Raw genomic sequence first — 140,084 nt, 5'->3', positions numbered from 1 at the left:
CTCTTTTTATGCTTTTAGGGTTTATCTTTCTTGTTCCTTTCTTGTAAAATTGGGGCATTTTGTTTCGAGTATTGCGTATATATTTTTGGTGACGAAAACTTTGGCATTCTTATTTTGTTGAAATGAAAGTGATGAAAAGATTACAATTTGTTGTTGATAATTTGGGATTTCAATCAGCCCAAGGAATAAGACTTTTTATTCAATTTCATGCATTTTTTTTTCTTATGTGGGTGTTTCTTTTTATCTTTCCCAGCTGAGGTTTTGCTCCAATTTGTATGTCAGTTGTGTGTTCTATCAAAAAGATTGTTTTTGTGTTATATCTGTGGATGGGGAGTTGATGATTCATGGGTTTTTCGTAGCAGTCTTGTTTAGTCTAGCTTTTGCATCGGCGTTACTAAACTCAATTTCACATTTGGGTTTTGTGTATAAAGTATACATCATAATCTGTCGAGTGCAAGGTTTTATGTATACAAAGAGTATGTATGTTAAATGTGTGATCGGTTGCTAGTTTTTAAGGTGCAGCTCTCTGTTGTTCTTTTCGCTTATATAGTCTCCCAACATTACGTGTTGAGAGTCAAGTGTCATCTATGCCATGAGATTTGATGCAAACTTGTTCGTTAACCGTTGTAGTGGAACTCATTTTACTTAATTGAAGCTGTCTTGAGTTATCCCATTTGGATACTTTAAACTTATTATGCAATTTTAGATGGTGTATATGGGGTGTTAATTTTTGGAAAGGTGTATTATCTGATAAGAAGGAAAGGGGTGTTAATGTCTCGATGAGTGCTTCTGAAGGGTATAACAGCTTTCGGTAACAGGGCTCCCCTTCTATATAGTTATTTTTCGTGTTCCTTCAGTTCTTGCTGTGCTCCTTGAAACTTTAATATGTAGAATTGATACGCTATTAGGCTCTGATAGTTCTTTTTCTATTTGGTGCACTCTGCCTCATCACCTTTTTACATGTTTCTTTTTTCCTTTCCTGTTCTGTGCGATCGGTTTGTTTTCATTAGATACGTCCTAACATATCGTTTTATTTTGTTGGGAACTCCAGGAAGTTGGAAGAGCAGAAGCCGAAGGAGCATCGACCAAAGGCCAGTGAGAATAAGCCTGTTATGAATGAGTGACAACAGATTGACATATAAGCTATGAATTGGTTTAGGACCCTTGGTGTTGTTAACTAGATGAGTACTATGTGTTTAAGACAAGATTATTGCTACGTATTGGCTTTTCGGTAACTTCTTAAGCAACCATTTATGGTTATATGTACTTTTGACCGTTGGAATTATGATTTACACTCATTTGAGTTGCACACAGAGCAACCCAGAAAGCCAAATGACCAGAAAACTCAGTAAAACAAGCCAGGAATGGGATTCCTGGGCCACCCATCAAGAATAAGAAGCAAACAAGCCATTTGGGTATAGTGCAATGAATTCATGACACAATTTTTTTTAAGGGAGACTTTGGATGCGGTCTTTAGCTATGAATATTTTTTGACTGAAATCTTGTTGGTTTTTCAATTTTTGATCCAAGTTTTTGAAATTAATGTGATAATTTATTTCTATGTACGTTACTATATTTTTTAAATTAAAAATTGAAATTTATAGTTGTTTATATTAATGAGATTTTAAATAAAAAACCATAATTTGTGGGATTAAAAATATTAAAATATAAATATACTATTGTCTGTGTGTGTGTATATATATATATAAACATGGTACATTAATCAAAATTAAGCAAAACATCATTGAATCAAAACATGGGTACATTCTTCAAAATCACAAAAAGAAAAAAAAAGAAAAAAAAAAGATATTAGGCTTAATAAAATTAGTAAATTTCTTTGATTAAATTTAACGTGGATACATTTTCAAATCAAAGAAAAAAGAATGTACCCATATAAGATTAAAAATGGATTAGGAAAAAAATTGAATAATTTTATATAAAAAAAATGGTACATTTTACATATAACAAATTGGTATATTTAAGAATGAGTACATTTTAAGATTAAAAATTAAAAACAAAAGTACATGAATGGTACATATAATTAGCATGGGTACATTTAGCAAAATTAAAAATGGGTACATATAAATAAATAAAATGGGTACAAATACAAATAAAACTTTATAAAATATGGGCACAAAAAGAAATTAATATATGGGTACAAATTAAAACTAAAAAGAAAATTGGTACAAATTAAAAAAGGGTTGGAAATTAAAAATGGGTACAAACTAAAAATAAAAATATATGATAAAAAATTTAGCCATAAATATAAATATACTAATTGTAACATTTTAAATATTAAATGAATATGTTTAGAAATAAAAAATATTTTATTATTGAAATAATTAATGATGTTATTAATATCAAGGATCTTGATCAAAAATTGAAAAGTAATAAGGTTTTAATCAATGAAGTAGCAAAAGGAAGGATGAGAACTTAATTTCCATTTTTTTTTTAATTTTTGACACAAATCTTTGTGGGATTTACTTAGTAATGTATTTGGATCTTTTTGGGTTTTCCTCAAAGATCATGTCTACCCACAATAAGCCAAATCTAAAACTGTATAACCGGTAAATTAAGGGTTTGGGGTTTTTGTGTCGAATTGTATTCGTTTATTTTCTTTCCTACATATGCATGTTTTAATGGTTTTTTTTTTGTCTAATTTTTAGTAAGGATGAGGGAAGACTTAAAATATAGGCAATTCGAATTGAAATACATTATGGAGTGGGTCTCACAAAAACCTGTGTCAAAGTTGTGTAAAAAAATTATCGTGACGGTTCTGCCCCTGTATAATTTTCAAACCATTCAATTGCAAGCACCAATTCACACAATAAATAAGCAAAATACCTGAAATTTGCATCCCAAGGTCTTTCTCTGTCGTAATTGTTGGGATGCAAATTTCAGGTTTTTTGCTTATTTATTGTGTGAATTGGTGCTTGCAATTGAATGGTTTGAAAATTGAAATGTTGTGAAACTAAATAGGTCGGTTTCGAATTCAGCAAGAAGTAATGGATTGGAATTACAAAAGAGAGAGACCTTCTTGGGATGCAAATTTTAGGTTTTTTGCTTGTTTATTGTGTGAATTGGTGCTTGCAATTGAATGGTTTGAAAATTGAAATGTTGTTAAGCTAAATAGGTCGGTTTCGAATTCAGCAAGAAGTAATGGATTGGTTTCAAAATTTAGCAAGCAATGGATGGGTGGTAAAACGGGAAGTTTGGTCGCGGGAAAAACCCATTCTTTGAAAAAGCTCCAAAAGAATCCCCTTCTAAGCCGCCGGCCCTAGCCTTTGGTTTTTGGGTCAGTGGCAGTCCTCATTTCTCTCTTCCTTTATTCTGCTTTTCCTTCTTCTCTTCCTTTTCTTCTCTGTTTCCATGTTTTTTTATGAGCTTTGTCTCATCTATCTGAGCTCTTATCTCAGTTTTGTACCCGCTATTCAACCAACTGCTGCTCACCACCATCTATCTCCTCCCTCCCCATCACACCCTTTTCTCCTACCTCCCTCTTCCTGCCCTTCATCCTTTCCAACTCTTAACCAGGAATTAGATCTCAGAGTGTTGGGTTTTATCTTGACTCAAGGCCCAACCTTCATAACTTACTGTCAATCCAGCTTACCGGAAAAATTGGGAGAAGTGTGAAATGATTCAAGTCGGAACAAGGGTGTTTTACACACCCCCTTCGCCCTCCCCCTCCTCCTATTACTTTTGGTGACTTTTCTTGCAAGTGTGGCTATGGAGGCTTAAGCTCTTGGTGGATTGACTGTGCTTAATACTGTCAGATCTAGTTTTTGGTTAGGGTGCATTTTTTAGTTTGGTGTGATATCTTCCTTCGCGGAGGTAGTAGCGGTTGTGGCTGAGTTTTGGCGCTTGGAGATTAGGGTTTTATTGTTCACTGCTTCTTTTGTAGTCTACGGGCCTAAATTTGTGTGGGTCTCCCTTTGTGGCTGAGGTTGTAGCTCTTTTTTTTTTGGGCTTGGTTTCTTTTTTATGTTTGCTTTGTTGTGTAGGACTTTGTGTTTTGTTTAGGTTTAGGCCTTTCTTAATACAAATTGTATTTCTCTTTCATTAATGAAGCTTCATTCTTGTCCAAAAAAAAAAATAAATTGGGTGGGTGGTAATTGTTAGCTGAATTCGATCGAGAGATAGAGTGAGGAACTGAAGGCATAGTCCCAAACTGTACCGAAAAACTGAGTTCTTTCTTTGGAATTATTGAATTTTTCTATTTGGTTTTGGTTTTCGAAATCTCATCACGAAAGAGATCGGTTTGGGATTCCGTTTATGTTTTTAGGATTGGAAGTATATTCTTTATTTACAGCATCTCCAATCTATTTTTTGTTGTCCAAAAAGTAAATAAAAATGCAAATTTACATACTTTGGAGATCTTGCCAGTTAAAGAGAAAAATAAATGAAATCTTAAATTTGCATCTTTCTCATTAGAGTATAATTGAAATATACATCTTTCGAAAATATAAAGTGAGGTGTAAATGTTGCTTTTACCTCTCAAATTTAAGTGTTTTCACTGGAGATGCCCTTAATAACTTTGATTTCTCCCTCAATTGAATGAGTTGACATTGCTAGTTTACTTTCTTAGGCATAAACATTGGGCTTTGCCCTCCATGGCCATAAAAGTAGAAAATAAAACAAAATCTGTTAATTTATTTGACCACATAAATTCTTGATGATTAAAAATGACCAGGAAAATTTTGTTTGAACTCATATAACATTTTTCTACATCTAATTTAAACTCTAGATATGAAATGTCTTTATTACGCTATTGCAAAATCACCATTTAGTAGAAGACAAAATTAACAATAAAAATAAGATTTATCAATAAACCTACCCCAAATAATCAAACCCTAAAAAAAATGATAGCACCAGTACAAAATTACAAATCATCTTATTAAAAAATTGATGAGCAATATGGTTTTTATACTTATGTTTATGATTCTTTCTCTTACACCAAAAATAACAGCATCCATTACAAATGAACAATAAGTTTTCTCACCGCAGATCAAAGCTTCTTGTGTGTTATTCGGTGATTTCTACTCTTCCCTATTCACTTCTCGATTATTTTTATGTTGTGTAGTGTTCTTTCCTTCACTTCTATATGTTTATCATCTCCAGCTCTCCAGCTAACATCTGCATACTATTCGGCATCTGCTATGTGTTTCAATAGGTTTTTTAAATGGGACACTTTGGATGCGGTCCCTAACTATCAATATTCTTTGATTGAAACCTTGTTAGTTTTTAGTTTTTTGTTGAGATCCTTAACATTAATGTAATAATGTAAGTTACTATATTTTTAAATTAAAAATTAAAAATTGAAATTTGTAATTGTTTATATTAATGAGATTTTAAATAAAACCCATAATTTATGGGATTAAAAATAATAAAATATAAATTATACTCTCTATTATATTGTGTGTGTGTGTATATACATATATGTATGGGTACATTAACCAAAATTAACAAAAAAAGTTATTGTACCAAAACATGAATACATTCTCAAATTAACGAAAAAGAATGTACCCATATAAGTTTAAACATGGATTAAAAAATTTGAATGGATTTTATATTAAAAAATGGTACATTTTACATATAACAAATTGATATATTTGAGAATGGGTACATTTAAGATTAAAAAAATTGAAAATTTATATGAATGGGTACATTTAAGATTAAAAAATTGAGAATCTTTTTATATATAAAAAAACTAATAGGTACAAACTTAATTTAATTTAATTTTTTTTTATTTTGGAAATGTTTGAATTGAAAATTAATTAGAAGTTTAATAGAGGTGTGAGTATTAAACCCTAAATTAATTACTAATTTTTATATTAAAAATTATATAATAAACATTTAAATTCATTATCACATTAATGATAGGGACTTAAATCAAAATTTAAGAACTAATAAGGTCTTAGTCAATGAACAGTAAGAACTAGGGACATGATACTAATTTTTCCTTTTTAAATTAAGGATAATTAACAACTCATCACAATAATTAATCTGATTTACATATTTCTATGAGGCGATATGCAATCATATACATGATTACCTGCAACAAATATTATGCATTCCATTAATATGAAGTAGTATCATTAAGGGTAAATTACATAGAAGCCCCTTAGGTTTGAAGTTTATTACAACCCCATACAACATCTTTAAAACATTTCACTTTCATCCTCACGTACTATTTTATTTCAAAATAACACCTCCGTTACATTTTCCATCAATTGATTCGTTAAGCGTTGACGTGGCTGCCACATTTGTGCTACGTGGCAAAAAAAATAAATTTTAATTAAAAAAAAAACCTGAATCTTCTAAATAAATATATAAAAAAAAAACCAAAAACAAAAGCTGAAACACACCTCCCCACAACCCCCACTTCATCTTCCCTCCTCCCCTCCCCCACCCAACCTGCAACCCAGAAGAAGAAGAAAAAAAAAAAACCCATCTTCATCTTCCCCGACCCCCCTTCCTTGCAATCCACCCCTTTCTTCCCCCTCCCGTCTTCCCCAAACCCACCGCACCCATCCTCCACGTCCTCCTCCGCACCTACCCTTGCACCTACCCTCCGCACCCACCCATCTTCCCTTCTCTATACACCCCACTCCTTAAATCCACACCCATTGGGGAAGACGGGATCTGGGTTGTAGGGAAAGGGAGATGGTTTTTTTTTTTCTTTTCTAGGTTGCAGGTAGTGGGTGCGGAGGAGGAGGTGGAGGATGGGTGCATAGTGTGTTTGGGGAAGATGGGAGGGGGAAGAAAGGGGTGGGTTGCAGGGAAGGGGGGTCTGGGAAGATGAAGATGAGTTTTTTTTTTTTTTGGGTTGCAGGTTGGGCTCGGGTGGGTGGGGGGGGGGGGGGAGATGGGAAGATGGGTGAGCGGAGGAGGTGGAAGATGGGTGCGGAGGAGGATGGGTGGGAGTGGTTTTGGATTTGGGTTGTAGGGAGGGACGACCGATGGGGAAGATGATGAAATGGATGGGGTTTCGGCGGCCGGGGGTGGGGGCAGAAGTGGGGTGGGGTGATGGGATCTGGGTTTTCTAAGTTTTTTTGTTGAAGATTTAGGTTTTTTTTTTTAAATAAAAAAATAAAAAATTATTTTTTTGCCAATGTGGCAGCCACGTCATCACTTAATGGATCAATGGATGAAAAATGTAACGGATGTATTATTTTGAAATAAAATAGTACGTGAGGTATGAAAGTGAAATGTTTTAAAGATGTTGTATGATATTGTAATAGTCTAATAGATCTCAAACATGAGAGGCTACTATGTAATTTACCTTATCATTAATTACAAATAAAATGCTCTGTTTGGGTTTTTTATTTTAAATGGGTGTACAAATAAATTAACGTATTGAACAGGGTTTGTCAGGGTAGTTAAGATAGTAAATTTAAGTTTAAAGAGATATTAATAGTTTAATTAACAATAAATTGAGTGTAAAAGGTAAGTCAAGTATAGTCACGTTCAGTTACCTGCATCTGAAACTTCTTTCTGAATTCATGGGAATTGCTTTTCGTTTCTCTTTACAAAGCCAATAGCATATAGCATAAGTTCAAAACAGCCAAAGTTTCATGACTGAGGCATATAGCAAGTTGTTCAATTTTGGACACTGTTCTAAAAATCCCCGCTTGGTTCGGCCTAGACGCTAGACGGTTGGCCACCGCCCCGATTAATATCTTGGCGTTTGAAAATTAAGAAAATGACGCCTAGACCTGCTGAGACGCCCTCCTAGACCACCTAGGCACCCGCTCAGACCTGCTTAGGCATCCACCTAGGTTGCAACTCACTTAGATAGTAAATAGATAACTTTCATTTTGTATTTTATTTTTTTAATAAATTGTAAGAAACTTATTGAATACTTAAATGAATACACATTATATACTTGTTTCCCATGTTTTTCCTTATATTCCAATACTTCATAATATACATGTCATTCTATGTTGTAGTTTATAATGAAATTATATATATTTTAAGTATAAATAGACACTTATTTACACGAAATATAAAAGATCTACTTAAATCCTCCTAGTTCGCTTAGGAGCTAGGCCTCAATCCGCCGTCCGACTAATTCCTAGCGTCTTTTGGCAGACATCGTCTAAAAACACTGAAAAGTAAAAACCATGTCTAAGTTTCGGAGGCGTTTGTAATATCAACAACCTTAACCTTGCCCTCGGCAGACATATCCTCGGAAGCAGCTTTAGAGTTGACCGGAGAAATCGCTTTAGGTATTTCCTTAGAGTCGGCGCTTGATTCGGCTCCCTCAGACGCCTCAAGCACCGCGATTTCGTCTGATAAGCTATGAGGAATTGGAAAGTTGGCCTTTTTGATAATTTCATCACCCAATGGAGATTGAACTTTGGAATTACTAGCGGTTTGATTGCACTCTTCCTGAAGTTCGTGTACAGAAGCATTCAAACCTGGCATTTTTGCTTCCTTTTCTTCCAACTTCTTCTTTAAAGCTCCAATCTCATTTAGCTGTTCATTGATTTTTTAGAGAAGCTGCACTGTTCTTTGTCTGCAATGATAATAAATCAGCATTTAGTGCATTCACTTTCTTCTTGTCAAGCTCCTCTTGTCGTAGAATCTTTTTCATTTCATGGTTTAGCATTTTATTTGATTCCCTGAGTGCTACGCACTCTTTGTTGGAAGAGTCAAGTGCGTATGCCATCATCGTCTTGAAGGTTAGGTACCTTTTCTGATCAATGCTCCTAGCACTCTTGAACTCATTGAAAAGATCTACACTTAAAGTTCTATCCATGCCAACGATGTATCTCTGATGAATGGCATCGAGTTTGCTCATTTCCTCTTTGCACAGTTGATCGAACTGTGCTTGAGCTTCATTTATATTGATGCTTTCATGTTCTTCATCATTTTGCTTCCTTTTCTGTTTGTTCTTTTTCTTCTTCAAATTTTTATCAACCTCTGCCATCTCATCTTTGTTTGCTTCCTCTTTTTGGTGGGAATGATCATCCAATTTATCATCTTCAGGTTGAGCATAAGGAATGACATCACTTTGCTTTCTTTTCTTTGTTCTTGTTTTTTCTTGTTTTTTCTTCGAAGATTCTTCTTGTGGTTGAGCACAAGGAATGACACCATCAATCTGCACACAATCACATTATATACTTGTTAACTTACATAGTAATGTAATTATTTTTGGTTGATAAACAAAGTCAAAGATTGATAAACATAAACTACTTCTAGAACTGCAAATTGGAATTATTTACGAATTTGCAGTAAGACATTATTTCTGAAATTGTAAACCGTTATTATTTTGTTTAAGTGTTTACTGACAATATTTTGTTGTTAATTATGTTTCTAAATAAAGAGACCATTATTTTTATAGAATTGCAAATTGAAAACAGCTATAGAAATGCACTATTTCTAGAAGCGTAAACATGAAATATTTGTGAAATTGTAAACTGCAAATAGTCATTATTTACTGAAATGTAGAGTGAAATAACTTGATTATTGGTCATTTTGATTTGTTCAACTGGGACATCTTTGATTGCTTTGTGTATCATACTTGTATCCCATCTTGCAATTGCCGGAATCATGTTTTCTCGTCCTTTGACCGTCTTAACCACATTTGTATGAAGACATATCCAATACTGTACGAACCAGGAAACTGAAGTTAGTTTTGTGAAATTTATAAAAAAACAATTCATGCTCTTCGTACTATTATTCTTATTTCTTACCAAAACAAAGACGGTGCAGCCGCTAATTGTTGGTTCTTCTCCTCTATCTTTTTTCTTCTTCTGTGCTTTGTTTATCATCTTGAGGAGGTAATCTTTCACTCCTTTCGCCCAGTTATATTTACTGATCTCATCCAACTCCCCACATATCTTTAAGAAACTCCAGGTAATATACGTTCCAGAATTAGCAAAAAGAAGTGATTGGATGAGATGAGCACAGATTATGGAAGTAGTATCTTTTGCACCTTGAGGAGATTGGTCCAGGAGTGATTTTTCATAGGCTTCTATTAGTTGCTTCCTTTTGACAACGTTTGCATGCTTAAAATATTTGTCAACGAAGGGGTCCTCTTTTCCATGTTTCGTGGACTTGTCTGTGTTTGGAAGCTCCACTCCTCTGTTGTTCAGACCAAATATCTGAACAACATCATCGTTTGTTATTCCCTTTGCTTCATTATCTCCAAACTTGAATTTTTGCTCCTTTGAGTTGTAGCATTGCATGATCTTTATTAAGTCCATACCGGACTTCTTCTTTCTATCCGTGGCGATCAATATGTCATCCATGTACACTTTTAGTAGACTCCAAAACGGTGTCTTGGCTAACTCGTCGCAGATGTCTTGACGTTGTTGAATTGTAGGCTTGTACAATTGCATGGCATCTGCAAAGCCCATCATGTTGCATCTATATTGCAGATAATCCTTCTTCTTTTTTGTTGGGCTTTTCTTAGCAAAAGTCTTTATCCTCGGTTTCTTGGTTTCTTTCATCTGCAACAATGACAGTTTAAAATTTTGACACTATTTCTGGAACTACAGTAAAATAACTCACACTATTTTTGGAACTACAGTAAGATAACACACACTATTTCCGAAACTGAACCAAAATAACCCACACTATTTCTAGAATTATAGCAAAATAACACATATCACTCTACTTCTGGCAAGTGTCTTTTAACATGTAAATAAAACCTTCATATCAAATATTAACCAATTCTTACCCTCTCTGGCTGAATGACATCATTTGAAGGCATGCGGTTTGGATCTTGAGGAGAAATTTCTTTGTCCCAAAAACTGGGAAGTGGAACTAAAGCATTACTTTCCCCTGCAAGCACCAACCAGCAATTTGGTGAACAATATTCACCTAGACCAAATAATAAATACAGAAAGATAACCTATTGGAACAATTCTCAGTCACCAAAACTGATCAGGAAGCATTGACATGTGATCATATTACACAGGTCAAAACTCATAAGAATAAACACGCTAAACACAATCATCAGCAGAACAATATAGGCTATCAAACAAAATCACATTTCAGCTAATTCTTACCGGAGAACAGTCTCATGCGTTTGCGCTTTCTTAAGCTCACCATGGTTGATTTTATGTCATTGATCTCTTGGTGGCCGTTCTCATGTATCAAGCTACTTCTTCGATAAAGAAAAATCAAAGTGATGTAATGTACATTTGAATTTCAAGTGGAATTGATAAAGCAATTGAAACTACTATAACATGTTTTTGGATACTGATGTACTAAAGCCTGATATATATGTATGAACAAGGTACCCCACCAAAAGAGCAAAACATAATTCAAGTAACAAAAGAGAAGGAGCCTTGAAGGAACTGGCAACCAATAAATTCATTAGCAACAGTCTGACGGTTAAAGGCACGGCGGATGAAACCTAATATTTACAATGAGCAAGATGAAAGATCACCCAATAGTCGCATGATCAGAGAGTGAAACTCGATTTCAATTGGTAAAGCTGTATGTAACTGGTAAATGTTTTCGTCACACGGCTTCAAAAAGCATCTAAATTAAAAAAATTCATAATTTCTGAACCTGGAAAGTTAGAGCTGTTAGTAAAATACAAAAAGCAGCAAAACCCATAAGCCAAAATGTAAACTTGAACTCCAAAGACAAAGCCATAACATAAAAATAAAGAACAACCCACAAAGCCATCAAATAATTACTCTTTTTTACTTGAATCTCATCAATGCAAAATGCCCATGGCCAGAAACCCAGTACACAATCCAGGATTGAAAGACCCATCAAAGAAAAAGATGAAAAGAAAAAGCAAATGGAAAGAGAAAGTCAGTACCTTTGCAGCTCAAGAGGGCAGAGTGAGTTGGTGGAATTCCTGAAAAGCCATAACCCAGAAAGTCAAATGATCAGAAAACTCAGTAAACAAACCAGTAATGAGATTCTTGGACCACCCATTAAGAAAAAAAAAAAGGAAGAAACAAGCGATCGGGAAGAAAAAGTTAGTACCTTTTGCAGCTCAGGAGGTAGAGTGAGACTGTCAGAGCGAGTCGGAGGAATCCCTGAAAGCGGGAGGAGATGGGGATTTAAGGAAGGGGGAATGTGAGGAGAGGGTCTTGCTCGGGAAGACGGATGGTTATTCCTTCTGAGTTGATGCTCAGTAGTAGTCGAGAGGGTCTTCCTCGGGAAGACGAATGGATCCTTCTGCGTTAATGCTCTATATAAATCAGTAGGAACTATTTGGGTTCGAATCAATTTGTGAATATGATTAAAATCGTTTAGGAACTATTACGAATCTTTTTGTAAAATTCATCTCTGCAAAAAATATTAAAATTAAAGTTGTTTAGTTATTTTATTGTAGCAAGTACACGGTTTGTAATGCTTTTACCAATTTCGTTTATCTATTTTTATACAGTTCGATGACTAAACGGCCTTAATTTTAATTAATTTTTTGCAGAAGCAATCTTTATAAAGTTTATAACATGAACGGTTCTGATCATAAATACGAAGTCCTATGAATCGACAACGAACAATTTTGAATAGAAACTTCAATTCGTTTATCTATTTTTATACAGTTCGATGACTAAACGGCCTTAATTTTAATTAATTTTTTGCAGAAGCAATCTTTATAAAGTTTATAACATGAACGGTTCTGATCATAAATACGAAGTCCTATGAATTGACAACGAACAATTTTGAATAGAAACTCCTACTTATCATTTGAGTAGCCAAGTATTATTCCATGAAAAAATGCTCACTACAGACTACACCCAATATAAATAATGAAGTTTAATTTATTACAAATTTGGTCCGTGGATTTTAGTGGTGGTTTCACTTTGGCCCTCCAGCTATTTTTCGTCCTCAATTTGTTTATGAGTTTTTCAAAAGATAATGCTATTCACATACCTCTTTTTACCCTTGTTAATTTTTTTTCTATTGATTTTTTTCAATCCATTCAATTTGACAGCCAGAAATTGAGAACGATGCGTAAGAGGTAAAACTAGATGTGTAAATAGCACAACTCTTTTTGTGTTCAATGAGAAAAGAAAAGAAAAGATAATATTTTTCGAACACCATTTGTTGGTCTCACACATTCTTCTTTACTTTTAATCATTAGATTAAATAAATCAAATAACTAAAAACATACATGATTAAACAAAAACGTGTAAAAAAGAAAAAGTGTGTTCATCATTTCCTAATTCCTATCCCTTTTTAGTATATTGATATCTGTGCTTGCGTGCATGATCTAACTGATATGTAGTATTAATCTCATGTCATTTGCGTTTCAAAGGAGCAAGACTTTGAAAAAGAATTTAGTCCTAACTCTTTCCGTACTCTTCTGCCATTGGAGCTGCAGAATCCTCCACAACCGCACCACGAGCGGCCATGCTGAGATCCTCCGCAACTTCTCAACCTTCTGCAAAAGCTCCCTCAACTGCATTTGGTTAGGTTCACCATCAGCAAGTCTACTTCCCGCATGAGCTCTACCTTCTCCCACAGCTTCTCCTGTTTTAGCTTATCCATCGTGGCTTGCAAGCTGCCTATCTTGTTCTCAAGCTGAAAGGTGCAAGACTCTGGGAACTTTACTTGGCCCAGCGAGGAATTAACTTGGCTGCTTAGAGATACATCACCCCCCTGGGTCGTTTACTTGGTTCTCCGAGGATTTAACCTGGCTGCTTGGAGATACGTCAGCTTCAGGGTCTTTTACTTGGCTCTGCAAGGATTCATTTTGGCTGCTTAGAGATACGTCAGCTTCCGGGTATTTTACTAGGCTCTGCAAGGATTCAACTTGGCTGCTTAGAACTTTATCCCCTGGGTCTTTTACTTGGCTCTCCATGGATTTAACTTGGCTTAGAGATACATCAAACCCTGGACCATTTACTTGGTTCTCCAAGGAACTAACTTGGCTGCCTTGAGATCCGTCAGCCCAAAGAGAATCCCCATTTTTCTGAAAATGCAGCTTGTGTATACGAGAGTGTCCTGCCTCATTTCCCACAGTTACAAAAGCAGGCAAAGCCAGCACTGCATCAGTGAAACTCGTAGCCGAAGCCCCTATAGCAGTCTTATTCTGGTAGTATTACAGTTGGAACATACACACATCTTATTAGTTATTAGACATCAATTTAGAAATCAAGACATACTGATCAAGCATTGAATCTTATGTACTTGAGTTTTACGAGAAATTTATGCAACAGAATATAAATCGCATCAAAACTTTCCTAATAAATTGCATTGTATCTTAAACTGTTGTTAAACATGATAAAACCTTCAAAGAAAACAGTGTTACATCTGATGCAAGTGATATAATAATATGGACTGATTGGTAATCCATTCTTACCCCCTCTGGCCGCTTAATTACATTATTTGAACACGTAGGATGCGAACTTTTTGGTTTTTCGTGGTTGGGATATTGAGAAGCAGTTCTGATGTCAGAGAACTTAGGAAGTGGAGTTCTCCCTGCAAAAAGACCAACAATCTGTGTGGAAAAAAAATCCTTAAGAATAAACAAAAACCTAGTGGATCAGATTGTTTCTTCTCCAAAAGAACATCAAAACCAATTAGTCATAGACTCATATCTAGGATAATCACATTTCAACAAGTATTTACCAGCACATAGTCTATAGTGTGTGTGTCTTCTTAAGCTCACCATTGTTGATTCCCAACTCGATGCGAAGAGGTCACTTGCCGGCCTGCCCTTTCTGACGATGTATCCTTCCATAAAACAAGCAGACTAATTACCATGTAGCAGATAAATAGTGAGAATGACTTAACAATTAAACTGTCATAAATCACACACATCAAACCACTTAAACTGATTATGTTTAGCATTCACCAACTGAATTTACAAACAACATTCGAAGCTTAAATATCATTCGACTAAACTAATGTCTATAATGAACAAGAGAAACACCACCTACCAGTCAGATCATCAAACCTTGTATTTCGATTTCGATTGCTACCACGAAAAATAAAATTATTCTCTCAATTCGGGCTATTGGAATTAAACGGAAACAGCAGAAGCAAGCAACATCTTTTCTCTCGACTGGGTTTATTATCTTCGTTTATACAAAAAAGGGGATTTGAGTTTCAAAAGAAAAAACCCACCAACATACCCAGTAACCCAGCTAAAAAGCAAAACCCAATATCCAAAATATTAAATATACAAACCAGAACACCGATTGAAACCCAGCAACCCAACAACAAAGAAGAACCCTTGTGTCCCTTGAAGCTCACACATGCAAAATACCCATTACCAGAAACTCAGTAAGAAAGCCAGAAATAAAAAACCCAGTAAGAAAAAACAACGAAGAATCCATTGGGAATGGAAAGTCATTTCCTTCGTACCTGAGGAGGAGGCAGATAGTCAGATGACGTCGTTGAATCTCTGAAAAATGGAGAGCGAGCTGAATGAGACCGCTTGCTCAAAGTCTCTGCATCTACCGCGTTCTTTTCTTCTTTTCTTTCCCGTTTTCTTCGGGTTCGGACCGTGAGAGCCACGGCGTCGTCTTGAGGGATCCGTGAGAGTAAATCACGGTCGTCGAACACAGAATAGCTGAATGATCTTGATTGGTTTATGACACTTGAGCTCTGCTGCACTTGCCCACAGCGTAAAACTTTACTTTTGCACACACCCGGTTCCGGTCCTTATGTTATTATTTTGGGCTTGCGGGCCTTTCGGGCTTTTCCTTGGAAGTGAACCTATGACCCAAATAAATATCCTAACACTTTTGTTTTTTTGTTTTGTTTTTTTAGTATATCGATATTTTTACATTAAAGAGATGAGAAGTTCAACTAAACCACACAATAGACAGTTTAATTTATTATCGAATTCACCATCCACGATTTAATTGAAACTACTGAATTTGAGTAGCTTCAATTAAACCGTCTAAATACTAGTTAATAGAATTCAAACGATTGTAATAATTCTTTCTGTACAGTGGATTTAATTGTTAAATCATTCGATCGACTTAGTAATATAAATGCTAATTGATCTTTTGAATGATAATATATACTTAAGTTAGTTGTATATCAGTGCTGATCCCCACTAACTTTTTAATCACAGAAAGGAATATTCTAGGAGAGGCGTGGCCAACAAAAGAAAGTTTCAAAATACGTCTCTCTTTGGACACGGAAAATCATACATCCATGACCATGAGTAGATTTCGATAGTTTTATTTCAAAAACTCTACTCTTACCATATACTAGTTTTATCATTTGTATCATCTCTTTAATAAAAATATGACTCACATGTGTTAATGGACTCTACCTCTAATAGAGAGATGATATAAATAATAATATTAAATACCGATGTATCTCGTGCTCACATATATGGAAGCATTGAATGATTGGATTTTCATGGCCAAGTTTTGATAGTGTCATTTTAATTGTTTAAACACCGATATGTGTCATACACTCATACAATTTAGTGCATTGAACAATTAAATTTTAGTAATTTTTGTTTGAGTGGATATTTAACAATGGGCCCAATGCAATTGAAGGCCCAAGCATGTGAAAAACAGAAAGGGGTTGGGCTGGGAAATGTGGCAGCCCATGATGAATTTAAAAACCCTTTTCTGGCAATTAATAGGCAACAAACATATGTGAGAAGTGACAAGTGACAGAAGGCAACTCATCCTCAGCAAAAAGTATTTTTCCATAACATGGGTAGGTAATTACTAAAGTAGACGATGACTCACCGTGCTCTGGATGCCATCACCAAAAGGGAAGACTTAGACACTCGGGCTAAGAAGTCTATAAAAGCAGCAAAGGATACGAGCATAAGTCTTTCGCTCTACCAATCAAAAAAGCCATACTTAACTCTGTACTCAACAGCAAAAAGCTAGACAACCTTAGTTTGTTCACCCCTTTTTAGTTGCAGGTCCACCATATAAAGCTATATTTTGTAAGTTTTTTAGAAGCTCTGCTACCATCCTCTTTGTCGTAATATCAAATCCCTTTAAATATAAACATTGTTTGTATTTTCATTTTCCAAGACTTCAATCTCTGTAAAATACAAGGAGAAGTGTCTGCAAGAAAACAAACCTTGCCAACCAAGGTTGTAATCTTGCCCACATCTCCTTTATTTGTATTTACATAAAGTAGATCTGTTGTTTATTCATCTTTCATTAGATCCTATGCCATTTTTAACTACTTTTGCTATTAGTTTTATCTATGATTAACCCTGTTGACTAATAATTCTTGTTTTCTTGTTGTCGGCCTAAATTGATAACTAAGGAAATAACTTGAATGATCTTGATTCCCTTCATAAACGAACATATGGTATTATAAATAAAAATTCCTTGATCTAAAAGGCAAGAAAAGAACTTAATACAGACTTAACACATCTGTGAACAATCCTGATAAGTTAAAGAGTCAAAGTGACTTCTGGTGTAAGTAAACAGTAACCTAAACAACCAATAAAACAATCTGTTAAATAAAAAGAACAGTGGCACGCTCAGACTTATATTAACTTTGATTGTGAGCCTTAAGGCCTAACAAATGCCCCACAAAGGCACCATTCAAACTAATAACAAACTTAAATTGCAGAAAACCAAACAACAAACATTGCCCGACGTGCAAGACAAGAGGAGTTATGTAAGGAATAATTCTAGCCTGAACAATTTCAGTCTAACTATTTAAACATTAGTGTTTATTGTAGAGCCAAAAAATAATCAAGAGACGACACGTGGATTTTTGGGTTAAAAGGACAAAATTACCCTCGAGGCACACCGAGATTCCTACGTGCTAGCAGTGGACAATCATTGACACACCCCGACCCGGAATGTCCATAAGGACTCCTAATTGAGCTGTGCTGGCCGACACCTGGAAGGTGACGAAGCCATAAAGTGTGATGATGTGGAAAAATATGAATAAATTTGAACCTAAAAGTGCCTAAATACCAGAGTGCGCCGGTGAGAGGGAATGAACCCATTTCACACGTGATACAAAACATAAGTAGTACAGTGAGGTAAGATAATAATTATACTATCATAAGGAGCCACCTGAACTGGGAGTGCCACAAGTCCTCGTCGATACAAAACTTTGCTACTAGAACCTGGAGGGGTGCAAAATAGAAAGTGTGAGTGGGTAAACAAAGATTTTTCAAAATCATTTCAATTATTAAGGATAGTAACCCTTCGCCGTAAAACCTGTATAGTCTCCAGAAAATTATACTACGTAGACGTATGGAATCAAATGTATACTAACGGTAATTCCAGAAGTATACCACTACCCAGCATCCTATTAGCAATATAAATAATCATGTGCTTAATAACCCATACTAGCACACAAGTCGGAATCACCTATAGTGACCTGTACGACTGCACTCATATCTCATCAACCAATGCTAGCACATAAGTCGGAGTCACTTACAGTGACGTGTACGACTTATCTATATCTCATCAATCAATGCTAGCTCATAAGTCGGAGTCACCTATAGTGACCTATATGACTTATCCATATCTCATCAATCAATGCTAGCATATAAGTCGAAGTCATCTACAGTGACCTGTACGACTTATCTATATCTTATCAATCAATGCTAGCATATAAGTCGAAGTCATCCACAGTGACCTGTACGACTTATCTATATCTTATCAATCAATGCTAGCACATAAGTCGGAGTCACCTACAGTGACATGTACGACTTATCTATATCTTATCAATCAATGCTAGCACATAAGTCGAAATCACCTATAGTGACATGTACGACTTATCTATATCTCATCAATCAAGGTCACAACTTATCTATATCTCATCAATCAATGCTAGCACATAAGTCAGAGTCACTTATATAGCTCATCTACCAATTCATGCACACGAATCGGAACCACCTAAAGTGGTCTGTACGACAGGCTAGGTGTAAATAAATTTGCTCAAGCGCTACGATCACGTGAAGGTTGTACGAAGTATTGCAAGTCACCTGCGAGTCGGAACCACCTAAAGTGGTCTGTAAGACAAGCTGGCACCTACCTTGGATCCAAGGTGAGCGTGAGGTGCAGGAGGTGAACGATCACGTGAAAGCTAGGCTCTGGCCACGGGCGGAGCACTAACATTGGGGTGCAGGATAATGAGCTCTAACTGCATATATTGTAACATATACGACTAATGGGCAACCTGTACGACAGTGTCGGAGTTGCCTATCATTGCAACCTATATGACAAGGTCAGAGTTGCCTAAAACATACATGTAGTCATGCCATAGCTCCATCATTTCAACTAATACTATAACTCACCTGAACTTACCTGGGTATCCTGCGTTCACCTTTGCACTTCAAAGCGTTCACAATAATTATGTGCAGGTAATATACATAATTATTGTGAACGCTTTGAAGTGCAAAGGTGAACGCATGATACCCAGGTAAGTTCAGGTGAGTTATAGTATTAGTTGAAATGATGGAGTTATGATGCAATCTAATACTCAACCATGTTATAGCATTTTCAATTATATATATATATATATATATATATATATATATGTAATATGGCATAAAAATGCATAAGCTGTAACGCCCTACTCCCGAACTATTTATTTTCGGGAATAATTATCGGGGATAAGCCCAATTAGACACTAGTTTAATTAACTATCATTACTTACGTTTCCTTACTTCAAATTCTTGATTCTTCACACATTGATTTATGACCAACATTTAACCACCAAATCATAAGGTTAAATCTCACATTTCCCCCAATGTCCCTCACATTACTCAATTCCCTAAACAAGGCTATTGTCTCAATTATTTAGTCTTATTTATTGTATGGCTGCATCTAATGTCTCGTTAGACTGCCTACGTACCCTAAACATGGATCAAGCCATTCGTAGTTCACAATAATTACTTCAAAGCATTCACAGTAATCGTAAGCAATAATCAATTTATAAACGTTTGTGGAATTATCAATTATATATATATATACACGATAGAAAGGAAAAGACCCACTCACCTGAGGTCCGCGCTGCGACTCCCTAGCACACATATCGAGACATCACAAACCAATGTCGCCTGTGACCAAGGCCAATTTGACCTGGAAGAGTCCCAATTTTGCTAAAACCCGTTGGAAACCCTAGTTTTGGGTGCCCTCAATTCGGCTCCATAGCAACTTCGACGCCACCAAACTTGTTTAGGCTTTGTTCCTGAGCTTCAGAAGAGTATTTTGGTGATGGTAATTTTAGGGTTTTGTTTCAAAATTTGAGGGATGACCACCACGAACCCTTAGCCCCGCCGTCGGTCCTTTGATGAATTTACACCCAAATTCCTTCAACTTTTAGGTGGATATGGAATAGGAAAGACTAAGGAGTAGTTTCTAGTAGTGGTTTGCTTTAATTTTCCAAAAAATAACTGAATTTGGCCATGGTTCTCTTCAGGTTATGCGGGTTATGGGATGACCCATTTTCCACTTCCTTTTCTCTTTTCCTCCTTTCCCTCCTTTCTTCTCTTTCTGATTGGGCAGTTTCTTCCTCTCCCTTCTCCCAATTCGTCCATCTCCCTCATGTGCTTTCTTCCTCCCCTCTCCTTCGCTGCCATCAGGCAACATCCCATTTCTTCCTTTCTTTCTAAAAACCGATTCCTTCCTCTTCCCACAAGATAGGAGTTCAATTAAATTAACACTAGACTTAAAATAACTAATTTCAAATGTTCGTAACTATACCGATATAAACTGGACTCGTAAACGGCTTTCGCATATGTGTTCGTACCAACAAGTACTACTTAAATACGTTAAAAGTATAAGTCATACTTTTCTCTAATCGATGGTCAACGGAAGTCCGAATCCTTATCTCTAGGGCATTTTCGTCAATTCTCTTGATTAAAATAAATAAAAATAAGTTAGGGATGGGTTGTCACAATCATCCTCCAATCAAGTCAAAAGCATCCATATAAGTATTTATTTATAAGCTATTTCATCCATCCCTCATCATATCTTATCCACAAGGTAACCCCTAAATCATTACCTTTTTATTATATTAATTAGCTAAATTAATTGATTAATATTCAATTAATTAACCAATTAAACACAAATCATGACCACAAAACCATCCAAGTGGCCGGTCCATCTCTTCCCAAGGTGGTTGGCCACTCCCCTATATAAACCCCCTCATTCTCTCCAAAACTCAATTCCAATTCTCTTGCTAAATTCTCTAAATTCTCCAAACACTTTTCCCTCAAAATTCTAACTTTGGCATCAGAGGTTCTTCAGCCAAAGCCCCCACCCTCATTCATCGTGGGCACGTGAGGCTCTTGGCCTTGACCTAAGGTGTTATTTGTTTTGTAAGTGCAATTTTGTCCAAAATCAAGGAGGAAGAAATTTGCATCCACAAATTGGTGCTTTCATTGAAAGTTGAGTCTCATACTCGTAGAAGACTCTCGCATCCAAGGTTTTCTATTTTCTTGTCCATTTGTAGATTTTTCGTACGTTCTTATTTTTAGAATTTTTTATTTGAAAAAATTCTTTGGTAAAATGTAAAAGAAAAGTACAACAATGGCAAGAAATTTGGAAACTTCAACAAACGAAAATTCCAATGTTCAAGAGATGGGACCACGACGATCCATGAGGCTAAACGTGACAATAAGTGGAGAGGCACCACCACCACAAGGCTCCACCATGGCAACTACCGCGGTGGCCACCACGGTAGCCACCCACGACGAGGTCCATAGCGTCACCACCATGGCCCAAGTCGTGTCATCCAAGCTTGTCGTGCTATCCAAAGCTCACAGCCCAAGCCTTATCACTCCAAGCCTAAGGTAAACCGGCCCGTGCTGCCCAAATCCAACATGAGCTTAATGTGTTGCCAAGCCGAGCCCAAGCCTCACACTTGCATGCACCACACGTTGAGCAGCCCACTCTCATGGCCCAGCCTACTATCGTGACCCAACCTGCTTCCATGGTTTCCCAAGCAGCCCAAGTCGGCCCAAGATTATCTCAACTATTCAGACCTACCATCGAACTGGGGGTATTTTCACCACATTTCTCCATGAATTTGACATTTCCCAACTTAAAATCTCACCCCCGGAGTTTACCACCCTTCCACTGTTCAATGAGGCACATTTATTCCAAGCTCTTCCAATCTGAATGGCGAACAACACTTGTCCCGACAAGTCATAGAGTTGACGAATGCCCTTGCACAACAGACGACCTTGGTAAATCAGCTCTTGCAACGCATCGAGATCCAACGTGCCCCAGACGAGGTGCCCCGAAGTAGGACAATGGCAGATGAGAAACCTCTTCAATAGCGTTCTGGCAAACAACCAATAGACCAAACACGAATCGAGAGTTCGGGCAGCGTACATTCCTGATTGGGCCCCCGAGATAGCATATACTCCCGTTTAAGCGCATGGATGAGCGTGCACTTTCGACTAAGCCCACAAACGAGCATACATTTACAGTTGGAGCCACACTCTGATAATCAACATGGACAGCCTTCCAGGCAAAACATTCATTCACAGCTAGGCTCGCAAAGAGCATTATCCACATCATATCGAAGTAGGCAGCATGATGGACGGAGAGAAGTAAGTAGGGCTGGGTTCGGTTCTTATCGGTTCGGTTTTTTGCCAAAACCGAAACCAAACCGAAATTTCGGTTCGGTTCGGTTCGGCCCAAATTTTTTTCTGTTTTTTTCGGTTCGGTTTTTTTTTCGGTTCGGTTTTTTCGGTTCGGTTTCGGTTTTTTTTCGGTTTTTTTGTTTTCCTCCAAAAAATGCAAAACAAGCACAACATAATATAGGAATAGAAAATATGACATGTTTCCATCTCTACATATAAAGTCTCATAAAACTAAAAGTCTCATAAAACTTAAAGTCCAACTATAAATAGAATCAATCATCAATCAAGTTTAAGTCTTCAAAAAGTCCAAATTTAAACATCACACAAGTCAAATAAACCTTCAAGGTTTCATCACTTCATGTCTTGCACAAATAAAATCTTCCAAGTCTTCAAGCTCAAGCTCAACGCATAGGCGGCCTAGGAGGCAACATAGCACCTTTCTTTGAGCTTCCCCTTGCCATTTCTACATACAAATAAAAATAAAAATAAGAACATGACATAATTGGCACACATACTTGGCATAATTGAAATTTCAGATTATATTTTTGGCACACATACTTGGCATAATTGAAATTTCCAGCAACTATAGTACATAGTTACTAGCGAAGAAAACAATACCGATTGATGAAAATAACATCTTGGAAAATGCCTTCATCTCTCTTAGACCGATTCTCATAATTGCAGCCTGGTCATTCAAAATAAGCAGTCACAATGACATAGAAAAAGCAGATGAGATGTGGGTTCAACTTTTACCAAAATTTTTGAGCTTACCTTTGTGTTATTTCCCATCTCCAACCCATCCACAAAACCTGCTGCTATGGCCACAACATTTTTCAGGGTTCCACATAGTTCTACCCCTTCCACATCTTGGATCTATAAATTTCAAACACGGAAAGGTGTCAATGGAGCATTCCAATATAAATTTGATGTCAATCGCTAAATCAAATTATATGCTGGGATAAGCATTTAGCGTAGCTAACATACTACCAAATTTTTACTAAATGTGTGGGAAACTAAAGTAGTTCCCGTCCGTGCCAAACATTCATGATAGTAAAAGACTAAAAGTACACTATTATGACATTCATTGTAACAATGTATTCGATGTACTCACAGGTGTCATATATCCCATTCAGAGTGCAGTATGATATCCAAATCTAGGGAGACAAATTGGTGATCCATGGTGAAGGAAAAACATAAATGAACGCAAAGATTAACCACGGAAACAAGGGCCTAGCCATCAGTGCGTCTCCTACCGACAACCATATCGAACAATAGGCCCAAAAGTCAAAACCTTTTCGATTTTAAAGTATAATACTGATTCATGAAACTAAAACAGAGAATTGTAGCTAAGTGTGAGATAGGTAAACGCAAGATCTATAAGTTTAATCGACGAAAAACTCATTACAATTTTTGCAAATCCACAGTTTTTAAAGCAAATGAAAGATGATTTCTTCAAAATTCAGCTAAACAATCCCATTTATACAACCCACAGAATGCAAATCTCAAATCATAAGATCCAAATTCGCAATTAAAAACCGATTCCAATCAGATCTACAACAAGCAGTGAGAAACTACAAAGATCTACACATTCCAGCACACCCAAACAGCATCACAAGTAAATGAGCAACCTTTCTGAATCAAACACCGCAACACACAGAACCCAAATCGAATCATGCAAAAACAATATCGAAAAATATCCATAAACAAAAAAAATCGAAAACAACCCAATTGAGCAAAACCACGGAGCTCGACGAAATACCAAATGAGCAGAGCAGATGAATATTACCTCAGTCAATGTGAGGCGGGAGGTCGACGGCGGAGAGAGCGAGAGAGATCTTATGCGGAAGAAGAGCGAGAGAGAGAAGAGAGAGGATAGGGAGATCCTTCTCCTCCAGATCCGCCAATCGGCGGGCCTCGAACTTCCGCGTGGCAGCCTCCGCCAGCTTCTCGGCTTCTTCCTCGCGCTTCTTGGCCGCGGGGGATTTGCTGATGAAGCATTCTCGTTGCAGCCATCCCAGGGAGTCGGTGACCCCCAAATCCTTCCTCGCGCTTCTTGGCCACGGGGGATTTGCTGCCCTTCACCTCGCACCAGTACTACTCGTCCTTCTCGCGAGCCTCGCGTTCCTTGCGCTTGGCTTCGATGAAGCTCTTCACAGAGAGACAGAGAGAGTGAGAGAGATGAGGCTCGGCTGCGCGAGAAGGTTACTGGGCTAGGTTACACTGGACTGGAGGCAGGGAATGAGAGAGAGAAGAGAGGAATGAAAAAAATAAAAGGTGCGGCTAGGGTTAAAACTTAAAAGGTTTGTTGATTGCTCAAAAAAACTAAAAAACTTTTTTGAAACCCTGGAGGCATGAGGATTCGAACCCATGCGCAGGGACTTGAAGAGTTTCAAGCAAACCAACTTGGTACCTGGTTATGTCTTGTTATGATTGTATCACTAAATTATTTATAATATTGAAAAAAAAATTAAATATATATATCTATTAGGTTCGGTTCGGTTTGGTTCGGTTTCCGAACCTTAAAAACTGAAACCGAACCAGCCAGGTTCGGTTCGGTTTGGCAGTTTCGGTTCGGTTTTTTCGGCCTCGGTTTGGTTTGGTTTTCGGTTTTTTTCGGTTTTCGGTTATTTGAACCCACCCCTAGAAGTAAGTTCAACCAGCAGTTTGCGAAGAATTCCCTCGCCTGCTAGGAATGGACCACATGCACCGCCGCCGCGACATAGATGAGTTGATAACGTGGAAAAATAGCCTAGACCAGCATGTCAAGACTGGGGGCAGCTGAGAGCTCTGTTACCCCCAACAAAGGAAAATTCAGGAAGAGGTAGAGAGACTCATCAATGAACGATTGCGTAATTTCCAATGCAACGAAGGGGCCAATGAAGCATTACGATGGGATATGACCAACATTAGCAGGTCACCCTTCACGAACGAGATCGAGCAGACAGAGCTTCCACGCAAGTTTAGCATGCCACACTTCACATATTTTAAAAGAGATAGAGATCCAGAGAGACACTTGAAGCACTACCGAAGCATGATAGTCCTTTATTGGAGCAACGATGCCCTTATGTGAAATATCTTTGCCACCACTTTACAAGGTGAGACGCAAGATTGGTTTCACACCTTGCCACCATGATCCATCTGGAGTTTTAATGATCTTTCTTTGGTTTTCACCAAAGAATACTCATCTTACCGCTCGATCAAGAAAAAGTCCGACCACTTGTTTAACGTTAAGAAAAACCCAAAGGAGTCGCTCCGCGACTACGTGAAGAGGTTCAAAGCAGAGAATGTGAACATTGTCTGATGAGACGACTTGATAGCAAGCGCAACCTTCCAAAAATGACTCCCAGCAGACCACCTATTGTTCGAAGAAATGATCATGAAAGAAAATCTAACTCTAGTAAACTTTTTTTCTCTGGTAGAGAAGCATGGACTTTGGGATGAGGCTCGACAGGCAGACAAGGGGCCCGAGTAGCCTCGAAAAGAGTTGGCAGTGGTTTAAAAGAAGAAGGATGGGAAACAGTCCAGCAAAAGCAGGTAAGAGGCCAAACGTAGGGACCGACCCAAGACCAAAGAAGGCTTGACAACCAAGAACTACTCTAAGTTCTCAATTTCGATCCACCAAATCCTTCGTGACATCAAGAACGAGTTATGGTTCAAGCTGTCAAAACAATCAAATGGAGATACTTCCAAGTTGGATCATACCAAATACTGTGCATTCCACCGAGGTTCCGATCACACAACCGACGACTGTTACACTTGGAATAACTACCTAGAGAATCTCATGAAAGAAGACAAAGTCGACAGATACTTGGACAAGCCAGCTGCGCAGCCTAGAAGGAACGTAGATAATGACGAAGAGCCGCCAACCAAGACGATTTGAATCAATGACATATTCGCCGAATCTGAGCACTTGTGGGCCACCAACAACTCAAAAAAAGGAAGATCCAGCAAGCTTTACTAGTCTCACAAGTCCAAGCAGTCAACACCTAACTCGAATCCATTATTAGCTTTACCAAGCAGGATGCAAAAGGCGTCGATTTTCCACACGACGACGCACTAGTAGTATCTGTCTAACTAGCCCATGCTATAGTTGACAGAATTATGGTTGACAATGGAAGTGCAGTCAACCTACTTCAACTCTCAGTCATTTAGAAGATGGGCTTGGAAAGCATAATCATACGCCGAGCAAAGATACTTACTGGATTCAACGGGCACACCTCGACTGACATCAGCCACATCACACTTGACATGAAAACACTATTAGTTATCTCAAAGCAGATGTTCACGATCATAAGTGACCCATCTCCCTACAATGGGATTCTTGAGAGACCTTGGTTGATCAAGTCGGATGTCGTCACTTCCGTCCAGTATCAAAAGATCTGATTATGTATCCTGGGAAGATGAGTCAGAGAGATCAAATCTGACCAGGCCGCATCTCGACGATGCACAATGAAAGTTGTTTATACCATATTTAGGGCCTCGTATTTAGATCTCGTACAAATACTTGGGGGACTTAAATGTAATTATTAGATAGCATCAACTCTAGCCCATCATTCATGTATTGAGGAGCGATCCCTTATTCTATGAAAGGGACTCCCTCACCTTCAACGCCACAAACTGAGCCAACCAAGACAACATAAGCCATGAGCCTCGCAGCCTCGTAGCATGTGCTACTTCTAGTTGAGCATCATTTCAGATTAAGCACCGCCTCATATCGAACATCAATTAAGACAACATTTAGTTACTTCGGCCCACACATGGACTGAATTTCAAGTCTCCAGCCAAAAGATTCTCTTGACTGAAAACTTAGGGGACTACTGTTTATACCATATTTAGGGCCTCGTATTTAGATCTCGTGCAAATACTCGGGGGACTTAAATGTAATTATGTGATAAAGGAAGAGGCAAATATGTAATAAGTGAGGAGTCCTTATTCTATAAAAGTACCCATCACCCTCACAATTGGGAGAGGCCAATTTCTTAGGCCATGGAAGGGCTCTCTCACCCTCAGAAGCTCTTTCCATTTCTTTCCCTCACAAATACTCTCAGAGAAATACAATCAGTGTGGACGTAGCCCAAACCTTGGGGTGAACCATGATACATCTTATGTTATTTACATTACTTGCATATTCACGGTCGGATTTACGTTGTTCCAAGACTTCCGGTTTTGTACATAATCAGTGTGGACGTAGCCCAAACCTTGGGGTGAACCACGATACATCTTGTGTTATTTACATTTCTTGCAGATTCATGGTCGGATTTACGTTGTTCCAAGACCTCCGGTTTTGTGCATCAACAAAAGTATTAAAAGGAATCAAAGAAGAGAACCTTTACTTCCGTAAAGGTTACTAAGGTTCAAATGGATGAAGAAGCTACCAAATAGCAATTACAACAAGCAGATCAAGAAGATGGCGCCCAAACAAACCAAGAAGATGGCGCCCAAGTAGACGAATTAGGATGGAAACCCGAAGAGGATGCCGAAGACAACATTCTTGATCCCAGCAACCAGAAAAGACGACTAGAATCAGCTCACTTCTAAGCCTAACTGAGAAGGAAGAACTCACAGCTTTCTTTAGGGAAAATCAAGATGTCTTTGCATGGACACCTTCTGACATGCTCGACATCAATCCCGAGATAGCTTGCCACAAGCTGAATGTCGACCCCGCTGCCAAACCGATGATCCAAAAAAGAAGACACTTCACATCTAAGCGAGTAGAGATCATTGAGGTAGAAATTGACAAGCTACTGGAGGCCGGATTCATAGAAGAGGTAGCACACTTAGCATGACTTGCCAACTTCGTGATAGTCGTGAAGAAAGAGAATGGCAAATTGAGGGTTTGCGTAGACTACACCGAACTTAACAAAGCAAGCCCAAAAGATGCTTATTCGGTTCCTCGAATCGATCTGTTGGTAGATTCAACTTCCAGGAACTAGCTGCTCAGTTTCTTGGACGCATATTTCGGCTACAACCAAATAGCCATGCATGAGCTTGACAAGGAAAAAATCGCATTCGTAATCAAGCGAGGCACTTACTGCTACAAGGCCATGCCCTTTGGCCTTAAGAACGCGAGAGCCACTTACCAAAGGTTAGTAAATATGATGTTTAAAAAGTAAATTAGGGTAACCATGGAGGTCTATGTTGACGACATCATGGTAAAAGGCAAGTAGCGATCGGACCACATCTGCAACCTAGCAAAAACTTTCAACATCCTCAGAAAGTACAAGATGAAGCTTAACCCTACCAAATGCACATTCAGAGTATCTTCAGGCAAATTCTTAGGGTACCTAGTAATCCAATGAGGAATCGAAGCACATCCCAAGTAAATCCGAGCGATCCTACAGATGAAATCTGCCACTACCTTGAAGGAGATCCAAAGCTTGACTGAACGTGCAACTGCCCTTAGCTGCTTTCTTTCACGGTCCACCGATCGATGCAAGCTTTTTTTTTCAAGGCCATCAAGAGGACACACCAAGACAAATGGGATGAAGAGTGCGAAAGAGCTTTCCAAGACATGAAGAAGTATCTCACATCACATCCCTTACTATCTAAGCCGGAAGCAGCAGATGACTTATACATTTACTTGGCAATTCGTGGGCAAAGATTTGGCGAAATTCTTCCAAAAGTATAGCATCAAGCAGCATATGTTCACACCAAGATATCTTCAAGGCAATGGGCATGCTGAAGCATCCAACAAGACGATCTTCGACTGCCTTAAGGTATCCCTCACCGACAAGAAGGGAAAATGGCTAAATGAACTCCCCGGATGTCTATAGGTGTATCGCATCACCAAAATACGAGCAACTGGTGAGACTCCTTTCTCTTTCACGGCCCAACTGCTGGTATTCTACACTTCTAAAGCTCTTCTCGATGCGAAAACTAGATACTCGAAGATCAAAAAATTGATTTTGGCGTTAGTTGTTGCGATTTGGAAGCTTATACCATACTTTCAAGCACATACAGTCATTGTAATGACTCAATATCCTCTACGATCAATCCTACATGGTCCAGACGTTTCTCAACGAGTGATGAAGTGGGCGTTGGAACTTGGCCAATACAATTTAGTTTTCCGACCCCGCACGACGATAAAGGTTCAAGCCTTGGCAGACTTCATAACGGAGGTTACCCCTAGCCTAGGCGGTGCAACAGAGCGGCCCAAAGAAGCCCCAGAAGCAGTCAAGTACACCTTAGCCATGCCTGCTTCACCTGATGAAAATTGCTGACATTTGCATGTCGACGGCGTATCCAACTACAAAGGCTCAGGAGCAGGCATGGTCCTTGTCACTCTAGACTGTTTAATGCTCGAGCAAACGATCACTCTAGGCTTCAAAACATCCAACAATGAAGCAGAGTATGAGGCTCTACTAGCAGGCCTTCGAATGGCAAAAGATTGGCTTTGAAAAAGCTTGTAGTTCATTTCGATTCCTAGCTAATCACCAGCCAAACTATTGGGGAGTACATGGCAAAACATCCGAGGATGGAACAATACCTAGAAAAGGTAAACAAGCAGCTTAAGGCATTTCAAACTTACACTCTCACTCAAGTTCCGCGGGCAGACAACGCCCACGCGGATGCACTAGCCGGTTTAGGCTCCGCCCTAGACCAATAACTCAAACGCTCGATTCTGATGAAGTATTTAGACAAGCCAAGCATAGAGGCGGAGCCGGTAGCTGAAGTGTCACAGGTTAGTATAACTCCTAATTGGCAAAGTTCTATTATAGACTACCTGGTTAACGGCATACTCACAACGGAAAGGTTGGAATCTAGGAAGCTCCAAATAAAGGCAACATGCTACTACATATGGAATGGCATTCTCATCCGAAGATCCTACACCAGACCACATCTCCGTTGCTTAGCGCATCCCAATAAATTGAAGGTTCTAAGCTCAATCCATGAAGGCGTTTGTGGAAATCACTCTGGAGGCCGATCTTTAGCACATAAGGCTCTTAATTTAGACTACTACTAGCCTACCATGCACCAAGATGCTAAGGAGTTAGTACAAAAGTGTGACCGCATACAACGTTACAAGCCGATACCAGTGCTGCCTGCCGACGAACTACACCCCCAGACGAGTTCTTAGCCGTTTATGCAGTGGGCAATCAACCTAGTAGGGCCAATGCCGCCCGCTACTAGGGGCAGAGGCATAATGATGGTGGCAACCGATTACTTCACTAAATAGGTAGAAACAGAGCCCATGACGACCACGACTCAGATAAATATAGAACGCTTCATATGGAGGAACATCATTTGCCGATTTGGCATCCTTCAATCCATTTTCACAGACAACGGCCCGTAATTCGTAGGCAAAGAGTTGGCGAAGTTCTTCCAAAAGTATAGTAGTAAGCAGCACATGTTCATGCCGAGATATCCTCAAGGCAATGGGTATGCCGAAGCATCCAACAAGATGATCTTCAACTGCCTCAAGAAATCCCTAACCGACAAGAAGGGAGAATGGCTAGATCAACTCTCCGGATGTTTATAGGCGTATCGCATCATCAAAATACGAGCAACTGGTGAGACTCCTTTCTCTTTGGCATATGGTTCAAAAGCAATCATTCCTCCCAACATTATCGTGCCAAGCATCAACACTCTACTGCCAAACATTAAGCATAACAGTAAGAAGATAGCCACAAGTTTAGATCTAGCAAAGGAGAATCGCAAGCAGACCATTACCAGCATCGCAGCCTACCAGCAGCAGCTTCTTTCCAGTTACAATAAAAGGGCCAAGATCCGGCAGTTCTAACCCGAAGATCTAGTCCTAAGAAAAACCTTCATCACTACCCGCATAAAAGGCTCTAAAAAAATGGATCCCATATGGGAAGGTTTATATAAGATCAGTAGAGCATGCGGGTAATCACACTTTCATCACCATGAACGACAAAAAGATAGAAAAGCAATGGAATGCCTACAACCTGATGAAATAACATGTGTAACTTCCCACTATATCAAGACCTGAAGACTCAAGCAACTTAACGGGCATCACCTCGTAAACCGATAACTATCCAATTGTTATGGAGTCTTTTACAACTAAGTTATTCGTTTGTTTCACTTGTTTTTTAATTAGGAAAGTAATTTACAACTTGGCTTAACTACATGTTTACAACAACTTATCTCTCTTACACTTCAAAAGAAGATCACGCCCTTCCTAGGGACTCACCGCAGGAATTGCACCCCCTAATGGACTAACCATACTTTCCAGTGCGAAAGGGTAAACTAATTCCCTGACTCCCATATGGGTCTACTCTCCAAAACGGAAGGATAAACTCAACACTCTGAATATCCAGACGTGGATGAGCCGGGCTGCCTTAGTATAACTAAATGCATGATGGCTTGCGTTGGGATTCCTAGAAGTAGCCACAATGGTCTATTTGAAAGCTTAGCTAACTGAAGGATTTTAAGTCTCTTGGCCTAATTTGCGGGGAACCGGGCCTTAGAGACGGAGAGGGCACGTTACGCAGTACGCCCTATAGACGGCTGCCCTGGAAACCTAAAGCTGCTACCGAGTGCACTAAAGTAGCCTACAGTTTTCGGAAGATTGCCTACGGCTTGCCTTTCGAGCAGTAAAACCGCGGTAGACTTATGCAACTGCACATTCTTGTGAAAGGTTAAACAAGCTAGCGTGCATATACGAAGCCTTATCCACTACTGACATGCTACGTAGTCGATAAGCTTCACCACTGCCAAGCACGGAACAACCTACACCAAGTCCTAAAGTGTTGTGGTACTTGTTACGCAACCTACGAAATTAGAGAAAGCCAAGGTTAAAAACCTAGTGGTTATGCGGACTTGTCTGCTTCTGTAAGTAAAACATCTGGCTGCCAACCCTATGGCTAACAACATTGCAAAAGTTTTACACCAACACCTACGACTGTGTAGGCTACGCAGGCCTGTCTGCTTATAGAAAAGCAGCATGCCTGCTACTAGCATATAAAGTTTAAAGGTTAGGGCATGAACAAAAAAAGCGAAGATGGAGAAAAGTGAAGGAAACAAGTTTATTAAATTTTCTAGCAAAATTAATAAACAACTAGCAAAGACCGAAAGAGTTCAAGCAAAGCAAAAGCAACAAGGAAAAATAAAGAAAATCCTAAAGGCTACCTAGAAGACTACTCTTCAGTAGCTTGGACAACCCATGACTACTCGGTCGCTACACCTTTAGCAGCCGCGACGCCTTCAGCAATGGTACCATCTGACGCTTCATCCTCAGTTGCCCCAACCTGGGCACCAACCTCTCAGACTACTTCACCAATAGAAGACTCAAAAGTAAAGGCGAACATGTCTTCCGGAGACATAGAGAATGTCTCGAAGTCTATACCAAAAAACTCAAAGTCAGATGGTTGCCCAAAGAGATGATCTACATAACCTGGTTTGTAGAAGTCAGCTTGACTCTGAGTAAGCAAAGCTTCGAACCTAGCCTTCTCACCCTTCAATTGCTCATTCTCCTCGAGCAGACAAGCACGAACCCACTGCAGCTCATCCACTTCTTTCTTCAGATTATCATTGATCTTCAAAGCACCTTGGAGTTTCAACATTTAAGGCTCAAACCTATCAACAACCTTCTTGAAGTGGATCACTTGGTTATAAGTAGCGATCAGTTCTTCATCATTTGCATAAGCAGCGAAGCAGAATTCAGAGATGGCACGCTCAAGATCTTGAATCTGAGGTATATAACACTCGATTTTCTTCTCTACACTTTTATACTTCACTAGGATCGCGTCAAACCTAGTCTTCAAATCCACGATCTCTTGGCAAGTGGTCTTAAGTTGTAAAGAAGTGGTGGCAAAAATATTAGACCCTTTCAAAGTAACAAGCTCAGATTCCAACTTCTTGACTTTCTCAACTGTGGAGTAAGCTTCAGCTACCACAGTTCTTGCCATTTCCTTGGCAGCTTTGGTATCATCTTGATCAAGAAGCATATACTCGACTGCCAGAATCGTCGTTTCCTGCATCATGGCCAGTAGAGCAGTCCTCATATACTCGGTCATATGCTTTGTAAATGAACTTAGGCCAACAACTCATTTGACGCCATCAAAAAACTTGGCACATACATCCATGTCCTTGAGCATATCTGGTTTCAAAAGCACACAAATCTCAGCAGTTTCCCCAGAAACAAACTTGGTAGATTTCTCACGACTGCCTGCACGAGCAGTCTCATTTTTCTCAGCAGACGAGTTGGTCTCAGCAGCATAGGGAACATATTTTAGCACCACTTTAGCAGGCAGGGGCACCTTGTCACTTTTTATAGTAGCAAACCTCTCTAAAGGTGAACCAGACTTAACCCCCAGAATGACGTTTTGGCATAAACTTCGGCACCGGATGCACGGAGGAACTTTTATGCTAAGCAATCATGTCAGCAATTAAGCTAGTAGTATTCAGAACGACAGACGTCACCAGCACAGATTCATTAGTCTCATCTTTCATGCTTTTGGAGGAATTCAAGTCAATCACAAGCTTGGGAGCAACTGGTGAATCATCGCGAGCAGCAGAAGAAGTTTTTGGCTTCTTTTCAGCAGGCATTTCTTAAGCAGTCGGTGAACCCCCGCTAGCAGTGGAAGAAGTCTTAGGTTTCTTCTCAACATGTGTCTCTTGAGCAGGCGGAAAAGACCTCTTTTTCCCACATTCATTTATAGTAGACCTCACCACAGTGATAGGACGAGCCAACGCCTTAGCCTTGATTCATTTTATCTCATCTCTTGGGGGCAGCCTACCTTTTTCCCTGCTAAGAGGACTAAGCAGCTAAAGCCACTAACGGTACTCGGAGGGGATACCCTGAGCAACATGCATTTTCTTCATGTCCAGAGAAGTCTTAGAACAAATACAAAGCAACCAGGAAATTAAGCAGCCTACTTACCGGATATAAAAACCATTGGTACACTTAGCTTGGGGGAAGAATCAAACTCTCATTTTCCACTCATCTCCAAAGTCTCATTAGCTCAGTCATGATCTCCCTTGCTCAAGTTATCAAAAAGCTTATGACAGGATAGCAGCTACCCGACTCCCTCAATGTGACCTATATCAAAGAAATACCAAAATTCGTTGACGGTTAGACCTAAGTTAAAGAATTGGCTTAGATTGTGGAATCCCACCATCACACGGACCACATTCGGAGAACATTGGGCGGGGGCACATCTCATGGAGCAAAGCACTTTTTGGAAGAAACGCGGCATAGGAAAAGTAAACCCCAACACAAAATAGTAGGGATGGAACTTGATGGCTCTCCGAGCCCCATCATATGGCTCACGGCTGCTACCATCTTAACATGCTTCACAAGCACTCTTGACAGAATGACATGCCAATATGCCTCGAGGAAGTCTCTAAACAAGTCATCGGAACTAATCTTAAAGTGAGCAGCCTTGAAGTAACCAACATTGCTCAAAGACCCGCCTTGACGATACAAGGGCGGCACACCATTATCATTCTTGTGGCTCGAGGAAGACATGCTTGAATAAATTCTACAAAGATACAAGAGGGATTCATTAGAAGGTTGTTTAAAAAAAAAAAAGGCACGGCACAGCAGGCCTCTCGGCTCAAAAAGAAGTTCTCGACCTCTCTCTCTCCCCCTCTATTAAGTATGGGCTCGAGCCCAGCTAAAAAAAAAAAGAGGTAAATCAAGCTTCTCGGCCCGCAGGCCTCACAACCCAAACCGAAGGAATGGGGGCTGACGCCCCGTGCCCCCTCTATCCATTTCTTCCTTTCAGCCCAAAGGCCCTGCATCTCTTACCATCTTTCACCTGCAGGCCTCATTGCCCAAGCTAGCCCACGCCAGCCGCACTAACCCTCAGCCCAAGTCAAGCCGAGCCGCCTTTATGACTCACCACCCACAACAACAGTGCCGAGGCTTCCTCTTACTTATTTTTTTTCACATCCTTGACCCCCGTTAGGCCAAATTTCAAGTCCCCGAGGCTTCCCAAAAATTAGGAAGACAAGAAAATTAATTTTTTCTTACCTAGAAGCAGCGAGAAGATGAAGCAAGCAATGAAAGACGGTCCTTTGCACGGGCAAGATGTAGAAGACTGCTAGAGGAGGGGGAACAAATATCCTCTAAGCTCTTTCTCTCTCTCTCTCTCTCTTGTAGGGTAGAATAAATCACTCTCCAAAGTTGATTTAATAACCCACTTAAGGTGGACTTAAATAGAGTTTGAGAGAAATTTTTTTCCCCTTCTAAAATGATCTAATTTCCTATTAAAGAGGGAATCTATGTCAAGATAGGAAACTTAAGTTTCCTAAAGCAAGAAAATCTCTACACCTGTTGCCCTTTTTTGCGAGCAGCCTAACATGCATGGGGGCATTTGTGGAGCCAAAAATAATCAAGAGATGACACGTGAATTTTTGGGTAAAAAGGACAAAATTACCCTTGAGGCACACCAGGATTCCTACGCGCGAACATTGGACAATCATCCTCCAATCAAGTCAAAAGTGCCCAAATAGGTATTTATTTATAACTTATTCATCAATCCCTCATCATATCTTCTCCACAAGGTAACCCCTAAATCATTCATTTTTTATTATATTAATTAGCTAAATTAATTGATTAATTATTCAATTAATTAGCCAATTAAACACAAATCGTGAACCTGACCCACAAAACATCCAAGTGGCCGGTCCATCTCTTCCCAAGGTGGCCGGCCACTCCCTTATATAAACCCCCTCATTCTCCAAAACTCAATTATAATTTTCTTGCTAAATTCTCTAAATTCTTCAAACAATTTTCCCTCAAAATTCTAACTTTGGCATCGGAGGTTCTTCGGCCAAAGCCCCCTCCCCCAATTCATCGTGAGGGCGTGAGACTCTTGGCTTTGACCTAAGATGTTATTTGTTTGGGAAATTGTATTGGAACCCATTCAACCTCTTTCCACACCCAATACAAAAAATATTTTCTTAAAATTCCTAATTCACCCTTAAATTAAAACTGCAAAAACAAATAAACAAACTGAAATCTCTTTCCACACCTAGTGGTTCTCTTCCACCACAAACCCCACGGAAGATTCACTAGCAATTCTCCATGGCAACTTCATTTCAAATTCTTTTAGCATCACAATCGCCTTATATGGCACACCATTCAGTTTCCACAAGTTTTGACTTCGAACTGTCCATACAAGATAAATGATCCCTCTTCGGCTCAACGCCTTCCTCGTCAACGACTCCGCCATCCCTTCTCGGCCATAGACATTTGTGCTTCTCAGCATTGCCTACTCTGTACCACTCGGAAACTTGTAACTAGAGAGGAGGTTCTACACCTGGGTTTTCTCAATCTGCTTCTCCTCTGCATTATCAAGCACTGTGCTTGGGCTTTTTGCTCTTGATCTTCACGTCTCTGACTGTTTGAATGAGTTGTGGCAAACATAGCTTTAAGTAGTTGAACGGCAGCAGAAGCACTACCTTCGTCGACATACGGCTTTTGGTTTCCATTTGTACAGACTCGACGACGTATGCTAAACGCCCTAACATGGAAGTTGCAAGAATGAGCTCCTTCTCAGCTAAGGACTACCACGACACACCACCTGTGCAAGCTTCAATCAAAGCGATCCTAGGCATGTTTTCCGGTTAAGAGAGGGGCGGCCACCACTCCTTGCCCTCACGTAGCTTCGACTATGCTTGTAGGCCTCCGATGCCGGTGTTATGGTTGAAAAGCATGAGAAATAGAGGAGGGAGAAGGACAAATGAGGAGGGAGATAATACGAAAGAGGAGGTGGTTAAGAGACGCTGACGTCAGTGAAGAAGACATTGAAAAGTGGTGGGCAGATATGTGGGTTCATGTTCTTTTAATTTATTTTTACTTTCTAAATAACGCCGGGGCAAAATGGAGAATTTAATGGCAAAAATATTTAAGTTGAGTTTGAAGATAAGATAGTTAGGTTTAAATAAAATTTCTCTATTTATTTTGTAAATGCAATTTTATCCAAGATCAAGAAGAAATAAATTTGCATCCACACTTCTCATACACTACCTGTAGAAAACCCTACAAGTGAATTCTTGATTCAGTAGTCAAACATACGAAAGAATAAATCTGCCAAATGACTGTCGGTGCCCTTTGATTCATGCTTTAGCTAGGAGAGTGACGAGAGACAATTAGATGGGTCCTATATAGGTGTGAAAAAGCCAGGGACCAAGGATGCAATTGCATGGCGGGTACTCGAGTGACAATGAGTACACTTCCCATGTGCACCTAATTAACCTCAATCCACACCTTATGTTTCTTCTTCTTCTTCTTAGCCTTTTAAGAAGAAAAACATATATGTTATGGATACACTGTTACAGTGACGTTTTATATTCATGATACATAAATATATATAATGTTTATTCACACAACATTGTACTTTTGACATAGAACGCCACAACAACATGATTTACTCGTGCCTTACATATTTGATTTTAGTTCTTCTTCTTGCTTTTTAAAAAGAAAAACTTACATAATATGGTTACACTGATACAATGACATTTTATGTCAATAATACAAATGTATAATTTTTATTACGCAACATCGTATTATTAACATAAATACCACAACAACACGATCTACTTGTGCCTTATAGGTTTGCTTTCATTTTTTGGATGTTAATTGTTGCTCCCACACATTTGTTTCATCATCTTTTATTTACATCGTGTCCCATGTCTCCCATTCGATTATTGACTTCTTCAGTAACTTGGTTTCAAAGAAAAAGAAAAAAGCTGGCGATGATAGGTGCAACTTGTGGAGAAGTAGGAAGTCGTACATAGTGCATAGGATGCTAATTATGCTGTAGTAATAATGATTAAATAGCCTTAATGAGTTCTTATACTCGACCATTCCATAACTAACCGATATTCCCCCGATGTTATCGGGAAATTTTTTAGTGTATTCGGAACACAAGGTGATATACCATATGTCATTTTATAATTAGAGGGAAGTTTTTTTATTTTTTATTTTATATTTTTAAGTGTCCACTAATTGTATAATAACATGTGACGTATCGTCCTATATTCCGAACACACTAAAAAATATCTTGGAATTATCAGGGCAAAGTTGCTAATAAAGCTTCGTTTTTATTTATTTTGTATCCGAAGGTGCAAGCAAAGGTGGAGTTCAGAATGGTTAGTACGAAAATTTAGGTTCCATTGAAGTTTAGCTTCTCTCATAGAAGTTGCTGTAAATAACATTTATATATGATGCCTGGACCATATGATCTGTTACAGTTGAATATAAGTCTCACATCTGAAAATTGAGAAAAATAAAATGCAATGTATGATCTGTTATTAAAAGTCTTTTGTGATAAAATTCAACACTTAGCCCTAAGTGGTTAATGGTTTGTAAACTGTATTATATAATTAAACCGACAGAATTCGAATCAGTGACTAAATATATGGTAAGTTACATTCGAAAATCAATAAAAATTAGTAAAATTTTATTTTCTATCGAAGGTTACCTGGGCTGTAATGTGGCTCCGCGGGTGGCAGTTACATCCATTCATGATCTGAATTACTGCTCATATTTAAGATGATATCCACTGGGTTTTCATTGCCAAAATTATTATTGGGCCGTCGTGAGTTAAAGGAGTAGTTATTGTAGCTATGTAATTTTGTACAAAATTCAAATACTCCATCCTACATTCCGGACGATACTTGCCTCCACCCTTTGAATTGATGCATTTTCTTGTTCACTCAGTTATGATTAATTTGTTTTCACCATACAAATGTCGCAAGCATATTTGTTTATTTTCTTAATCATTATTTAAGGACCATATTTGCAATAAAAAAAATTCAATCTAGTTGGAGATTTTTAAGTCGTCCATGTGCATCAATTAACTGAACAATTCATCCTAAAAGTGTTACTAGTCACCAAAACTATTAGTTCACTCGATAAATTTAAATAACTAAACAATCTTTAATAAAAAAAATGCATTAATCACAACCAAACAATGAGGTGAATATAACCCTGGAGTAAACACAAGTGTAGGGCTCATTTGGATGTGCTTTTAAAATGATTGAAAACGCTTTTAGATAAAATGTTTTTTGGTTCCAAAAGCACTTAAAGTGCCTTTATGAAAGAAGCACATAACTGGTGTTTCTTGCAGAAATCACTTTAAGTGATTTTCTAAAATTTACTTGCATTTTTATTAAGGATTGGTTTCAAAAACATTTTCACCAAAAATGCAATTAGTCATTTTAAAAGCACATCTGAACGAGTTCGTAATCCATGCCAATATAACTACTTTTGTATGTGAATAATTAGTAATTACATTTCATTGATGGGATTCCACTAATGTAATTCAGAAGGGAGAGTGAGTTAGGGAGTTAGGTAAATCCAAATTAGAAAGAATAATGTTAGTAAAATCAAATTTTATAAGTTATACGATGTGGTATCAATAAAAAATAAGCACGCTAATTAATATTTAAATAATAATTTAATCATTAATAACCACGTTATAGGATTTACAAAATTTAATCTCATACATCCAAACGGCACACATAATTGGGTGGTTGTTGATGGGAAAGAAAAGCAAAAGAAAGTTTCCAGACATGTTCTTTTTTCTTTACTTCTTTTGATTAATCTAAAGTTACTTTTTAATTGGTTAATCTATCACTCTCACTTTCGTAATCTTCATATATTAATTCCCAGTCTATTTCCTTTACTCACGCCGCTCTCACTTCCAATCTCACTCACTCTATCTCTCTCTCTCGCTCTCTCTCTATCCCCAACAAACCACACAAAACCTTTCCCTTCTTGTTCACCATATCACTATCCATCCATCCATCCTTCTCAAATTTTCTTTCATCTCTTAAGAAAATGTCAGAATTTTCTTTCCAACCAAACACGTCCAAGAAAATCAAAATCTCTAGTCTTCTTCTCGCTGACTTGTTCAATCTTTGTTTCTGCATTTTGTCGCACCCTCTTTACTTCTCCTACTTCATATTTTTCTCACCCTACCTCCTCAAGCTCCTTTCTTTTCTGTCTCCTCTTTTCATCACCACAGCTCTTCTTGTGGTTGCTTATCTAACGGTCCAACACGACGTTGCTGATTCCAAATCGTCGAAAGTCAAATTGGGTTGTCTTGTCACTGCGTACCAAACTGTTTTGGAAGGTTTGCACAAGTTTAGAGTTGATGATAGTGATGGCGGTGATCGTGATCATGATCATGAAGAATTCCGGTCTTCCGTGGAGCTCGAAGCGTATAGAATTGTGTTTGACACGTCCACGTTCGAAATCAACGAGACCCCAGCTGAGAAAAATTGCTCACAACTCTTTGAAGCACAAGTTGAAGATGTGTCTAGTCATGAAGCTAATTGTGCTTCTGATGTTTCTGATGCTGCAAGTGATGTTTTCGACGACAAGTTCGAAATCCCAGCTGAGGCATTCGTAGAAGAAGAAGAAGAGAATTGGCCAGAAAACTTGTGCAAAAAGGAAGAGGAAGAAGTGATCAAGCCACCACCAAGCACAGAGTCCAAGAAAGTTGAAGAACAAGAAGGAAAAGAAAAAAGGTTTATGAGAAGAGGAGAATCCAAGGATTATTTGGGTGATGGAGGTGAGTTAAATTCCAAATTATCCAGGGTAAATTCCCAAACCCTTGGAGCAAATCTTTGGGAATCCAGGTTAAATCCCCAAAACCTTGGAGCAAATGTTGGAGAATGTTACTACAACATGAGTCCAAATCTTGGAAGTTTTGGATCAATGAGGAAAGAGAAAGAGTGGAGAAGGACACTGGCATGCAAGCTTTTTGAGGAGAGGCATCAAAATGTGGATGGAGGAGGAGGAGGAGGAGGAGAAGGGATGGACATGCTTTGGGAGACATATGATGAGACAGAATCATTAAAAGTGGTGAAAGGTAAAAAAAGCAAGTCAAAGAAGGGGAAAGATGGGAAAGCTGAAAGCAACGAGGGTGAAGAGGAAGAGTTTGATGGGCAATTGTGTTGCTTGCAGGCATTGAAATTCTCAGCTGGGAAGATGAATTTGGGGATGGGAAGGCCTAATCTTGTCAAGTTTTCCAAGGCACTAAAAGGGTTTGGATGGTTACACCATGTCACCAAGCATGGCAAGAAGGGGCACCATTGATACCAGTAGGTCAGGGCAGTGAATCGGCCTCTCGTCTCTAAGTTCAAATCTTCTTTCTGCTAAATTAGAGAGCAGTTTAGAATATATTTCGTTTTGTCAAAAAAAAAAAAAAAAGATTTCTAAATTTACTTTGGTTAATGTTAAATTAAGTGGTAATTTTTGTGTGTACTTGAGTAAGAGTATCACGAGTAAATATGTTTTGTGTTTCATGATCTAGTGCTTAAATTAACTATAAAATCAGATTGTTCCTCTATTTCCATCTATCTCTTTCTTATCTCATCCTTTTTAATCAAGTTTTCTAGTTACCAATTTATTTGCTATATAAAGTTACATAAGAAGTCAACTCATCGTGTACAATTTAGGGTTGGTGTATGCCCGACTTTAAAAAAAGCAACCCCAAGCCAACAAAGATTCCTGCTTTGTGAGGGTGGGGGGGGGGGGTGACGTCTATCGTACACAGTCTTACTCTCTTACTTAATAAGAGCATCCCCAATGGGGGCTTTATCCTCTATGAGGCTACCACATTTCTAGCCTTAACGAGAAATTTCATCCCTAATGAGCCGGAAATAGGGTTAGATCCACTACTGGGGCTAGCAACTTCCTTTCTTAGGTAACATAAAATCGGGCTACATCTAGCCCAAAAAAAACGGTGGGTCCCACAAAAAAAGTAGCAACCAATGTAAGCAAAATTCTATCACTCTTCATCCACTTGTGAATCTCCTTTTATTATTATTTTTTAATTCTTTTTCTTACTTATTTTTCTTGTAATTTCACTAATTAATGATTGTTTTAAATTCCATAAGAATGAAAATTTCAAATTGATTTAACGTTCATAGGCATTGATGGGTGAAATTTTCAAATACTTTTTTTTCTTCAAAATTGTATGATACTAATTTACCAATTGGTGCTAGGTAAATTGTTGTATTATATGTGAAAATCAAATAATTTTAAAGGGCAAAGTGGAAGTTTGTTTCTTTCAACGGATGAGATTGAGATAAGAGAATCTAATTTAACGAACGATTCATAAGTGATGAAATCTAACTTTATCACAATTTGAACTTTTTAGGTTGAAGGGCTCATATAAAAATATAAGACAGCACATCCAAAAATCAACCTAAGAAAAACTAACACACAAAAAAAAATCATCGCTTAATCAAATTACTACATAAATAAATATATATAGCCCCATATAGAGCCTGAAAAATATAACCCCCCATTGGGAGAGATTCTTTAATAAAACCCCAAAGATTATTCGGAGCTCTAAAATGGGCTATATCCACCACTTTTTTCAGCCCCATATAGAGCCCTTCACTGGGGATGCTCTAAAAAGGATGTTTTCATAACTTGAATTTGTGACATTTCCATCACAAAAGAGCAACCTTTCTACCCGCACAACTTTAGCTAGTGGTTTTATTTCAATGACTTTGGGTCATTCATTATTTACGTACCATCTAGCACATATAGTGAGAGCATAGAGGTTCTTTGATATTTCTCTGGCCTTGGTTTTCAAAATAATGGAGTTAGGAGGATGATCTTTTAATGATGAGTCCCCTTGGGTTATAAAAAGTCACATGCTATGCTTTAATTGTTTGCAATATAACAAGGTAGGGTTTTGTGCCCCCAACTGCAATGGCATGCAAAATTGCTTTGATTCAATACAGAAATTTTGCCCGATATTCAAACAGATATTTCACATGTCACAAAATAAGTGAAGGAATTTTCTTGACTTGTATTATAATAGGTGGACTACCGCTTGAATACCTAGTACTAGAAAAAATCTCTCGATTCGATGGGTCACGTCAGTTATCCAAACACACATATAAAGAAGGAATTTTTGTATTGGGAGTTGAACTAACAAGCGAATGTCTAAGACAATACACGAGGTCCCATTTTTATGTGTGTCCTATGAGTGACGTGATCCACCTATCAGATCCAAAAAAAAAATAAAAAATCATAATGGTATGAATGTCACAATGTATATGATACCCTTCAAGATTGCAACTTTTATAATAGCTTATACCTTGACGTTGTTGTGATTGAGAGTCCCATTAAGACTAAGACAAGAACCAATCTACCACTTTGAGTTCTGAATGGCCAAACATGAATGGAATTAGTAATATTATTAATTCACGTCAAAATAATTAACGAAAATAAATTAATAATACTACACGATGGTCACGCTTGAAGACTTTTATACAACATAGCAATTCATGTGGAGTGAACAATGAATGTTAAGAGCATCTCTAAAAGAGATGCCAAATTCAAAACATCAAATTTCAGTTTGATGGTTGACTTGGCAATTTGACATATTGCCAATATTTTCCTTCCACCCGATGTGCCAAAATTTATTGCTTCATTTCTTTTTTTTTTTCAAACAAAAATAATAAAAGTTGGACTGTTGATAGTTAAAAATATAAAAAAATAAAAAACACTTAAATATGATAGGCATTTAAGGTGAAGTAAGTTGAATGCCTTTGGAGATAACAAAAAACTTATTTGACGCCATTGCTTCATGGCATCAATTTTGATGCTTGAAGTTCAGCCTTCTTCTCTATGTCAATTTTAACATCTCAATTGGAGTAGATTGTAAATCATTTATTATTGTTATAAGTCTATCTTATTTTTTTTAAATTTTCTTTGGAGATGGTCTATGTTTTGTTTTGTTTTTTTTTTTTTTATTTAGCAATAACTCATGTTAATTAACAATTATTAAACAGCGTATTATGTGGTAGATTAATAAAGGAAGGTAGAAAATTGGGTGAATTCCACTTGAGTTAACATTACGCAACTCCGGAGATAATGCGTAGTTAACTAATTAATAAGCACCCAAATCCCACTAAACCAACAAGTGAAAAAGTCAATTACATGGGGCCCACATGATTAGGTTTTAATGAGCACCGCCAATTGGCACTCGCCAATCCGCGTTTTACAGTTAACCATTAACAGAAACAAAGAATCAAAAAGTTAATGTCAGACTCCGAGTCCGAGACCGACACTGAGTCTGAGTGAGTGAGACAACCTCACGGAGAAGCAACAACTCGAAGAATGGGGAACCTTCGAATCTCCGGCAGCGGTAGAGGAGGAGCCGCGCGGAGCTCCGTCGCCTCGTTCAGAGTGCTTGCCATGGCCATTGGAGTCGCCGTCGTCTTCGTCTTTTCGCTCTCCTTCGTCTTCGCTTCCCGAACCGACTCCTCCGATGTCGGCGACTCGGTAAGTGTTTCTCTACTGTTCTTTCACACTCTCGCTGCTTCAATGGAGTTTGAAGTTCATGATTTGTATTTCCCGATCTAATCTAATCGTTTTTCGATTTTCGGTTTTCGTTCCCGCGCTGGAACTGGATTTAGTACCAAAGTATCAAAATTTCCAATAAAAATAAGAGCAATTTTTTATATTTTGATGGTAATTGTGAATTAGGGTTTGGATTCCGGTTCGTTTGGTGGATTTGGATCGACGAGAAGGACCGTACTAGCCCTGAAATCGGACCCACTGAAGCCCCGACTGGACCAGATCCGGAAGCAGGCGGACGATCATCGGACGCTAGCCCTAGCGTACGCGAGCTATGCGCGGAAGCTGAAGCTTGAGAACTCGAAGCTGGTTCGGGTCTTCGCTGATCTCTCCCGAAACTACTGGGATCTCATGAACAAGCCCGCCTATCGCGCTCTGTTCGAATCAGACGGTCTCAACATTGACGAATCGGTGCTGCGGCAGTTCGAGAAAGAAGTGAAAGAGCGAATCAAAGTTACTAGACAAGTAATCGCCGAAGCGAAAGAGTCTTTCGATAACCAGCTCAAGATTCAGAAGCTGAAGGACACCATTTTCCAAGTGAATGAGCAGCTGACGAAGGCTAAGAAGCAAGGGGCTTTCTCGAGCTTGATTGCTGCGAAGTCGATCCCGAAGAGCTTGCATTGCGTCGCAATGCGGCTGATGGAGGAGCGAATTGCGCATCCGGAGAAGTACACTGATGAAGGGAAGCCGATTCCCCCGGAAATTGAGGACCCCAATCTGTACCATTATGCTATTTTTTCGGATAACGTGATTGCAGCGTCGGTGGTGGTGAATTCGGCGGTGAAGAACGCCAAGGAGCCATGGAAACATGTCTTCCATGTCGTGACTGATAAGATGAACCTTGGAGCAATGCAGGTTATGTTTAAAAGCAAGGACTATAATGGGTCACATGTTGAAGTGAAGGCTGTGGAGGATTATAAGTTTTTGAATTCTTCATATGTGCCGGTGTTAAAGCAATTGGAAAACGCAAAGTTGCAATCATTTTACTTTGAGAATAAGCTCGAGAATGCAACCAAAGACGCAACAAACATGAAGTTCAGGAACCCCAAGTATTTGTCCATATTGAACCACTTGAGGTTTTATTTGCCTGAAATGTACCCGAAATTGCATAGGATTCTATTTTTGGATGACGATATAGTGGTTCAGAAGGATTTAACTGGTCTGTGGAGGATTGATATGGATGGGAAGGTGAATGGGGCGGTTGAGACATGTTTTGGGTCTTTCCATCGTTATGCACAGTACATGAATTTCTCACATCCTCTGATTAAGGAGAAGTTTAATCCTAATGCGTGCGCGTGGGCTTATGGAATGAACTTCTTTGATCTGGATGCGTGGAGAAAGCAAAATTGTACTGCCGAGTATCATTACTGGCAAAATCTGGTAAGAGATTACTTTTCTTTTGGTCAAATTTGTGTTGCATTTTGAAATCAATATTGTTCTGATATGTATATATGCATTTGTTGTAAAAACTGTTTGGTTGTGCAAATTTTGTGCATTTGTTGTTTTTTTTTGTTTCGAATCTGCAGCTTTTGGTTGCCGTAGGGGTACCTTAAAGGGATCCATAGTAAGGAATGTGCCACTAGCTGCAGTGAAAAGAGAAGGGAAACTTACTCATAATGCTTTTTAGATGCTATAACGTCGTTCTTATGAATTATTCTGTTCTACTATATCTCTGTTAATTGTGTGTTTTCCCATCTCTTGAGTAGCACTGACTAGGGATGTTGATCTTATTGCAGAACGAGAACCGTAGTCTGTGGAAATTGGGGACACTTCCGCCAGGTTTAATCACATTTTACTCAACAACAAAGCCACTAGACAAGTCATGGCACGTTCTGGGACTTGGCTATAATCCGAGCATCAGCATGGACGAGATTCGCAATGCTGCAGTGGTGCACTTCAACGGGAATATGAAGCCTTGGCTTGATATTGCCATGAGCCAGTTCAAGCCACTCTGGGAAAAACACGTCAGTTATGATATGGAGTTCGTTCAGGCCTGCAATTTTGGTCTTTAAACGAACCGGATTTGTTGAAGCTCTAATTGGAGAATCTGCCAATGCTAGTCCTACAGCTAGTAAGCTATCCCTCTTTTGGATTCCATTATCGCTTGTGGCACGTTTACTAATTATTCTTAGTACAGGGACGATATGCATCAATCTAAGTGTAGCATACCTGTTTTCCATGTTAATCTAGGTCTTCTTTTTATTGTTTCATACAACTTAATTTCACTTGGAACATGTCAACTACTGAAAAGTTGGTGGAAATTTACGGTAAACTTTCAAACACGTCGTTTTTGTTCGCTTATTTCTGCCATATCATTGTGACATTCGTCTATTAGACGATTTATCCAAAAGTTATATTTATCTTCGTCGGCTCCAACAATGGCATAATTGGTACTTTGTCATAAGAGGCTACTACTTATTGCTAAGTTCTACCAATTTCCCCATATTTAGTGAAATTAGAAGCATCTCCTAGTCTGGACAGTGTGTGTACAAATTGTTAAAATTATCTTCCAGACATTTTTACAAAACTTTGTGTGCATAGAGTATCCCATACATTTCTATTCGTCACGGGACGGGAAGCAAATTGTCGTCGAGGAAAGTCTTCGGAATCGTTATTCTGATGTTGATGCTCAAACGTTTTGCTACTTGGAGGGATATATTATGCAAAAGCCTGAAGGTGCAATCATAGAAACAAAAAACGTGTTGCTAGTCTCAGTTTCCCGCACAATAAGCCTCCCATGGTTAGTCCACGATTTTTGGGTCCTTCCATTTACACAATCGAAAAATTTTGCCCTACGAACTCACACTCGACATGCTGGTGTACTGTGGGGGCCTTTTTGGACCATACTAAGCCAAACCAACATTAGCATTACCTAGAAGCCTAAGGTTCTTCCAAAGCCAATCCTGACTAGCAGAACGACTTAAGAATCAGTTAGGACAAGCCTAAGGTTCTTCCAAAGCCAATCCTGACTAGCAGAACGACTTAAGAATCAGTTAGGACAAGCCTAAGGTTCTTCCAAAGCCAATCCTGACTAGCAGAACGACTTAAGAATCAGTTACGTCGGGGCTCGGGAAGCTTTCGGGCTCGCCGTCCCCTTATCCCAGGAGCATGCTCCCGAGCGCACACACACACACACACTAGCGCGGCAACCCGCTCTCCTGGCAGGAGCAGCTCGAGCAATCCGCCAACTAGCCACTCCATCCGAGTCGTGGGTTCTCCCCCTAGCCATCGCATCGTTTGCCTTTAACTTTAATTCTAGGTAGCCGTTATTACATTCGTTAAAATTTGATCCTACAAAAGCATAGAAAGCTATAAACTCCATGACAGAGATCACGGAAACCTGCAACATGAGGCAGCCATTACAACAGAAAAACCCTAAACAAAAATATCAGCACTTCGAAGTTTCCAAGTCCTATCGTCATTTCCCAATTTCCATCCACATAAAAACCAATGGAGCTACAAACAGTTTATCCAAAATATAATAAGCACAAAATCTAACACCGCTATCGCCTCCAAAATAGCTTCGATATAAAAACCCGAAAAAAAAAATAAAGGTTAAAAGAAAATCCTATGGAATATCCTAGGTTGCTGGTTCATCCACAAAACGATCAGAAACGAACCTCTCAGTGCTATCCAATTAACTTCACCATCGACACACTTCCAAACAAAAAAAATTAATCTGTCGCCGTTTGTGACCAAACTTCTAAAGCAGGCGTTCTCATGCCGAGGCAGACACCTGTGGTGCTGTGCCTTTTGCTGCTGCATTAACCGCCACCCCACCAGCACGATTCACACGACCACCATTGTCAGACCTCTGATATCCATCTCCTCCACGGCCCAATGATCCTCCCCTATTGCTACTCCTACTTCCATAATCAGACTTGAAATCACCACGACCACCATTGAAATCGCCACGGCCATAAGCCCTACCACCTCCATAGCCTCCACGTCCTCTTGGTCCCTCAGTCCTGTACCCGTTCCCATTGCCCTTCCCAGAAAACCGTCCCCTCCCTGCGTAAATAAAGAAAAGGATGAGCATAAAAAATTAGAATCAAGAAAGCTAGAAATAGACAAACATAATGTTGGAACACAAAATTCAACTCACCTCGAGTGGATCTCTTTTCCTCAACATAAACTTGCTGTCCACTGATCTCGATGGGTGAAGCCTAAAACACCAATACAGAAATATTATTAGCACAATAACTTAAAAATCTACAAGAACATAAAGACATTGTTATATCAAAAGGATTAAATATATATGCATTCATAATTCACAAGCAAATTTCTCGGGTTCTCTGCTATTCCGTAGGGTTCAAACAAATACAGCAATAGATATGTTCAAACATCTAAGACGCAGATCATAAAAAGGATAGTGGGTCAATGTCTATTAAGTACCTCCATCGCACTTTGCACAGAACTTGCAGCCTCAAATTCCACGAAGCCAAAACAGAACCCCTGTTGTAATGATGAAGAGACAATTAAGTATATCATTCACAGAAGGATTGCCAACATCAAACAACAGAGAAACTTGTGCTGATAAATCACAAACCCTTAGCATTCTAACTTGAACACCATTCTTCTTGATCTGTCCGAATTTCTTAAACTCAGTCTCGATTACAGTATTTGTACAATCCATTGGCAGACCTTTAATGTAGATAGAGTGACCTTCAGCTGTTCACAACAAACAAAATTAACAATTGTATCAAACTAATGCAAACATACAAGATGTGTAACAGAAAGTACATTAACTCGTAATACAACGAACTGCTCACCTTCGGGCTCTAAATTCCCATTTTCTCTAGCATTTGTGCTGGATACTGTTTCTGAAACTGGAGCAGATATTGGAGCAGTAGCCACTTGGTTCTCCTGCTTCTTTGGGACAGACCTCACAGGTGCTGGAGTAGAAAATGGGACAGTACCCTCCTTCATGCTCTTAAGCTGGAACAATTGGTAAAGACCCCAAATAAGTATGAACAATAACAAAGAAAGTAGAAACGTATTGACTTCTTTTGCACAACTTAATTGCAAAACTAATGAGAAATGTAGTACTACAACCAAAAACACATCTAACAGATATAAAAAGATCTAGAGGCATGAGATGTTGCAAAACAGCTGCTTACAATTGAGGCATATGACTTCTTTGGTGCTTCAACTTTAGAGTTAGATTCAGCTTCAACTTTAGAATTAGACTCAACCTCAACTTTGGGTTTGGATTCAGCTTCAACTTTTGTGAATGATTCAGCTTCAACTTTATTCACTACTTGGGAATCATCAGGAATTTCGTTGACGACTTCAGGTTCTGGTACTTCCTTCTCTTCAACAGAAACTACTCCATTTTCCGAAGGTTTGAACAGTTCCTCCTTGACAACGTCCTCAGACACTGAAATCACAGGCTCCGGGACATGATTGTCCTGCAAAGCAGTAGCATCTGCAAAAAGAATATTCTCAAACTCAATTAGATTGAACCAAAATTACCCACTTGAAAGACTTAAAGAAGCAGCAGTTTAAGCCATACCATGTTTGGGAGTAATAGGAGGTTCAACTTCAACATCAACAACCAATCCATTGTCCTCGTTTTCAGGGTTGGAATCTTCAACATATCTAAAGACATCGTTCAAAACAAAGTAGCCTACGTCTTGTGGCGCCAAGAAAAAACTTTGAGTAAATGTCTTCCTTAAAAGGTCCTTTCCAGTTAAATACCCAGTGACAAGAACAAATACTCCCCCATTGTAAGATTCTTGAGCATCCACAGTTTTGATATTTGCACTGAGCTCTCCGTAATCAAGTATCTTCTTGTTGATTTCCTGTCCAATAAAATGCAATAACACTCACAATTTCAGTGGACAAAATTTAAAGATACCCACAGCATAAACATCTATGCCACAAATACTGTACTTTAGTGTCAATTATAAACGTGATCTGGCATAAACATGAAGTTGTCACAAAGGTAGGGTATTGTAAGGAGCTTACCTCCATGGTGGTTGTAATGCTCATGATCCCATCATCTCCCGGACGACCAAGCTTACTGATATCTTGGTAAAAACGATGAACAAGCTCAGGAGATTGTTCCAAGATATTGTAGTACTGAAGAACAAAGGCATTGCCAACCTATATTTAACAAAATGTTCCAACAAAATTCAGTTAGCAACCATCAGGATCAATACGGTAATCAATCATCGACAACTGTACATATTTAATATCAATACATACAACGTCGGCAGTAGGAGTGAGACTCGCAACTGGGGCTTGCTGCACCATCGTTGCCATCTCTGATCAACCTCCAGAACCAAACAAAAACAAAACCATTACATGTAGAACCATAAAAATTTAACTAGATCATTTATTCAAAACATAAATACAAAAATTACCAGCACCAAAAGAATTACACTTTCAAAAAAAATTACATCAAACATATTTTCCTCAATTTAACTGAAGATACATTAACATATATATGTATATTCCTTAATTTAAATACATACTTTCCAAAATAAATATTAAGTGAAATTCAGCACAAGTTCGTACACTACAACATTTAAGCAAAAATTAAATTAAATTAAATAAAAAAAAAATTGAAGCTCAAATCACTTCACTACAAGCTAAAGCATACGAGTTCAGATTTCTAGGAAACAAAGGGAGATCCAAAGCGAGCGAAAATCAACAAAAACACACATGAAAATATTCAAAGCGTAATGAAATGTGTGAGATTTGAGAAGAGAGAAAGAGTTACCTGAGCGCGGATCGGCGGAAGTGAGGTGAGAGAAGAAGAAAAGGTAGGCGGAGAGCTCGGCGACTTCTCTCACCTCCTCTCGGCGGCGTTTGGCGGTTTCTAGGGTTTTGAGCGGATCTCCAAGAGGCGCGAGAGCGTTGGTACAGGAGGAGGGAGTGGGAGACAGAAAGTGAGAAAAAGGGTTTTTGGGTCATTATATATGAGAGAAGGAAATTGAAATTTTTTATTATTTTATTTCTCTTGCACAAATTTAAGTTTTTAATTTGGATTGTTTACTTGAAACTTTAACGAAAAGCATCCGGTACTGTTTACTTTAACGAAAAATCACATTTTTACACTAAAAAGTCAATCCTGATACTATTCACTTTACTCTTTATTTTGTCCTTATAATTAAAACTCAAAGTTTTCAAGCCATTTTCATTAGTTTTCCTTTTTTACTTCTCATACATCATTCATTAATTTTTGTTTTTTGATATTTTTCAATTCATATGATCCGATAGTAAGAAAATTAAAAAAGTATGTGAGAAGTAAAAAAATGATGTGTAGGTACCATACCCCTTCAATTTAACTAATTCAATATTATTTTTTAGGACAGAAAAATTAGAAAATAAAACAAAGGTGGAGTCCTAAGTGCAATTTTTAATCTAATCCTCATTGGACAAAATAAAACTTAATTATGACTAGATGAAGCTCAATAAACAATTTAAAAAATAAATAATATATATATATAGAAAAGAGAGAAGTTGGAAAAAAATGAGAGAGAGAGAGAGAGAGAGAGAGAATATGGGTTTTTGAAAAAAAATAGAGAAGGCATGATGAGATGTGGGGTGAGGTTTGAAAAAGAAAACAAAATTTAGTTGGTGCAAAATTACAGTGGCTACTGGTCATGATTTTATTTTGTGATAGACGAACAATTTGACTCTTCATCCTCTTGTGGATGACAAAATATTTTTGTTAATAGGTAATTTAGATAATGATTATTGTTTTAAGCATTCACTAATTCCTTACTTAGGGTACTTGAATATATAAGGGCATGTTACTTCCTTGAAATTGAAGGTGTCATAAATCAAAATGATATGTTGTTTAGTCCCTAAGTGAATGATATCTAGTTGTTCATACATGGGTATCTAATTTTATTGCATGTTAAAAATTAAATTGATACGAGTCTATTGCATACTCATTCATGATAAATAAACATGTCATAAGTAAAGCAGTGAGAGCTTCAAAGATGGAATTTTATGATTGGCCAACCAATCGGCTAACTCTTTGAATCGGTTGACAAGTAATGATTAGGTTTCCACGATTGATCAATAAGGTTTATTTTCATTCATTTATTTATTTCATTCTTCACATAGTTGATTATTTATGATGAAAATTGTTAGTGTTTAAAGTGTAAATTTTAACACAGATAACGTTGTATTGTAATGACGAAAAACAACGATGTCTATATAATCTGAAGCGATTTTGATCCTCACCAATCTTCTTTCTCCTAACAACGAACAAGTTAACTAACCAAAGTTATCATTTTGAAAGAAAAAAAAGCATACTGAGTGCACTCAAAGTCCTCACCAATCTTCTTTCTCCTAACAACGAACAAGTTAACTAACCAAAGTTATCATTTTGAAAGAGAAAAAAAGCATACTGAGTGCCCTCAGCAAACCTTTGAGTGCGTGTAACATTCTTGCTCCCGCACTATCGTGTGAGCCCAAAAACATCAATAGTCGGGGCACCCAATCATCTCTCTTTGGGCCCTCCATCAACACCATGTAGCCTAGCCTGTCTTGACTGTTCAGGCGACAGATCTAAATTTTTATTTGTGGAATATTATTAGTACTCTAAAAACGCAATTTTATAAACCACACTCAACAAATATTTCACTCTTGGAAAGCGCATGTCGGATTTGCATACATATATTGATCCCAATTATGTCTCCAACATGTAGAGAAAGTTTAGAAGCTGTTTGTTAAGCATTTCGTTTTTAATTTATAGTTTTCAAAAAAGGTGAAAAGTGAAAACAAAAATGAGAATGTGCGTCCATAGCAAATGTAGACGGTGCTAGCTCATCCCGATTTCACGTATCTATTTATAGATTAACCTATTAGCCGTCTTCGCCTTTCGACCTTCTGTCTCTAAATTATTCTCAGTTTATCTTACGTTTGTGTTGAAAACTAGTGATCTAGAGACTGGGCTATAAAAAATTATCGTCGCTCTTGTCTCCCATATTTATTTCACTAAAGATGAATTTTTTAAAATGCCAAAAGAATTTCATTTAGCTTTTTTGTGCACATATGTGAAAAGATTTAGAGGCATGATAATATTACACAAAGGCTTCTTAGAAGTGAGCCACGCAACGTCTTGTGAACCTCTTCAATTCTACAGTTGGATTCAGCCACCTCCATCGAACTATTTGGAATTTCAAAGCCTTACAGAACGAGAGATATGACATGTCTAACTTTATATCATGCTCGAAGATGGAATGGTGCGATAGGTCTAACCGGGCGCCATAAAATGAGATGAGATATACGACAGATCTAAACGTGTATCATACTCGACGTATATCGTATCTTGAGATCGAAACGTAATGCGAATACTCTCAACTCAAATACCGCGCACAAAAAATATGAACACTACATATCGTATTCTTCCACTCGTACATACCATACACCCAAACACGAAGAGCTTAACCTTAAAAGAAATATTTTTTTCCCACAAAACAAAGTAGCCAACCTCCTGCGATGCCAAGAAAAACCTTCGAGTGAAGTTCTTCCTTAAATTGTTGTCCTTCCCAGTTAAATACCCAGGGACAACCACTGAACTCCGCCACCGTGACATTCTTCAGCGACATCTCCATACTCAAGTATCTTCCTGCTGATTCCCTTCCCAACAATATATAGCTCATAAACATATACAAAGGAATCAGACTCGGACTCTCGCAATTTTTACAAGCTCCATTTATACACTTTACAACTTCAAATGCTCCATTGGGACACTTGATGATGGGATGAAAAATGTTCAACTTCAAAAGCTCCATTGGAACTACTGAATCTAACTGTTAATTTTAACTATAACTCTAAGATTGTGAGTTCTTTCGATTAAGCGGCGGGCAATGCCCAAAAAATAGGAAGCTATTTATTATTGTTTGTGCTTGACGTACAAGGAAAGTGGTTAAAAAGGGAAGAAAAAGGAAGTATAATAGTATAAGAGTTGTAGAAGAAATGTAAAAGAAAGAGTACACGCTAATAACAAAAAACTATTCATAGTTGTTTTCAAAGATTTAGTTAAAGCGCAGTAAGTTAAATGTTAAAAATTAAATAACATTAACGTGAAAGTAAAAAAAAGGAGCATACAGGCTGGTTTAGTATTACTGTGCTTTGAAAAAAAACTGCTTCTGTTGTGCTGTGAGAATAAACTCAACTCATTTTTTCTGCTTCACGTTTTTAGTTTTTTTTTTCACCAAAAACTGAAAATAAGTTATTTTTAAGTGTTTACCAAACATCTCTTTCAACTTGGTTTTTTTTTATATCCATTTTTTATAAAGACACCACAGTACTAAACCAGTACTACATGTACAGGAATTTCTGATCTAAAAAGGTTAACTGTACGTTAATCACAGTTAGATTAGCAGCTTTACACACGACGAATGCAAAAAATGTAAGCCTGCCAGTCACATTAATACCAGCAATTCTCATCAGCCACGATTAAAATAAAAGAGAAAACTAGCTAGCAAATGAGAAGAAATGAAAAGGGTCGAGTACTTAACTCGGTCATCTTTCAGCTCGGCTCATCATCCAAAAGCTGATGGGATCACAGTGATGTGCCTCAGCGGCTGGGAAACATCGGTGCCTCCGGCATGCTGCACGAATTCAGCCGGCGAGAATGCGGTTCCATGGCAGACGCACACGATGGTGATCTCAGATTTCGTGTATCTGTACAACAACCCATGAACCGTTTTCCCGTTCGGGCCGGTCCCGGTCGTCGAGACGTAAGGCATTTGGGGAAGGGAAACCGCATTGCTGCCATTTTTGCTCATCGGGGGTTTCGGAGGCTTGGAAATTGGGTCCGGTTTGGCAATTTCCTTCAGTGGAGGAAATGGAGGAGAAGAATCTTGTTTCGGTGACTTGGGTTTTAGGATTTGAGCCGGTTCCGCGTTTTCTGATTTGGGTTCTGTTTTTGGATTCAGTTTTTGTTCATTCCCTTTGGGATTGGATTCCAAGGAATTTGAAACCGGCTCTATGTTTTCTTGTATGCTCTGGCCTGAATGGCTTCTGCTCTCACTGCTTCCACCACCTAAGAAATTTCAAAAACCAAAAAGTCAGAATCATTTCCCGAGTTAAACCCTTTATTTCTGGCGTTTGGATGAATACAATAAACGCATAAACAAAAAGAGTGTGCGTAAATCATTTCCCGAGTTATAAACATTTTAGCATACCTTCATGAGAAGCTGCGCTTTGATTATCTGACACGGTGGAGGAACTACACACTGGTGAAACATTTGTCCACGCCGGTTTCTTACCCAACCCACCATTTACCGACGCCGTTTTACCCGACCCACCATTTACCGATGCCGTTTTACCCGATCCACCATTCTGCTCCTTCTCACACCCGTTATTCAACATCGGCTTATGCGCCTGAAAATGCCGAAAACCCCCGCCGCCGCTTGGGCCCCAGCACGGCATCACGCAAGGATTCGTGTACGGAACAAAATGGACCGGCGGGTACGGGTACTGAACCGGGTAGCGCAGCTCCCTTTGTCCGTTGCTCAAATTCAGATTGATCACATTCACATTCGTCTCCGTTCTCTCTTTCTTCACCCCAGGCTGCTCTTCCGCTTGGGAACCGTTCAGTCCCCGGATTTTCTTCTCCTCCCGCTTCCTCTTCGCTTCCTGCCTTCTCAACGCCTGCATCTCCCGCTTCGTCTGCGGATCCAGACGAGCGCTCTCCGGCTCCGACTGTTCTATCGGCGACGGAGAAGGCGCGTGCGGTTGGGACGGCAGCGTTTGGTGCTCGTTCTCTCTCGGAGCTACATCGAACCCGTTGGCCAGCTTCGAGTTCTCCGGCCTTCCAAAGCTGCCGCCGATCGACAGCCCCAAATCCAGCTCAATCTCCTCCTCTTTCAATCCCGATTTGGATACCTCTCCCATTTTTGCAGAACTAAAAATTTTAAAAAGCTTCAAGCTTCAGTCCATTTTTTTTGTTTGCTCTGAAAATCCCTTAGGGTTTTTTAGGTTCAGAATTTCTGAGAGAGAGGGGGAAAGCGGGGAAATAGCTGGGGACCGAAGCGATTGAGAGCTGTACGTGGCAGAAAATCAGAAGGAGACAGGGACGGTGGGTGGACACGTAGGATATTTTGAATATATTTAGCAAAAAGGATTAGCTACTAATCCTGATTTAGCGCTAAAACTAAGAGTGTATTTTTTCTCACCACCATTTAGTGTGGTGTATGCTCACCATCATATTTATCATCGTTAGATGAGTTTGAATTTTGAGATTTGTGCCTATTCACTACACGAATCTCGAAATTTAAACTCATCTAACTGTGATAAATAGGATGATGAGCATACACCATATTAAATGATGGTGAGCAAAAATGCTTTCCTAAAACTAATCATGTTTTGCCTGTTAATACGTTAATTTAGCGGGAATCAATCTCTTCTCAAGTGAAATGAGAAGTTCGGCGCACGCTCGTAGGTTCGCAGCGCGCGCCACGTGGCACACTTGCATGAAGAGCTTGGTGACTGACACGCGTACGCCCCTGGCTCCCGTGAAATTAACAGCGGATAGGCGGAGAGCTCCGTAAAATCAGTCAGCCTGTCACCCGCGAATCTCAACCGTCCTTTTCAGTCCAGGTATCCCAGGAAAGCAAAGTCTGCGTGGCAATGTACTTTGTCGACACGTGTCGTAGTCGGGTATCTGTCTGGGGCCTTGTCCCATGAAGCAAAGGTCGAAACGTGGCGCATCACAGCTCAACAACGTCAATTTGGTCCGCCCCTTTTACGGAAAATGATGTTGAAGTGTGAGGTGGTTCATGTACGGTGATGCCGACACGCGGTGGAAGAGGAGTGGTTGGAGTAGGTTGTCTACGTAAGGCATTGGACACGTGGCGGCGTCTCGGGAGATGAGTTTGTTTCTAAAAGGAGAAGACAAGGTGGTGTGTAGCGCATACACCAGGTTTGAAATGCGTATAACCGACGCTTCAGATGGGACCAACAGAGAGTTTTCAGTATGACCGTCATATAAGATGGTATATCACTTGTTTTTATCGAAATAGTGAGTTATGTGTGTTAAAATGTTAATAATTTAAACATTAAATTTTTTTACTATTTACATAAAATTACATGATGTATCATCCGTATTCCTATTACAATTAAAAATTTCTTGTTCTCAAGGATCCAATATGACCATTTAGATCTGTGTTGCCGTTATATTGTTTTATGGAAGCGGTGGGGGCAGAAATTTGGCTCGGTTTTTTTTTTTTTTGGTGTCGTAGGGAAGGAATTAGCCTTTCTAACGTACGATGGTTGGTTGCCATGTGTCGTTTTTGGGGAGTCATAAGTCACCGTGGGCCAGGAGACTTTCATAAAATTAGGACTTATTAGAGACACATGGGTGTCGGCAAGGTGTTTGAATAGAGTCACGTAAATGCACTTAAGTAATGTTTGACTGTTTATGCACGTTGGATTTTAGCAATTTCTTATCATGGACGCATGATGGGCGCACATCTCATAAATAGTCAGATAAATGTTAGTAATTATTTCCAGCAACACGCATATGAGTAATTTCTAGTGAGACTTACATATTGTCCAGTCAATTGTGTGTGAGCAATTGAGTTTAGGCCATCTCCAACTGGATGAGACAGTGAACTTGCTTTAGCCCCTGGTATTCTAAAAAATTAATATTTTAATAAATAATGCATGATCATATTTTTTTACTATTTCCAATCGAGTGACTAGATGGTTATAGGCCAAACATAATCATATGACAAAAAATCATCTCCAACCAAGGGCCAAAGGGTTTTAGTATGAAATGTGAAGAATTGAAATAAAATAAGGTAGGATAATATGAAATGGTGAAAAATATGTAAGAAATAGTGTAGGAAAAAATTAGAAATTTAAAAATAAAAAAAAAAAGCATCAAAAAAGAAAAAAGAAAAAAAAGTGGGCTGGCTGGAGATGGCCATCCCGCTGGTCTGATTGGCTGGTTTTGGCCGGGTAGGGCCCATAGGCCCTTTGGCCTAACCTTCGGTTGGAGACGGTTTTCAGATTATTTTCGATCTTTTGGCCCTCTAGACCCTTTAATTGGAGATGACTTTAGCTGAATTCATAGGTATCTACTTGTGGAGCTGACGTAGCTACATCCATCGCCAACAGGCAAGTGTGATGTATGACTATTGACTACTAATGGTGTGAGATTCACATCTCATAAATAATCAATGCGTGTATGCGACTGACCACAACAAAATTCATCTGTACATATGATGAGTGAAAAAAAATATATAAACCACAACAACTCTGGTCTTTCGGTTTTCCTTTTCTTTTGTTTTGTACTAACCATGTCTTACGACACCCAAAAGCATAAATAAAGAAAAAAAAAAGAAAATGGTCATTACATAGCTTGGTTTCCTCGTTTGCTTCCTCATGTCACATGATGTTTGTATAGTCATCCGAAAACTGATGGCGGGTGTAATCCTAGACCGGAGGCATCCTCATTACCAGCTGCCCTTCCATTTTACTGTGAAACACAGAATAAGTGTTCAAAGGGTTATGCGAACATCGGAGTCGGGGTTGGTAATTAGAGTGTAAAGCATTGTATACAAGCTCCCGCTAACAAAAACGGTCGTATTAAGCGAGGGGCTGAATGTAAGAGAAGGGGTTGAATACGAGATTTTTCTTCTTCGCGACTTACCTCTTTATGTAGTAGTAACAAAAGTCAGCTAAGATGAATGTTTGGACCATCTCACAGAGGAAAACTGCCAAAATCCAGAAATACCCGCTCCCGACTAAAAATATATATCCTCCTCTAGTCTCGTAGATCTGCAAGAGAATGGCAAAGTATTGCATTATTCCGATACACGTTGTTATGTATGTACAAGTATATACCTCCCTCTAGTCTCGTAGATCGGCAAGAAGTCATGCCTAACCTGAATAATCCAATGAGCACACGCCAAGAACCTTGAAATGCCCAATGCAAATACGTAATGCGAGGTAAATGGTTCGATCATCTGAAAGCAAATCATCATCAGAAGAAAACAAATATCAATTGATCTGGTAAATGAGTGGTTCAAGAGCTTTAATCTGATGTAATCGCAACCTTCGCATTCTGCATCAAACGGAGTTGAAGCAGTACCGAAACGGCTTCCATGTATGCACTAAATGCCCATAGGATTCGACTGATGCGGTTATATAGTGTATACGGGTGGACAAGCACGCCAAGGACAGCAGCAGGCACCACCTGCAATTCAAATGAAATTAAGTTGCGGTTTTTGTGGTAAAAAACAAGTATAATAATCTTGCACCCTTTATAAAGTTGCAATGTAAATTCCAACTTCTTTGCTTCAAAGTTGAAGCAGAGCAAATACGTACATTCAAGATCATTGCACATTGTCAGTAAGGGGTATGAACTATGAACAGTGGATTGAGGTGGCCAGAGTTAAAGCAACTCATGCACATGGAAGCAGCTTCAAATCTTCTCAAATCAGAAGCCTAATTTTCTTTTCCTATGTGCGGTTTGTAAGGAGACGCCATTTGGTTTTATTACATGGGGCAATGCCAAATCATGCTATGGAGATGCATAGTAGGGAAAAGAAAGTACAAATAATAAGCAATTTTACGTCTCCAATTTAGTCTCACTCGAAAATTTTAATCTCTAAGAAGCGCTAAAGAGGATGGTATATTTGTTAATAGCACCAGTGTTTTAATATTGTCATCAAATAATTCCTACATATACAAAGCATATGATATTGATGAATCAACATATGAAATGTAGGGTACGCACATGTATACATATATGCATTTTCTCTTCAAACTATACTGGCCGATATATATACACAAACACTTAAGACAAAGGGAGATTAATATAAATTTGATACTAATAACAATAAATAACAGCAGCAGATTAAAGATTTACCACATAATATAAGCGAAAATTGTCCAGTTCATTGATGTAGATTGACTTCAATTTAAACTGTATCATGTATATAACCCACACTGTTGAAACGAGCGTAGAAAAATCGAGCACAGTGTGAATGTCGCCCTCCATCATGGTACTGCAAAATAATCTTACTGCTAGGAAGAGAGCTGTGAGTTCCTGAGTCTTCAGGGAAAGACCTGAGAATGTAATAGATACCAACTGATTAGCCAAAGAACTTGGCACATTGAAAATATATATGCACTAAAGCTGATAATTAACAAATGTATTACTATGAAACGATTACTTAGAATGTTAACTCATTTAACTACCTGATAAATGATAGGTCAGATTAAACTCGAATTTAACCACCTGATCAAATGAGAGGTAAGATTAAACTCGAACTACCGGATCAAATTAGAGGTCAGATTAATCAATTGAATAATTGTACTGCAGAATCATGAGCCGCACTTACTTTCGATTTATTTACCACAATAATGAATGAGATTGATACTCCAAATTTATTAAACATAGGGAATATTTGTATAAAAAAGAGTGCATGATGGTATATCTGGAGTGCCAATAACATCATCCTAATAGTTTTATAATTTACAGAGGTAATTTACTGACATATTTGTCGATTTACTCCATGAACTTGCATAGAGCTGTCAGTTTCCCAAATAAACTTTAATTTTAGCCGATTACACCATGAATTTTTATAGTTATCCAATTTCCCCCTTAAACTTTAATTTTAGTCAATTACTCATTTAAACTTTTATAAATAACCAATTTTCCTTTGACGCTATATTTTGAAAAATTTCATCTAATTTTCCATCAACTTTGATCACGTGAACAATACAAGACAACTGGAGAGAAAAAAGAATGGAAAATTGGATGAAAAATATTAAAATCTAACGCTAGGGAAGAAATTGACTATTTATAAAATTTATCGGCTAAAGTTACTCTCCCAATATAGGGCCTGAGGCATGTGACTCTAGTGATATTAAAAATTGGATACAAAAACGAACCGATTTCAAACCAGCAGAAATCATGACAAATCAAATCAATAAAAATCCAAGAACTCAAATAGTATCCCAAATAAAAAAAATCAAATTATGAAGAATTGAGCAATTGAAAGGGCTTGGATACCTGAGCAAGTCTTCTGAGTAGTGAGCTTGTAAATGAGGACGACGATCCCGACGACATGCACGACTTCAGAGGCAATGAAAAAGTAGTTGTGATTCTTCACCCAAAACCTCAGTGCCACCAAAGCACACAATGCCAGCAGGCTACCCAGACAAACCTTGACTTTGATTGACTGCCTCCTCACCCATTGAAACAGCTTGTTCGCCGGCGAGCTCCTCCTCCTCCCCATCGTAAATCTGGTGGCACAGCCACGCGCCCGATCGATCCCCTTCTAGAGAAAGAAGAGAAACTGGCAGAGCAAAAAAAGACACAGAATTTATGTTGTGTGTTTTTTGTGCGTGGTGTTGGGGGTAAAGAGTGTGAGGGTTTTGAGGGGGGATTGGGCATGCATTTGGTCCGATACGACGTGGCATTTATGCTGTTTCCATTTGGAGGACCAACAAGGAAGGGACACATATGGAATATAGGTTTTTAGGGAAGGCAGAATTAGGTTGGATTCTGAAGTTATTGGCTTGCCTTTTGGAGGCTATGGGGTTGAGTATGAAATCCTTGACCTTTCTTAAATATGAAAACAATATGCTTAATTTAGAGAATAAGACCATAAAAGTTATTTTTATTTTGATTACAAACGAGATTCTGATTCTGAATTATACTATATTGAAAAGAAAAATCGTATGCATCACTTGCAAGACGATAAAAGTTAAATTTTGATTGCACAACTTCAATTTTTAAGAAAATTTTGAGTTTGTGTTGACCCTAAAAACTACCAAGCTTACGTGGCATGCAAGCTGAGTAACTAATGAGCTAACTACGTCATTCGGTTGTGTGCGGGGCATGCCAACTCAACGGCCGAACTCGGTCGGGGAGTAAAATTTGTTGATATTGCGTTGAGTGCGTTGCTGACTTCTTGATCTTGCGACTGCGGCCAAGGAAGGAACACGTCTCGACCTTCGGGTTCTAGAGCCTGAAGACAAGGCTGCTAGTCTGGCGAAGTTCACGAACCGTCGGCGTCGGGTTCGGTCATGGTGATTATATTTGTAAGAGTATAAGCACGCTGAACTGGCTCCAAACTATACGGACACAAGTACTCAAAAGAGATATATGTCTTGATGGTGAATGTGGTTCGGCCATCAGAATGCCGAACTCTAAAACTTACTCGTGAATATCCAATCATAAAACAACTCGACGTTCAATGCGCCGAGCCCAATAATGTGTAACACCTCACTTCGCCGATAAGGCTAATGAGATGACCTCTGCCAATAGGGATTTGAAAATCTTTCTCGACCGAAACTTGGATAATTAATCATTAGCCTCGACGCAGTGCTGTTTATCCAAACTGAAGGTGCTCTGTGGTCAGCTGATTCTACGACAATAGTGTTGTTTATCCAAACTGAAGGTGTTCGCCGGTTGCATTCACAGTGCTGTTTATCCAAAATGAAGATGTGTCAACCAAAAAGAAAATGAAAATCTCAAGGTTGTTGAGAGGTTTCGCGTAGAGCGAGAGTTTGAGTAAAGCAGTTTGTGTGTTGAGTTGGAGAGCCTTAGAATGATGCAACCCCTTTTTATTTATAGCAGCCAATCTTATCATGGCCGAACCATAACTATACTCAGATTAGGATTCCTTAACCTAATCAACCAGGTCTCGACCACTCCTGCCTCCATTAGGGCTTTGAACCAACCTCTTTATCCAGCCACATTCACCTCTTAAATCTCAGCATCCTCATCCTATTAAGACTTTTTGTTATACTAGGATTCGAATTCGACTTACCCCATCAATCCGCCTCATACTAGGACTCGGCCGGACTTAACCAAGCAGCCCATAATAACTAAAATTCGCGATGATTCTAGAAACATACTGCCGGGCCGAGAATAACTCCTAACTCGGCCCACACCAATATTTTGGGCCCAAACAGTTTGTCAATTTGAATTTAGCTAAATTGGTTAGAGCAAAATGGTTATTGTCGCACACAAATTCAAATATCTTTCCAAGTACCTTTAAATGAATTCAATGTTGAATATGATTTGTATTTTTTTTTTGTTTTTTATTTTAACACTACCGCCCATCTAAGTTCACCTGAATTTCGATCTACACATTTGTTACCAAATTGCCATTAAACGCCAACACACCACACCCACCATTTTGACAGTTTTCCAGTTTGGGTCTGATTCAATTCATCTGGTTCTTTTGGAGGCTTTGCGTTGATGGAACTTCGAAATATTGCAGTTTTGATTTGAGCGAGGAGGCTTCTAGTTTATTCCTTTGGCTAGAAAATTGATTGTGGGTTTTTGTGTTTTGCAAGTTGGTATATGATTCTTCTGAGAAAATTATCTAGGTAGAACCAAATGGGATCCATCAGTGATAAAACATCTAACTTTTGTTTTAACAAAGCAACTTGAAGTAATCACCCCCGGAGTATATCATAGCGTTGATTGTTGGACTTATATAGCCCTATGGTTTAGTTGATTGTTGGAATGTTGCTGCAAGGCGGACATGCACACATAGCTATTCCATTTTCAATTTCAGGTTTTTATTTTCCCGGTCGGATGTTGTTGCTTAAGAATAAGATAGGGTTTTCTATTTCTTTCCGTTAATTTAAAGAGATGTCTTCCCTAGCCAGTCTTGTGCTACGGTTGTCTCCTTGCTTTTTCTGTAAGGTTTTTATCTCATCTCTCAAAGTTGTCAACGGCGTTTTACCAGCGTATAATTTAGCTGGATGAATGGATCTTCTTTCCATGTCCTCTGGTGTGAATTGTTATTCTAGCGAAGAAACCGCTTACCAAGACTTTTGATATGAAAGACTTAGGTGAAGCATCTTTTGTTTTAGGCATTGAGATAACAAGAGACGGGAAAAGAAAGCTTCTGGGGCTGTCACAAAAGTCTTTCATAGACAAAGTTTTGAAGAGATTTAACATGCAAGGCTGCTCAAAAGGTGAAGTGCCAATAGGAAAGGGTGACAGACTTAACAAAGATCAATGCCCTAATAACAATTTAGAAAGGCAAAGCATGAAAAATAAACCTTATGCATCACTTGTGGGGAGCTTAATGTATTTTCAAGTGTGCACTAGGCCTAATATAGCCTTTTCAATTAGTGTGTTGGAGAGATTTCAGTCTAATCCCGGTGAACAACATTGGGTGGTAGCTAAGAAAGTGATGAGGTTCCTTTGGATATACAGATTTTGATTTTGCAGGGTGTCTAGATGATCGGAGATGTACTAGTGGCTATATATTTTTCTTGGAATGAGAAGCAGTATCATGAAGAAGTGCCAAGCAAAAGACACTAGCTACATCTACAATGCAAGCATAATATATAGCATGTTTTGAAGCTATGGAGCAAGGAATGTTGTTGAAAAACATTATATCTTTTTTAAGTATTGGTTTGGTACTAAGGTACTTTTATAAAAAGTGGGTATCAAAAAAGTTAAGCTCAAAAAGGTGTTTAGTAAATACTTGAAAACAGCTTATTTTCACAATTTTGGGTGAAAAAAGCTGAAAACGTGAAGCAGCAAAAATGAGCTTATTCCCACAGCACATCAGAAGTAATTTTTTTTCAAAGCACAACAATACCAAACCATGCTCCTTTTTTTAACTTTTTCAAGATTTTGCTTAACATACTTGTTAATGTTATCTAAATACTTAAGTGTTGTATTCCAAGAACAACTCAGCACTTTTATATACATACTTGTTAATGTTATCTAAATTCTTTGACTAGCAGATTACCTTAATTGATCTACTGTGAGAACAATTCAGCAGTGTTGTATTCCAAGAACAACAAAAGGTCATCTGCGACTCGATTAATGGATGTAAAGTATTTGTCAGTCAAAGATAATGTAAGAGCTGGGGTTGTATCTATTGAACATATTGATAAAACCTTACATATTGATAAAACCTTGATGATAGCTGATCCTCTTACAAAGCCATTAGCAGTAGGAGTTTTCAAAGAACATGTGGCGAAAATAGGAATCCTTGAATCTCTTAAGTCAGCGGAAACGTGGGCGTAAAAGATAGTATGTTTTTCAAGCTCTTTCAGTTTGTTGTTTCATGTTTAAGTTCTCTTTATAAATGAATATGTATGAACATATGTCAGTAATGTTGATTCAAAGAATGCTGGTTTTGGTCTGTGGTATTTGGCTCATTTATATACATATATACATATATATATATACACACACACATATACATATATATGCAAACGTGTATTATAAATGTCAAGGGAGCGAATGACTGAGTACGAATAAGGTTGATAAATAAGGGCATGATAAAAACTCTCATTTTCCAGAATGTATGTGTATAGCATTATGTGATGGACAAAGAAAATTGTGATTTTAGAGTGCTTGTGCTAAAAGGAAGTACAAGATTTTCTGAAGTTCGATTTTACAAGTCAATCATGACAAATGTGTTAGGAAATGATTAATTATGTATTAACTCATGTGATCACTAAGGAACTGAACCTTATTATGAGTTGGTGGTAATTTTTTTTTTGTTGGTCAAATGATTGATTTTGTTAATTTGATTAGATGTTAGATGGTGGTAATTGAATGTAATTAGTAAAGTCTAAAGTGGGAGAATGTTGGAACTTAGTTTGGACTCTACCAATTTTAAATAAGTTAATTATCCTATATGATATAAGAGTTCAGTTAAGAGTTAGTGACTGTATTAATTCTATCTCCTTTAAAGTGGGATCTTAAGGAATACGTGATGGAAACGTGGAACAACCCATGATTGCAAGTTAAGCACGATACTTGTAGTTACTGAAACTGCTATCCTTAATGGATCGATGCAGTTATACGAGTGAGTATGTACATATATACTTGGTCCCTGCTTAAGGAATGTACGAGTTCCATTTGTGACAATTCTAGACCCATTACTAGTAGTGAAAGTAAGGCTTTCCATTGAGCAGAAGATCGAGTGTTAGAGAAACTTGAACCCTTGCAATAGCTTCTTCAGGTACAAACCAAACATAAACACAGCACCATAATATTGTACTTTTACGATTGCATGGATCTGAAACCTTTGTAGTATTAACTCTAGGTCTTAATAGTTTTACACCCATTCCTTCAGTCATGTCCACCGACAAGTCTAATGGTGTAGCCAATTCAAACCCTTGAAGCAATCTTCCAATTGTCAAGTGCATATCTTGCAACGCAAATTTAAAACCTGGACATGACCGTCTTCCAGACCAAAATGGAATAAACTAGATCGAAATGCTGGCCAGAATCATCAATGCTTACTTGGGTTGTAAGAAACCTATCTGGACAAAACACATCAGGATGTAACCACACACTTGGGTCTCTATGCAATTTCCACAAATTCACAAGCAATTGTGTGTTAAAGTCCCACATCGGTGGGGATAAAGGAAACCAATGGATTTAAATAGGATTACCCTACTCTAATTAATATAAAGGCCTTTTGTGGTAAAACCCCACACCTGACGGATTGGGCATGTGGTAAAATTGGGGACAATATCGGTGTCGTTAGAGTGGGGCCTTCCGGGTCTGTTGACTAAAACATTTCAACATGGTATCAGAGCCCACGGTTATGGACCCGTGCAAACCAAAGGTTGTCACAATGAAATGTGGGCTTGGAAACAAGCTTGGACTCTTAACATAAAGTTGGCCTCTGAGTTCTAAGAGTCATTTCCTGAAAAAGATTGAAAACAAGTTTGGACTCCATTGGAGCCGATTTCTGAGTTTCAATTGCCGATGTGTGGATCAACAAGCTTGGACTCTTAACATAGAGTCGGCCTCTAAGTTCTAAGAGTCATTTCTTGAAAAATATTGAAAACAAGTTTGGACTCCATTGGAGCCGATCTTTGAGTTTCAATTGCCGATGTATGGATTTTCACGTGTGAATCAATAAATAGGGTTACACATGAGAGGGCTGTGTGCTTGTCACAAGGAAGTGAAGTGTTGGCTTGGAAACAAGTTCGGACTCTTAATATAGAGTTAGCCTTTGAGTTCTAAGAGTCATTTCCTGAAAAATATTGAAAACAATTTTGGACTTTATTAGAGTTGATCTCTGAGTTTCTGTGAGATCTCACATCGCCCGGGGGAAGGGAGGTGATGTGCCTTATATGTACATACCCACCTCCCTATAGTAAGACGCGTTTTGGGTGGAAACCCAAGAACAAATCCGTGAGGGCGTGGCTCAAAGCGAACAATATTTTGCTATGCAGATTGGGATGTGACAATTTGGTATTAGAGCCACTTCTCGATCAGAAGTGTGCTGAAAAGGGTGTTGAGCCCCAAAAGGGGGTGGATTGTGAGATCCCACATCGCCCAGGGGAAAGGAGGTGATGTGCCTTATATGTACATGGCCACCTCCCTATACTAAGATGCGTTTTGGGTGGAAACCCAAGAACAAATCTGTGAGGGCGTGGCCCAAAGCGGACAATATCTTGATGTGTGGACTAGGATATGATAGTTTCAATTGTCGATGTGTGGATCCCCACGTGTGAACCACTAAATGGGGTTACACGTGAGGGATAGAGAGTGTTAAAGTAAACAAGTTTGGACTTCATTGGAGTCGATCTCTGAATTTCAATTGCGATGTGTGGATCTTCTCATGTGAACCACTAAATGGGGTTACACGTGAGGGAGAGTCTTAAAGTCCCACATCGGTGGGGATAAAGGAAACCAATAGGTTTAAATAGGATTACCCCATTCTAACTAATATTGAGGGTTTTTTGTGATAAAACCCCACACCTGACGAAATGGGCAAATGGTAAAGTTGGGGACAATATCGATGTCGTTAAAGTGGGCCTCCAGCCTGTCGATCTAAAAAATTTCAACATTGTGTGCCCTTTGGAATGTGAAAGTCGTAGACATTGAAGTCTTCAATTGCTTCGTGCACAACTGAGAGTGGTGCTGGGGGATAAAGGTTGAAGTGTTTCTTTGACTATGGCTTAGAGATAAACCAAGTTTTTTATATCAGTATCTTCAACCCATTTGCAGACTTTGTGGTCTCTTTCTTCTTGAGCACTCTTCAAAATATGCTTATGGTTTTTTTTTTTTTTTTTTTTTTTTTTTTTTTTTTTGGAAAGAACGCTAGCTTAGTGGTTAGATGTTAGATTAGTAAGGTGACGAGATTCGAACCCAAGCAGAGATGCAATGGTATAACTCTTTTCCACCACTGTGATACAAGGCCATTTGCCATGCTTATGGTTTAATAGTAAAGAAAGTGTCCATGTTAAGCTGATTGATATGGTTTTTGAACCAGCTAATATTAGATTATGCAAAATGAAAGAGATGATAATTGTGAACAATTAACAAAGTGTTGAAATTTTCCTATGACCTTATAAATTTATAAAGATGGAGATTTTTGCATTCTTATATTTGGAGTATGTATTATAGGGTAAAAGATAGTGTCGAATTATCAAAGAGACAGGCTAAAGGCTCACTTCCAACAACACCGATATTATCCCCAACTTGGTAATTACCACCCGCACAACCCTTCAGGTGTGAGGTTTTATCACAAAATGCCTCGGTGTTAGTTAGAGTGAGACCCTACACGTGGGGTTAAAGTACTCACCATTATCGCGCGATAGGCAAATGACCTACCATCCACGTGCGGGGCTAGGGGGACCCATCATCCACTCAGGGGGCCAAGGGACCCACCCATCACGTGGCAGTAAACGCTTCCTGGCTTTGATACCATGTCTAATTATCAGAGAGATGGGCCAAAGACCCACTTCTAACAACACCAAAACTGTCCTCAACTTGGTAATTACCACCTACACAATCCGTCAGGTGTGAGGTTTTATCACAAAAGGCCTCAGTGTTAATTAGAATGGGATTAAGATATTTAAACTATTACTTTTTGTTTTTCTACCACCAATGTGGGATTCATAATACCCTTGTGTGAAATGAAAAAAAAACAACTAAAATGGACTATATGTCTTGTCCTCTGTTGATGAATTTGGGTATAACTCGTTAAATTGGACAACAATCCAAGTATCCAACACATTGTGGCTAAAATATCTCGGGTAGAAGGATGAGATTCTATGGAACTGGACTAGAATAATCCTTTCTTCTTCCTTTTCCAAGACAAAGACTCCAGTCCAAGTCACCAAATGAAGGTATGGACTTAACTTTATGTTTGGATGAGGGTTTTTTGACTTAGTAACTAAACATACACTACAAGAAGACTACCAATAAAGTACTCAAACACTACAAACTTTATTACTACAACATTACAAATGTATTAGAAGACTCTAAACAAGGGACTTTCAAAATGACACTTTCTAATGAGTCATTTGAAAATTCTATCATATGTATTACACATTTAGTCACTTGCAAGTTTCTTCATCTATTTTTTTTGGTGGATTCTTTAAAAGTTTAGTCTAATTTTTTTTGTGCATTTTTTTGCACATTTGAAAATTCTCTCATACATATATGCACATTTGAAAATTCTCTTATACATATACGGTATACATCACACACACACACATGCACACAGAGAGAGAGAGAGAGAGAGAGATGATAACAATGAGTTCATCAATTGACCTAGGTGTTCGCGTTTTTTTTAAGAGCAAGGTATAAATTTTGATTAGTTTTTTGTTTTTTTTGATTAGTTTGAGCAGCAGAAGTGCATACCAAACAAGATTTTGGCTTTAAAAATTTTAAATCAAAATATGAATTTTAGAACGAAAAAAAATCAGAATTATGAATTGTGTTTTCAAGTAAGTTATCGAACGAGCCTTCATAGATCCATGAGATCTCTTTGGATATGTGTGGATGTTTCCATAACTCCATTTTTTGGGGAAAAGGTAAAATTTGGGCTTGGATCGATTTACGAATATAAGTACTCGACGTTTTGCCGTTGGGTATGCAAATTTGTGGTACATGGACCTACGACAAGGAGATACTTTGCTTATCTAACACGTAATAGAAGAAAATTGAGCAAAATTACCTTTATTTTCTTTAGATGTGCATTTGTACAGATTATGCAAGCTCTGTATCTTGTTGGGTCCTATTGGGGGCACTGAATTTCAATGTAAATAAGATCCTACTAATAATTTGTTATCGGTTCTAATGAGTTCGGTTACAATGTTAAAATGATGAGATTGTTCATTGTTACATGGGCTTGGTCCTCCAAGGCCTGTTAGAGCTCTCTTCAACCTGCTCATATCTAAATCGATTGATTTCGTGAGTTGGGTTACAATGTTAAAATGATGAGATTGTTCATTGTTCTGGATTTTCTGTTATATAAGACCTTCCAAACATTTATTTGTGTGCCAAAACCTTTTAGTTACAAATTCTTCTAAAGTATGGAAAGAGAAATTCGTATGTGTGCCAAAACTTTTAAAGTGTGTTTCATTGTTATTCCAAATATGAATTTGTCCATTATTATGAATGAAAATTCCCTTTCACAATTAAAAAAAAGTGATATTCATAAATTATACTCGTGATGCATTACATTACAGCCATATAAAAAATAAGGAACTTTAACGAAAAGCTTCCGGTACTGTTCACTTTAACGAAAAACCACATTTTTTCACTAAAATGTCAATCATGGTATTATTCACTTTACCCTTTATTTTGTTCTTATCGTTAAAATTCAAAGTTTTCAAGCCATTTTCATTAGTTTTCCTTAAAAAATAAGGGAAAAAATAAGGATCAAAACACTAATTTTTTTCTTCATCTCATATACTACCAAATTACTACTATTAACAAAAGAGTTTTATAGAGGCAGTTGCGCGTACCCTACTATGGGACCTATATTCATTGATGGTTTTCACATGATAAGATATAAATATCACTCGCAAACAGACACAACGTTAAGAGTCTACAATTACATAGCATACAATCACAATCCAATGCCTATCTTTCATAGAATTGACTGGGCAAGCGTGGAGTTAGCACGACTTCAAGTGAAGTTGCCTTTGGCATAGTAATACCTAGTCCTTCAGCCATGTCCACAGGCATGTCCAATGGAGTGGCCAATTCAAACCCTTGAATCAATCTACCAAGAGTCAAGTGGATAACTTGCATTGCGAATGTGAGACCTGGACAAGATCTTCTTCCAGATCCAAATGGAATGAACTCAAAATGTTGACCAGAGACATCAGTGCTTGCTTGGGTTGTAAGAAACCTATCTGGGCAAAACACTTCAGGGTCTGACCACACAGATGGGTCTCTATGCAATTTCCACAAATTCGCAAATAAACGTGTGCCCTTTGGAATGTGAAAGCCACAAACTTGGCAATCTTCCATTGCTTCATGTGGGACTGAGAGTGGGGCTGGAGGGTATAGACGTAAGGTTTCCTTGACAATGGCTTGGAGGTAAGTTAGGTCTTTGATATCAGTGTCTTCAACCCATCTCTCTGTGCCAACTTGTAGGTTTATCTCTTCTTGTGCATGCTTCAAAATATGCCTATTGTTTAATAATAAAGAGAGGATCCACGTCAAGCTGGTCGCTGTGGTGTCTGAGCCTGCTAAGATCAGATTCTGCAACATAAAAAACTATAAGTGGTGAACAACAGAACGGAGTGTTCCAGCTTGCAAACATGCATGCACTTCTAGTTAGGGATCATAATAAGAAAAACGCTTGGATCTTTATATCTCACGAGTGATTCTTTCCGACAGATAATTACAATTTAACAAGTGTGCATAAGCTTTTTTTTTTTTGTAGTTTTAGTGAATTACTTTTGTACATGTGTGAGACTGTAATTTGTAAATAAGAAAGAAATTATTTATACGTAAGAAACTAAACAATATACTCCTAACAAAGTAAATTGGGTGGAGACTTTTTTTTAATAAGCTTGTTATGAGTAGCTTGCTTGCTATTTGTGCTTAACTCACATTTTTTTTTTGTCAAACTTAACTCACACTTACTAGACAAGAGTACTATACACCAGTCACTAAAAAAAGGATAAAAAAATTACTGAAAAAACATTAACTTGTAGGTACGGGAAAATGACTTCTTACATGTTAGAGCTGAGTAATGTTCTAATGAATTTACCAACGTATGCTAAAGAGATCTAGATCTAGAGATAAAGTCTCAATTAAAAGAACTTACCTGCGATGTTGCCTTGATGATAGTTTCACGACTATGACCAAGCACAGTATTGTCCTCAATCACAGAAAGCATGACATCAATGAAGTCAAGCTTGTCCCTTGAGTCAATTTCCTCCCTTGCATTCTTATGTTCTTCAATCCAACTTGCCATTAGAGAATCAAAATCCTTCCCGATACGCTTCATATTCTTCACTTGCCCCATTAGATCAATCCAATCCGGAAACCCAATTACATCAGAAACAACTGGTTTCCCAGCCACACACATAAACTCCTTCACCATTTCCCGAATCCTCTTATTTTCTCCCTCATTATCTGAGTCATTTCCCACTTTACCCCAATCAAAATATCTCTTCCCAGCAATCATTTGAGTAATTACATTCAAAGTCAGGTGCTCAATCCACTCGCTAATCACCACCTTGCTTTGACCATTTTCCCCTTTTGTTTTGCAAATTTCGTACAACCCTTTGATAAAAGAATCAACCTCAGAGATTTGGACATGTTTTAGTGTCTGAAGCCTGCGGCTAGAGAGCAACTCAACGATGGCCATTTTTCTCATGTTACGCCAATACGTGCCGTATTGTGAGAACCCTAAAGCTGCATAATTGTAACCAAGGTACCTTCCTTGTGCCGACTTTGATCTCGTTGCGAAAGCAATGTCGTTTTTGGTGAAGCATTCCTTGACTGCATCATAGTTGCTGATCACAAGTGCAGGGTGCTTGCCAAGCTGTATGGTGAAGATTGGACCGTACTTGTCAGCCATGGATGCTAGGGTTCTGCAAAGTGGGTTTTTGCCTCCAAGTTTGTGGAGGTGTCCTATGATTGGAAGGGCACCTGATGGTTGTGGGGCTAACATGCCCTTGGTTTTGTGACTTTGGATTTTTACCCTCCATAGATACAGAACAAAGAGTAAAATCCCTACAATTGCTAGAAGATGAGAAGGAAAATCCATAATGTGCCGCTGCTGGCTATGGTGACAATTAGTGCTCAAAATATATTGTGCATAAAAGTTGAACTTTCAATTTATTCATGGTTTGTAGATGGGGAAATCGTTGTATCATCATCACACAAGTTAAAATGATACAAGTCTATTGTTGGCCCCATTAATTAAGCATTCAAATGTTTTTGTATTGACTAAAGTTTCTAGTACTCATCTACTACGCAAGATATTTGATTTGAGTATATGGACAGTTTCAATCCGTGTGGGTTGAAAATTCAGCAGAAGTTTGTTTTTTCCCCAAAAAACTTTGGAGTCGTTAGAATCAGTAATGGATCCAAGAAATATTATTTGAGTGGTTAGTAAGAATAGCACGCTCAACATGCAAATTTTTTTGAACAGAATAACATGCCAATTGACATTCCATTAAGTTTTGGTAGGTCTAAAGTCATTTGTCAAGTCATATTGCACTTTTATCAACATATGTCAATAGATTCTGAGCAAGCATGTCAATTAATTTCAATAGCTTCCTAGCGAACATGACAACCTATGTTGACTGGGCTAATCGATAGATGTCTATAGGAACACATACAAAGGTATAAGACTAACAACTACGTTGCCGAGCAGTTAGAAAACAGCTTCTCATATTTTAAAAAAGGGCACCCAGTTTTTCCATAGAAGATTCCCTTGCCCAAGTGAATCCGCCCCTGGTTAGAATTATAATCTTCGACGCAAATCCTTCCACGCAACTGGAAATTTCTTTTCAATGCATAATTAAATATTTACCATGAATAGAAAAGTGAGTAGGTGGAGTGACCTACAGAAAACTTCAACTTTTACATTTGTGAATGATTAAGGGTTGATTCATGGAGAGGCAACCTATTTAAAACCATTATAATTTGTTTTACCACTTCTGCCTTTTGATGCATGACTTTTGCTGGGTATCATGTAATGAATTTGGATTGAACTCGTTATTAATGAAAGACGGATTTAAGATCTTCTATTTACAAGTGAATATAAACACCACTAGATCGTAGTATATCGCTTTATATATATTGTAATGCAAGATTTGGAATTCTGACATTCAAATGGGATTGTGTCGTTGCATGAGACATCCATGATTACGTACCATATGTTGGAAAATTTAAATTATTATTATAATATTAAATTTATTAATTGAATTGAAATTAGAAGTTGAGCCTTTTGGTAGAAAGATGTCTCTTCATGAATAGTCACAAATTATCTAAAGAGGCATATCAAATTCTATAAATAAGGAAGCCCCCCATAATCTTAAACAACTTTTCATTATACATACATATATTGCATTAAATATTAGAGGGTCTCATGGAGTCATACGAGAGAATATTCAACACAACCGTGGTTCATTGGAGGCTTATGATTTGAAGTGCTACTATTACAAGGACATGATTGTTGTATTTTGGGAGACAAGCCCCGATCAACTATGAACACCGCAGTGAGACATAAACTTATCTTAAGGACAGAGTGTCCAACACTTACCTCGACCGTATTTTCAGGTTTTTCTAATCTATTATGTTATGTTCATTTAAAATTGGTTATTCATGTGCATGCATTACTTTGATATGTAATTGCATGATTTTTTTTTAATTTTTTATTATTATTTATTTTTGATATGATTTAATATAGTAATTAGGCCCTAATTTTTCCAACCCCATATGCGGTGCCATCACAATTCGCAACCTATCCATGTTCATAGAATTCAAAGCAGTATCCGCCAGAAAGTCTAATGGTGTTGCCAATTCAAACCCTTGAAGCAATCTTCCAACTGTCAAGTGCATAACTTGCAAGCAAATGTAAAACCTGGACATGACCGTCTTTTAGACCAAAATGCAATAAACTCGAAATGCTGACCAGAAGCATCAATGCTGGCTTGGGTTGTAAGAAACCTATATGGACAAAACACATCAAGGTCTAACCACACACTTGGGTCTCTATGCAATTTCACAAATTCACAAGCAATTGTGCCCTTTGGAATGAGAAAGTCGTAGACATTGCGGTCTTCAATTGCTTCGTGCGGAATTGAGAAAGGTGATGAGGGATAAAATGAAGTGTTTGTTTGACTATGGCTTGGAGGTAAACCAAGTTTTTGATATCAGTATCTTTAACCCATGTCTCCTTGCCGACTTTGTGGTCTATCTCTTCTTGGACACGCTTCAAAACATGCTCATGGTTTAATAGTAAGGAGAGTGTCCATGTTAAGCTGATTGATATGGTTCCTGAACCAGCAAAATGACTCTAGTCCAAGTCAAAGACAGACTCTAATCCAAGTCACCAAATAAAGGTATGGACTTAACCTTATGTTTGGATGAGGAACTTTGACTTAGTAACTAAAACTACACTACAAGAAGACTACCAATGAAATACTCAAACACCACAAACTTTATTACTACAACATTACAATTGTATTAGAAGACACTAAACAAGGGACTTTTAAAATGACACCTTTCCAAGGAGTTATTTGAAAATTCTCTGGTATGTATTGAACATTTAGTCACTTTCAAGTCTCTTCATCTAATTTTTTTGGTGCATTCTTGAGAAATTTAGTCCAATTTTTTGGTACATTTGAGAGAGAGAGAGAGAGAGAGAGAGAGAGAGAGAGAGAGAGAGAGAGAGAGAGAGAGAGAGAGAGAGAGAGAGAGAGAGAGAGAGAGAGAGAGAGAGAGAGAGAGAGAGAGGTTCCTAGTTCTACGATTTTATAAATTTAAAAAAATATGAATTTACGAAAATGCTCTAGAGGCGAGGGTATTGTAATAGATTTCGAATACTTGGCTTGAATCCTCTAATCAGCTTCTTTGTCTTCTTTTCTTCAAGCAAAGATTGAGAAAATCGGTAAAGTTTGGTGAAACGAGCCACATACTTAGCAACTGTATCCATGCCTTGCTCGATAGTAGCGAACTCCGCCTCAAGTTCGTCTCGAAAAGACTTGGGAAAGTATTGCTCGTAAAATGCCGTCTGAAAACACTCCCAAGTAATGGATTCCCCGGCTGCCACTAACTCAGCCACCCACGGATCAGTAGAATCATGGAATGAATGAGGCTTGTGAGTGCGAAACTCTCTATACAAAGACTTCCCACTAGTAGAAGTCGCACGAATGTGAGCTTGCATAAGCTGAGCCAAATCCTCAATAGTCCGAAAAACACCATTGGGTCCACCATAGTCGTGGCTAGCCTTCTGATTAGTACTAGGAGCTACGTCATCATTAGGAACATTATCCCTAATCGACTGGGTAAAACCATGTGGAGTTGTCATTGTACGTCTGAAGAATAAAAGAATTTAGTGTAAGCGAATAAATAAGACTCAGGACGAACCCACACTACTTACGTAAAGGTCTAACTACCCAAGGTTTCCTCACTCTAAGGTAAAGGTATAGACATATAATACCTAAGCTCTGATACCACCAAAAGTTGTCATGCCTCAATCCCGACATACGTCCAGGATCGACACGTGACGTTAGACTGTAGGGGGATGCCAGGAAATACAAATTGAAATACTAAACTGAAAATAACAATAATTACATCAGTTTAAGGTAAAGTATAAAGGTAATCTAACACTCTAAGCTCTCTGAACTTTGTCTGCTACCCCAAAGCTCCTTATATCTAATAATACATGCACAATCGCCCGTACACCATCAGAATGGTGCACCCGGCAAACAACAACCCGGATAAGCCACGAAGCTTGTGTGAGGGACAATAATTCGACGTGTGTGATACTAATATTAAAAACCAACCATCGATTCGGTTTATAAATGTCAAATCTAAAATCATATTTTATAATATCATAATCAAGTCATTGAATATCCTGAAAGAATCACCCAGACATCCAACGGCTCGTCTGAAACAAGTCACAAAAGCTCACAACCATAAACTCATACAACACAATGAAAAGTAGGGATAGAGCAACACAGTTCGGCTGAAGCCTACATCTCTGAAGCTATCTCAATCCAAACTCAATCCGAAGAATCAACAAAGCAATTAACCGGGTTCCGAACCTCTCAACAGAACCATAATACCAAACGGGATTCCGGACCACTCAACAGAATCCAACCAAGATACTATTCCGGACCATTCAACGGAATCGCGGAGTAGAAGGGATTCTGAACATCTCAACGGAATCCAAGTGAATACGATTCCGGACCACTCAACGGAATCGCAAAGTACAATGCATATCTAACCACTGAATGAAATCCAAGCTGGTTATGATTCCAGACCATTCAACGAAATCATGGATCACGAGGGATTTCGAACCACTCAACTGAATCCAGACGGAGTAGGGAACTGGACCACTTAACTAAACCCCACTGGAAACCCAGTTCCGGATCATTCATGGAATCGAGTGGAAGGCCAACAACCATAATGTACAATGACTTAAAGAAACGAGACAAGGCACAAATTACTCAATTTACAAAAGCTCAACGAAACAAGAAATGAAACAAAGCACAAGGTACACAAATACTAAATTTGGAACAAATCAATGAAGTGGGAAATGAAACAATATCGAAGCAAAAAATCCCCATCACAATGGGTTAACGGTCCACTACTAGCCCTCACATTTTATCACAACATGCCAAGCATACAAATCAAACCATATCTCAAATATACACGTTAAATCTCATTTCATAAACATAAATAGATGGCTAAGTATTAAAAATAACAATTCAATAGAAAACATATTTATAAAACCAAGTCATATCCACACAGGATAACAATTACGAAAATAGGGTAATCACCAATATCACATATATTAAAGTCACTCACTTGGAGTCTGCGCTAACGCACCCTAGCACAAAAATTGAGACGGCTTGCACTATCGTAGCCTAAAACAAAGTACAAGTCCACATTTAGATTTCCTTCGATAATTCACATACTCAAGAACTCCCATATGTCCCCCACAACAATATTTAATGAGAATCAAACTGTCGTTCAAAGGTAGGGTCCATGATCCTACGTTACTTGCTCCGTAAGATCCAACCACTATATTTTTAATTCGTAAGTTCCTAAGGTCCTTAAATATTACGTACTATAATGTATCAAAGTTTGGTAACAATCTAACGGTTGGATCATTGATTGCTATAATGTTTGAGTGGTGGACCTTAACGAAATTTTGCCGGATTTTGCAGATTTTGCAGATTTTCTGGGCAATCTTTAGAACTCCATATCTCACTTGTGTCTCCCCCAAATTCGATCCATAATATACCAAAACGAAGCTAGAGAAGTTTAGAACAAGATTATACCCGCTTGAAGCCTAAATGGTGGTCAAAGGTGGCCAGAAAATGGCCTGAAATATGGCTGTCCGTGGGAAAACTGGTAACTCGCCGGAATTTCTAGGCAAACTTTAATCGTCCATAACTTTGTCAATATTAAACAAAATTGAGTGATTCAAAAACAAAAATCATAGCTTGGAACGAGAGGAATAGTTTGGCCGGAAAATGGTCTGGAAGGTCACGGGTTCGCTGGAAACTGGGCAAACTTTAAATCGTTATAACTTTCTCATTTTCAACCAAATCACACGATCTAAACATGAAAATTCATCTACACATCATGAAGAGTCGATTTATACCTGTTTTGAGTCCAAAAGATGGCTGAAAATTATCTGAATCACGCCTAGAAGTCTTGGCCCAAAACCTTGTTCTTCGAACTCATGTTTCAGGTTCATTTTCAATGAAAAAAAATCACAACGAAGTTTATGGTGGTGAGGACATGCAGATAATGGTGGTTTTGGTGTTCAACAAGCCAAAATTTTGGTGATGATGGTGGTTTGTTTCACAGGAAGAAAGGGAGAGCCGAGAGAGAGTGAGAGAACTCTAAAGATAAAAGAGAGAATGATAGAGAAAATGGAGAGAGAGAGTTCTAGAATTTTTAGGTGCCCACGTGGCACTCACCCAATGATTAAACAAAAATATCACATGTCTAATTAATTATCAATTTACCAAAATATCTTCGACATTAAAAACCTCATAAAATCTTTGTTATAATTCCGAATCACATTTTGTTTGCGCCCACGCGTTCATATCGATGAATACTATCCAAATATATAAAGATAAGTGGAAAAATACGTAGGGGTCAAATACGTCGTAAATATAAAAACGTCGCAACTAAGAATACAAAATACGGAATACGTAATTTTAAACAGTGAAATCCGGGAACAGGATTTTACATGGTGGGTCCTATTGTGGCACAAAATTTCAATGTACATAAGATCTTGGTAATAATTTGTTATCGGCTCTAATGAGTTGGGTTACAATGTTAAGACGTTTCAAACATTTATTTGTGTGCCAAAACCTTTTTGTTACAAATTCTTCGAAAGTATGGGAAGAGAAATTCGTATGTGTGCCAAAACCTTTAAAGTGTGTTTCATTGTTATTCCGATATGTATTTGTCCATTGTTCTGAATGAAAATCCCTTTTTCACAATAAAAAAAAATGTGATATTCATAAATTATACTAGTGATGTATCACATTATAGCCATATAAAAAATAAGTAAAAAATTAGGATCAAAACACTAAACGTTTTTAGTCATCTCATATACTACCAAATTACTACTTTTAACAAAAGAGTTTTATAGAGGCAGTTGCGTGTACCCTACACGGGGCTTTTTTTTATTGACGGTTTTCACATGATAAGATACAAATACCATTTACAAACAGGCACAACATAAAGAGTCTACAATTACATAGCATATAATCACAACCCAATGCCTATCTTTCATACAATTCAATGGGCAAGCGTGGAGTTAGCACAACTTCAAGTGAAGTTGCCTTTGGCAAAGTAACGCCTAGTCCTTCAGTCATGTCTACAGGCATGTCCAATGGAGTAGCCAATTCAAATCCTTGAATCAATCTACCAAGAGTCAAGTGGATAACTTGCATTGCGAATGTGAGACCTGGACAAGATCTTCTTCCAGACCCAAATGGAATGAACTCAAAATGGTTACCAGAGGCATCAATGCTTGCTTGGGTTGTAAGAAACCTATCTGGGTAAAACATTTCAGGGTCTGACCACATAGTTGGGTCTCTGTGCAATTTCCACAAATTGACAAATAAACGTGTGCCCTTTGGAATGTGAAAGCCACAAACTTGGCAGTCTTCCATTGCTTCATGTGGGACTGAGAGTGGACCTGGAGGATATAGACGTAGGGTTTCCTTGACAATGGCTTGGAGGTAAGTTAGGTTTTCGATATCAGTGTCTTCAACCCATCTCTCTGTGCCAACTTTTAGGTTTATCTCTTCTTGTGCATGCTTCAAAACATGCCTGTTGTTTAATAATAAAGAGATGATCCACTTCAAGCTGATTGCTGTGGTATCTGAGCCAGCTATGATCAGATTCTGCAACATAAAAAATTATAAATGGTGAACAGCAAAATGGAGTGCCCCAATTTTCAAACATGTACTTCCAGTTAGGGATCATAACGAGGAAAATGCTTGTTTCTTTATAAGTCACGAGTCATTCTTTCTCATATATAATTACAATCTGACAAGTGTGCATAAGTTTTTTACTTTTGATTTTAGTGAATTATTTGTGTACATGTGTCAATTCTAATGATTTTGCTTCTTTTGTTAGCAGGAGCAAGACGAGTAAGAGTTGCTTATACAGCACTCGGATTTGGTGTGGGAGGTTTAATTTTTAGTAATTTTTGATGATTTGTTGTTTGTATTGCATAATCTATCTGGTGTGATTAGAGTACAAGTGAATTGGAGTTGTTATATGGTTGCAGCAAATTCGCAGTTAATTAACTTTGCAAGTGAAGTATACTTATATGAGTATTCTCATTTCCGCCTCTTGTTCTGTTAAATAAGCTTAATTTCTTCCTATATGCAGATGATAAGATATTTAGATTGACATTCAATTGGTTTTGAAGTTTGTATTGATTTTGACTTGGATAAACTTTGAGCCTCTGTTTAGCAAAGTAAAGTTGTAATGAATATACCAACATATCCTAAAGAGATGTGGATCTGGAGATAAAGTCTCAGTTAGAAGAAGATACCTGCGATGTTGCCTTGATGATAGTTTCACGAGTATGACCAAGCACAGTATTGTCCTCAATCACAGAAAGCATGACATCAATGAAGTCAAGCTTGTCCCTTGAGTCAATCTCCTTCCTTGCATTATTATGTTCTTCAATCCAACTTGCCGTTAGAGAATCCAACTCCTTCCCTATACGCTTCATATTCTTCACTTGCCCCAGAAAATCAATCCAATCCGGATACCCAATCATATCAGAAATAACTGGCATCCCAGACACAAGCATAAACTCCTTCACGATTTCCCGAATCCTCTTATTCTCTCCCTCATTATCTGAGTCATTTCCCACTTTACCCCAATCAAAATACCTCTTCCCAGCAATCATTTGAGTAATTACATTCAAAGTCAGGTGCTCAATCCACTCGCTAATCACCACCTTGCTTTGACCATTTCCCCCCTTTGTTTTGCAAATTTCGTACAACCCCTTGATAAAAGAATCAACCTCGGAGATTTGGACATGTTTTAATGTCTGAAGCCTGCGGCTAGATAGCAACTCAGCGATGACCATTTTTCTCATGTTACGCCAGTACGTGCCGTATGGTGAGAACCCGAAACCTGCATAATTGTAACCAAGGTACCTGCCATGTGCCGACTTTGGTCTCGCTGCGAAAACGATGTCGTTTTTAGTGAAGCATTCCTTGACTGCATCATGGTTGCTGATCACAAGTGCAGGGTGCTTGCCAAGCCGTATGGTGAAGATTGGACCGTACTTGTCAGCCATGGATGCTAGGGTTCTGCAAAGTGGGTTTTTGCCTCCAAGTTTGTGGAGGTGTCCTATGATTGGCAGGGCACCTGATGGTTGTGGGGTCAAGACGCCCTTGGTTTTGTGACTTTGGATTTTTACCCTCCATAGATACAGAACAAAGAGTAAAATCCCTGCAATTGCCAGAAGATGAGAAGGAAAATCCATGATGTGCCGCTGCTGGCTATGGTGACAAGAAGGTGCTCAAAATATGTTGTGCATAAAAGTTGAACTTTCAATTTGTTCATGGTTTGTTGATGGTGAAATCGTTGTATCATCACACAAGTTTAAATGTGATAACTCTGTTGTTGGCCCCACTAAGCATTCAAATGTTTTTGTATTGGCTTAAGTTTCTCTTACCCATCTTCAACAAGATATTTGATTTTGACTATATTGGCGTTTTTCAATCCATGTGGTTTGAAAATTCAGTAGATGACTGCTTTTTCCACAACTGCTAGAAAAAGTAGTTTCTATAGCATCCAATTAATATCCTTTTTTATTCTTCTTAAATGCTATTAAAGTGTTTCTATAGCATCAATTACTAATACGACATTAAGAGTCAACAAAAGAGTTTTATGAAACGGTTGCGTATATCTTACCTTGGAACCCACATTCATTGATGGTTTTCACATGAAAAGATACAAATATCGTTCGCAAACTAATACGACATTAAGAGTCAACAATTACATGGCATATAAATTATAATCACAACCCAATGCCTATCTTTCATAGAATTCAATGGGCAAGCGTGGAGTTAGCACAACTTCAAGTGAAGTTGCCTTTGGCAAAGTAACGCCTAGTCCTTCAGTCATGTCCACAGACATGTCCAATGGAGTAGCCAATTCAAATCCTTGAATCAATCTGGAGAAAACACTTCGGGCTCTGACCACACAGTTGGGTCTCTGTGCAATTTCCACAAATTGACAAATAAACGTGTGCCCTTTGGAATGTGAAGGCCACAAACTTGGCAATCTTCCATTGCTTCATGTGGGACTGAGAATGGACCTGGAGGATATAGACGTAGGGTTTCCTTGACAATGGCTTGGAGATAAGTCAGGTTTTCGATATCAGTGTCTTCAACCCATCTCTCTCTGCCAACTTTTAGGTTTATCTCTTCTTGTGCATGCTTCTTATTTAATAGTAAAGAGATGATCCACTTCAAGCTGGTTGCTGTGGTATCGGAGCCAGCTACGATCATTCTGCAACATAAAAAACTATAATGGTAAACAGCATAATGGAGAGCTACGATCAATCACAACTCTAATGATTTTGTTTCTTTTTGTTGTTTGAATTTCTGAAGTTTGTGTATGCTGTGTGGTTTAGCGTACAAGTGATTGCATTTTCTTTATGATTTTGATTTTCTTGTTTGGTTTGTAGCGAATTGGAGCCGGCTTGTACAAGGAAATTGGAGTTGTTATCTGTTGCAGCAAATTCACAGATAACTTTGCAAGTATATTCATATGAGTATCTCATTTCCGCCTCTTGTTCTGTTTAATAGGCTTTCTAATTCCTTCCTGTATGCAGATGATAAGATATTTAGATTGACATTCAAATGGTTTTGAAGTTTGTATTGGTTTTTACTTGGATTAACTTTGAGCCTTTTGTTTAGGTCTCCATTTTCTACTTGTTCGTTATTTTGGAATTTCTTCTTTCTTTCAAATTAAGTTGTAGTTAAACAACTCTGTTTTATGGACAGAGTTTCTGTTTTATTGACAGAGTTTGGTTTATTCTAAAGAGGGTCCAATTCGCAATCTTTGTACTAGAAATGTGGGAAATAGTATATTCTCTTGAATATATATTGGTTGGAACACTTACTGAGTACCATTCATGTCGTCAAAAGTTTAAACAAACTTTGCTCAAATAAAGAAAGCCGAAGATACACAGATAGAGATTTTTGACTTTTAGGAAGCATCTGCTCCAATAGAAGAATAGATTCTTATACATAGGCCACATGTTGACTGTATTCACCCTGTTGGCCGATTTCCCCATGTGGCCAAATTTCCTATTATTTAAAAAAAACTAACGAAAAGTTCAAAAAATCTTTCATTTTAATGAAAAGTCATTTTTAAAGGTATAGTGAATAGTACTAGAGAAATGTATAAATGTGGTTTTCAGTTAAAAGTGAACAGTACGGGGAGTGTTTTGGTAAAACTCCCATTATTTTATTGGTTTAAGTTTTGAACAATTTCATTTATTTAGACTAGTTGTTTGGTGTTTGTTTTAATTTTTGGATATTGAATTTATTGATATTATTTCTCGAATAATTAATTGAATGAATAAAATTTTAAATTTCTTTATACTTGTGACTAATTCAATTAATTTATTTCTAGGTATGACTAGTGAGGAAGTTAGTTGTCTAGCAGATAATGCAACCACACACACTATGTTGTGTGACCATATGTATTCTACTAACTTCATGCCTAAAATATCACCTCTGACAACCCTTTCAAACCCATCGAACCTAATTTAGGAATACAGTACTGCCATCATAATGTTGGTCGGTGCTATTGAATTGACCATTCAAGAGGCTCTTTATTCTCCACGTTTTGGAAGAACGATGTTGAGCTTTAAAGACATTCGAGATAATAATTATCCTGGAGTTTGAGTTTCTTTGCATAACTTCCTACGAATTTGGCCAGAACTATATTTTAAGGAAGATATAGCGTATTTTCAATGGATTGTACACTACAATCATTCGCTTCGTAGAAAGCTACTATGTGGCTGACCTTACATTTGGAATTGTACTTGAAACTTTGCTTTGTCATAATCATTTGAGACATCGTGATGTAGGGCATTATTAGCACATGTGATTGCGTAAATTCTAGTTAGGTTGGATTTATGGTTACCCATAGGACAACTGGTGATAAGCCATGCTTATCCACCCATTCCGGACCTGACAATCGACAACTCATTAAATTCTTAAAAGAAACATTTATATACACACATTAATTTGTGATTATACAAAAGAATGACTCATTAAAGTCCTATAATTAGGATCCATAGATAGTAAATTGAACACTATATTTTTCATGCAAGTGGCCCTTTACCACATTGGTGGAGAATGGTGTTGCTTTTACACCACGACATGAGTTTGAACCCCATCGGCCCCCTAAACTAACATATAATCTAACAAATCTATTGTTTGACAAAAAAAAAAAAAAAAAAAAAAAAACACTATTTTTCACACTGTCAAATTTTCATGTCGCAGAATCTAATCTTAGCTGGAACGGAAGCCACATCAACCACATTGACATGGATCCTGTGTTTGTTACTAAACAACAGGGATGTTTTAAAGCTCGCCAAAGAAGAGCTAGACTTACAAGTTTGCAGGGAGAGATGGGTTAAAGACACTGATATCAAAAGCCTAATTTACCTCCAAGCTATTGTTAAGGAAACTCTGCGCCTATATCGATCAGCCCCACTCTCAGTTCAACATGAGGCAATGGAAGACTGCCAAGTTTCTGACTTTCACATTCCCAAGGGCACACGCTTATTTGTGAACTTGTGGAAATTGTACAGGGACCAACTGTGTGGTTAGACCCTAAAGTATTTTCCACATATAGGTTTCTTACAACCCAAGCGAGCATTGATGCCTCTGGTCAGCATTTTGAGTTCATTACATTTGGGTCTGGAAGAAGATCTTGTCCAGGTCTCACATTCGCAATGCAAGTTATCCACTTGACATTTGGTACATTGATTTAAGGGTTTGAATTGGCACCGGACATGCCTATGGACATGACTGAAGGACTAGGCATTGCTAGGCGAAAGGCGACTTATTCACTTGAAGTTATGCTAATCCCACGCCTGCCCTCTCAGTTCTATGAAGGATAGGAAACGAATTGTGTGATTGTATGTTGTGATACGATTTGCCTATGATTGTATTAAGACATATGATTTCTTTAATTGCTGTAATTGTATTTAATATTAGTCAATGGTGTATTTTAGGTTAACAGGATTAATTAAGATAGGATCTAGATTGTATCTGTGTAAAATAATCCTTGTTAAATAGGATCTCTTTGTACCATTCAGATTCTGTGAAACTCGTATGCTATGTAATTGTGGACTCTTAATGTTATGTTTGTTTGTGAATGGTAATTGTATCTTCTCATGAACAAGTCATTGTGGAACTCATACCCATCAATGACTTGTTCATGAGAAGATACAATTACCATCCGTCAATTGTTCCACAAATTCCTTATTGATTTATTAGATGACTTTAGTGATAAACCACTTTTTAGATTGGGTTCTGAGCAAGGTAATTGAGTCCTACTTATATCGTTTAAACCTGCATCTTCAAGTAACCTGGAAAGAGATTTAAGAATCTTCTTAGGTTATCTTCAACTCAAGTGTCTAAAATCTCAAAATTTAGCCCTGCATTTCAACTATGCATCTATACATATGAGATTAGTCAGTTTTTCTCTCCAACAGTAAGGGACTTATAATTCCCACCCCAACTTTATAATTTGTTAAGTTTTGTATTTCGTTGATTTTTTTTTTGGCTAATAATTTGAGAATCATTTTTTGTATAATCTATCTTGTTTTATTTTTACGAGTATTTTAATGTAAAAAAATATCAAATTTCGAAAGAAAATTGTTGAGAAAATTTATGGATTAGTAGTCAACAAATGGATGGGTATTTATAGAGATTTGGAGGAGTTTTGATATTGAATCTGATTTCAACTGATTGATAATATTATTTTGACCTTGGATTTAAACTTGAGCTATTGGATTTTTAGGAAAACTAATGAAAAATGCTTGAAAATTTTGAGTTTTAACGATAAGTATAAAATAAAGGATAAAATGAATAGTACCAGCATTAACTTTTTAATGTAAAAATGTGATTTTTCGTTAAAGTAAACAATACCGAATTTTTTTTATTAAAGTTCTTTAAATTTTACCTTAAAATTGATTAAATTAGATTTAAGCAACACGCTAGACCAAAACCCAAAGCACATCCCATAATTGGATGGCACCGGCTCTATAATCTGGACCACAGAAGGGCCGAGTTTTGTGCACTCGCCCGCATACAATCTGTCTACTTGGATGCCTCTCTTGTGCAGGGCTCGCATGGGCTGTCTTCACGTGGGTTTGCCTGCAAGCTGGGACCCTCGCCCACTTTTTTCCATGGGTTCCAAAACCTAAAATACAGCCTTTAGAGAGGTTTTGGGCCCACTCTCTCTGGAGACAGCCTTATGACGTATTTACGTAGCAGTAACGAAAATAAGAGAAATTGAATTGAGAAAGAATTGAATTGAGAAGGAGTTGGAATGAGAAGAAGTCAGAATCAGATTCTTATTGAAACTGTTTAATTAAATGTTCTGGAATTGGAATAGAATTCCATAAAACTGTTCACTAATTCAGCAGAATCGGAATATAAACATGTATGATTACTAAAATGCCCTTGTCCCAAATCAAATATTTTATATACTTTCATAGGTTTATAAAGGATAGTCTTGGAAATAGAAAAAGTAAGTGAGGGCATAAGGGGAACAAAAGTATCATTTCGATTACCCAAACAATCAAGAATTGGATTACCACGTATATCTAGGGAATCTAATTCCACCAACACAAGGAATTGAATTCCAAAATTTGTACGGGTCCCACTGCTTTTTTTATTCTTCCATGTTTAGTAAACACTGTAATACTCCATAATCGGAATTCAATTTCATATTCTCATTCCGATTATGGATATGTAAACACACCCTTAGAGAAGAGAGGATATATAGGCTCCTATGAATATAGAGAGTGAGAACTTGAGAAAAAAAGCCACGTGCAAAGGACATTTATAGCATCACCAGAATTACGGTAATAATTTACAACTAAAGTTTGTTTTTTATAAGATGTTAAAAACTATTGAAAATGTGACTTTAGTTCTTGATATTCAATTTTTTCCATATAAAATCTAACATAATTTTTTTTCTCGAGTAAACCTAGTGACTAAACTCTACATAAGCAAATTCCTTTATTATGTTTGACTTTACACATTATACGTCTTTTGGATGCCTAAAATACCGTTATTTGAATGTTTGATGTAGACAATTAATTTTAAGGAAAGCTAATGAAAATTGTTTTAAAACTTTAAATTTTAACCAAAAATATTCTAACAACTTTATTTAGGTTTTTGATGGGAAATAACTTTATTATTTAATAATAAGAACAAATGAGAAGGACTTCAAAACTTTACATTCTAACCAAAAACACTATAATAAATTTAAGGCCAATTTTTTTTTCTTGGTCCCTATGGTGACATGGCACTTTCAATGTGACCCTTGTGGTGAAAAAGTTATTAATTAAACCCCCGTGGTGAGCCTTATTAGTAATTGAGGTCCAAATCCAAACTTCCGTTAGTGTTCCGTTAAATAAATGTGACTATCACGTGGATGAGTCAAATTCATCATTTCAATTCAAATTACATCATTTCAATTCAAATTACATTCTATTCCATGGACATCTAGCATGACTTAGGTATATTTTCTTTCTGGGTGAGTTATAACATGCACTTATTTTTCTTGTGAATTGACATCTAATTCCAGTGTACAAAGCAAATTAAAACAAAGGGGAGATAATTTACATTAACCATTCACAAAAGAAAAAATAACTTCATCATTTCTCATACCATAATGTAATTTGCACACTAATGACAAAAGCATATATCCAACCCATAAAAAAATTAAAAAAATTAAAAAATTAAAAAATAAAAAAGAACAAAGACAAAAGTATGTCTTCCACAATATATTGTGGTTCATCATAAAAAAGTCATTAAAAATGTTTTCCACAAAATAAACAAATAATCTAGTTTTTCACAAAACAAAATCAATTCCTTTCGCTTCATCATTTTTTTTTTTTGCAAGGTATTGTGCTTTTTCATATGTTGATTTTGCATGTTGTGCATTGGGGCCATTCCAGAAGGTCTCCAAGGATTTTTACCATTTGATGATATTGCAAAGGTCATTCCAGGACGTCTCCAAGGTGCATTGAAAGGTTGTGTACTGCGAGACTACGACCTGCATCAAACCATACTATGAATTAAAGACAAAATTGAAAGGCATATATGCAGACTAGTACAAATTGATAGAAGAATTAAAATTCAAATTAGACTAAGTCTCTAACTCATGATCAAAGACATGTTGGCCTTGGAAAAAAAAAACAATAGTTTATTAAATGTATTAGGATTTCCAAGCGAAATCATACCTAAGAAATTAGACGCGACTTCACATTCACCTCTTCTCCCAGCCATTGACATGGTTTTATAGATTTAGTTTCATTGCGTTTAAGATTTTTTTTTTTTTTGTAAAATTTAATTTCAGTTAAACCCTAAGTCATACTAGATGTCCACCGCATACAATGTAATTTGAATTGAAATGACGAATTTAACCCCTCCATGTAATAGTTACATGAGTTTTAACAGAAGAATAACGAAAGTTTGGATTGGACTTCAATTGGTAACAAGGCTCACTATGAGGGTTTAATTAACAACTTTTTCACCACGAGGGTTACATTAAAAATGTCGTGTCACCACGGGAACCATGAAAAAAATTTCTGAATCCACTTCAAAATTTTAAATTTTAACTAAAATTATTTTTTCGGGTTCTTTGTCATCTTTGAAAAAAAAAATTAGTGGTCCTCTCTCCTCTTTTCCTCTTCATATGTACCCACCTCTCTCTCTCTCTCTCTCTCTCTCTCTCTCTCTCATCTGCATCTTCGTCCAATTCTCACTCCTCTCTCGTATTTCACCATTTCCAACTTTTATTTCTCTCTCCTTACTTTTTCTTTTTAAATTCTCTCTTCACTCTCCTTTCACCTTTCCCAACCACTCCATATATATTTATCTAGGGAAATTTTACAGAGATTAAAATTTTAAATTATATTTTGTAAATTAGGTGATATGTTTGTTGATTATTGAATTATTACCTAAGTGTTGATTAATTTTTTAGTGCTGACACATTATTTAGTTTAAAATTTTAGTCCTCCTAACATATCACCTATGTATCTATATCTTGAATTATTTTTTTATGAAATTTTATTTATGACAAACACTTAATTGTTTGTTAATTTTTTTTAAATAGTACAATTTTGTAACTTATTCTTACACAAATAGTGCCATCATTTCTAGAAATAGTGTCACTGTCTAAAAATATTGACCATTGTTTCTAAAAATAATGACACTACTTCTAGAAATAGTAACTGTTTAGAATGGTGACAGTGCTTTTAAAAATAATGTTCCTATTTTTTAAAAAGGAATTGTTATTGGCACTCCAAAATTTTCATTCTACACTCCAAACTTTCTATATATAAAAAGAAAAATACACTTGTGAGGAGTGTAGAATGAGATTTTTGGAGTGCTAATAACATTTTCTATTAGAAATAGTGATCATTGTTTCTAGAAATTTATTATGTTTAAGAAAAAAATCTTATAAATAAAATTTATTAAGTGTTTTGTATTAAAAAGTTCTTGATAATAATTTTGTTGAATTTTTCCATCTGACAAATAATCATATTATTATGTCTTGAAAAAGAGGACTAATTTTTAAATGTTATACTGTTTAGGCCCAAAAATATTGTTTGGGCCGAGTTAGATCTTTCTCGGCCCAGAAGTCGTGTACAGGTGTCACTGGAGATATTTAGCCTATGGGCCGCACGGTCGAAGTTAGCCATATCCTATCAGAAAGTGAAATGTGGACAAATCCTGTTGTGAGAGTGAGTCTCGACGGGATTAGGATGCTATGTTCGAAGTCCTAGTAGGAGTAGGATTGGCCGAGATAAAATTGGATCATGAGAAGGAGTTTTAATCCGGGAGTGATTGTGACACACCCCGATCCTAGAATCAAGGCGTGCTGGCCGTCACGCCTTGATTCTAGGATCGGGGTGTGTCAGATTGGGATTCAATATAGGTTGGCTACTATAAATAGGGAGGGAAGACATCGAAATTAATCTCTCAAACTCACCACACAACTGCCCTGCGCAAATTCTCTCAACAACCTTGAGATTTTTTCTTTTCTCTTTTCGCCGACACACCTTCAGTTTGGACAAACAGCACTATGAAGGCAATCGGCGAACATCTTCAGTTTGGATAAACAGCACTGTTGTCGTAGAATCAATCGACCACGAAGCACCTTCAATTTGGATAAATAGCACTGCGTCGAGGCTGACTGGTTATCTATCCAAGGCTCCGTCGAGAAGGATTTCTGAATCCTTATTGGTTGAGGTCATCTCGTTAGCCTTCTCGACGAAGTGATGTGTTACAATTTATTGGGCTCAGTACATTGCACGCCGAGTTATTTTATGATTGGATACTCACAAGTGGGATTTAGAGTTCGGCATTCCGACGGCCGAACCACGTTTACTGTTAAGACTTATATCCGCTTTGAGTATTTGTGCCCTTACACTTTGGTGTCGATTCGACGTGAGTTTACTCTGACGAATACCATCATTGTGACCGAATTCGACGACGACGATTTGTGAATTTTGTAAGAATAGTAGCCTTGTCTTCAGGTTCAAGAACCCAAGAGGTTGAGATGTGTTCCTTCCTCGGTCGCAATCGCAAGACGCAGAAGTCAACCGCGCACCCAACGTAACATCAACACATTTTACTCCTCAACTGAACTCGACCGATGAGTTGGCACGCCCCGCATTCAACCGAAGGACATAGTTAGCTTATAGATTACTCGGCATGCGTACCACATAGGCTTGGTAGTTTTTAGGGTCAACATTTTGGCACGCCCAGTGGGACCCAGTGCTAAAACTAAGAAGTTCATGCCAATTGAGACACGATCGGTTAAAAAGAAAACAGCTATGGGAAAATTAACAATCGATTTGCCAATTCAGAACATAGGATAAAATGTATCATAGGCACAGAATCCCCTTAGCGCCATGACACCTGAGTCCACAAGCGTGACTCGTCGAGAAAATGAAGTTGGTTTTGGCGGTCAGCTTTGCAGTCTAGAAATCCCTAACAAAAACACATGCGTTCTCAATGAAGGGATAGTGGAAGACTGTGATGAGGATGATGATGAAGGCTCTGATCCACCAACAAGATCGTTTCTTCGAAGACTACTTGACAAACAGTCTCGAATGGTTGAACAGACATTTAGTTGAGGAATCGATAAACTGCACGACTTGATACGCAGTACCAGTGAGACACAAACCAGATTGCTTGAAATACTGGTTAGCAAGGTCTGCGACGACAGGTCCTTCGATTTTTCCCTACAATTGCTGCCAAGAAATAATGTCTTACCAATAGTACAGGCTGAGCCAATCCCTGCTCGGCTCAAGCCAATTGACTTAGAAAAAATAGGAGGATCAAGTAGCAGATCAGATGGATCCGATCAGAGAGTGGAAGCAACATCCGTCGATATGACCGAGGTTTAACGGCTGATTGATTCGGCCATGAAAAAGGGGCCGAAGTTCCCTAAATTCATCCACCCATATCCATCTTACGTGGAAAGGTTCGAATATCCTAAAGGTTTCAAAATTCCAAATTTTAGCCTTTTCGTTGGAGAATGGAGAATCGTCTTTATCCTCGTTAGAACATGTGGCTCGTTTCACCGCACAATGCGGAGATGTTAACAATGATTTTCACAAGCTGCGGTTGTTCAACTTTTCATTGACAAGCTCAGCATTTACCTAGTATATCAACCTCCCACCTAATTCCATCTAAAGCTGGGAAGAGTTGGTCGAAAAATTTCACGAGCAATTTTATCGGCCAGGGATGGAAATGTCAGTTTCCTCATTGGCGAGGATGGCTCAAGCATCTGATGAGTCACCAATGGATTATCTTACCAGATTTAAATCGGCTAGGAATTGGTGCCGAGTACCTCTCCCTGAAGTCGAGTTTGTTAAACTTGCTTTGAACAGACTCGATGTAGAATACAAAAAGAAATTTTTTGGGGCAAACTTTCAAGATATGTATGAATTAGCTCAGCATGTCGAGCAATATGATTATTTGCTCCGAAAAAAGAAGATATCGAAATCCCCATCCCGAGGGATGATTTACAAAAATCCCACTGTCAGTTATGCATCAACTGAAGGCGAAGAGTCTCAATACGTCAGCGTGGACGCGGCCAAGATAGTAATAGATAAACCATACGTTTGCATGGCATTAACTCAAATTAATTCCAAGGAGGTCAAAACCCGTTCGACCACTAAAGAAACAGCGAAGACATCAAAAGTTTATACCTTTGATATCACAAAGGCCGAAGCAATTTTTGATCAATTGCTATCAGCACAGATCATTAAACTTCGGCCAGGGCATAACATTCCCAAGGCCGAAGAACTTAAAGGAAAGACATATTGCAAATATCATAACTCGACCAAGCATGCCACAAACAATTGTGTCATATTTCGTGATGATATCCAGAGCTGGATTGACAAAGGAAGTTAAAGTTTCCTGAAAAACGCATGACGGTTGATACGGATCCATTCCCTTCGGCAACAGTTGGCATGGTAGATGCCCGTTTGCCCAAGAACAAAGGGAAAGAGAAGGTCGAGTTTGCCCCAGTACAACACATCCTAAAGTAAAGCTCCCAGCCTTGACTCAAGATCGACCTATTTTCCAACGCGCCACCTACCGAGCTCTCAGGATCGGCCATAGTTGAACCCATGTCGAACTATAGCGAAAAAGAAAATGGCGGGCCGATAGTACAACACATCCTAAAGAAAGGCTCTCAACCTCGACTCAAGATCGACCTGTTTTCCAATGAGCCACCTACCTAACTCTCAGGACCGGCCATAGTCGAGTCCATGTCAAACTCCAACGAAGAAGAAAATGGCAGGCCGATAGTTTTGTGTAGCAATTGTAAGGCACGAGTTGTATTAACCGAGCCCAAGAAGAAACTGCTTCAGATGTAGATGCCGACTTCACGACACCAATCGGCGATTACAGTGGAACCGTTAAAGGAACCTGGTGAAGGCCAGCGTCAGAAAGTATTCGATAGGCTCAGCCCAAGGAAACAGACAGATGGTCTTACATTGGTCAGACGACGCCTTGATTTTGACGCACCGTTTAATAACGAGGATTATTATTCACGTAATTACAATAGCTCGAGCTCATCAGCAAATCCAAAAACCTTTAGGGCATCTAAACCACGTGACCAACGTTGGTACAGCTACAATTCTCCTACTGGCATGTATACTGCACTTTCCAAATCTCAGAAATGTCGACGTCAACATATAGATTGCTTGGCTCGACGGCAAGCGACCCAGCTTGTTTCAGCCAATGAATGGCAGCCGAAAGAGACGATCAGAAGAGGAGATGATCGGCCAACCCCAACAATCATGGCTGAATTACAAGGGTAGAAGGAAACCAATCGTGACTTCAAAATTACCATTGAAGAGTCTGAGAAGCGCATCAAACTCCTTCTTCGGCCCAGGGAGATGAAAACTCATTTCGAGCAATTTAAGAAAGAGGCCGAAAGCCAACTGCCCCCGTAATCTTTGAAAAAACCATTAATCAGAGCTCGACAGAATCTGCAACCCCCCATTCCTCGGTGAATCATTGGAATATATGAAAGAATTTCACAAGAAATATTCCTCCAACGATTTGTATGGTTTGCCCAAAGCATGCCAAAAAGCTCTTGACCTGGCATTAACCTGCCCCGATGCTGAGAAAATCATCCAAAAAACCACTGATCCAGTAATGAAAGCCAGATTCCAGCACATTCGAGAGGCTAGGGTTCTCGGCTTCGAGGTTGACCCATACACGGACATTGACACAGCCGAACTCCCTTTTTCTCTTGAAAACCTTCAACACATTCGATATCACTTTGAAGTTTTTTCGACCGTATCCTTGTTCGGTTTAACGAACGATGAGAAAGATTGGGTGGCATGTCTGGATCTTACCTGGATACAAGGAATGCCCGGGTCGCCTATGAGGAATGAGCTCGTAAAATGCGGCAGGAGCAGAGTCCGACACCAGATGCATGCAAGCCCGACGACGACAGTCAAAAGGACACAGAGTCGGATTGTGTGGCACAAGCACACGAATATGTTGAGACACACAACGATCAGGCCGTGAATGCTCCAACACACGATGCTCTAGTCCTCACCAACCCGAAAAATGACGACCAGGATCTCATGGGCCACTCAGTCCTTGAAAATATGGAAATCAGCATGGTGCATGTTCTACCTGCCGAATTTCAGCTAACTACACACCAACCAAGTTCCTTGGACGGTGATGTGGTCGCCAAGGAAGCAAAACAAGTGGATTTCGTCACTACCACTGAAGATGAGTCAACAAATGGCGACGATAAACTTAAAACAGCCTTAGACTTCTTGTTTCCCCGTTCTTCCTCGACTAATCTTCAGCATTTAAAACCGTTGTATGTCACGGCCCATATTGAAGGCTACCCAATCTCTAAAATTTTCATCGATTGCGGAGCAACAGTCAATATCATGCATGTATCTGTCATGAAAGCATTACGACGATCCAATGACGAACTCATTCTTTCACGAATAACCATGAGTAGCTTTGTCGGTGACAAGTCTCAGACCAAATGAGTACTCCTTCTAGAGGTCAACATTGCAGGTCGCAATCACATGATCACATTTTTTATCGTCGACTCCAAGACCGAATATAATGCTCTGCTTGGTAGGGATTGAATTCATCAAACGAATTGCATTCATTCTTCGTTATATCAAGTTCTCATTTTTTGGGATGGTAAATCTGTTGTGGTACACCTGACCGATACTCAGCCGTTTGAAACCAACATGATTCAGGCCCGCTATTATGATGATCACGTCCGCTATAATACTCTACAGGGTTTTAATGAAGATGGACGGCCGACTCAGATCTCAGTCCAGAAAGCCATCGAGGTAGGCACCGAGACTGTCCACCAAGATTCGACAAGACTTGGTTTGGCCAATTTACTCCTCACCACTGATGATTGACAACAAAAGGGAGAGACGTCGGGCTGCAGTTTCATCCACGATGGAACGCTTGCTGGCCCATTGGTATGCTATTTCCAAGCATCCACATTCGGGCATCAACTTAATCGATTTTGACCGAAGAAGATAACGGCTTGGTACTATTGTTGGACAAAGTTCAGGCCGCACCGACCGAGCTCAACGACCGCCGACCCCAAGTTAAGGATCCTCTAGAGGAAATAAATGTTGGAACGGCCGACGATCCTCGATCGTTATTTATTAGTGCATTATTACCCCCATGCCATGAAAGTTGAACTCCATCAATTACTTCACGAGTTTAAAGATTGTTTTGCTTGGAGTTATCATGAGATGCCGTGTCTCGATCAGACCCTTGTTGAACATGAATTACGTATCAAACTTGGTTGCAAGCCTTTTCGACAACCTCCTCGACGATTCTTGATTGAAGTACAGATCGACATAAAACATGAAATTGTTTGACTGTTAAATGTCGCGTTTATCCGAACTGCTCGATACGTCGAATGGTTAGCGAATATTGTACCGGTGCTAAAGAAAAATGAGGCCCCACGCATTTGCATTGATTTTCGAAATTTGAACCTGGCAACACCCAAGGATGCATATCCCATGCCAATTTCAGATTTACTAATCGACGTCGCGGTTAACCATGACATGTTGTCATTCGTGGATGGACTTGCCGGTTATCACCAGATATTTATTGTCGAGGCCGATGTTTATAAAACTATTTTTCGCTGCCCGGAGGCACTTGGAACCTACGAATGGGTAGTCGTGCCATTCGCTCTCAAAAACACTGGTGCCACATATCAACACACAATGAACACCATTTCTCATGACCTGATCGGCACGACCATAGAAGTGTATATTGATGACGTCGTGGTCAAATCGAAAAGTCACCAAACGCATATTGATGATCTTCGGCAAGCCTTCATTCGCATGCGTCGACATAACCATAAAATGAACCCAGCCAAATACGCATTTGGTGTGTCGACCGGTAATTTCTTAGGTTTTCTTGTCCACCATCGCGGCATCGAGGTAAATGCGAACAAAGCTCGGGCGATTATTGACGTCCCACCCCCGACGACCAAAAAACAACTCCAGTCCTTGCTCGGGAAAATAAATTTTCTTCGCCGCTTCGTAGCAAATTCCGCTGGCAAAATGGCGGCATTCTTTACACTTTTGAAACTTAAGGACTCAAATAAGTTTGAGTGGCGTGAAGAACATCGAGCGGCTATCACGCAAATCAAGGTTGCTCTTGTAACTCCACCCGTCCTCATAACGCCTCGACGTGATAAAAACCCCTTAAGCTATACATTTCAGCGGCCGAAGAATCCATCGGTTGCCTCCTCACATAAGATACTGATGCTGGGCGAGAACAAGCTATTTTCTATCTCAGCCGAAACCTCAGCCCTCCAGAAATCAATTATTCACCCTCAAAAAACTTTGCTTGGCTTTGTTCTTCGCCGCATCAAAACTCTGACACTATATGCTCCCATCCGTTACTCAGGTCATCGCCCAGACAGATGTCATTCGATATATGCTTACTCAGCCAAAAGTTAAAGGTCGAATCGGGAAACGGACACTGGCACTATCTGAGTTTAGTTTGCAGTATGTCCCATAAAAAGTCGTCAAAGGACAAGTGCTTGCTGATTTCTTAGCCCATCATCCCTTTCCATATGGGCTTAGAGGCAACAACGTTGAAATCGGAATGGTGTGAGCCCGTGATAATTATTGGACGATGTATTTCGATGGTTCTAGTACGTCGACATCGACTGGCGTGGGGATCGTACTGCAGTTCCCACACCAACACCGTTGGTTCTTTTCTCTCAAGTTGGATTTCAATTGTACCAATAATCAGGCCGAATACGAAGCCCTTGTTATCGGCCTTAGCGTACTTCATGATTTGCACGCTGCTCGTGTCCTCATTTTCGGTGATTCAGAACTTGTGATCAACCAACTCAATAGAACTTTTCGGTGCATGAGTTGCACTCTGGTGCCCTATTACATGGTTGCCAGTTACTTGGCCAAGTCATTCGACGGTATCACGTTCAATCATATTTCTCGTGTTCGGAACACCATCGCAGACAAACTCGCCGAAATAGCCTCTGGAGCACAACTCCTGGGGGGCAAGTTTGGCCGAATGATACCCGTTTTACGGCAATCGTATCCGGCTTTGGTTAATCAACAAGTCCTACAACATGACCAAGCCATCCGTACACGAGTAATGTCTTTGCCTTCATTGTTGGAACATGAAGATCCTGTAGATGTTTGCACGGTCGAGACGCTACTAAACGACTGGAGAAGGCCAATTATGCAATACCTTGATAATCCTAGAGGCAAAACGACCGAAAGACAAGGGTCCATGCCACAAACTATGTCTCGTACCAGAATGAGTTGTATCGAAAAGGCGATGATGGTTTATTACTGTTATGCCTCGGCCCGCAAGAAGCTGCTCAAGTAATCACAAAGGTACACAAAAGAATTTACGGAGCCTATCAATCAAGACGCAAGATGCGTTGGCTACTTCGCCGGCATGGTTACTTCTGGCCAAGCATATTGAAAGATTGCATTGAGTATGCACAAAGATGCGTCCAGTGTCAAATTCATGGACCCATCCAAAGAGCCCCGGTCGAATTACTTCATTCGGTCACCAAACCTTGGCCATTCAAAGGATGGGCAATGGACGTGATCGGTAAGATTACGCCATCTTCTGGAGCAGCGAAACATGCATGGATACTCGTGGCAACTGATTATTTCATTAAGTGGGTCTAAGCAAAATCATTCGCCAAATTAACATCCAAAGAGGTTTGCGATTTCGTGAAGGAACACATTGTGACTAGATTCGGCGTACCAGAAACGATCATAACTGATAATGGCACAGTCTTCAAAGCCGAAAAGTTCAAAGAGTATACGGCGAGCTTAAAAATTCGGCTTGAGCAGTCCACACCATACTATCCATAAGCGAATGGGCAAGTCGAAACAAGTAATAAGGTTTTGATCGGCATTCTCAAAAAAATTATAAAAGAAAGACCTGGCATGTGGCATTTAAAATTGAATGAAGCCTTATAGGCATACCAGACTTCACCCCGGTTGGCAACGGGGACCACCCCATATGCGTTAACTTATGGACATGATGCGATGTTATCGGTCGAGCTAAGTGTAAATTCTTTACGCGTGATCGAGCAGAGTAGTTTGTCCAACGTCGAATACAACCAAGCCATGTTACAAGAGATTTGGAAGAAAATCGGCTTGACGCTTACAATCTTCTAGTGGCACAAAAGAAAATTACCGAGCGAGGTTATAATTAAAGAGTCAAACAAAAAACTTTTAACGAAGGAGAGTTAGTTTGGCAAATTATGTTACCCGTGGGAATTAAAGACCCCAGGTTCGGCAAATGGTCGCCAAATTGGGAAGGACCGTTTGTCGTCCATAAAGTTCTCAGTAATGGGGCGTACCACCTTAGAGATCGAACCAGTATTATTCATAAGTTGCCAATCAATGGAAAGTTCGTAAAAAAATATTACCCAGTCACATGGGAGATGCAAGAATAAAAGCTTGTTTCATTTAATTGATAAGTCGGTTTACAGTCAAACAATTCAAGGGTGATGAAGGAAGAAGAGTTCCAAGGAGGGCCTTCAGCTCCAACCACCTCACCTCGCCCATTATAACCTCAGCCTGCCAGTACTTCTTGTCCATCTTCAGCTACTCGACTCGCTTCGCGTTTGTCGCGTATTCGGTTAAACAAGATTTGCAGCCCAACTCAAAGTCCCTCGCAAGATCAGAAACAATGGCCGACCTTCGTTTTTCCAGTTCAGCTATTTAACGGTTGAGGTCAGCCAGGGCCTCCTTTTTCACCTTTAAAGTGTTGATCTTCGGACGAAGAGCGTCTCGAACTGCCATTGCAGCTTTCAAGTCATCGTCAGCTCGAATAACGTTTTTGAAAATACTGAAAGATTCCCGAACTCGCTCCAAGGCAGATGACGCCTAAACGATAGCTCCGGCGCTCAATTGACCATCACTTCCAAGGTCGTTTAGGCATACACCCAACAAATCAAGACTTTTACGTTCGAAGACTTGTGAAGCGGAGAGAGACAAAACTTCTTGCAACCGAACAAAAGTAGCTGATTCGGCAAGTTCAGTCGTAGCTGCCGAAAGACCAGCCGCTCCAGAAGTGCTTGAAAGAAAAGCATCGAACTCGACTTCCCATGAAGGCTGCACATGAAAACAGTTTTAAGCGCAAGGAAAATCACAAAAGAATATAGCAAGAAGGTTTTTATTTTAAACCTGACGAGATGAGACTTCGGCCATGTCTTCGGGTTCATTGCTCGAACCTAAAGAACTTAATGGCTGAGCCCAATGTTTTAGACTACTTTTTAATTCACACTGCTGATGAAGGTTATCTACGTTCGATGGCCATTGAGTTGGCCAGGAAATATAGATAACACCTTTCGGCGCATAAAATCTTCGATGAAAGGAATAACTGGGTACCTGACATTTAATATTTTCTCGGTTCAGACATGTTATAACTAGTTGACAATGGAAAGTAATCGAGCCTTACAAAAGTTGAGGTCACTTTTTGAAGAGGGATGCCAAGGTCTTGGCCCTGAGGGTGAATTGGAGTTTCTGAAGTCACTTCAGGCTCGACCATAGGCTTCTTTCCGCGATCGATCGCCGGAGGATCAACCTGATCGGCTACCTCAACCACGGGGGAGGATCAACGGGAGAAGCTTGGGTTGGTCGAGAGCGACTCGCCAACGGAGTCTCGTCGCTCTCATCATCCTAAACAAAAATGTTAATAATTGTTTGTTACTGAATAAGCAAAAGGATTTGACAGCATAATCGTACCTCTTCTAAGATGACAATCGAATGCTTTGGATTCTTGGAGAGATCATTCCCAAGCGAAGGAGTCGTCGCCCCCAGAACGGGTACTCCTGTTGACCCTGGAGCTGCAGCCAAGTCAACCAAGGGTGCAACAACCAGCTCAACCACTACCCTAGGGACCTCAGGTGTTGGTTGAGCTTGGGTTGCCGGGCTAGCCGGTGAAGGCCGATTATCCGCCGAAGTTTGAGCAACGAGAGTAGGAGGAGAGGCACTTAGGGTGGTCGTCCCAGTGGTGTGGTTGAAGATAACATGAATCTCCTGAGCTCCTTTCTTCGCCAATTTCTTGACGTATTTCGGAGGATGGGGAGTTTCACCTATCGTCTCAGTAACCGATTGAAGTCGTTTGCTCAGCAGGTTTTGTACGGTGGTTTTGATCTTCTTGGATGAAGGGGCCAGTTTTTTCTTGACCACTGCCGGGGCGACCACGTCCGTCTGTTTTAGTACTCGACCACCTAAGAAAGTGAAGTCCCGTTAGTAGAATTACCCAAATGTCTAAAAGAAAAATATAGGTAGAAACAGGGGTACACCTTGGGGCGCCTCTTTAGATTGAGGGGCGGAGGATTTCTTGGGCCGGTCACCAAAAATTTTGTTGACTACTTCCTCGACCGAAGTGCCAAAAAAGTCATACGTATATTTTTCCCACCAGTCGCTGAAAATATCAACGCCGAGAGATTCAGGAGAATTTGGTTGAAGACGAAATTTCCTACATCGTTCCTGAAATTATTTCTCGGCGTCCCCACACTCCTTTTCTGAAGAACCAGATAAGCGTCCTCGGGTCAAAAGGGAGCAAGAAGAAAGTAAAGGCAATGGGCAACCTTGGAGGTAACCAAGCTGCCAGGCGGCAAAGTGGGGGTGATAAACTTCCCAACTTGCTCAATGAGCATCACAACCAAGGGGAAGGTCGCGAGTTAGCACGAACGACCCCAATTTTGATGAAAAGCGGCATCCTCGCTGTCATTCCAAGTCGATGTGGGAAGCCTGGTGGAGCGAGGATATTCTTGACGATGACATATTAAAAATTCGGCATTAGAAAGGACATTCAGGCTGAAGAGGTGTTTGAAGACTTATTTGGCTCGGTGATGAGGCACTGGTCGGGAGGCCAATTGAAGGCCGAATGCTACAGTAAACTGGAGGTCGGAGACTTCTGGCTAAAGCGTGGAGAAGTAAACCTACAGCCAGAGTTGGAACACCCAGAGAGGTCCATTCTGGTATGGGTCAACTTTGTTGAGGGTCGCCTCTGCTAAGCAGCGAATGAGGTTGGCAAGAATGGCGGGGATGAGCGCAAGAGAGTGGCCACTAGCTAGGGTTTCCGCCACCAGCATATTCTCGACCAAGCATTTATTCGACTTAGTACAACAAATGAATTTATTGTACCAGTAAAACAGGAAGGCCTCGTGTTCCCCCTTTCGAAGACTCGTATTTCCTCGACCAGCAAAGTGGAAGATGAGGGTGTTGTAGTTCAGAAAATTCTTATGCAATTTCTGAACATCGGTTTTTTAAGGCTCTTGACCTTCTTGGCTCAACATCTCGACAGCTCGATCGTCAAATAATGTCTTGAGGTCAAGGTTGGAGGGGCATCCAATAAGGGTGGCATCAACCGGGATGCCAGAAGGAGAAGTCTCAATGATAGCCGAGATGTCGAGGATGGTAAGGGTCATATGACCGAATGGAATAACCAGGGTGTTGGTAGCCAAGCACTAGAGACTAAGAGCTGCCATAAGGAGCTCTTTATCCATTGCAATCTCCATGGTCGAGAACTTGATAGCGTCGTAGATACCAAGAGTTTTCCATTCTTCACCGAAGAACCTTTCCATCCGAACGACCCAGGCCACCCAATTTGCATTAAGCGAAGGCAATGATCCTTGAGGTTTTGTTTGGCACCACTTCGACCAATCAAATCCTTGCAGCAAACCTACCAAACAGTATTTTTTGAACAGGTTGGTGATGGATGATGGCAACGTATCCTTGAAGAGTGAGCCCAGAACTTGGTGAGTAGTGTTTAACTCACCCTCGAAACGCAGAGTCTTGACAGCGTGCTGATCGATGAAATCCTTGCACTTGTTGCACTCATAAAAGAGTTGTAAGACAAAGGAGGCCATTGAGGAAAGGTTAGAAATTTCTGAGATGAAAATGTCAAAATTCCTATTTTTGAAGGTTTTTAAAAGAAAACATAACGTCAAGAAAATTTTAAAGGTTTGAAAGAGCGTAAGGTACGAATTGAAGAGATCTAGGTATTTATAAGCATTTGGGAACGGAAGGCTAAACGGTTGATTTTCAAAATCAAGGGTAAAATCTAGCGGGAAAGATACTAATCATTGTATAGGTTCAGAAAATCAAGGCGAGATGATCGAGGTTTTCGCTGATTAAGGACGCACAATGGCGTGTTACGGCGGTTTTAATGCAAGAGAGACGTTTCGGCGGTCACATGGTTTCAAGTATCATGATTAAAGGCTGTTAGGGTAACCAGGGGGTTGACACGCAGCATGATGGTTTGAAAATCGAGATTGTGGGATCACGTCTCATAAGTGCGCTTGGTGGCAGTTCCCGAGAGTCGGTTTCACTTCTTCAAGGTCGAGGCTCGAACCAAGGAGTATAGGTTGACGACCTCAAAAGCGAGAGGGTAATGTTTGGGCCCAAAAATATTGTTTGGGCCGAGTTAGATCTTTCTCGGCCCAGTGTTGGATAGGCTAGGTTTAGATTCTCTCTCGGCTCAGAAGTCATGTACTGGTGTCACTGGGAGATATTTGGCCGATGGGCCGCACGGTCAAAGTTGGCCATATCCTATCGAAAAGTGAAATGTGGACGAATCCTGTTGTGAAAGGGAGTCTCGACGGGATTAGGATGTTATGTTCGAAGTCCTAGTAGGAGTATGATTAGCTGAGATAAAATTGGATCATGAGAAGGAATTTTAATCTGGGAGTGATTGGGATTTAATACAGGTTGGCTGCTATAAATAGGGAGGGAAGACATCGAAATAAATCTCTCCAACTTACCACACAACTGCCCTGTGCAAATTCTCTCAACAACCTTGTGATTTTTTCTTTTCTCTTTTCGCCGACACATCTTCAGTTTGGACAAACAGCACTGTGAAGGCAACCGGCGAATATCTTCAGTTGGGATAAACAGCATTGTTGCCGTAGAATCAGCCGACCACGGAGGACCTTCAGTTTGGATAAACAGCATTGCGTCGAGGCCAACTGGTTATTTATCCAAGGCTCGGTCGAGAAGGATTTCCGAATCCTTATTAGTCAGGGTCATCTCGTTAGCCTTCTCGTCGAAGTGAGGTGTTACAGTTTATTGGGCTCGGCACATTGCACGCTGATTTATTTTATGATTAGATACACACAAGTGGGATTTAGAGTTCGGCATTCCAAGGTCAAACCACGTTTACTGTTAAGATTTATATCCACTTTGAGTATTTGTGCCTTTACACTTTGGTGTCGATTCGGCGTGAGTTTACTCTGATGAATACCATCACTGTAATCGAATCCGACGATGGCGATTTGTGAACTTCGTAAGAATAGTAGCCTTGTCTTCAGGTTCAAGAACCCAAGAGGCCGAGATGTGTTCCTTCCTCGGTCGCAATCACAAGACGCAGAAGTCAACCACGCACCTAACGCAACATCAACACATTTTACTCCTCGGCCGAACTCAGCCGACGAGTTGGCACGCCCCGCATTCAACCGAAGGACGTAGTTAGCTCATAGATTACTCGGACTGCGCGCCACGTAGGCTTGGTAGTTTTTAGGATCAACATATACATAATAAAAAATAAAAAAATAAAAGGTAAGAGAGGAATGAGTGACACGAGTGTGACAAAATGGAGAGATGGCGATGATGGGTGAAAGATGAGAAAAATATGATGGTAATGTGTGAAAAAAGGAGAGAGATGATGGCGATGTGTGAAAGAGGAGAGAGATATGATGGTGATAGGTGAAAGATGAGAGAGATACGATGGTATGGATAAAGAGAGGGAATACGAGCGAGGGGGGGACCTGGATTGTCTACCCTTCCCTCTCCCTTCCTATAAAATGTTGACGTGACTTAACCGTGATCCGTGACCACAAAAATAGGAGAGTATGAGAAGGGACGCGCTGGTCATGCGTCAACTCCTTTTTCATTTTTTTTTTTCATTCTTACTATATTAATTTTTGTTTTCATTTTTATTAAAGCTCAAAACCATTTCATTAAAGTTCAAACCCCTTTCATTAGATAAAGTTATAAGGTTGTTTTTTATCACGACATGTGATAGTAAACCCATTCCATCTATATCTTTGAGTTAGCCTAGGGTGCGTAGGGTATTTAGTTACATATTTCAGTTAACTTATAGGTAAGGATTCCATTTCCTTCCAAAGTAACTTAAAAATGGAGCATGCCTCAAACAATTGGTTCTATAAATGTTAAATATTTGTATTTTCTACATTTTTTTTATCAAACGATAAATTTTGTTGAATTAGAAATTAGATTAGCCACTAACGAGTTTTGAACTCATGCCGTCTAGTAAGAGCTCAACTCATTTCCACCACTATGGTAAATGGCCACTTGCTATTTCCTATAATCGTAGGATAAGTGCCTTAGTGAAAATATTAGGGTTAATTGAATGTAAAATAAGAATATTGTTGCTCCCAATCAAGTAGTATTTGATAAAAGCTAAAGTTTTATTATGAAATAATTGACTGCATTGGAAATTGCTCAACTCTTTAGGTTAGAGTTAAGTGGTAAGACATGCGTAAAAAAATGAAGGAGAAGACGTGAAAAAAGACACCATTTTCAGAACAGCAGACCCGCAGCCTTCATGATATATACTTCAATCTTGCTGCTGCTAATCATCAAATCACATTATTACTTCAGTTGAATGACTAATCCATGCACTCCCGCATCATGATATCAACCCAAAGTACTTCAAAGGCGTTGGTAAAGCTGAAGAGGAAGGCGTGGAGTAAGCAAAACCTCCAGCGGATTTGCTTTAGGCAGGGCAAGTCCCAATCCTTCCTTCATATCCACTGGCCCATCACCAACTCTGTTCATGTTAAATCCCTGAATCAAACGAGCCAGAACCAATTGCACCACATGCAAACCTAGTGTCATACCAGGGCACGACCTTCTACCTGCACTAAACGGAACGTACTCGAAATTACATTGACCTTTGAAATCCACGTCAGCATGGGTGGTCATGAACCTCTCAGGTTGAAACTCACAAGGGTTGGCCCACATGCGTGGGTCCCGCTGCAACTTCCAAATGTTGACTATTAAACGAGTGCCTTTGGGGACGAAGTAGCCACCGAGATGACAGTCCTCCATGGCCTCACGGAGGCCTGTGACTGGGCCAGGTGGGTATAAGCGTAGGGTTTCCTTGAGAATGGCTTGGAGGTATTTGAGGTTTGTGAGATCTGATTCTTGAACCCATCGGTCCCTTCCTACATGGATGTCCAACTCTTCCTGTGCAGATTTTAGGGCTTTTTGGTGGTTGAGGAGCAAGGAGATCGCCCATGTTAGTGTCACAGAAGTGCTTTCTGTGCCAGTTAACATTAGCACCTGCAGAAAAGGAAGGAAAATAAAAAACAAAATTAATCCAATTTTTCCAATCCCAGGTGATATGATATATATAATTGAACCTTATTTATGTTTAACAAATAACCTATATATTATGTGTTACATCGAATAATTTGTCACTTAGGTTACATTTGTCGTCAAATGTAACACACTTGTATTAAGTGTAATATATAGGTGTAATTGAGTGTAATATATAGTGTATTTGGGTGCATCATTTTGTATTTATGGTTAGGTATTAAAATATGAAAGTGTGTTAGATTCTAGTGGACTCATAACACCATGCCAAATATATAGTTTGTGCCATATGTATACTACACCAAATAAACTTACCAGTGCTGTTGCTTTGATGACATTATCACGGCAATGGCCAGAAATTTCATCCTCCTTAAAGTTGGATATCAGAACATCCATCAAGTCACTCTCCACCCTATTAGTCTTGCTTTCCAATCTTCTTTGTTGATGTTCTTCGAGCCATTTCTCAAGCACGTAGTCCAATTCCTTAAAACATTTCTTCATAGAACTCACGTGACCAAACAAACTGTCCAGCCACCCAAAACATGGCATAGCATCCGACCAGACAAAAACTCCAAAGAGATGCAAAGCCTCTTTTAATGCCCTTTCAAAACGCCAAACGTCACTGTTTTTCTCGTTATATTGGCCAGCCGTGAATCTTTTCCCGGCGATCAACTTCACGTTTATGTTGAACGTCAAGTGCTCTAATAACTCAGTCATATGCACTGATGACGATGACGTGGAACTTGGACCCACATTATCCTTTGTGCAAAGTAAGTGCAAAGTTTTGATGAAGGAACCGACTTCTGAGGCTCTGATGTGGCTTAGGGTTTTAACTCTTTGGCTCGAGAGAAGCTCCAGGGTGGCAAGTTTCCGAACGTCGCGCCAGTAGCTTCCGTACGGTGCGAGGGAGAAAATGGCATTGTCGTAACCCAAGTACTTGCCGCCGGCTGTACTCGGTCGTGTGGCGAAAACTCTGTCGTTTTTTGTGAACAATTCTTGGACTTGTTCCCATGCGCTGAGAAGAAGCAGTTCGTGCTGGCCAAGCTTGAGTGAGTAGATGGGTCCGTGTTGATCAGCCATGGCTCCGAGGATAAGTGCAACTGGGTTTTCGCCACGTAGCAGAGGGAGGTGACCTACGAAGGGCCATGCTCCCGAGGGTTGAGGGACTTTAGGCAACGTGGTATTTTTGTTGATGGTGTTCTTCTTAGTGTTTGCTATTGCTATGATCCTCAAGACACCATAGAGAATTAGAGAAGCTAAAATTGTATGAATGATTTGGAATGGAGAAATGATCGAATCCATGGTGGTGAGAGAGAGCTGAATGGTGGTAAGATTGTGTGTAGGATATGGTAGATTTTGGGATGTGTATTTATAGGATTGAGGAAGGTCATACATTTGACTGTTCAAATGGACAGACAAAATTGAAGGAAATTGAGTTTCGTACAAATATCGTGCTTGGCAATTGAAATCCACACGTGTTTCATGAATGATTTACGTAAAAAATAATAAATGTTATTTGATTCAAAATAATTTTATATTTTACACAAAACTATAAGTCAATTATTTGCACATAAAATAATAATACATGCAAATAATTTATATAGGTAAACATTTGCATATCATATATTTATAATTGTATAGTTAACTCTTGAAATAACACAGTTTTTCACTCCCGCAAATAGTGCATTACTATTTGAATTTTAAAATGTTAGATTGCTTTAAAAAGAAGGCTAGATGGAAATAATGATTTCACGGGAAGGATTTATTTTATTTTATTTTATTTTTTTGAAATTATGCATGTTAATACTTAACGAAATTCATCATTATTTTTTGTAAAAATAAGATTCTTTAATTTAAACGCCCACACACAATTTGTGAGAAAAAAATTTTATTTTTGTTTTTGAAATAGAAGGAGAGAGGAAGAGAGTGATAGAGAATGTGGAAGTAGGAAGTTTTTATTTATTTTTTTTTTTAATTTATTTTTTTAATTAGAGATATGTTAGGATTACATGTAGGTGAAAGTTTGAAAAAAAAAACAGCAAAATTTGGTTGTGTGAAATTACCTTTATGCCCCATATTTCTTATTTATGTTCTGTTTTAATTAGAGGGTTAAACTGGTAATTTCATAGAGTTTTGGTTGACAATGAGTATTTTATTAATTAGTAGAGATATTAATTAAAATAATTAGGGTATTTTAGATAATTTATAATAATAGATTACTTATTTCCCACAAGTTAACAAATTTTAATTTTGAGTTTTATTTGGATGTTTAAAGATATGAGTTTAAGTTTAAGAAACAAGAGTTACATGGCCTATCTCTTTTATTTATTTATTTATTATTTTTTGAATAAACCATAGTATCTATACTAAGGTGGTGGGGAACTAGCTAAGCCTCACCAATAAGCTAGCAATATTGTGATTTAAATTCGCATTTGACGAAAATCAAACTATAACCTTTCACATAAAAGTAGCGTAAACTCTTTTATTTATATTTTTGCGTTTACTCCCTACTCATCAATATGCATTATCCTCACGTTTTTTCTAGTTTTTTATGCTTGTCACGCTGCAAACTTTTAATTTCAGAGACAAATAAGTATAATTAATTATTAGCCCCAACATGTTGTACCTAGTCGAACGATATGACACACGTATGAATCGAAAGATCATGAGTGGTGCTAGCTTCGATTTAAACCTTATATTTAAGGTAATGTTATACACAAACATATTTTCACTTCTCATATAATTTTTATTATTTTTTATCATTTGATATTCTCTTATTCATGAAAACCCTAAATTAAGAAGGGTGTTTGAAACTACCACTCCTATCGAAAACTAGCGTACAACATTCTTTATCGTTATTAACTTTTTTCTTCTAATGATTCTTTCTTAATCCAACTGCCATATTTTTTAATATATGAACCACAATATTTTTTTCCAAGAAGACTGGTGTTGCGAAAGAGAGCTGACAGGTGGTAAGATTGTGTGTAGGATATAGCTGACAGGTGGTTGATAGATCATTCATTTGACTTTTCAAATGGACATACAAAATTGAAGGAAAATGAACCTCGCACAAAGGTCCAATAGACACTTACCTACGAAAAAAGAAATGTAGCTAGTTGAATGATATGACACATGCATGAATCCAAAGCTCGTGAGTAACGCTAGCTTCGAGTCAGGTTTTATATTTAAGGTAATGCTATACATGAATTTATTTTCATCTTTTTCATATTTTTTGTTAATTTTTATTTTTAAATTTACTTTAATTAATTCAATCCAACAATAATAAATTAAAAAAGATTTGAGAGGTAAAAAGTGACGTGGACAGCACCACCCATTGTATGAGGATTTCAAGTCATGTTAAGATATCGTGTTTAAAACTACCATCCCTAACGAAAACTAGTGTACAACATTCTTTGTTGTTATTATTATTATTTTTTTCCTTCCAATGATTCTTTCTCATTTCAACTGCCAGAGTTTACCTTTACATATGAAGCACTATATTCATGTAAATGTTTCACAGTGCCCCAGCCCGGCCGACCGTATTTTTTTAAATTACATTCCAAGAACCCTAATGTGTTTTGCTTTTAGAAATATAGATTTAACATTAATAGTGAAAGCAAACGAAACTCATCCACAGGTGTTCCGGTGAGAGTATCTCTTTTTAACTTAAGTTCGACCCCAATCGACCGCTTACGTAACTTAAACCTAACTCCATCCCTATTCAGCCTCACTGGTTTGGCAAACCAAGGACGTGCGGATATGTACAAGTACGATCAACGTGGGAGAAAAGGGGGACTGATGTTATATGTTCCAAATTATTGACCACATATTTATGCATGATTGGATTTGTTAGGCTTTGCCGCGGTCCCCCACCCCAAACCAAAACACTCCCACCACCAAAAAACAGGAATTGTTACTTAGAAACTGATACAATGACAATACTCCGATGAAGGCCCCCACCCCAAAAAGGATAAGGATTGTCTGCTCTTCCACTTCTGGTGTCTTTCTTTACCCTTATGTTTTGTGTTGTTACGGTTAAACCATTTTAATGTTTTATATTGTTTTTTTTTATATAATCAAACAAAAATGAATAGTAATATAAAATGTTGACGTGCCTTAACCGTGACCACACAAATAGGAGGGTACGAGAGGGCATCAGAAGTAGAAAGGCAGACAATCCTTGTCTCCCCAAAAAACCCCCACCACCACCACCCAAAAAAGTAATTATCACGTGGAAACTGATACAATGAACCACACCACAAAAAAAAAAAGAATTATTACGTGAAAACTAATACAATGACAATACTTTGAAGAAGGTGGGTAGGGATGAAGTTAGTAATTTTTTCCAGTGAGGGCAACCGAAAAATAACTAAGAAAATTTTATTATAGTATGTCTTATACTCAAACGATAATAGGGACCATTTTGAATGATAATGTATTACAATTTCAATGTTACAAAAATTTTAGTGTTGTTTGTACCATACTTAGGGCCTCCGTATTTAGATCTTGTATAAATAATCGGGGGACTCAAATGTAATTATGTAATAAATGAAGGGGCCAATATGTAATAAGCGAGGAGTTCTTATTCCATAAAAGGGCCTCCTCACCCTCACAAACCTCAAGCTCTCTCTCCCTCACAATCCTCTCACAAACAGAGACATACAATATCAGTGTGGATGTAGCCCAAACATTGGGGTGAACCACGATACATCTTGTGTTCTTTACTTTCTTGCAGATTCACGGTCGGATTTACGTTGTTCCAAGACCCCTCCAGTTTTGTGCATCAACAAGTGTAGTAGTGGAAAGTGACAAAGTGATGAGAAAAATATTAATACATGATACGCAGGAAAGGGGTTTTTCAGTTTGAATAACAAAACAAGAGCACTTTTACACATATAATATAGGGGTGTGATATCCACACACCCCTTTTTACTTCTCTCACCCCTTTTTAGTTTTCAGCCGTCTTATCGGATGAATTGAAGAAGATCAACGGATATAAATTAACAAGGGGTGTGCGAGAAGTAAAAATGGGTGTGTGGATAGCACACCCCATAATATATGATATGGAGTATAAGGTATGAATGTATATTAGATATTATATACATATATTTTCTTCAAAAAATAACACATGTATATTTATATAACTATAATATGCAATTTAACAAACGAATGACTTGAGTGAGGGTATCTGTCCCCATGAGCTTTCATGTCTGTCCATGAAGGTGGGTGCAACATTTACATTAATGTCGCGACATCCTGACACATGGCAACTTTGATCTTTCAAACCTATGGTGTATTACGAAGAAAAAAAAATATACACATTATAACACTAATACACATCATAACATTAGTGAATTTACAGCACGTAACAATTCAATAGTAACATGGAAAATATATTCCATAGTCAAGCCATGACATGAAAATTTAAACCCAAATTGGAAGGCTCAATGGTGTATCGCGCCAAGGAAGCTAAAATGCTTTTGTGAATCTTCTTAGTCCTCAAAATTGTGGACTATCGCGACAAATCCACCAGCTGGTCCATTTTTAAAAGAAAACACACAATCAAATTCTAGCTTCATTTTAAGACGATCGATTTTCATTTCATAGAGGAAAAAACATTACAAAGAGGAGCACATGCTCAGTCCATTAGAATGAAAAGACAACCACTAGGAGCGCATCAACAATAAACATTGGAGGAGAATCTTACCGAAGACACGGACTAACAGCCGTGAAAAGACATCCCCAGCAAAAAAAATCCCATTACAATGTCCCACAACAATTCCAGCTTCATTTTTACAGCTTTAAAACGAGTGGATGAGAGGGGTTTTGGTCGGCTCATGTGCAGGGCGCTATGCTCAGGGTGAAACTCTGTCGGTAGATTATCATTTGTGTTTTTTCTCCTAGTTGGGTTGGACCGCTTTGGTTGAATTGGATTCAAAGAGATGGGTTGCAAGGCCCGGTCAACGAAATGGGCTCAATCCAAAGTCCAATTTCAACTTCCCGGAAAACAGAATCTGAAGTTCTCAACGGCGGAATAATTGACAGTTGGGGGAACTCAGACTTGGAAATCTGCCAGGAAAGAAAACATGGCTGCCAATTTCTGGACTTCGTCTCACTAGTATGCTCCTTTCGATCCCGAAATTGTTTCCCATGTTTCTGATTTTGTTGTTTGTTTCGATTTTCGTAGGTTTAAATGTGTTTTCCAACGTGGGTTTTTGTTATTTGTTGATTATATCTGTGGTGGATGCTGAATTGTTACGTTTTTGTTGAACTTTCTTGGTTTCGATTGAGCTTCTTATGCCCTTGCATTTAAGAACTTCATTAGGTATGAGTCGGCAGCTGCATTGAATTTCGCATGCTAATCGATACAAAAGAACTAAAATTTGATAGTTCAGCTGTAGTTAATCAGAGCGTTGGGATGGATGTACAGATTCTTGTTTGATCATGATATAACAATTCAGCGAATGGTACTATGCATTACCGAACGTGCTTGATTGCGGATTATTGTTTGGGTTAATGCACAGAAAGAAATGTAACTTTTAGCAGGATTATCAAGAATTCCTAAATGATGAAATGTAACCTTTGGAGCCTTTTCACTGGATCGAAACGACAGAAGAAACAAATTGTTGTTCTGTCATGCGGTTGTGTGAGTTGGTTCTCTGCTAAATGATCATTTCCCCTAGAAGTTGTCATATGGTTCTTGGCTACTTACCATCTTATAAAGTTGGTTTGGGCATCTTCTTTGCTGAAGTGATGCTTTTTTTGTATCCTTATACCATATTGTTATTATTTTCACGTAATTGAACTCTTAGGAATAGAGCTTCTGATACAAGATTAATGGATGTTGCTCAAATGCACGTGCATAATACTGCTGATCACTATGTTTTTCATATCTGCTTTACTGTAAATTAATCGTTTTTTGCTCTTTTCCTTTTTCCTTACTTTCAGATATATCAAGATTGGCACAACTTGTAAAAGTGAGACAAAGGTCGGGCTAATTTTCTCATCTGCTTATGTTCTGGAAAATCCTTAATTCACTTCTGCCTATCTATCTGATTTCCTATTTACTGGTTTCAGGGTTGTAGCTACCGCAGTTACATATATGAGACGTGTGTACACCAAGTACGTTAACTAATTGTCATATTGTACGAGAAATGCTCAGTCACTAGCCATAAGTTCATGGCTTATTGCTTATTTGTGGTTGTTCTCTTTTGATAGTCCTGAGGCTGTTAAACTTAACCCCCAAATCCTTCCTTTCATAACTGAGTTCATATCTGTCAAGTTAATAATTTCTTTAGCTAAGCTACGTTTTTTTTTTCTGTCTCTGAACTGATTTATCTCAATAGCTAAGCTAACCTACGCATATCCTCGACTCATTGATTGTCAATCATGATTGAACGTGCCTGTTGTTTGTTTGTTTTCATCTGCATATTGTTCACCCCACTTATTTATCAGATGTTGTTTAGATGAGTGTCTGAACTTATCAACTTTGTAGTACTTAATTCCCCCCAAAAGTTCAGTGCCATGTATGCATGCGTATGGGTGTTCAATCTTTATTGTACGGATTGCATTGTTCTGATTGTTGTATTCTGGGTTCACAACGCAATTTTGTCTCAATTCACTGCACAGTTATTGTTGGCATTCCTTTCTTTGGTCTTGCCGTTTAGTAATTTATCATCGCAGCACTTTGAATTTTAGTTGTGATTTTTCTTTCCAAGCATAACGTTTCATTATTGCTTCAGGAAGAGTATGTATGATCCACGTCTCGTAGCTCCAACCTGCCTGTGCCTGGCATCTAAAGCGGAAGAAAGCACAAGGCAAGCTAAACTTCTAGTATTTTATATAAAAAAAGATTTGTAAGTAATTGTTCCTGGAAATAATAGATGCCTTTCTCCAATTTTTGTTATGATTTACTTGTCGTTCTATTTATATTGAAGCACTGACGGCAATCTGCCACATTTCTTTTACAGATTTAGATGATAAGTATAGATATGAGGTCAAAGACATACTTGAAATGGAAATGAAGATTTTAGAAGCTCTCAACTATTATCTGGTTGTATACTATCCTTATCGTTCGTTGTCTCAGTACGTACTTTTTCTGTCAGTTTTGATGAGCGGATGCTTGCAAAGATGAATCTCTCTTTACCTGCTAGTGCTTAGTTCCCACCTTGATAACGCTCTAACTACAGTAATTTTCTCTTTAATTTCCCTCGATTATTACTTAAAACCGTTTCACTCCATTTCTTTCCAGGTTGCTTCAAGATGCAGGCTTAAACGATACATATTCTATACATCATCTCCAGAAACCCACAACCCGTAGCCTTGTTATTTGGGGGCTGTTTCTTTAGGGCTCCGCTTGTTGTCGAGGGGTTTTCATATAGAAATGCCTCTTTGGTGTTTCTGATAAGCGTCGCACTCTGTAGAAATTAAACGTGAGGTAACCTTGACATTTTTTATATACAGGGGAGTTGTAAATGATACGTACAAGATGGGCCTTGCACTTGTACATCCTCCATACCTGATTGCTTTAGCTTGCATATGCATCGCTAGCGTACTTAGAGATAAAGATACCGCAGCATGGTTTGAAGAGCTTCGTGTGGACTTGAATGTGGTGAGTCTTCCGGATGTTTCTGCATCGTTTCCTTATGATTATGCATAAAAAGAGAAAAAAGACCTTTGATCTGTTTAAGGCGCAACCCTAATTGGGTCCATCATTTGATTGCATTTAGCATATCTCCTACGCTCGAGGGATCGGTTTATAAATCAGGTTTCTCTGACCAAATAGAGTTGTTGCATCTGCATTTAGCATATCATCGTAGTCTAGAGTTGGTAATAACAAATAAGTGTAGCGTGCTCTCTTTCTGTTCGTACGCTGGGAATTAATTGTAACGCATATTTTGACAGGTGAAAAACATATCAATGGAGATATTAGATTTCTACGAAAACCACCGCATGATCCCGGAGGAAAGGTTTAATGCTGCACTCAACAAGCTAGCCTACAAACCATAGATGGCCGGACAAGCCTTCCCGCTAGCACAGCCGGTCAATGTACGAAGAACTCTATCAACGGTAACCTTCTGGGAGAACAATAGTGTCATATATATCCGAAAGCTTCCTTTCGATGAACATTGGAGTCACATTAGGGTTTTCTCTGGCATAATTGCTACATTTTTCTACAAAAATTACTTCAACATTTCATCGTTGCCAATATTTCAAAAAAAAAAAAGAAAAAAAATCGCCACTTACAAGTCAGAGACTCGTAGACAAAGGAAACTTATGATTTCACTCTTGACTCTGTTTATCTTTTGCCTTCTTCTTCTTGGCCTGCTGCTTCTCTGTTATTACATACACCAAGCACACAATGATATTATACAAGTCAATGTTCTCGAGATGCAAGGGAAGTGATCTCCGCGCACAAGAACAATAATTTTCCTCAGGTGAAGTGAAAGAGTAGAGAACAGAGAGACTGAGAAAAGAGTACCTAGTTTCCTCTTAGCTTCAGATTTTGCAAAAAACTCCTTCCACTCGTCTGTTAAGACGAAAATCGGTTCATCATCCTCTTCCTCTTCCAACACACCATCACCGATTTCACCATGCGTCTGCTCCGGCAATGTCCTGTTAACAAAATGATCAGAAACCAAATCTTGAATTGCCGAATCGAGGACAATTGCTTGCATCCGGCACGTGTGGACCTAAATTGGAGTTTCTTGAGGTGTAAAAACGCCAGATGCATTCATCTCACATTGTTAATTCCATTGAAGAAAAATAAATGGCGGAATTAAGCTATTCTCTAAGAATTGCAGCAATTAAATAGAACTAGAGGGGCCAAAACCATACTTAGACCTTGAAGCAAAGAAGCTGAAGCTACTTACAGAGAGGTAGGATCGTCGTAGTGCGCTTCTTTGAACTCAGAAGGTTCCGAATTCATATGGGTTGGGAAAGGAATGGCGGCGGCAGCTGGGGGTTCTGGGTTTTGAGGAAAAGACGCAAAATTGGGGCGGAGATGGTGCAAGTGGTGGTTATGGTGGCGGCAGTGTAGGTGGTGATGGAGAGGGCAGAGGAATAAAGGGTGGCGGTGGTGATGGTGGTGGAGGTGGTGGTGGGGATGGTGAAGCAAGCATGGCCTCCATGGCCTGCATCCATGTTGAGGATCCATGGGTTTTGTTGGAAGACTGATCAGCGATGGGCAGCTGGATGGTGTGAATTCAAGTTTCAAGATCCGAACTAGATATGGGTTGAAATAATACGGTGGCCAAATGGGCTGGGTCCGGCCGATCTGGTCCAACTCGATCATTCTTAATCCAAGTGTAAATGGGCTTTTATAGATTAGTGGGTTACCATAAGCCACTTCTATAAACCTTCCAAGTGAGAATAGAAACATGAAACCGCAATAAGTATCGTAGTTCAGTTAATTAAGAGCAATCACTTTTTTATTCAGATAAATACTTACACTATATTTAGATGAAGAAATTTAAGATTATTAAGAAATTTTAAAATGACAAAAATTGAATACATAATTTGTTATTTAAACTCTCAATCATATAAATTGGAAAATAACACCTATTTACATTAAATTTAAACTTAGGAATTGGAGGTCTCAAATTTCAAGTTTTTTTATCCACGTGGAAATTCTAAGTTTCTATGTTTATGAATCCAAACAAAGGAATTAGCGCATGTCAATTTATAAATCTGATTTTTATCAAAATTTCAAGTTTATTTCTCTCATTCAAACATAGTCATTGTGAAGTCCTAACCACTAACAAAAGACATGTGAAGAGTCGTATATAGGGTTGAACGTCTCACTCTATAATCTATATGTGTTTATCGTGCATTCAAGGTTGCAAATTTCAAGGTTGCAAATGACTCTTCCTACGCAATATCGCTCTCATAAGAAAAAGCACGAACCCCATTTGAAATTGGAGTACGATGGGGAGATTCGGTTGGTAAGGTTAATAATCATTACTATCTTTGATATTCAACCTCAGTTACTTCAAAAATAGTTAAGAGATATTCTACGAAAAGACTTCGAACTTAAACACTTCTTTCAGCATTGATGAGATAAATATCACATGACCAAATTTCAGTTGCTAAACATATGAGATTCTTTAAACATCCGTGATTTCTTAATAATAGTGCTAATTAATCATAATAAAATATAAATGTTATGCCATCTCGTTTGAATGTGTTTTAAAAATAACTGAAAGCGTTTATGGTGAAAATGTTTTTGGAACCAATCCTTAGTAAAAATGCAAGTAAATTATGAAAAAAGCACTTAAAGTGCTTCTTGAAAAAAGCACATAACTGGTGTTTCTTGCAGAAAACACTTTAAGTGCTTTTGGAACCAAAAAACATTTTCTCTAAAAGCGCTTTCAATTATTTTAAAAACACATCCAAACGAGCCCATCACTCTTGTGCCAAGATCATACCATATTTAACATTTTATGAAATCTCTGACAACCACTAAAGGATAGAATTAACTTTATACACTTTGCATTTACCTCTTAAATTCAGTACCATACCATACTTTTTAAAATGTGGCATTGCTTTCAAAATAACAACAAAAAAATTTGGTGAAAAAAAAAGACAAAAAAAACTTTGATAACCAATAAGATATGACAAAATAGAATATACTTTTGGAAAATAGGCAACTTTTTACTGGAAACATTTTTTGTTGCATATAAACAAGAGTTTGAACTGTATGCATAAATTTTACGTTCATGATAAAAGCTATTTCCATATGTGTCAGACTATGAGTTTGTTTAAGATTACTTCTAGAAAAATCTAAAAGTGATTTGTGGATAGTTTGTTTGTAGTACTGGCTTTACGGCAGTTTATGTCAATTATGTCATTTAGTTTGTTGGAAATGCTCTAACAAAGTAAGGTACTATTCATCCATCATCATTTTTATTCTTTGACCCAAGTCACTTGAAATAATTGAGATACAGGGATTCCATATAATATCCATGAATCTATGGAGGGATTTGCAAATGCCACAGGACTTAGACTGAGTTAGTTAGAAATGTAGTGCATTGAAAGAGATTCACAAATAACTCATTTCAGTTCCGTCTTCGTAATGTTTTGTAGTGCGATTTCATTTTTATAATGTTTTGTAATTCCTTTCTAACTAATTTGTTTTAATTTCATTTCTATTTATATATCCTCATCTAAACATATTGTAGTTCGCTTTACAGTCGGATTAGTGAACCTAAGAGTTCACCCGACTCGTCAATGAAAGAAGTGGATTTGAGAGGACCATGGTAAATCACAATAATATTTATGTCACATGTATATTAATCTCCCTTATTATTCTTTTTATTTTTTTATTGGAGAAGTATTTGAACTTGAAAATATATATGTATATATCATATGGGGGTGAATCCGTGACACTACAAAAAAAAAACATATATCTTTTTGGTCAAACATAACCAAATATCTAGTATCAAGTTTTGAAATTGTGTGAAAAAAGTAGTGTCATGAATCCGCTAGTCTAACATAACTAAATATCTCATGTTGAAGGATAAAAGTCTAACTTAAATGTTGAAAAATCTTGGACATTTCCAGCCATTGAGAATTGATTTCGAGTTAGATGCATCCATCCATTGCTTAGTCCAAATAGTGAAAGATAATTTTTTTTGACCCTTTAAAATAATCTTTATATACTTTTTTTTGCTTGACAACGGGGCATGGGCCTGAAGAAAAAAAAAGGAAGATTACAATAGAATACCACGAGGCCACAAGACTCTATCTATATCTGTAATTAGCAACCGATGATAAGAAGGAGGAGCTTGTTCAAAAAACACTTGATCCAAACTGCATGACAAATCCAAACGAGCCAAATCATCAACAAAATTCTTTTCATGATAGATATTATGAATTTTACAAGACCAACTTTGGTGCATAAGGGCACAATAACTCAATACTAAACTTCCCAGAAGATGATTATCACTTTTGCATTTGAAATCAATTGAACCGTAAGAGCAGAATTCGATTATACCATAATCTTCTTAATTCCATTATTTCATGCAAGTTGTAGCTCAATAAGAACACCCCAAACTTCAACACATAGAATTTTACCTCAACCAAGATTAACACAAAAAACCAGAAATCCATGCCCTCGACAAATTTCTGAGAACACCACCAACCCCAATGAAGTTGGCATTCCCCTTGCGACACCCATCAACATTAAAACCTTTGGCAACCACTAATATCAACTTTATATACTTTACATCTTTCTCTTAGATCCTCTAGAATAAAGTATGCATACAAATAAAACCTTTGCCAACCACCAATATCTTATCAGAAGAAAAAATAGAATAAATTGTATATGCATAAATTGCTATCCACCAAAAGAAAAAAAAAAAATTGACATTGTCATTGCCATTGCCATTGCCATCGTTGAAACACTAAGAGCAACTCCAGCCTTCTACTTTGCTCGGGGGACGGGCTGCAGGAAGGGGCCCGAGGGCCGGTTGATTCTTCTCCAGCCATGGAGGGCCCGAGTGAGGGTGGGAGCCCGAGCACAAGGGGGGTGGAGAGTTGACAGGCCTGCAGCCCGAGGGCCAAGACATTTTTTTATTGTTTTTTGTGTCAGCCCGAGGCCCTACAGCCCCATTTCCTAGTTTTTTTTATATTTTATATTATTTAAACAAACAAAAAAACTACTATTTTATTACCTATTGCTAGGGGGGCTCCAAAGGTGGAGATGCAAAATGTAATTACTGTTCATTAATGGTAGTTACTATTCATTAAAGGCAGTTACTGTTCAATATGGTGGATTCAATAGTGGATTGCCAGGGGTAAGGGCTCCAATGGTGGAGTTGCTCTAACGAGAGAAATTTTTGTGCACCATACTGTATATTGTTTATATTTTTTTCTCTCTCTCGTCTCATAGCTATGTTTTTCTTCTTAAGATAATGAAAACTAAAACTATCGTTAGGTGGTGGTAAGTTACTATATTAATCATAAAATATATAAATTAGTAACACCATAATGCTGACTTATGGTCGTGCTAAAAAACTTCTCGTGTTAAATAAAAATAGAGTACAAACGTCATATAGAATACAAGGAAAATAATACTATGAAAACCAAAATTTTTAAACCAAATAATATGGTTGTTGATATTAAATTATTATTTAAATATTAATTAACATGTTTGTTTTCTATTTGTATATAAACACGAAAGAGCAAAAACCAAAGTAGAGATCCGAGATCTGCGGTTGGTGGGAGTGGTAATGTCTTCTTTGGTGGTGGTGGGTTGGTGAAAGGTACTATTCCATACCAATAGGCCAATAGGCAAACACCGTATCTGCGTTCTTTGCTTTTGGTGCTCTGACTTGTATGAGCGTCAAATGTTCTAATCACACACCTATCTCTCTCTCTTTATGGCCTATATATACACATATATATCTGCATTGACAGAAGAGAACTGAGCAGACACAACCGAACCGACCCAGGTCCTTCGGTCCCGTACAAAAAAACAGAGAGCCCCAAACCCCAAATCACAGCCCCTCTCTCTTCTCCCCTCATGTGGGCAATTGGGTCGGGTCCCACATTCTGATGAGAGATTCCCAAATCCTCAGAGACGAAGATCCACACATTCCTACATAAGACCCAGCCCTACGTTTCCTTCTCCCATCCCCTTAAGCCTTTAGCATCCTCCCTTTATACCTCCACTCCTCTCTGTTTTTTCTGCTTCTCTATCCTTGTTTTTGAACTCAATAGTTTGACTTTTTGTTAATTTCTTCATCTGGGTACCTCGGATTATTGGTTTTTCTCTCTTTGGTCCATCTGGGTAGCTCTCGTTTTGAGTGTTTTCATTGATTCATCGCTGCTTTTTTGAAAGATTTGATTTTTATTTTCTTCATCTGGGCACCTTCAATTTCGATTGATTTCGCTTTGTGTTTTGGGGATTTGGAATTTGGGATCTGGGTCGGTGCTGTTTTTGGATTTGGAGGTCTGTCAATGGGCGCTTTGGATGAGGGGCATTTCTGCTCGGAGCTTGAGAATGGAGTGAAGCTGGGTTGCATTGAGCTGAGTTTCGAGGAAGAACCCGAAACCATAGCTATTGAGGATGCTGTCAAAGTTCTCATGCAGGGCTTGGGGGAGGATGTTAACAGAGAAGGCTTGAAGAAGACGCCTTTTCGGGTTGCGAAGGCCCTCAGAGAAGGAACAAGGGGTAATTACTCTCCTAACTTTTGTTTGACAAAGACGATTTTTAAACTTTTGTTCAGTTCTTTTATTTAAGTTGTTTTTTCCCGTCTTAGATTTTCTGATTTTTGTTGTGTTATTGTGTGGGCCATTGTTCTGAATTTTCGTTCTTTCATTAGTTTTTGTAGTACCTTTGAATTGTTGAGGGTTTTGGGTAGTTGGTAGCATTTGGATTTAGTTGTCAATCTTTGTTCAATAATGTGGAATTTTCATGTTAGTACCAAACTAGTCGTGTTCCAAGTATTGGGACTCCATATGAAAGAGGATCCTGTCACGAAAACGGCTGTCATTGCAATCATGGTGGGCCTATATTGGTAGGAAGTGGTTTTACTTAACTTTTGACGTTGTGTGTTAACTGTTTCAAGCTTTTGACACTATTCCCATGGATCAAGTTCCTGGATTAACCTTATTCTGGAAATTGTTAGCAACGATACAAAATGCTTCCTGCTTGCAGCCGCCTTCCGCAACTTATTGACCTCGAAAACTCTGACCTCAGATTTCAGGATGGCAATTGTATGCATTTTTCGGACTTGCAGTACACGGATCATCTTCTTTTGGAACTTCAAAAACATAAGACTTTTCTTTTGGAATGCTAACTCTGTAATTTATTGGAAGCTAGATGCTGAGCTTATTTTCCCTCCTATTTTTTATTCCTTTTAATCATCTTTTTTTCTCTATACGCGTAGTCTAAGTTTATCCATCATGGCTACCAAAAACATCTAGAATTGCTTCTGTTTCTAGGTTGTTATGGGTGAGGAATTGTGCTCCAACTCTTTATGAGGCTAAGTTCTTCGTTGGCATATATGTATGTGTGTGCGTGTGTGTTATCTCCAAGTTAAGAAGTTGTTCCCAATTGCCGTTTCAGATTGATTCTTTATGCAGCATGAAGCATGTTTCCTGATTCATTCACGTGCTTTTAATATGACATGGATGATATTGGTGGTGCTGATTTCTTTTAAAATATTCACTTAAAAGTGAAGCTATCCCAAGTACTGATTCGGAAACCTTAATTATTTCCCAGGTTACAGACAAAAGGTTAAGGACATTGTGCAAGGTGCTTTATTTCCTGAAGCTGGTCTGGACAATGCAGTTGGTCATGCTGGAGGAGCTGGTGGACTTGTAGTCGTTCGAGATCTTGACCTCTTCTCGTATTGTGAATCTTGTATGCTACCGTTCCAGGTTAAATGTCATGTGGGTTATGTCCCTTCTGGTCAACGGGTTGTAGGCTTAAGCAAGCTCTCTCGAGTAGCTGATGTGTTTGCAAAACGTCTCCAAGATCCCCAGCGTCTAGCAGATGAAGTGTGTTCAGCTTTGCAGCATGGAATCAAACCAGCAGGTGTTGCAGTCGTACTCCAATGTTTGCACGTCCATTTCCCAAATCTGGAATCAGTTTTTCTTGACTCGAACCACCAAGGATGGGTAGAGTTACTGGTCAGCTCAGGTTCAGGAGTCTTTGAAAATGAAAATGCCAATATTTGGGCTGATTTTTGGAGTCTGCTGAGATTCAGAGGCATAAATGTGGAGAAAACTCGCGTGACAGACACTAGTGATCACCATTGGTGTCCATCTCGATCTTCTGTAGGTGCAATTGCTGCCTTCAAGATGGAATCTGTCAATCCGGGAATGGTCACTGCAGTAGCTTCAATTCTTAGGTCGCTGGGTGAAGACCCATTAAGGAAGGAGCTTGTAGGAACACCTGCTCGTTTTGTGAAGTGGTTGATGAACTTCCAAAATAGTAACTTCAATATGAAGCTGAATGGCTTTGTTTCTGACAATGGAGATAGCTTCAAGGGAAAGCACATCCATTCCGAGCTGAACTTGTCATTCTGGTCACAGTGTGAGCATCATCTACTTCCTTTCTACGGTGTTGTGCATATAGGATTTATGTGCACCGAAGGATCCAATCCCATTGGAAAATCTCTTTTGCAATCGATCGTGTGTTTTTACGGCTTTAAGCTCCAAGTACAAGAAAGACTCACACGACAGATAGCAGAGATGATATCACCACTGTTAGGTGGAGATGTGATTGTGGTTGTGGAGGCTAGCCACACCTGTATGATCTCTAGAGGAATCGAGAAGTTTGGAAGCAGTACAGCAACAATTGCTGTACTGGGTCGATTTTCAACTGACCCTGCTGCAAGAGCCAAGTTTATGCAGAGCATTCCAAACACCTCCGTTTCAGGACGATGATCCTAGTTCATCAACAAATTTTATGAAGATATCTATTTTTCTCACGCTATTTCTTTGCGAGGCATTTGATTAGCCATCGTACCAGCTTGACCGTGATAAGTTGAAGATCAAGGATGTCCTCCGAGCAAATCTCGGTAGTCTTGCCCATTTTTGGTGTTGGCGGGTGTTGAAGTTTTGATTCGAGGACTCCAAAGTTTTGGTCTTTTATCTTCTTCTACCGTCTGTAGCATAAGCCCTTGCAAGATTCCAAGGCCTGTCGTTGTTTCAAAGATTATGTTTTCTCGGTGCTTTTTTGTGCTTGTTCCTTTTCTGGAATACGAAGGAAGAATGCTGAATACGAATAATACGTTCAACAGTTTTTCAGATTGATTCTATTTACTCATCAACAGAAACACCATTACTACTTGGAGCAAATGTATTTTGAGTGTATGAATCTTCGGAAAATACGCGTAAATAGAACTTTGAGTAATATTAATACAATACAGAGAATGAACAACATTATCAACAAGGGCGTTCGCTGCAAGCGAAACAGATTGAAAGTGAAAATAAATTACAAAACCATATAAACATGAGCACTTAACAGGCGCATATACACAGAAGTGTCGGAACAACGTGATTATACCGTGTAGGAGTGAATTATAAGACACTGAAACAAATTAACTTATTCGTCTAACCACAAGTGTCGGATTTTACTCCATTCGATCCTGTCGTCTAACCACAAGTGTCGGATTTTACTCCAGTCGATCCGGATATTCTGAAGTTTCGTTTTACTATTACGAAGTTCTACTCTCGGCAAGGGGCTATTGTCGATATGCTCTTCCGCCGAAGGATCACGCTGAATATGCTCTTCGAGCGAAGTGGATGAAGGCGGTGAGGGGTTATTGTGAATGTGTGCTTGCGGTGAAGGGACATGGCAATGTTGAATATGCGCTTGAGGCCAAGGGCAGTAGCCGTGCTGAAGAATATTAGCAGGAGCATACATGATAACAGTGAGAAAGTTTCGACCTGCATGTAATTAACCACAATCAGCAAACCAACAAGGTACTGGAAAGATTTGGGAAAGATGACAGCACACAGATGACAGATTCCATCAGTGTTTGCAAAAGTACTGACCTTTCTTTTACGAGGAAGATTTTTCTCGGCATGCTCAAGCGAATAGCGTATCATGTCAACTATTGTCAACTGAGTTACTGCATCACTGCTTTCTACTAGCACAAAGAGAAACATCAAACTTTCTAAAAACTAATTAATATGAAAACCATAACGGAGAAGAGGATAACTTCAAGGTTCACCTGGGATGTCAAAAATTTGAGTTGTAGGAGGAATACCAAGCAGTTCTCCCAAATGGACACGAACACGAGCACATTCATCAAGTGAAAGTAAATCACCATGTGTAACAACAAGAAGGGGTTTATCATCTGGAAGAAAAAATGGAGAGGTAGTGACTAAACACCTTAAATTCAATCTTCCAACACTTCCCTTCGACTATTGAAATAAAGAGTCATAAAACCTCAATATCCAAATACCTTTAAATGCCAAGTATCGAGATTTGAAAGCTGAGGCGATCATTTCAGTATATTGTGTCTCTGCATCTTCATTGCTTTCCATTGATTTCAGAACTGAAAGGCCATTAACAACAAATATGACAAAATTAACGTTCTTGATCTCACTGGACAGATAACCATCATCACGATCTTTGTACATCATTGTGTTCCTCAAACTTGGACTGTCTGAATCCCTGAGAGTCAATTGAGATCAATTTAAGTGAACGAAAGTAAACAAATTCGTAAAGCCAAAATGAGACGGATGTACAGACTTGGAAATGCAGACCTGACAACAAGCTCCCCATGACGAACACCATGTTCCATCCAATGCTTCAGTATTTTTATGTTTTCAGGTGAATTATCAGACAAACTACGAGTATCATAAAGGCAAAAAGAACTCGAACATCTTGGCATCATATATTCATGCAGGAAAAAGGTTCCATCTCCAAGAGATGAATTATCTGGCACAATGAAACAATCCAGGTTAAGCTGTGGAACATACATAACTAAGTTCATTTTCAAATAAGCGTCTTTCATGATTCACAACTGAAGCCATACATGATACTTGGGCTCTTTCCGAGGCAAACTTGTCATCTTCAAACACCTTCGAGATTCTATTTACAAGACTGCTCTTTCCAGATCCTTTTGGACCAACCAATAAAAGTGTTGTTGTATTTGGCACATCATAGTCCCTCGGTTTCACAGCACCTACTCTATCAATCCACGCACCGGGGGTGTAGCTGTTAAATCCATGAGACCACATCACTTCAAGCAACCACATAACCAATCTAGCCAATATAAACAATAAAAAGTACTAAACACAGAAGATTACCTATATCGTTAAGTCCTAAAATGATACCAAAAAAAGGCCTTAATTTCTGAAAATTCTACATCAATCTCAACGAGTTACTGTTCAACCATACTGACCACAAATAGAAAAAGAGCGTATCTTTGACACACATTACAAATAACATGCGTATAGCCCGAGGAATTTCAGGACAAAACATCTTGCGAAGTACTGGAATCGTTCTGATACGCACATAAATCTTAAATCGAAAGGTCTCGTACTAAACAAATATTGTACCTCAAGATTTTGCTCTTGGCTTCTTCCAAATCTTTGCTTCGAATCCGCAAGTCATCATAACTCTGCAAAATCTTCCTATAAACATTTTCCATCCTCTGATCGGCTTCAAAATCCAAAGAAGCGGAAGAAATTTGACTTCCCACTCCGCAAAATTTTCGAAAACCCGGCCCAGTTTGTTCATCCACTGCATCATCCTCCATATTCATGCTCACACCATTTCTGCCCCATTGAAAAACCAGAACCCACTTTAAAGTTTCAAACTTTCACAAACAGACATAAATTTGATCAGACTTCTACAAACCCAGTTTCTGTTTTCGCGTTCATAACGCTACAAACAAGAAACTGAAAAATGATTTCCGAGAATCTAGTCCTATAGTTCAAAACCAATTTTGATCATTTCTGTTTCATCATATTTTCTCAGGAACGAAACAGGAAGTAAGAAAACGAGAGAACTAATGGGAGTGTGGGAATCCATGAGGTACCTTAGAAGTTGTGATGAGAGTTGGGAGGAATCTTCGCTGAGTGAGGAGTCTTCTTCTTGTTCCCCAGTAACTGTATTTTTACCATTAGGGAAATAGTCGGTTATTAACTTTACTTACCCAAATCACATGTGAAAAAGCCATATATGGCTTATGGATGAGCTGATAACTCACCTCCGCCATCGCCACCCATGTCAGCTCGCTGCGAGTTGCAGTCTTCAGAGAGAGAGAGAGAGAGAGAGAGAGAGAGAGGGAGGAGAGGGAGAAGGAATAAAGGTCTCGTTTGTTTTAGGTTCCATCCATGACTACTACTTCCCCATCTAAAATCCGTAATGAAAATGTCAAATTAACTAAGGAAGGTGTTAACTCAATTTCTTTAAATTTTTTTTCCATTCTGAATTATTCAACCTTTTATTTCTTCATTACTGACAAATGAACAAGCTCAAAAAGTAACTAAATTAGCAGAATGTTTTAAAGGAAGGAAGATTTGATAGTTAAGAAACCAGGTTGACAAAGACGGCGCACCTGCCACGTGTTGGGCATGACACCGTTGATTGATGCTTTCCTTTTAATTAATCTTTTTTTTCATCGTAACAGTCAAATTGCAAACGTAAGGGTGCGCACGATCCGGTTCGGCCATTTCTTTTAACCTTCTGAAATGTAGTGAGAGAGAGAGAACTCGAGAGGTTTTAGAGAGAGAAGTAAAGAACGGAAAACTTCAACGTATTAATTTCTTAGCAATTAAGCAAGTACATTCAATAGTATTTATACACTTCTTAATACTTCTTGTTTGTACCATACTTGATCAATCCTGAAACTACTGAGCACCGGTCAACGTTATACCGTCAAGGATCCAGAAGAGCTTCCCTTCAACCAGGAGGCCAATCACAGCGCGACACGTGTCGACATCAGAAGCCAATCACAGCGCGACACGTGTCAACATCAGAAGCCAATCACAACATGACACGTGTCAATGACAGAACAAAACTAGAAACTCTCTTCTATAAATAGGGGTCATACTCCCACAATAATCTCTAATGTCATTTTGTACTAAACTATTCACTAGAACTCACTAAACCAGAGCTTGAACCTATGTATTTGTGTAAACCCTTCACAATTAATGAGAACTCCTCTACTCCGTGGACGTAGCCAATCTGGGTGAACCACGTACATCCTGTGTTTGCTTCTCTGTCTCTATTCATTTACGTACTTATCCTCACTAGTGACCGAAGCAACCAAGCGAAGGTCACAAAACCTGACACTTTCTGTTGTACCAAAGTCCTCGCTGATTTTGTGCATCAACATTTGGCGCCGTCTGTGGGAAAGACACTTACTCCCACTCTCTTCAGCTTTGTTAAGCTGGTTTCCACCGCTCGTACACTTTCTTTTGGCCAAGCATCTCTCTCCGATATGGGGAGCGAAAGAAGCCACAGCACACAGAATGACACCCCCGCTAGACCTAGTATGAAGCAACGAAAGCAGGAAGGAAATAGAGTTACTCTTCAAGCTAAAGTCGATGAGCTAGAGGTTCAGAACAATAAGATAGCGATGAAGAATGAAGTCCTCCAGGAACAATATGAAAAACTTTTCGAGATGCTTCACGAGGCTAGGCAAGCTCAAACACATAAGCTCGTCGCCCCTGTTGAGGTCAACAATCAAATGAATGCCCCCCAACACGGAGGGTCGCCGATATCCGACACGGACATCCCTGATAGGGATCGAGCTATACATCAATGTGATAATCAACATGAGACTTCTCTCAACCCAGCTGCTTCAACCCGAAGCAGGAGAAGTAGAGGAAAACACCTCCTCACAGAGGGTGCGGAAGGATCAAAAGCTGTCTATCGCGATTGTCGAGACTTCCTAAAGCAACGTCGAGAGAATCCCATCCACATAAGCTCGAAGATCAATGACCCAAGGGTTTCTGAAAGACTCGGTCCTCTTCCACGACCCAGGCCAGCTGCCAATCTAGAGAAGGGGCAACAAGTCCCAGAAGAATATGAAGGTACTGGGGACTCGGAAACATTCCGACATACTCACTCTAGAAGTCAGTATGGCGAGTCCAGAGAAAGATCACGCTATCTTGATCAAACTTTCCTACTTCCAAGAGGCGATGGGGACTTAAAGAAGAAAACTTCGGTGGTGCACGACTCCGCTCAGGACCCCCTTGTCCTGCAGTTCCTTGAGGAAGTAAACAAGCTAAAGGCTGAACGTCAAGCCGAGATACCTGACTGGAACCAACCCAGGCTTGGCCCTCTCACAAGAAGGATCCTCAACTCTCCCCTCCAAGCAAAGACAAAGCAGAAGCTTGACTTACAGCTCTATACTGGAAGGGAAGACCCGATTGAACACCTTAACCTCTTTGAGTCCACCATGGTATACCGGGGACACACCGACGAAGAACGGTGCCTTCTCTTCCCCTCCACCCTCTCTGGCGGAGCTTTAAACTGGTATTGCCGTCTTCCACCTGAGACAGTAGACTCATTTGAAGAGTTGAGAAAGCTGTTTGTCTCTCAACACATCTTCCAGACCGATCGCTTGCATTCCGCATATGACTTGTACACTATTCGCCAGAAGCCGGACGAGTCATTACGAAAGTACGCTGGCCGCTTCAGCCATGAGTATTCTCGCTGCGCTGAGGCAGATGACAAGACCGCCCTCAAGGCTTTCACGGCAGGCTTACGTGACTGTTTCTTCAAGTACATGATCAATGCCAACACTTGGAAGACTTACTCTGAGGTGATGACACAAGCTTACAACCATGCCTCCGTCGAGGCAAGGACATATCAAGGGAAACCCCCTACAGTCACCCCTTATCAGCAAGTAGGGAGTGGAAGCCAGATCCAACCGAATGAAAAGACCTCAACCTTCCAAATGGTAGCAGCACACCCCCCTGCCTCATTTAATGCTTCGCCGAGTCAGCAGACATATCAATCTCAGGGCAAAAGGAAAGACTTCCATCCTCACCAATCTCATTTTAATAAAAAGAATAAAGGGCACTATCGCGATAACTCAGGATATCGTCACAATAATGCCCGCCCCCAGGCGGTCAACGCAGTGGGCCAATCACGTGTCAAGACAGGCCCTACCCCGAGGTATGAGACATACACCTCTTTGAATGCTACATGTGCTGCCATCTACCCCAGTATAGCTCACCTGATACCAAAGCCAAAGCCAAGACAGCCAGATTACAAGTCCACGAAGAACACGGGCATGTTTTGCTGCTACCACGAGTATAATGGCCATGATAGTGAGAAGTGCATTATCCTCCGTGACCATATTGAAGCTTTGGCACGTGAAGGAAAAATTGATCAGTTCCTCCTTCACCCTCCAAGGGATAACCGTAACCAACGCCAGGTGAATGTGATATATTCCATAAGCGGCGGCACACCCATGTCTGAATCTTCCAATAGGGCCATGAAAAGCAGTGAACGAACTTTGAGACCTGGCCATCAAGTGTTTCACGTGGAAGACATCAGAGGAGGCAAGTATCAAAAGCCTAACTGGGATCCAATATGTTTCTACCCTGAGGAAGAAAGAGGTATCATCTACCCTTACAATGACCCGCTGATCGTGGAAGCTCACATAGCAAATTTTGATGTGAAACGAATCCTGATAGACACAGGTGCTTCAGTCAATATCATGTTTGCTGAAGCTTTCAAGGCGCTTAATGTAGCTGAACACTTGCTCGATCGCTCGATTTCTCCTCTGATAAGCTTCTCTGGCGATATCGTGCAACCTTTAGGGAGTATACACTTACCCTTCACCATTGGTACGGGCCCCTACACAGCTACTATTACCACTAACTTCCTAGTGGTCAACTGCCCGACGGCATACAATGTCATCTTTGGGCGCACAGGCATCAATGATCTCAAGGCCATGGTATCCACACATATGTTGTTGATGAAGTTTCCAACCCCTTTCGGCAATGGGTACATCAGGGGAGATCAACTTAGTGCTCGATCATGTTACAACACTTCAGTCAAACAACAACACTTGCCTGTCCCCAAGGAGACTCTCTTTATACATAACCAAGTCGTAAAGACCAGTCCAGATGAATCCAACTCGGGTCTTCAAGATGGCAACAGTCAACCCGACGACCCTCGAGATGACTCATTCACCCAGCAAGCACAACCCGCTGAAGAGTTAGAGAAGGTTTCTATCTCCAAAGACCATCCAGACCGCATGGTGAAGATTGGCACCACTTTGTCACCACCCATTCGGTTGTCGCTGATCTCCTTTTTGCAAGAGAACGCTGAGGTCTTCGCTTGGTCATATAAAGATATGCCGGGCATCTCTCCCGATATCATCTGTCACCACTTGAGTATTGATCCCAAGACCAAACCAGTAAAACAGAAGCGAAGATCTTATGATGTTGAGCGATACGAGGCGATGAAAGCAGAAGTTGAAAAACTCAAGGACATCGGCTTCGTCCGTGAAGTCAATTACCCAACATGGGTAGCAAATGTTGTCCTTGTTAAGAAAAATCCGACCAAGGAAAGTCTCCTGCTTCAAAAGGTCTTGTGGAGAATGTGTGTCGACTACACCGACTTAAACAAAGGATGCCCGAAGGATAGTTTCCCCCTTCCTCTCATTGATAGACTTATAGACTCTACGGCAGGGTGTGAGCTCTTGAGTTTCATGGACGCTTATTCAGGATACAACCAAATCCTCATGAACCCCTCAGACCAAGAACACACAGCCTTCACTACTGACAGGGGACTATATTGCTACAAAGTTATGCCCTTCGGTCTAAAGAATGCAGGAGCAACTTATCAGAGACTGGTCAATTCAATGTTCGCCGAACAGATTGGGAAGAGCATGGAAGTTTATGTTGATGATATGTTAGTCAAGAGCAAACATGCTGACCAACACATCACCAATCTATCTGAAACTTTCACCATTCTAAAGAGGTATCGAATGAGGTTGAACCCTAACAAATGTGCCTTCGGTGTGGGCTCTGGCAAATTCTTAGGCTTCATGATTAGCCAACGAGGCATTGAAGCTAACCCCGAAAAGATCAAAGCAATCCTCGACATGAAAGAGCCAGTAACTTCAAAAGACATCCAAAGCCTTACTGGCAAGGTGGCAGCCTTAACCAGATTCATCTCCAAAGCCACAGACAGATGTGCTCATTTCTTCAAAGCACTAAAGGGAAATAAGAAGTACATTACATGGACGGAGGAATGTGCCAAGGCATTCAGGAACCTCAAAGAGTACATGAGTAAAGCCCCTCTGCTCTCCAAACCAGAAGTTGGTGACACTCTCATTATCTATCTATCGGTTTCGGCTTCAGCAGTCAGTTCTGTTCTTATTCGAAATGACAGTGGTGTCGAACGGCCCGTCTACTATGCTAGCAAGGCCCTACAAGATGCGGAGACACGATACTCCAACATTGAGAAATTAGCTCTAGCATTGGTCATGTCTGCTCGAAAACTTCGCCCTTATTTCCAAGCACACGCCATCATCGTGCTTACCAATCACCCTCTTCGACAGATACTCCAGAGTCCTGACACGTCTGGGCGAATGATCAAATGGGCGATAGCATTGGGTGAGTTTGACATCTCCTACCAACCAAAACCAGCCGAAAAGGGTCAAGCAGTAGCAGATTTCATCGCCGACTTCACATATCCTGTTGACATTGCTTCTACACCTGAAGCAGTAGCTTCATTACCATCGGAAGCTCAGAAAGTAGAATCAACGACCCCAGCATGGAGTCTGTATGTTGATGGCTCATCCAACCAACAAGGCTGCGGAGCAGGATTAGTCCTCACTACCCCCGACAAAGTGGCGATAGAATACGCTATTCGTTTCAAATTCAAGGCATCGAACAACGAGGCCGAATACGAAGCCCTTCTAGCAGGCTTACGTTTGGCCAAACACCTTGGGGTTAAACGAATTGATATCTTCAGTGACTCCCAATTAGTGGTCAACCAAGTCACAAACAACTTTGATGCTAAGGATAGCTCCATGGCAGCATATCTTGCGCAAACACGACTTTTGCTCAAGCACTTCCACTACCAGATCACCCAAGTTCCTCGAGAGGCAAACAGTCATGCAGACGCTTTGGCTCGCCTCGCCTCGGCAGTGGAAGACAAGATTGGGAGAAAAATTCATGTCGAATTGTTGGCAGAACCAAGCACCATGGTCGCGGAGGTGTGCAATTTACAACAAGAAGATAGTTGGATCACCCCAATTTATAAATTCCTTGCTCATGGCACCCTCCCAATTGACAAAGTCCAAGCTAAGCAGATTCGATACAAGTCTGCCCGCTACCTGATCATTAATGACCAACTCTACAAGCGCGGTTTCACCCTGCCATACCTAAGATGCCTTACACCTGCGGAGGCGGAAATTGTCCTTCGGGAAATACATGAAGGAGTCTGCGGAGATCATGCTAGGTCTCGATCCCTAGCACACAAGACTTTTCGCCAAGGATACTATTGGCCAATACTCCACCAAGATGCCATCAGAATATCTCGCTCATGTGATAAGTGTCAACGCTACGCAACTATCCCTCACTCCCCTCCCGAGCCGCTCACTCCTATGATCAGCCCTTGGCCCTTCGCCCAATGGGGACTTGATTTGATCGGCCCAATGCCTGCAGGGAAAGGCAAGGTCCGCTATGCAATCGTTGCAGTTGACTACTTCACAAAGTGGGCTGAAGTAGAACCCTTGGCAACTATTACTGAGGGAAAAATAGAGGACTTCGTATGGAAGAACATCCTCTGCAGATTCGGCATTCCCAATGCGATAGTCACGGACAATGGGCGGCAGTTCGACAACAAGAAGTTCAAGATGTTCTGCTCTAAGTTCAACATCAACTTATGTTTTGCCTCTCCAGCCCATCCCCAGTCTAATGGACAAGTCGAGGCCGTTAACAAAATAATCAAGCGCACTCTGAAAACTAGCTTGGACAAAGCTAAAGGTTGTTGGCCAGAATTCGTACCTCAAGTTCTTTGGTCATACCGCACTTCATATCGGACTTCCACAGGAGAAACTCCATTCTCACTTGCTTTTGGTACAGAAGCAGTTGTCCCGGTTGAGCTTGAGCAAGCAACATACCGAATCCAGAACTACATACAGAGTGAGAACGACAAGCAACTCACCCTCAACCTGGATCTAGTCGAGGAACACAGAAATCAGGCTCACCTGAGGAATGTCGCCTACAAGCAGCGCATCTCCAACTACTACTACTCAAGGGTCAAACCTCGCTCTTTCAAAGTCGGAGACTGGGTACTGAAGAAAAGATTACTATGTGATAGAGTCCCGAGTGAAGGAACACTCAGTCCTAACTGGGACGGACCGTTCGAGGTCGTCAGCATCAGCCGCCCTGGCTCCTACAAGCTCAGAAGCTCCGACGGCAAAACCCTTGGCCATCCATGGAATGCTGACCACTTGAAGTACTATTACAAATAGACTTACATTGTACAAGTGTTAAGCTATAGCCGTTCGGCATCCTATGTAACAAAGACCATTTGGTATGAATTCAATAAAGAGGTGATTTAGCCAACTCGGCCCTAAACTCTTTTACATTCTGAGCAATGAAACACTCAAGTGTTGAAGCTTCAACGCACATGTTTCCAATACAAAATAAAATCTAAGTATGTGTCAACAAGACTATACAAAGGATCTATGCAAACATAGTCAAACATTCATCAATGATAGGGCAAACACTTGAAGCTTGATAATGCAAACACTTGAAGCTTGACAATACAAACACTTGCTTGATAATGCAAACACTCATAAACATACAAAAAAAAAAAAAAAAAAAAAACTCTCAGGCTTCTAACATGGCACATGCCATACAAACAACAAACTAGTGCAGGTAGAGTACATGCAGAAAGTGAAAGCACTTCTAGTCATCCTCATCTGAGGTTGAACCCCTGATCATATCACTATGAGTCCTACCGCCATTTTCTGCATTTCCAAACTCATCATCACCCTGATGACTCTGCTCATCAGCACTAGCCTCATCACCAGACTCATCTGCACTGCTAGAATAAACGGCAAGGTTGAAGGTTTCACCTTTTCGATGATGCTCATCTATTTCTTCACGGTATTTTCGAAGAACGCTTCCATCATCATAACGATCAATGACAGCCATCCATTTCCTTTTTTCAAAGTGAACTTCCCGGGTACAGCGAGGTCTAAGGACATGGAGAAAGGCCGGGGAACCCAAGAACTCCTTCACAGCAGCTTCCTTCTCAGTAGGGATACTACTCTTCAACTCAGAAATCTCAACCAATGCACTATCCAACTCCCCTTTAACCTTGGAAACCTCAAGCATAGTTGTCTCCAACTGTTTCTTAGTCGCCTCCAACTGTACTTTGAGTCTCAAGTTCTCACCATTCCGCCTCTTCAAACTCTCAAAATGTTGATCCCTGACTTCAATGGCCTCAGCCAAAGCTTTGCTCGTCTTCCTGGCATCATTCACAAGTTGCTTATTCTCTTTCAGTTTCACTTTGCACCGCTCAGCCTCTCGCAGTCTATCGTGATACTCATTCATGACCTGCATGACAAGACGATCATCGCTACCAAAATAATGCTAATAAAGAGGAGAAAACAAGGAAATGACAAAGTAACACTCACATATGAAGACAGCTTCAACATCCGGTCACAATCCGATTCATCTTTAGCTAAAGGCTCTCCGAGCTCATCGAAAGTGAATCGACGCCCTGCCAGGCAATTGTTGATATACCCAAAGTCCTTTGGCCGCATGGCAACCTTCAAATCCTTCCAAGGGACACTGCCAACCTCTTCCTTATCTTTACCCTTGCTGCTAGAACTAGGATCACCTTCCTGCCCAATGTGTTCCCTAACTGGAGGAAAGATGGGATTAATAGTAGGAAGAGGAGGCAGCAATCGCCTATCTTCCCCGGCAACTATGGCAGCAGCACATCCAATGGCCTCAGCTTCAGCTTTCTTCGAGGCAACAACCTTGAGGATTTCTTCTCGAGACTTAGTTTTAATGATTGGTCTCACCCGGTGCTTGCGAGCTTCCTTGTGAAACAGGATGTCTTCTGAAGGAACTAACATGGGCACTCTCCTTTTCTTGGTGCTAGTCTCCACTTTCTTGCCCACCTTCTCCACTGAACAAGGAAAATCAAAGTAAGGAATACCACATTATATATCTAAAAAAAAAAAAAGGGAAGGGGAACACAGCAGCTTCATCAATGGGATTCAACTCCCAATCTCAAAAGCTTCGCACTATGTTCATCAAGATAGTGCGAAGTACAATCAATTTATGGTGCCAACAAAAGCTTCATCAATGGAGGACAAATATCAATCTCAAAAGCTTCGCACTATGTTCATCAAGATAGTGCGAAGCATAATCAATTTATGGTGCCAACAAAAGCTTCATCAATGGAGGACAAATATCAATCTCAAAAGCTTCGCACTATGTTCATCAAGATAGTGCGAAGCACAATCAATTTATGGTGTCAACACCAAAGCTTCACCTATAAAGCTTCACCACCAAAGCTTCACCTATAAAGCTTCAACCCCAAAGCTTCACCTATAAAGCTTCGCCAACCAAAGCTTCACCTATAAAGCTTCAACACCAAAGCTTCACCTATAAAGTTTCAACACCAAAGCTTCACTAGTCAAGCTATCTACCCAAGCACAAATCTATAGTCAATAAACCTTACCTATTAAACTATTTTCCAAACACAAAACCTTGTGGCAAATAAACAAATTTTGTTCACACAACCAAGATTCTCTTGAACTTGTACAACAACATATGAGTGCACACAAACTTTTTTGTTTTACACCCACAGTATCCATATCATAAACAGACATACAATTATATACAATCCAACCCAAGCAACCTTTTTTCTCCCTCTCCCTCTTCCGCCTCTTTCCATCTATCAAATTTCTGCAACTCCTGCTCTTCTTCAGTAGAGCTGAATTTTGGACATCTTATAGTTCTTGAGCAGATGAACAACTTTCACGAAGGAAATGTTTCCATTTGAGCGACGGAAGTTAGAGTGATGAAGCTCCAACAAAACGACGGTCAGATTTCTGCAAGCTTCAACGCTGCTGCGGTGTTTCGAAGATCTGGACATATCCAACCGTTAGTTTGTTCTGAAGTTTTGATATGTTATGGAAGAGATGATGAGGAACAACTTTGTTGAAGAAAGTATGTTGATCTGAACACGACAAAATGAAGTTTCGAAGCTCACAATAAGTCTGACGGATTAACAGAAAAATGATGCACAGTTACTCATCATACCTGAATATCTGGAGTTGTACTACTCCGATGAACCTCAAAATTGGATATGTTGTAGTTCACAAGGTTAGGAACAACTTTGTTGAAGAAAGTATGTTGATCTGAACACGAAAAAATGAAGTTTCGAAGCTCACAATAAGTCTGACGGATTAACAGAAAAATGATGCACAGTTACTCATCATACCTGAATATCTGGAGTTGTACTACTCCGATGAATCTCAAAATTGGATATGTTGTAGTTCACCAGCTAAGGAACAACTGTGATGAAGAAAGTATGTTGATTTGAACAAGAAAAAATGAAGTTTCGAAGCTCACAATAAATCTGACGGGTTAACAACAAAATGATGAACACTTACTCAACATACCTGAATATCTGGAGTTGTACTACTCCGATGGCTCTCAAATTTGGATATATTGTAGTTCACAAGCTACGGAACAATTTTCATGAAGACAACCTTGCGAGTTGAGCCACAGAACATGGTGTTATATTGCAGAGCTACCGCACCCTCTACGTTAACTCCTTCCTTCCCTTCCTTGGCTCCAACACCCACTTTCCTTCATCATGCCTTTGGACTCATTCAGATTTTTACGAGGACATGAAGACCTTTCCAGCAAAGAAAGGAAAAGGCAAGTCAAAAGAATAGCTAAAAGCCGCCAAAAGTGACGGACAAAAGGAATAAGTGCACAGTGCCATATTGAACAAAGTCCGGGGAAATGGGGAAGAAGACACAGGCAAAGGGGTGAGACTTTAAGTCTCATTGTTATTATTTATCTACCTCCCAATATGCAGCAAGAATACATTGGGCTTCACAAAAACTAAATAAAGGGGAGTGGGCACAAACATGTTCTCCTCTTTGGGCTTGCCACACAAATAACAAATGAACAAAGGCACTGTATCCCTTCTTTTCGTGGGCTTGCAAACAAATGAGCAGTTTTGGGCTACACAAAAATTTTGGGCCCTCCCAAAGCTAAACCTAGCTTGAAATATTTTTGGATAAGGCATATATGAAGGTGTGACATCAAAACAAGGCTTCGTTACTTTGACATATTAGTAGCAAGCAAGACACCTCATTCGGCAACTCTCCTCGCCTGAAGACTTGGGGGACTCCCACCATATGCTACTGCACCTTGATACTCGGAAGTCTCACAACCACTCAATGACTTGGATTTTTCAAGTCTCCAACCGAGAAGTTTTCCTCACTCAGGAAATTAAGGGAACACTACCTCAAACTACATGCTTCACTCACAAAGCTTCAACAATACAAGTTTCGACAAAAGAAAAAATTCAGAGAACTTTCTGAAGAAGGCTTTGGTGTATTTAACACAATATGTTGAAATGGAGCAAAGCTTATTTATTAATATTTTCGATAAAGCCACAAATATGTACATATACATGAGACAAAATAAACAAACAAAAGGGAGCCTTCACAAAGGTTGCTTAAGGGAAGTCTCAGCAGTCGGTAGAGCCCCAGAAAGAGAAAGCACCGGAGGGTGGTTATCCGGAGCCTCAGTACTTGACAAAACCCCAGAAGGAGGAGGCATTGGAGGTTCATCATTTGAAGCTTCATTACCAGGTACAGCCCCAGAAGACGAAGGCAATAAATGCCTTTGGAACAAACCCACAAACCGCTGATGATCAAGTAAAACCTTACCATCAGATTCCTTCATCTGGTCAAGCTTCCTCTTCATGTTTGTAGCATAGTCATGGGCGAGCCGGTGCAACTGTTTATTCTCATGCTTGAGCCCTCTAATCTCCTGTTTGAGACTCATCACTTCAGCAGCTAATGATTCAACTTGGCAGGTTCTAGCAAATAGGCGTTGGGCCATATTAGACACAGAACCTGCACACTGAACACTAAGAGCCAGAGAGTCCTTAACAGCCAACTCATCAGACCGTTTGGAAAGTAGTCTGTTATCTTTGGGAGTGAGAAGGTTCCTGGCCACCACTGTAGCGGTCATATCATTCTTCATCACAGAATCCCCAACGGTAAGAGGACCAGTAGGGGATATGAAGGATGGGCGCCATATGTTGTCTGGAGAAGGCGTGGCTGTCTCTTCTCCAAGGTTCAAGTCAAAACGACGGTCGGAGGGTCCAGACATTTTCAAATGTGTTGAAGAGGGAAGAGGTCAGACAAATCAAGATCTTAGAAGTGCAAAAAGGGAGCTTCTACTGGTAGAGATTCAAGTGTGCTGTGGAACTTAATGCCAGCCTTTATAAAAATCGGCACTCGACGGAGCTTCAGAAATCGAAGAGGCATTTGCTTTCTCAAAAGCTGGGCTGCTCAGAGACCACGAGGGCCGATCTCAGAAATCGAAGAAGCACCTGCTTTTTCAGCCTCGTCAGCACCTGTCACATGCACACTCAGCTTTGCGAAAATTACGGGCAATCTGTCGAAGATTTCTGGTGAAATAGAAAGCACGTGAATCTTACTGTTCAATCACCGCTCTCCACATGCACCATCAACTCATCGGGTAC

At 39.1% G+C, this 140,084-nt stretch overlaps 15 protein-coding genes, 1 long non-coding RNA gene and 2 pseudogenes across 32 annotated transcripts in view; 7 read left to right on the top strand and 11 right to left on the bottom strand.

Annotated features, from left to right (window-relative positions):
- Nucleotides 1-1,327, top strand: part of LOC126620654 (wound-induced basic protein) — a 1,551-nt gene extending 224 nt beyond the window's left edge. The window contains exon 2 of the mRNA XM_050288870.1: nt 1,052-1,327. Within this exon, the coding sequence (XP_050144827.1) occupies nt 1,052-1,124 (73 nt within the window). The 3' untranslated portion in view covers nt 1,125-1,327. The remainder of the gene's footprint in view (nt 1-1,051) is intronic.
- A 6,609-nt stretch (nt 1,328-7,936) lies between these two features.
- On the bottom strand, nt 7,937-12,185 carry LOC126624176 (uncharacterized). 6 transcript variants are annotated; one of them, XM_050293211.1, is made up of 7 exons: nt 11,956-12,185; nt 11,786-11,824; nt 11,019-11,116; nt 10,688-10,791; nt 9,699-10,457; nt 9,465-9,611; nt 7,937-9,103 (listed from the first exon to the last, which is right to left on the bottom strand). In XM_050293211.1, the coding sequence occupies exons 3-7, from the start codon at nt 11,059-11,061 to the stop codon at nt 8,483-8,485; spliced, it is 1,674 nt and encodes a 557-aa protein (XP_050149168.1). In that variant the 5' UTR covers nt 11,062-11,116; nt 11,786-11,824; nt 11,956-12,185; the 3' UTR covers nt 7,937-8,482. The 6 variants fall into 6 exon arrangements, with proteins under 6 accessions (XP_050149168.1, XP_050149173.1, XP_050149169.1 ...); XM_050293216.1 differs by having other exon boundaries at nt 7,937-9,105; nt 9,482-9,611; XM_050293212.1 differs by having other exon boundaries at nt 11,019-11,113.
- An 837-nt stretch (nt 12,186-13,022) lies between these two features.
- On the bottom strand, nt 13,023-15,446 carry LOC126624155 (uncharacterized). Of its 7 annotated transcripts, none has more exons than XM_050293190.1 (4): nt 15,292-15,441; nt 14,554-14,658; nt 14,285-14,403; nt 13,023-14,014 (listed from the first exon to the last, which is right to left on the bottom strand). In XM_050293190.1, exons 2-4 carry the CDS (start codon nt 14,594-14,596, stop codon nt 13,574-13,576), a joined length of 603 nt encoding a protein of 200 aa, XP_050149147.1. In that variant the 5' UTR covers nt 14,597-14,658; nt 15,292-15,441; the 3' UTR covers nt 13,023-13,573. The 7 variants fall into 7 exon arrangements, 6 of the variants coding, with proteins under 6 accessions (XP_050149147.1, XP_050149149.1, XP_050149146.1 ...); XM_050293192.1 differs by having other exon boundaries at nt 14,285-14,422; nt 14,594-14,658; XM_050293189.1 differs by having other exon boundaries at nt 14,285-14,422; nt 14,594-14,677; nt 15,292-15,413.
- Nucleotides 15,447-33,489: 18,043 nt separating this feature from the next.
- On the bottom strand, nt 33,490-33,991 carry LOC126622093 (uncharacterized; annotated as a pseudogene).
- A 6,105-nt stretch (nt 33,992-40,096) lies between these two features.
- On the top strand, nt 40,097-41,754 carry LOC126621189 (uncharacterized). The gene has a single exon (XM_050289592.1). It carries the CDS (start codon nt 40,239-40,241, stop codon nt 41,499-41,501), a length of 1,263 nt encoding a protein of 420 aa, XP_050145549.1. The 5' UTR covers nt 40,097-40,238; the 3' UTR covers nt 41,502-41,754.
- Nucleotides 41,755-44,421: 2,667 nt separating this feature from the next.
- On the top strand, nt 44,422-47,068 carry LOC126621821 (galacturonosyltransferase 8-like). Its single transcript, XM_050290410.1, has 3 exons — nt 44,422-44,711; nt 44,916-46,166; nt 46,523-47,068. The coding sequence occupies exons 1-3, from the start codon at nt 44,547-44,549 to the stop codon at nt 46,796-46,798; spliced, it is 1,692 nt and encodes a 563-aa protein (XP_050146367.1). The 5' UTR covers nt 44,422-44,546; the 3' UTR covers nt 46,799-47,068.
- Nucleotides 47,069-48,188: 1,120 nt separating this feature from the next.
- On the bottom strand, nt 48,189-51,696 carry LOC126621822 (nuclear transport factor 2-like). Its single transcript, XM_050290411.1, has 10 exons — nt 51,514-51,696; nt 50,997-51,064; nt 50,757-50,894; nt 50,302-50,590; nt 49,907-50,214; nt 49,559-49,724; nt 49,336-49,457; nt 49,182-49,241; nt 48,892-48,952; nt 48,189-48,797 (listed from the first exon to the last, which is right to left on the bottom strand). Exons 2-10 carry the CDS (start codon nt 51,051-51,053, stop codon nt 48,505-48,507), a joined length of 1,494 nt encoding a protein of 497 aa, XP_050146368.1. The 5' UTR covers nt 51,054-51,064; nt 51,514-51,696; the 3' UTR covers nt 48,189-48,504.
- Nucleotides 51,697-55,154: 3,458 nt separating this feature from the next.
- Nucleotides 55,155-56,774, bottom strand: LOC126621824 (ninja-family protein Os03g0419100-like). Its single transcript, XM_050290412.1, has 2 exons — nt 55,943-56,774; nt 55,155-55,800 (listed from the first exon to the last, which is right to left on the bottom strand). The coding sequence occupies exons 1-2, from the start codon at nt 56,652-56,654 to the stop codon at nt 55,298-55,300; spliced, it is 1,215 nt and encodes a 404-aa protein (XP_050146369.1). The 5' UTR covers nt 56,655-56,774; the 3' UTR covers nt 55,155-55,297.
- A 2,214-nt stretch (nt 56,775-58,988) lies between these two features.
- On the bottom strand, nt 58,989-62,247 carry LOC126621825 (uncharacterized). Of its 2 annotated transcripts, none has more exons than XM_050290414.1 (6): nt 61,786-62,247; nt 60,637-60,836; nt 59,857-59,961; nt 59,651-59,731; nt 59,416-59,543; nt 58,989-59,241 (listed from the first exon to the last, which is right to left on the bottom strand). In XM_050290414.1, the coding sequence occupies exons 1-6, from the start codon at nt 62,009-62,011 to the stop codon at nt 59,199-59,201; spliced, it is 783 nt and encodes a 260-aa protein (XP_050146371.1). In that variant the 5' UTR covers nt 62,012-62,247; the 3' UTR covers nt 58,989-59,198. The 2 variants fall into 2 exon arrangements, with proteins under 2 accessions (XP_050146371.1, XP_050146370.1); XM_050290413.1 differs by having other exon boundaries at nt 59,821-59,961; nt 61,786-62,244.
- A 9,144-nt stretch (nt 62,248-71,391) lies between these two features.
- On the bottom strand, nt 71,392-82,760 carry LOC126623616 (cytochrome P450 CYP82D47-like). 2 transcript variants are annotated; one of them, XM_050292566.1, is made up of 3 exons: nt 82,368-82,760; nt 72,800-73,415; nt 71,392-72,228 (listed from the first exon to the last, which is right to left on the bottom strand). In XM_050292566.1, the coding sequence occupies exons 1-3, from the start codon at nt 82,697-82,699 to the stop codon at nt 71,602-71,604; spliced, it is 1,575 nt and encodes a 524-aa protein (XP_050148523.1). In that variant the 5' UTR covers nt 82,700-82,760; the 3' UTR covers nt 71,392-71,601. The 2 variants fall into 2 exon arrangements, with proteins under 2 accessions (XP_050148523.1, XP_050148522.1); XM_050292565.1 differs by lacking the exons at nt 71,392-72,228; nt 72,800-73,415 and adding an exon at nt 80,339-81,092 and having other exon boundaries at nt 81,752-82,760.
- Nucleotides 73,661-82,848, top strand: LOC126623617 (uncharacterized). Its single transcript, XR_007623813.1, has 2 exons — nt 73,661-73,804; nt 82,759-82,848. It is a non-coding gene; the product is annotated as an uncharacterized LOC126623617 (long non-coding RNA).
- Nucleotides 82,849-85,730: 2,882 nt separating this feature from the next.
- On the top strand, nt 85,731-86,362 carry LOC126622753 (nicotine N-demethylase CYP82E3-like; annotated as a pseudogene).
- A 19,582-nt stretch (nt 86,363-105,944) lies between these two features.
- Nucleotides 105,945-108,227, bottom strand: LOC126622163 (dimethylnonatriene synthase-like). The gene is made up of 2 exons (XM_050290828.1): nt 107,189-108,227; nt 105,945-106,840 (listed from the first exon to the last, which is right to left on the bottom strand). Exons 1-2 carry the CDS (start codon nt 108,173-108,175, stop codon nt 106,208-106,210), a joined length of 1,620 nt encoding a protein of 539 aa, XP_050146785.1. The 5' UTR covers nt 108,176-108,227; the 3' UTR covers nt 105,945-106,207.
- A 4,266-nt stretch (nt 108,228-112,493) lies between these two features.
- On the top strand, nt 112,494-116,066 carry LOC126622167 (cyclin-C1-1-like). 3 transcript variants are annotated; one of them, XM_050290834.1, is made up of 8 exons: nt 112,496-113,519; nt 113,822-113,861; nt 113,951-113,995; nt 114,616-114,725; nt 114,838-114,958; nt 115,125-115,151; nt 115,316-115,484; nt 115,778-116,066. In XM_050290834.1, the coding sequence occupies exons 1-8, from the start codon at nt 113,510-113,512 to the stop codon at nt 115,880-115,882; spliced, it is 627 nt and encodes a 208-aa protein (XP_050146791.1). In that variant the 5' UTR covers nt 112,496-113,509; the 3' UTR covers nt 115,883-116,066. The 3 variants fall into 3 exon arrangements, 1 of the variants encoding a protein (XP_050146791.1); XR_007623352.1 differs by having other exon boundaries at nt 112,494-112,991; nt 114,616-114,729; nt 114,844-114,958; nt 115,125-115,484; XR_007623351.1 differs by having other exon boundaries at nt 112,494-113,861; nt 114,616-114,729; nt 114,844-114,958; nt 115,125-115,484.
- Nucleotides 115,949-117,069, bottom strand: LOC126622166 (uncharacterized). Its single transcript, XM_050290833.1, has 3 exons — nt 116,746-117,069; nt 116,355-116,488; nt 115,949-116,208 (listed from the first exon to the last, which is right to left on the bottom strand). The coding sequence occupies exons 1-3, from the start codon at nt 117,027-117,029 to the stop codon at nt 116,156-116,158; spliced, it is 471 nt and encodes a 156-aa protein (XP_050146790.1). The 5' UTR covers nt 117,030-117,069; the 3' UTR covers nt 115,949-116,155.
- A 4,037-nt stretch (nt 117,070-121,106) lies between these two features.
- Nucleotides 121,107-124,633, top strand: LOC126622164 (GTP cyclohydrolase 1-like). The gene is made up of 2 exons (XM_050290829.1): nt 121,107-122,048; nt 123,102-124,633. Exons 1-2 carry the CDS (start codon nt 121,835-121,837, stop codon nt 124,268-124,270), a joined length of 1,383 nt encoding a protein of 460 aa, XP_050146786.1. The 5' UTR covers nt 121,107-121,834; the 3' UTR covers nt 124,271-124,633.
- A 72-nt stretch (nt 124,634-124,705) lies between these two features.
- LOC126622165 (uncharacterized) lies at nt 124,706-127,823 on the bottom strand. 2 transcript variants are annotated; one of them, XM_050290832.1, is made up of 9 exons: nt 127,552-127,823; nt 127,381-127,450; nt 126,899-127,117; nt 126,373-126,554; nt 126,101-126,275; nt 125,797-126,008; nt 125,563-125,688; nt 125,344-125,478; nt 124,706-125,275 (listed from the first exon to the last, which is right to left on the bottom strand). In XM_050290832.1, the coding sequence occupies exons 1-9, from the start codon at nt 127,568-127,570 to the stop codon at nt 124,932-124,934; spliced, it is 1,482 nt and encodes a 493-aa protein (XP_050146789.1). In that variant the 5' UTR covers nt 127,571-127,823; the 3' UTR covers nt 124,706-124,931. The 2 variants fall into 2 exon arrangements, with proteins under 2 accessions (XP_050146789.1, XP_050146787.1); XM_050290830.1 differs by having other exon boundaries at nt 124,911-125,275; nt 125,384-125,475; nt 127,552-127,820.
- Nucleotides 127,824-134,835: 7,012 nt separating this feature from the next.
- On the bottom strand, nt 134,836-136,503 carry LOC126622724 (uncharacterized; the record flags this gene model as incomplete). The annotated part of the gene is made up of 2 exons (XM_050291453.1): nt 134,836-135,889; nt 135,970-136,503. Coding segments are annotated over 2 exons (1,188 nt in total), but the record flags the coding sequence as incomplete, so codon positions are not given.
- Nucleotides 136,504-140,084: the final 3,581 nt, after the last annotated feature.

Source organism: Malus sylvestris, chromosome 5 (genome assembly GCF_916048215.2).
Source record: "Malus sylvestris chromosome 5, drMalSylv7.2, whole genome shotgun sequence".
In the NCBI taxonomy this organism is placed as follows: Eukaryota; Viridiplantae; Streptophyta; class Magnoliopsida; order Rosales; family Rosaceae; genus Malus; species Malus sylvestris.
Note: the sequence above shows the minus strand (reverse complement) of the source record. Positions and strands in the feature narration are given on the sequence as shown.

Excerpts from the sequence above, each read along its gene's own strand:
- LOC126624176 (XM_050293211.1), bottom strand. The coding sequence starts at position 11,061 with ATGGTGAGCTTAAGAAAGCGCAAACGCATGAGACTGTTCTCCG. Across the intron at positions 10,458-10,687 it reads ATGTCATTCAGCCAGAGAGG|ATGAAAGAAACCAAGAAACC; the intron begins GTAAGAATTGGT and ends TCATTGTTGCAG. Across the intron at positions 9,104-9,464 it reads TCAAAATGACCAATAATCAA|ATTGATGGTGTCATTCCTTG; the intron begins GTTATTTCACTC and ends GATTGTGTGCAG.
- LOC126624155 (XM_050293188.1), bottom strand. The coding sequence starts at position 14,665 with ATGGAAGGATACATCGTCAGAAAGGGCAGGCCGGCAAGTGACCTCTTC. Across the intron at positions 14,404-14,553 it reads ACACTATAGACTATGTGCTG|GGAGAACTCCACTTCCTAAG; the intron begins GTAAATACTTGT and ends GTCTTTTTGCAG. Across the intron at positions 14,015-14,284 it reads TAATTAAGCGGCCAGAGGGG|AATAAGACTGCTATAGGGGC; the intron begins GTAAGAATGGAT and ends TAATACTACCAG.
- LOC126621189 (XM_050289592.1), top strand. The coding sequence starts at position 40,239 with ATGTCAGAATTTTCTTTCCAACCAAACACGTCCAAGAAAATCAAAATC.
- LOC126621821 (XM_050290410.1), top strand. The coding sequence starts at position 44,547 with ATGGGGAACCTTCGAATCTCCGGCAGCGGTAGAGGAGGAGCCGCGCGG. Across the intron at positions 44,712-44,915 it reads CCTCCGATGTCGGCGACTCG|GGTTTGGATTCCGGTTCGTT; the intron begins GTAAGTGTTTCT and ends ATTGTGAATTAG. Across the intron at positions 46,167-46,522 it reads ATCATTACTGGCAAAATCTG|AACGAGAACCGTAGTCTGTG; the intron begins GTAAGAGATTAC and ends ATCTTATTGCAG.
- LOC126621822 (XM_050290411.1), bottom strand. The coding sequence starts at position 51,053 with ATGGCAACGATGGTGCAGCAAGCCCCAGTTGCGAGTCTCACTCCTACT. Across the intron at positions 49,458-49,558 it reads TGGGAATTTAGAGCCCGAAG|CTGAAGGTCACTCTATCTAC; the intron begins GTGAGCAGTTCG and ends TGTTGTGAACAG. Across the intron at positions 49,242-49,335 it reads TTCAAGTTAGAATGCTAAGG|GGGTTCTGTTTTGGCTTCGT; the intron begins GTTTGTGATTTA and ends TCATTACAACAG.
- LOC126621824 (XM_050290412.1), bottom strand. The coding sequence starts at position 56,654 with ATGGGAGAGGTATCCAAATCGGGATTGAAAGAGGAGGAGATTGAGCTG. Across the intron at positions 55,801-55,942 it reads AAGCGCAGCTTCTCATGAAG|GTGGTGGAAGCAGTGAGAGC; the intron begins GTATGCTAAAAT and ends GAAATTTCTTAG.
- LOC126621825 (XM_050290413.1), bottom strand. The coding sequence starts at position 62,011 with ATGGGGAGGAGGAGGAGCTCGCCGGCGAACAAGCTGTTTCAATGGGTG. Across the intron at positions 59,732-59,820 it reads GTTTGATGCAGAATGCGAAG|ATGATCGAACCATTTACCTC; the intron begins GTTGCGATTACA and ends ATTTGCTTTCAG. Across the intron at positions 59,544-59,650 it reads GTGCTCATTGGATTATTCAG|ATCTACGAGACTAGAGGAGG; the intron begins GTTAGGCATGAC and ends ATTCTCTTGCAG.
- LOC126623616 (XM_050292566.1), bottom strand. The coding sequence starts at position 82,699 with ATGGATTTTCCTTCTCATCTTCTGGCAATTGCAGGGATTTTACTCTTT. Across the intron at positions 73,416-82,367 it reads CCAAAGTCGGCACATGGCAG|GTACCTTGGTTACAATTATG; the intron begins GTACCTTGGTTA and ends GGCACAAGGAAG. Across the intron at positions 72,229-72,799 it reads TCATCAAGGCAACATCGCAG|AATCTGATCTTAGCAGGCTC; the intron begins GTAAGTTCTTTT and ends TTTATGTTGCAG.
- LOC126622163 (XM_050290828.1), bottom strand. The coding sequence starts at position 108,175 with ATGGATTCGATCATTTCTCCATTCCAAATCATTCATACAATTTTAGCT. Across the intron at positions 106,841-107,188 it reads TCATCAAAGCAACAGCACTG|GTGCTAATGTTAACTGGCAC; the intron begins GTAAGTTTATTT and ends CCTTTTCTGCAG.
- LOC126622167 (XM_050290834.1), top strand. Across the intron at positions 113,996-114,615 it reads ATGAGACGTGTGTACACCAA|GAAGAGTATGTATGATCCAC; the intron begins GTACGTTAACTA and ends TTATTGCTTCAG. Across the intron at positions 115,485-115,777 it reads TTCGTGTGGACTTGAATGTG|GTGAAAAACATATCAATGGA; the intron begins GTGAGTCTTCCG and ends ATATTTTGACAG.
- LOC126622166 (XM_050290833.1), bottom strand. The coding sequence starts at position 117,029 with ATGGATCCTCAACATGGATGCAGGCCATGGAGGCCATGCTTGCTTCAC. Across the intron at positions 116,489-116,745 it reads TACGACGATCCTACCTCTCT|GACATTGCCGGAGCAGACGC; the intron begins GTAAGTAGCTTC and ends TTTTGTTAACAG. Across the intron at positions 116,209-116,354 it reads TGAAGCTAAGAGGAAACTAG|AGAAGCAGCAGGCCAAGAAG; the intron begins GTACTCTTTTCT and ends ATGTAATAACAG.
- LOC126622164 (XM_050290829.1), top strand. The coding sequence starts at position 121,835 with ATGGGCGCTTTGGATGAGGGGCATTTCTGCTCGGAGCTTGAGAATGGA. Across the intron at positions 122,049-123,101 it reads CCTCAGAGAAGGAACAAGGG|GTTACAGACAAAAGGTTAAG; the intron begins GTAATTACTCTC and ends ATTATTTCCCAG.
- LOC126622165 (XM_050290832.1), bottom strand. Across the intron at positions 127,118-127,380 it reads CTCTCATCACAACTTCTAAG|AAATGGTGTGAGCATGAATA; the intron begins GTACCTCATGGA and ends TCAATGGGGCAG. Across the intron at positions 126,276-126,372 it reads GGAAAGAGCCCAAGTATCAT|ATAATTCATCTCTTGGAGAT; the intron begins GTATGGCTTCAG and ends TCATTGTGCCAG.